Source organism: Sorex fumeus, unplaced genomic scaffold, assembly GCF_029834395.1.
Source record: "Sorex fumeus unplaced genomic scaffold, SorFum_2.1 ptg000100l, whole genome shotgun sequence".
Classification (NCBI taxonomy): Eukaryota; Metazoa; Chordata; class Mammalia; order Eulipotyphla; family Soricidae; genus Sorex; species Sorex fumeus.
In genome coordinates, this window is record NW_026606157.1 from 5,952,967 (window position 1) to 6,081,465 (window position 128,499).

A 128,499-nucleotide genomic window follows, 5' to 3' on the forward strand; every position below is an offset into this window, starting at 1 on the left:
GCAGTGGCCACATTTTAATGTATGTAAGGAACTCATGCATGAGATGTTATCCTCAAACATTTGAAAGTTTAACTTGTGAAAGAGACTAATTAAATTAGTTGTTTAACCTCAGAAGGCAGAGCTGGGACTAAACCCAGGTCTAAATATGTCTTTCCATCACACCAGCCTGACCCAATAATGCGGTACTAAATAAACTACTTGTATTACCTGCATGTTTCTGTTTTTTATATTTTCTTTAGATCAGTCTTATCCCATAATTGCCATCATCTGTGTTTACCAACAACATGAAATTCATCAACAATAATTATAAACCATGAGAGTTTATTTAATTTTTTTCAGCTGATGATTCGAATTACTGATCTTCTAAAAGAAAAATTCAAAATATGTTATTTAAGCATAAGTCAGATGATCAAAGACAAACTACTAGAATTCTCAGAATGGTGAAAACTGGAATTCGCACTACATATTTTAGCAGTCTTGAGAACAAATAAAACATGGGTTAGAGAGAGATAGCCCAGGAGGTGAGGCACTGACCTTGCATGTGGCTGACCCTGGTTTGTATCCTCTGAACCACATATGGTCCCCAGAGCACTACCAAGGGTCACTCCTAACACAGGAATGGACCCTGAACACTGTTGGGGCCAACCCTTTCCCCCAAAAAACTAATGGAACAGACAGAAAACCCACCAAAGAAGGAATCTTTTGGAGAATCTGCTTGGAGTACAAGTCCAACAAGAAGGTTCTGCTAAAACGGGAGCATTCTCACTCCTGCCACAGAGAGAGTTCCAAGAGTCAAACAAAATGGCTGTGATCTTCCCTTTCTCCTTATAAACCAATCCCATGAATACAAATAGAAACAAGGGATGGGAAATTTGAGATGGATAACAGGCATCTCCTGGAACTCTGCATTAACTTTGTCATTGCATTTGCATTAGCAATGCAAGTTTCTCTCCAACTTCAACTAGGCACTGCCTTGAAAATTGATTTTTGTTTTGCTTCTTGCTGGCCTCCTCGGCCCGGCTGCCGCCATGCTAACGTGTGAGCAGAAATCATTTTACTCATCAGTCTTACCCAACGCCAGTGTTTATTGAGTGGGTGAGGGAGCACACTTGTCAAGAGTTGTCTTTGTAAGAATGTAATTAACGTTCGAGTTCCTCATCAAATCTCGCACCGCCTCTTTATTTTTCAAAGCGTTCTTGCATCCTGAAAAATAACTTTATTGCAAGCCAATTTCTAAACATAGACTTTCTCCTTTATCCTTGAAACCCTGAAAAATAAAAACCGACCTACATGATGATGAAAGAATTCTTCTTAACAAAAGGACTGAGTACTGTTTCAATGGCTGCATATTTTTTTCTGCATAACCATTATTTTTCAACAGTGAATTTATATACACAAAACTCCATTGCATAGCACCTCACTTAGTGGATATCATTGAATGTGGAATTTACTTTATTAAAACGGATCCCTCGATGTGTAAACACATCTAACAAAAGTTAACAGACTTCTTTATTTTTTAAGGGGGACAGGGGAGGACTGGAAGTTCTCAGTTTGCCAAAGAACTACCCCTAGAGATACTGTGACAACTGGGCTGGAAGGCCAAATGTTAGGGTCCGAGTACATGGCACCTCCAGGGGTGCTTGACAAGATACTTTAGCACATTAATTTTTACTTCTTAATCAATAAGGCTATTTGACTTAACTTAAAGGTTGATAGCATTTCCTCCATGACAGATGGTGACCCTGTAAGGATTCTCAAATGTGCTTGACCGGCTGAGGTCTAGAGTCAGGACCAGCAAAACAGGAGCTTAAATGCACATATCTGATGGCTGATTCTGGCAGTCACTGAAACTTTTTCCAAGTTTCCCAAACAGCAGAGATACTGACATAATACATCCACAATATTCAGTTTTGGGCTGTAGCTGTAACATATCCGGTAGGGTGTTTGCCTTACACTCGGCCAACCAGGCTGACCCGAGTTCGATTCCTCTGCCCCTCTCAGAGAGCCCGGCAAGTTACCGAGAGTATCTCGCCCACACAGCAAAGTCTGGCAAGCTACCTGTGACGTATCCGATATGCCAAACACAGTAACAACAAGTCTCACAATGGATATGTTACTGGGCCCACTCGAGCAAATTGATGAACAACGGGAGGACAGTGCTACAGTGCTAATATTCAGTTTTATTTTGCTTGTTTCATAATATTTGCCTCCATGTAGCAATGTTGGTTAGTCAATGCTGTAGCTTTCTTTTTCCCATTTTCTTTCTTAAATGGTTGATTGTGGGGAGGGGTGGTGTCCTAGTTCATATCCTGCAGAGAACCCCAAAACAGAGGAAGGGTTTTGATGACTGAACCCAGAGAATGACAGTGATCAGATTATCAGCACTAAGGGTTCAGAAGTAACAAAACCGAAATGACACATGATTAAGTTTCATACTAGCCATGCTGAGGCTTTTACATGGGAGGCCCAGAAATTGTCACCATTTCTCTACTGGGATCTGCGACTTATCTCATTGAGTTGAAAATCACTGACATTCACGGAGGACAAAATTGGGATAAAGACTGGTCCGAGAAAGTCTAATAAGTGTCAATAATTAACAAAATTAGATCAAGATTATAATATCAGTAAATTATTAATTATAAGCTATTTATATTATATAATTATATATTAAATATTATATGATTATAATGTAAATGTTAATTACATATAATTAATATGACTATAGTAATGTGATATATGATCAGTATATAATATAACATTAATTAAAAAATTGGCTCAAACTAATATATATAAAATTTGGGGCATTCTGTACATACATATATCTGCATACATATCTTTAATATCACAGTAGCTTTCCCAGGCCTCACGTGTTCTAAGCTTAATGTGCCTCAGATTCTACTTCCTCCCACTTCTCCCACTCTCTGCTTTCTTTCATCTTCTTTTTTGTTCCTCCAACTCATCACACAGCTGCTATGTCAGGATCATTGTACTTTCTGTGTCCTGTTCCTGGGATGCTTTGTCCCCCTGAAACTTGATCTCTAACTATCCAAAAGGCAGCTCCTGAAAGTCTTCATCTGCCACCACTTGTGACATGTGTGCCTTTTCCTTTCTTCTCAGTAAACTTATCTAGTTCTTTTCCTCACAGTTGTCATTGCTTATCACATAGCTTCTTGTTTATGTGTTGGTTGTCTACAAGCTACAGAATGAGTCAAGGATAGTTGTTACTCCTAGTTGAATAAATTTGGAGCTTCTCAGGCACCCATGACCAAAGGAACAAAAACATCCCTAGCAAAAAGAGGTAGAACTCAAAACTTGGAGATATTGAAGGCGTCTTCTAAAGTAATTCAGAAGTAGTTTTCCACAAATCAGGAATATTTTTCCCATTTTAGAAAAACTGAATAAAAAGATGTCAGCAGAAGCTAACAAATCTTTTACTCAAAGCTTTGCAAGAGTAATTCTTTCCAGAAAGTCTTTAAAAGTTTACCAAAAAAGAAGACAAAAAAATAACAAAAACCAAGAGATTATTTGCAATTATTTGAAGTTGACCACTGAGAGTACTCAGGTGATTGCACATACAACCCTTTAACATGCTGCATTTTTTAAAACATTCAGCCTGCAATACCAGTACAGCTCAATCTTAGGTTATACGGTGCTTTTAGCCAGATCTGGCTTGGATTAAACCCATATTTTTCAAATCCAGGCATTGGTTCATTTTATGCCTAAGGTCAATGCAATTGGAACTTACTCCATGCTTCATAAGTAAAATGCAAAGTAGTGAAAGATTCTAATTCCAAGACCGTCAAGTATGCAGGAGACTAACAAGTGCATCTGTTTGACCTATTCAGAAATACGTATTGAACAAACAAACAAACATACAACCAGCCTGCCAGGGTCCTGGCCCAGACTTTGAAAATGTACAGCTTCCTGAATTCTCTTCATATGGATGTACATTAATGTTCTTTTTCCCAGGGATCCTTTGCACTGTGAATGGGCCTAGGTTGCCTGGGAACTGGCAATGTGCCATACTGAGCAATCAACCCCGCTCTCCTCCTCCCCCCAGCACTGAACCTCCTGGAATCTTGTCACTCTCCCAGGAGGGGCTCTCTGTCTCTGTCTTCATCCTAAGAGACTCTAGTCCCTCGGATTTCCTAGAGAGCCAGGGACTCGAACAGTTCTTACTTGCATGCCCTGTACCTGCACTCTTTGACCCACTTTTGGAGTTCGAGCAGCTGAACTTCTAAATGCTGGTAACATAGGGAAACGCTGGGTCTTAGATGAGGTGCTTGTTTCAGTTTTCAGCCTGTCTCTGAAACTGCTTTATCTCCAGCTACCCTCTTCTCTGGTCCTCAATATTGCAATCTGAAAAATCAAGAATTAAATGCCGAAGATAGACAAATTTCAAATTTTACGCCATATTTTTTATCATTTGTATCAGTGGTTTTCAACTGCCAGCCGGAAATGGGTGCTGGATCACAGACAAAACAGCTGTAAAAACTCTGTTATATAATGCATAATATGAAAAAAGACCAGGGAAAGAAAAATAGCTCTCTCTCTCTCTCTCGATCCTACAGCTCCCTCTAGTTACCATTTTTCCCTCTTCATTTTGGGAGCTAGGTTTTCAAAATTATTTCTGTCAAAGAAAAATTATTGTTCGTGAGGCACTAAATACAGGCAGACTTTGTACTAACCTTGATGCCTCACATCACCTCCTGTTGAGGGGAAATGTGAACATTATTATTATCTCTGGGTTACGGGTAAAGAGGCTGAGACATTTCTTTGTCTTTTGTCTTTTCTGTTTCGGGTCACACCCAGCAGTGATCATGGTTTACATCTGGCTTTGTGCTCAGAGATCATTTCTGGTTGGGTTCAGGAGACCATATAGGGTGCCTGGGATCTAACCTGGGTCATTTGCGTGCAAGGCAAGTGCCCAACCTGCTGAACTATGTCACTCTTCCTAAGACACTGAAGCTTAGAGAGCGGAACCAGTTTCACAAAGAAACAAAGAACGCAGAGTCATCCTGGCATTCAATTCCAATCACCACTGTGCTGCCACATTTCTATGATGGCCAAAACTTACAGTCCCTGAGCATAGAGCATTCCACAGTTTAATTTCCCAAAAAAACCCTCAAGAGTAGCAATAATTTTCCCTTGACTTTTTTTTATTGAATCACCATGAGATACAGTTACAAAACTTTCATAATTGAGTTTCACTCATAAAATGATTGAACACCCACCCCTCTACCCGTGTATATTTTACACCACCAATGACTCCAGCATCCCTCCATCCCCCTTTCCAACCCTCCTCCTGTCTCTATAGCAGACAATACTCTCTTCTCTACAGCAGACAATACTGTCTCATACTCTCCCATACTCTCTCTCTAGTTATGGTTTGCAACATAGATACTAAGACACCATCGTGTTTAGTCCTTTGTCTACTTTCAGCACATATCTCCCATCCCGAGCGATCCTTCCAACCATCATTGACTTAGTGATCCCTTCTCTGTCCCAGGTCAAGGCAGGCTTCCAAACCATGGAGCAATCTTCCTGGCCCTTGTCTCTACTGTCCTTGGGTATTAGTATCATATAATGTTATTTTCTATTCCATAAATGAGTGCAGTCATTCTCTGTCTGTCCCTCTCTTTCTGACTCATTTCACTTAGCATGCTACTCTCATGTCCATCCACTTATAAGCAAATTTCATGATTTCATCTTTCCTAATAGCTTCCTTCATGATGCTGGGGGGTTTTGGTTTCTGACAATTCACAATCACGATCATGACCATCCTGTTATTCGTCGATTGCTTTAAGCCGGCCCCAGTAAAGAGATTTTTAAAAAAGTGCCATATTCAAGGCTCTTTCAGAGTTAGGAGAATGTCCCCCTTTATTGTTTCTGGTATTTGGCATATTGGGTACGCCACGGGGAGTTTGCCAGACTCTGCCGTGTGGGCAGGTTACATTCGGTAGCTTGCCAGTTTGTCCAAAGTAGGAATGAGATGATAAGATGTCACGGCCGCGCGCTTCCGGGAGCTAGGTTTTATAGTCTCTGAGTCTTGGCCGTTGATGGGATTACACGGCGCCAGGGGGCCAGTTGGTAGGTGTGACCCCAGCCTACTGGAATTTGGAGGATCTGGGTGGGGGATGCTCAGCCCTGATCCAAGTAGGCTTGGAGATCTCAGCCCCGGAACCCGCGTGGCTTTGTCCCTCTGCCAGTACCTTCATGTGTGCGGAGAGTGGTCTCAGCATGGTGGTGGCTGGTTCTGGAGGTCTTCGGCTGCAGGAGCCCTGGTCAGGGCAGGGAGGAAAACTCAACCCGCTCCCCTCCAAGGGGCCCCGGTGAGGACAGCCAGGCGCGAGGGCAGGAGACTCTGTGCTGTTCTCTTCCGGGAGCTGGGTTTTATAGTCGCTTCTCGGCCTTTTGGCTAAGATCAAGTGTTAATCCTGTTAATCGTCGATTGCCTCGAGCAGGCCCCAGTAACGTCTCTTTCATCCTAGCCCTGAGATTATATTCACGGATCTTTAGGAGAATGAGACCCATCATTGTTACTGGTATTTGGCATATTTGGTAAGCCACGGGGAGTTTGCCAGACTCTGCCCTGTGGGCAGGCTACATTCAATAGCCTGCAAGTTTGTCCAAAGTAGGAATGAGATAATAAGATGTCATAAAAAAAGTTTTGATAAGATGTCGCGCGGCCGCAAATGCGGCCGCGCGGTTCCGGAATCTGCATTTTATAGTCTCTGAGTCTTGGCCGCTGATGGGATTACATGGCGCCAGGGGGCCAAGTGGTGGGTGTGACCCCCGCCTGCTGGAATTTGGAGGATCTGGATGGAAGATGCTCGACTCCAATCCGAGTAGGCTTGGAGGTCTCGGCCCCGGAACCCGCGTGGCTTTGTCCCTCTGCCAGTACCTTCATGTGTGCGGAGAGTGGTCTCAGCATGGTGGTGGCTGGTCCTGAAGGTCTTCGGCTGCCGGAGCCCCGGTAGGGGCGGGGAGGAAAGCTCAACCCGCTCCCCTCCAAGGGGTCCCGGCAAGGGACACCCAGGCGCGGGGGCAAAAGACTGCAGCGTTCTCGTCCGGGATCTGCATTTTATAGTCGTGTAATCCCATCAGTGGCCAAGACTCAGAGACTATAAAATGCAGAGACTATAAAGATCAAGTGTAGTATCTGACAATTCATATCTTAAATTCCTATACCCTACCCAGGACCCCCCAATTTGTGACTTGTTCCCGGAACTTGCCTCCAGGGTCATCTCTTTTTTTTTTTTTTGGAGTAATTACTTTATTTTATTTTTTTTCCTTAAATTTTTATTAGTGAAACACCATGAGTATCGTGGCGCTTTGACCTGGCTCATTTCGATGCCATGGTAGCTCAAAGCTTGCCCTGGGTCCATTCAGTCCCTTGTCGGGACCCTGCTTTTGGGGTGCTAGGATCTAAGGGCAACTGAGTCAAGAAAGCAGATGCCCAGGAGTAAATATTATTCGGAGTCAATCAACTCCCAAGTTACAAAGCATAATATTAATTGTCTTTCTGTGTCCATACAGAAAGGACATTGGTTTAAGGTAAACCATGCAAAGGACATAATTTACAATACAAGTTCAGTGTCCTTAGAAGGATCTGATCTTACAAGTTAACAGAATCTGATTAGGGAGAAAAGGTGATTAACTGGCTGGGGAGGAGAGCACAGAGAAGAGTTTACAGATAAACGGAGGAATGGGAGTGACTCGGGAGCACTGTGATGGGTGTAAACCTGAGATCCTGTGGCAATGTTATTCTATAGTGTATATAGATAGTTTAGTGGAGAATGAAAGTGTGGCATATATACATAAAAGAATTCTACACAGCTTATCTTACCTTATCTTTCCTCAAAGTTTGACTGTGAGTACTGACATCCCTTTGGAATAGAAAATAATAAGCTGTCACAAAATGCCATTTGCTATGTGACTTAAACCTGGGCTTCTTAAACAATTTACACTTGCTACCCCCCCCCACCACCACCTCAAGATTCTGATATGCAACGCTGGAATGCATTGCTAGAAACAATTCAGATTTATTGTGTGACTGGCTTTAGATTAATTGTCTTCCTTGCGCATTCAGAAACTTTTTAGTATTTCCAAATTTTTCATAATACAACACTCAGTTACGCAATGCCCTAGGGAGTCATGACGCACAGTTTATGAAGCTAGGACTTAAACAAGAGAAATTGTAGTTTGGGGGATTGTTGATCTTGCTACATGTCCACAAGCAAGATGCCAGCAAAGCAGGTTTCATTCTCAAACTCCACCTCTTGGCTTGCAGGCAGTTCCTATCTTGCTGTGTGATTACATGACCAGTTCTTTTGTGAAGATGAAGCAATAGGTCATCTCTTATAAGCACCCTGGTCCTACTGAGACAGTTATGCGCTTATTTAACCATAATGCCTCTGAATATGGTCATAGTGGGGTTTGGGGCCTCAACATAGGAACAAAGACATTATCCAGCATATAGAATTTCACCTCTGCTCTTTCTACCCGTTCTTTAGCATATGTAAAATACTTTCCTTCCACCCCAATAGCCCTCAAAGTCCCAACTTATCTCATCGTCAACTCAAAAGTCCAATGGCTTATACACAAATCGTCTAAGTCTATCATGGAGGAGAACCAAGGCACAGCTGATTCCGGCTAAAGCAATATTCCTCTTCCTCTTCAGCTATAACTGAACCAGACAAGCGAGCGATGTGTTTCCAAGATCCAGTGGGGACAGGCAAAGGATAGATCTTCCTATTCCAAAAAGAAGAAAACCAAAGGAAGAAATGGATGACAAATCCCATATGAATTCCAAGCCTAGAGGGGCAAACAGCATTGGATTGTGGGACTCCAGAATGCTCCCAAGTTTAATGATCTGTCCCCAGACCCGAGGGGGAATCACATCATCCATTTTCCTGATTCTTTGCTCCATGGCTTCACAGTGGAGGTGTTGGATCAGGGTTTTCTGTACCACTGCAGTACCCCCAGTCTGGAAACCGAGGAGGAATCAACCCTGCTCCCGGAGTTTATTGGTGGGGTTACACTCCCTAATTGCCTTTGGGACCAGTCTTCCTTTTCCTAGGGGATAACTTATTTCTTCAGCGAAGTCATCTGCAGAATCAGAGCAGAGCCGCTTCCTTTTTTCTCCCATTCTTTCTGGGTGAGCTCTTTCCTCCCAGAAGATAGGGTTTCCCCTGCTATAATCCTCCCATTGTTCCTGGTTGCATCTCAGGTGGCTGACTAAATCCCTGCTTCTTTCCCATACCAGCAGCCTTTCCAAAGGGCTATTCAGCCACACCCTGGGCATTCTCTACAAAACAAGTTGTCTTGGTTTTTGCATCATGGATAGCCTGGGACTTTCCCCAGTCTTCCAGATCTTTTCCCCTTTGCTGAATAAATCCTTTCATGTGTCGCCTCTAGTGCTTTACTACAAACAGGAGGTACTAAGCTGCTCAGGATTTCCCAACTAGGCAACCAGTCCTGTGGGACTGAGGCCACATCTTATATAAAACCTCATTCACACTTTAATTATGTGTGAAACTCTCCTTCTTCCCAAACCAGCCCATGGGTTCATACCTCCTTCCGCCAGAAGTGAGTGGTAGCACATCTCTCAGTGGAGGTGCTGGAGAGTAGGAGGACAACCAGGCATTGCTAGACCCCAGTGAGAACCCGCACAGGAGGATGGGGCGTGGGCAGGTCCTGGGCTTACATCTGTCCGCAGGGCACCAAACAGAGAGCTACACAGTGTGGGGTTTCTGTTGCGTGTTATTTGGAGTCGGGTGCTGTTGGGCCATACCAAGAAGTGATCAGGGCTTGCTTCCAGGAAGCGTTTGGGAGACTATGAAGCTCCACGAATGGACTCTGACTCCCTGCATGCAAAACCCACTCTCGGCCCTTGGGACTTTGCCCCCAGTCCTAAACTACTGTCCTTAGAGGAAGGATGGTCATGGAGAGTATCATGCTGAGTGAAATGAGTCAGAAATAGAGGAACATATATAGAAGGAATGCACTCATTTGTGGACTATAAAATATTATAATATGAGACTAACACCCAAGGATAGTAGAGACAAGGACCAGGAAGATTGCTCCATGGATTGGAAGCCTGCCTTGGCCTGGGGGAGAAGGCAGCTGGAACAGAGAAGGGATCACTAAGTCAATGATGGTTGAAAGGATCCTTCGGGATGGGACATGTGTGCTGAAAGTAGACAGCCTCTCAGTATCTGTATTGTAAACCATAATGCCCATAAGGAGAGAGAGAGAGAGAGAGAGAGAGAGAGAGAGAGAGAGAGAGAAATTGTCTGCCATAGAGGCAGGGGGAGGGATGGATTAGGAGAGGGGGATGGTGGGAGGGACCCTGGGGACGTGGGTGGTGGAAAACGTGAACTTATGGAGGGATGGGTATTCAATCATTGTGTGTTTGAAATTCAAACATGAAAGTTTTGTGACTGTAGGTCACAGTGATTCACTGTCACTGTCACTGTCCTGTTGTTCATCGATTTGCTCAAGCGGGCACCAGTAACGTCTCACAACAACTTGTGAGACTTGTCGTTACTGTGTTTGGCATATCAAATACATCATGAGTACCTTGCCAGGCTTTGCCTTGTGGACAGGATACTCTCTGTGGCTTGCCGGGCTCTCCAAGAGGGCGGTGGAATCAAACTCGCCTCGACTGCATGCAAAGCAGATGCCCTACCCACTGTGCTATCTCTCCAGCCCCACAATGAGTCAATGAAAAAATAACAAAACCTTTAAAAAAAAAACTAAAAAAAAAATCTCTGATAAAGATCTGAAGAAAAAAAATTAAAAAGCTACCCCAGAGTCAGATGAGCCTCCTCAAATGGGAAGGAGGAGCTGGTAGAGGCCTGGCCAGTGGCTCCAGGGACCTCCGGAACAGAGAAATAAAGCTTCTCTTTCCCAGCACTGAGGGTTTGTGTGCCACGGCCACCCCGCTCCACTGCCCAGAAAACAAGCCTGCGGTGTCTGGGACCTCGGAACGCCCCGGCTTGCCAAGCTGAGCTTGCGCGCCCAGGCAGCGAGAGAGGAGGGCGAGCCAGCCGGCTTGAGGCCGGGGAGGACTCTGCCTCCCGAGGCCAGCTCAAACGGAGCTCCCAGGTGAAGAGGTTCCCCCTCCGTGGGCTCCTGAGGAGGAAGGCGGCCAGAGGGGTCGTGACGCTGCGGTTGCCCTGCCGGCAAACCAGCTACTGCACTGAGCGCCCCAGATGGGGGGCACCTGAGGCCCAGGACTCACCTGGGCAGGTCGCAGGGAGCACATTGCACCCCTCCCAGCGCAGAGCTGGACAACCACGCAGGGCCCCAAGGCCAAGGACTCGCCCCTAGCCCAATGCAGAATCCTTGGCCCTCACAGCGTCTCTAGCTCCCCGCACCCTACATAGCACACTCCGTGCCCCACGCAGCTCCCCTAGGCAGCACTCCCTCACACCCCACGCTACAGGCAGGGCACAGACTCCCAGTAACCCCCAGGCTACTCGCTCCACGCTCAACCCCACGTGGCATCTTTTCCCCTGTGCCCTGCATAGCGGAACTCGGCCAAAGAGGTGCCTTGGCTCTGTGGGACAAGAGCATCTCTAGCGACTTGGGGAGGCGGGGACAGACACAGAAACAGCAGGATGGAGCAGAGTCTCCAGACGAGATAAGAAGACACACAGTTGAAAATAGATAAAGGATGAAACGTGATAGCCTCTCAGTATCTGTAGTGCAGACCATCATGCCCAAAAGTAGAGAGGGAGAGTATGGGGGAAATTGTCTGCCATGGAGACAGAGGGAGAGTTGGAAAGGTGTGTGTGTGGGGGGGGGCATACTGGGGATATTGGTGGTGGAGAATGTGCAGTGGTGGAAGGATGGGTGTTTGATCATTGCATGATTGAAATTCAAACATGAAAGCATGTAAGTGTATCTCAAGGCGATTCAGAGAAGAAGGAGAAGGAAAAGGAGAAGGAGAAGGAGGAGGAGAAGGAGAAGGAGGAGGAGGAGGAGAAGAAGAAGAAGAAGAAGAAGAAGAAGAAGAAGAAGAAGAAGAAGAAGAAGAAGAAGAAGAAGAAGAAGAAGAAGAAGAAGAAGAAGAAGAAGAAGAAGAAGAAGAAGAAGAATCAGTTTCTTGGCAAAGAATCCTTTCCAGGAACTAAACTATTTCATGGTTGGGAGAGCATGTGGCATTTGCGCTGGCCCTTCCAGAGGGGTCAGGAGGCTCAAAAGGGATAGAATGTCTCCTGGGTCAGTGTGGGTCAGTTATACGCAGGGTCCAGGAGGCTCGGCCTTCAAACTGGGAGCAGTGATGGACCACAATGCAAGCAAGTGGAAAGTGGCCATTAGCAGTACGGTGCAGGCTTTTCTAGAAGCCAGAATGCTGTAGTGCTCACCCTGCGCTTCCTGTTCATACAAGGCCTCTAATTTAAATACTTTATGATTGTCAGGATGTCAGTCATGTGGAAAAAAGGCGTGGAAAAGGTGGTTTACGCAAGTCTGATATTCCCATCACTGCTACGCATGCCAGTGCAGAGGTGGCTTAAAACTCCAGGCAATTATCCGGCATCACTTTCCCTGGGATAAAGCCCAGGGGTCCATAGGGCTCTCAGGGGACCCTAGGAGAGAAGCTGCCTCCCTCAGTTCCTGCTGGCCTCATCATCCCTCAGTCTGTGGCTCCTTCTTTCATGATCAGGGTGTAAATTTAATCTGGACTTGATCACTGCATTGTCTTCTCTACAGCCAAATCTGCCTCTACTTCCTGCTGAGAGGGCTTTTGAAAATCGCAGCGAGGGGCTGGAGAGATAGTACGCATGTAGAACTCCTGAATTGTGGGAGGCCCATCCAGGTTCAATCTCTGGCACCCCTTAGAGCCCCCCCCCCCGAGCCTTGAGCACAAAGTCAGAAGTAAAATTGAGCATCACTGGGTGTGGCCCCCCTAAAACGAACAAATTTGTAAAAACTAAAATAAAATTGGATTAAATCCCTGTCTAAATTATTCAGGGTATTTAAGGTCCACTTAAGTGATAATTTAGCTGCATTATTTAGAGAAGGATCCTGAGGAAGTACATCATAATTCAGCCTCTTCCCATCATCATTCTCCAGTCTTTAACTTTCTGTCGTCCATAAACTGACCTTTTCAAAGAAGGTTTTCCATTCTGAGGAGAGAAACCACCCAAAATTTGGTTGAATTATTCACTGTTTTATTCAACAAATAGTTACTGAGTATCCAGAATTGGGTTAGCCTTTAAATCAAACATTATCACTACATTCCAGCTCTCCTGGTTCTCAGAGTAGCTCCATTTATCACATTCTAAAGTTTTTCCCTTTCTCTCTTCCAGTTTTTTTTCCAGTTTCATTTTTGCCTTCCAGACTGTTAGCCAAGTGACATTCATTCTGGGAGGATGGGACAAGAAAAGAATTCATTTTCCAAATGAATTTTCCGAATATTGTAATTATTCCTTTAGCCTCAAAATGCATGAATTTTCAAAAAAATGCCAATCAGGAAGACATTTTTAACCTCCTATCCACTGTGGGTGGGTTGCAAAGAATGAGACAGACAAATACACAAGGAGACAAACACACAAGGACTGTCCAAGCTTTAAGGTCACCTGACAGCCATGAGTGAGCTCACAAGTGTAATAAATAAATATTGCATTTATCCAATATAATATCATTCTGCATCCCAGCTACCAGCATGAGAGCCATTGTTTAAATTGACAGACACATTAAGAACAGTTAGCAAGCATGTCAGATTTCAGTAGGTCCAAGAACAGAGGCTGGGGGTTTCACATCTCCATCCGCTAAACCCTTAAAGTATAAAGTTGTGGCAATTTCCTATTCTAATTTTGCCTGTGTTGCCCTCTACATCTAAAAGGCCATAAATCATTCTATTCTATTCTTTTTTGGGCATAATTTTTGCCTGCCCTTGAATTCTTGCTTATATCCTAAAGTATCTTAACCATTTTCCCAGAGCCAAACAGCATGGGGCTGGAGCAGGCTGGTGTTGGGACCCAGGGGAGAAATTCTCTAACAAGTGCCTCCGAAACTGGCCACACATTTCTTTACCACTCCATAGAAGAAGAAGAAGAAATAGGCCCTCCCGTTGTTCGTCGATTTGCTCGAGCGGGCCCAGTAACATCTCCATTGGAGACTTTGTTGTTACTGTGTCTGGCATATCGAATACTCTCGGTAGCTTGCTGGGCTCTCCGAGAGGGGCGGAGGAATCGAACTCGGGTCGGCCATGTCAGCTGCGTGCAAGGCAAACGCCCTACCGCTGTGCTATCGCTCCAGCCCTACCACTCCATAACTCATCCTAAACATATGAAGACATTCTAACTTAGGCTGCTAATCACACAAAAACATGCAGAAAACAAATCCAAGCTGCAAAGTTCACAATGTTAAAGCAACACAGAAACCCATCAGGCTTAGAGAGTGAAGAAGCCAGCCAATAAAGTAATAATGAACCATAAAACCTCTCTGATACGGAATTTAGAATGAAACTGTTAAGGATGTGTAAGAAGTTCAAAGAAACAATGAAACATACCACCAATATCATACAGGAGGATATGAGAACAGACATGAGGAAAATACAAGCAGAAATGACAGATCTGGAAAACCTGGTAGGTGAAATGAAAAACCCACTGGAAGATCTTAGCAACAGACTAACAGTTGATGAGGACAGAATCAGTGAGCTCCAAGATGAGGTATAAAGAATCTCCAGACTACAGCAGAAGATGGAGGAAAGTCTCAAAATAAACTGACAAATGGTAAGAGAACATCAGGATGCAGTCAAGAGGAACAACATAAGAATCAGTGGAGTACCAGAGGGGCAGGAAGAAAACCCTGTTGAAGAAGCAACTGTTAAGCATATCATTGCTGAGAAGTTCTTGGAGCTAAAGAGTGCATACACCCAAATCCAGAAGGCCCAAAGGGTACCAGCTGAAAATAATCTAAATAAAAATACCCCAAGACACATCCTAATCATAACGATAAAAACCACAGATAGAGATAGAATACTGCAAGCAGCAAGATCAAAGAAGGAAATTTACTTATAAAGGCGTATCCTTAAGAGTCACAGCAGACAATGCCCAAAAGGAGAGAGAGAGAGAGAGAGAGAGAGACAGAGACAGAGACAGAGACAGAGACAGAGACAGAAGAAAAGAGCCTGCCACAGAGGCAGGCAGGAGGTGGGGTGGTGGGGGGTTTGGTGGGAGGGAACCTGGGGACCCTGGTGCTGGGAAATGTACACTGGTGGAGGGATGGGTTTGGTATACTGTATGACTGAAATCTAATCAGGAGCAGCTTTGATCTATCTCACAGTGATTCAATTAAAAAGTAAAAACTTTTTTTACATTCATTATTAAAAAAAAACTCACTGCTAATAGACTTGAAGAAAGACATTAATAGCAACAGAATAGTAGAGATTTCAACTCTGCATTGTCACCTGAGAGGAGAAATTAATGAGCTGGAATCCCAAAAAATAATCCAAAAGATTAACGAAACCAAGAGCTGGTTCTTTGAGAAAATAAACAAGATTGATAAACCACAAGCAAGACTCACAAAGAAGCAGACAGAGAGAACCCTGATAAACTGAATCAGAAGTGCAAAGGAGGGACATCATAGCAGAAACTAAAGAAATTCTATAGGATCATAAGAGATTAGTCTAAGAATCTCTATGCCACAAAACAAGAGAAACTTGAAGAAATGGATAAATTCCTGAATTCCTGTAAATTCCCAAGGCTAAACCAAGAAGATTTGGAATACCTGAGCAGACCTATCACTATTGAGGAAATTGAAATGGTAATCAAAAGTCTTTTTGTAAAAACAAAATCTCTGGCCCAGCTAGATTAACTAGTGAATTCTTTCAATCCTTTAAAGAAGTCCTACTGCCAATTCTTTTTAAGCTTTTTCAGGAAATTGAAGAAACAGAAACACTCCAGTTTCTATGAGGCGAATATCACCGAAAGCAGACAAAGGCATTACAAAAAAAGTAAACAGTATAGATTGATATTCCTGATGAACACAGATGTAAGACTCCTCAACAAAATATTATCAAATAGAATCCAACAACTCATAAAAAAAGATCATAGACCATGACCAAGTAGAATAATCCCAGGGATGCAAGGATGGTTTAACATTTTCAAGTCAATCAACATATTACACCATAAAAACAAAAGAAAAGATAAAAACCATATGATCATATTAATAAAAGCAGATAAAGCATTTGACAATATTCAGCACCCATTCATAATAAAAACTCTCAAAAAATTTGAGTTGAAGGAACTTTTCTCAGGGTATTCAAAGTTATCTACCACAAGCCCATAGCAAGCATTGTTCTCAATGGGGGAAAAATCTAAAGTCTTTCCCCTAAGATCAGGCACAGGACAAAGTTGCCCACACTCTACATCCCTATTCAGTATAGTACTGGAAGTACTTGCCATAGCATCTAGGCAAGAAAAATATATCAAGGAAATCCAGATAGGAAAAGAAAAAAATCAAGCTTTCACTATTTGCAGATGACATGACACTATACTTACAAAATCCTAAAGAATCTACAAAAAAGCTCCTGGAAACAATAGATTTGTTTAGTAAAACATCAGGTAACAAAATCAATACTCAGAATTCCATACCTTTTCTATATACAAATAATGAAAGAGAAGAAAGATATTTGAAAAACAACCCCTTTCTTAATCATGCCTCAGAAAATTAAGGACCTTAGAATTAGCTTAACTAAAGAGGTGAAGTACCTATAGAAGAAAATTATAAAGTACTACTTAAAAAATTGAAATAGGACATAAGAAAATGGAAACACATCCCTAGCTCATGGATTGGGAGGATTAATGTTGTCAAAATGCCAATACCCCCACCCCCAAACACTATACAGATTCAATGCAGTCCCTATAAGTATACCTATAACATTTATTTAAAAAATAAATTAAACACTCTTGCAATTCATATGGAAGAATAAACCCCCACAAATAGCTAAAGAAATCCTTGGGAAAAAGAAGATGGGTGATATCACCTTCCCCAACTTCAAACTGTAATTTTATTTTCTACTCTAAGAAGTAGTAATTAAACAGCATGATATTGGACTAGAAACAGACTCACAGACCAATGGAACAGAGTTGAATGTTCTGTCACAGACCTTCAAATATATCATCACTTAATCTTTGATAAGGGAGCGAGAAATGTGAACTGGAACAAGGAATGTCTCTTCAACAAGTGGTGCTGGGAAAACTGGACAGCTACCTGCAAAAAAATGAACTCTGACCTCTGTCTAATGCCAAGCACAATAGTCAGATAAAAGTGGATTAAAGACCTCAATATCAGACCTGAATCCATAAGGTACATGGAGGAAATGTGGGTAGAACCTTCCATGACATAGAAGGTAAAAGCATCTTTAAGGATGAAACACCACTGACTAAGCAAGTGGAAACAAACATAAACAAATGGGATGACATTAAACTAAGAAGCTTCTGCACCTCAAAAGAAACAGTGACCAAAATACAGAGAGAGCCCACGGGATGGAAAAGAATATTTACCCAGTAGCCATCTGATAAGGTATTAATATCAAGGATAAACAAGACACTAGTAGAATTTTGCAAGAAAAAAAAACCTCCAACCCCATCAAAAAATGGGGAGAAGAAATGAACAGAAGCTTCCTCAAAAAATAAATACAAATGGCCAAAGACACATGAAAAAAAAAATGCTGTATACCACTAATCATCAGGGAAATGCACTCATTTGTGAAATATCGATTTTGCTCAAGTGGGCCCAGTAATGTCTCCATTGTGAGACTTCTTGTTACCGTGTTTGGCATATTGAATACACTCGGTAGCTTGCCGGGCTCTCCAAGAGGGGAGGAGGAATCGAACCCAGCTCGGCTGGGTCGGCTGCGCACAAGGCAAAAGCCCTACCACTGTGCTATCACTCCAGCCCCTTTGTGAAATATAAAATAACGTAATATGAGATTATGTCACTAGCACATGACAGGAACTAATGGAGACGTTACTGGGCTCGCTCGAGCTTATTGATGAACAATGGGGTGATGGTTACAATGAATAATACAATAATATGAGATTGACACCCAAGGACAGTAGACCAAGGACCAGGAATATTGCTCCATAGTTGGAAGCCTGCCTCATGAGCTGGGGGAGAAGGCAGCTGGGTCAAAGAAGGGATGACTAAGTCAATGATGGTTGGAAGTACCTCTTGGGATGGGAGATGTGTGCTGAAAGTAGAGTAAGGATCAAGCACAATGGCCTCTCAGTATCTGTATTGTAAACCATGATGCCCAAAAGTAGAGAGAGAGTAAGAAGGAAATTGTCTGCCATAGAGGCAGAGGGTGGGGCCAGATTGGGTGACAGTAGGAATACTGGGGACATTGGTGGTGGAAAATGTACACTGGTGGGGAGATGAGTGTTTGATCATTGTATGACTGAAACTCAAACTCTTTGTAACTGGATCTCACAGTGATTTGATTTAAAAAAAAAAGGGTAAAAAAAAGAAGAAATAGAAAAGGTCAAAGGACATCAAAAATTGCTCTACATCACTAATCATCAAGTAAACTCAAATCAAGATAACAATGAGATATCATCTCACACCACAGAGCCTGACACACATCAAAAAGAACAAGCGCAACCAATGCTGGCGTGGATGCAGGGAGAAAAGGACTCTTCTTCATTTGTGGTGGGAATGCTGACTGGTTTATTCTTTTTAGAAAACAATATAGACACTCCTTAAAAAGTTATAAATTGAGATTCCATATGACCCATTTCTAGGAAAATACCCTGGCAGCTCAAAAACACACAGCAGAAATGCCACCTGATCTTCTATGTTTGCTGCAGTACTATTCACAATAGCCAGAATCTGGAAACAACCTGTGTGCCCAAGAACAAATGATGGCTAGAGAAACAATGGTACATCTACACAGTGGAAAGCTACGCAGCTATTAGGGAAAATACAGTCATGAAATTGACTTATAAATGGATGCACCTGGAGAGTGTAATATTGAGTGAAATGAGTCAGAAGGAGAATGACAGACATAAAATAATTGGACTCATTTGTGGGATATTAAAAAAAACATACTATATGACTAATCCCCCAGGACAGTCGAAACAAGGGCCAGGAGGATTGGTCCATGATTGAAAGCCAGCCTCAAGTGTTCAGGAGGAAACTAGTTGGGATAAGGAAGGGACCATTATGGCAAAGATAGTTGGTAATGATCACTCTGGATAAGAACTGTGTGCTGAAAATAGACGAAAAAATGATAACTTCTCATTATCTATATTGCAAACGATAATGCCCAAAATGGGAGAGAGAGACACACACAGAGAGACAGAGACAGAGATATAGAGACAGAGAAAGAGATGTTGGAGAGAGAGTGGTGGGAAGGAAACTGGGGGTATTGGTGGTAGGAAATGTAACTGGTGGAGGGATAGATGTTGGAACACTATATGACTAAAACTCTACCATGAATAGCTTAGTAACTATATATCATGGTGATTCGATTGTCACTGTCACTGTCTTCCCGTTGTTAATCAATATGCTCTAGCTGGCCCAGTAATGTCTCCATTGTGACACTTGTTACTGTGTTTGGCATAGCGAATATGTCATGGGTAGCTTGCCAGGCTTTGCCTTGTGAGCGAGATACTCTCAATAGCTTGCCAGGCTCTCCGAGAGGGGCGGAGGAATTGAACCTGGGTCAGCCAGATTGGCCGTATGCAAGGCAAATGCCCTACCCACTGTTCTATTGCTCCAGCCCCAATTATAAATAAATAAATATATAAGTAAATAAATAAACTTTTCCCAAGGGACTATCCCATCCTTGGGGGTTCTTGTTAGGGGGACAGTTTTCCATATAAAAAAATCTTGATTGGATCATACTTTACACTTTTAATTATTATTTTTTTTACTTGACCCAATTTGCATTCCGTGGGAAAATATTGTAACATCCAAGGAATGGGTTAAATTTATGAAAGTTCCTAATCTCCTGTGAATAGGGATTAGTGAGTGCAATAAGTATTGCCCACAAAAGAGCTGTTCGTGTAGAATGAAAATGGCTTTTACTGCAGAGTACTAAAGGACAACTGCGATACACTAACTGTGTTATCCATCTTTACAAGTCGAAGAATGTTCCCCCCTGCTAGCTAGAAGTTTTCAATCATCAGTACTACACAGGTAATTTTTACTTGGGCGTTAGGAATTTATTCTGATTTCCAGGCCTAAAGTCAACTCCTGCTCACGAAGAGCCTCCCTACTCTAAATTCAACCAGTCTCTCTAGTCTTAAACCCTTGGAAAGTTAAAGTGTTGTGTTATGAAATTGTGAGGCCGCTACAGATATGCGAGGAATCCAAGGGAACGAATCCAGAATGTGCTCAGCAGACTTGGAAATTCAGAAGAAAACGGACACATTGATCCAGAAAGGTAAGGTCACAGCTGGGGTTTCCAGAAACACTTGCTTACCAAGTGGTGGAAGTTAGAGAATTTTGTGACTCAGAAGACAGGGGGAGAAGAACTGGGCTTTACTGTGCCGTGCAGCAAGAAGCAACTTGAGAATTCACAGGGAGAGTTTGATTTTCCATGTAGTTTGTGGTCAGTAGATCACAAAAGATTATAAAGCAAGCCTAACTAGGATTTCTATTACAGAAAAACAAATAATATACTGGTGTTCTTCAAGAAATCATATATTTTTTTCCAATTGAGGTAAAAAAATATTCTGAATTTGCACCAAGATAACTAGTATTGAGGAAAAGAGTATCTGTAGAAACTTAAATATAGTAGTGGGTTTGGTTGTCAGACCCTGTGGAATTGGCAGGGATGTATTTTATGTTAAATGGAAGTACAAGGAAGCTGCAGTGAGACTGCATTTTGCAACTGATTGTCCAATATTGAAAGATCTATAATTGATGTATACGGATTGAGAGGTGTGCATAAGAATTGTTACCGATAGACTCTTTGTGGAAAGTAATTTGGAAAAATGAGATTCAAAGTTCAAAAATGAAAAGCTTACCTGTTCTGAAACCCTAATTTTGACTCTAGGACAGTATACTGCAAAAACAATCATAGGTGGGGCCGGAGAGATAGGACAGGGGGTTAGGTGCTCGCCTTGCATGCAGCTGACCTATATGGTTCCCTGAGCACTGAGCACAGAGCCAGGAGTAAAACTTGAGAACTGCTGGGTATGGCCCCAAAACCAAAATAAATAAATAAGAATTAAAACAATATGGTTATGTTCAGATTTTACACGAAAAGATGTTTGTTGTACTGATGTTTATAATTAGTCAAATGCTTTTTAGCAAATTAGATCAGTGGTTCTCAACCCTCTTCCAACTAAATCCCCCTGTGTCTCCCCCACACCCTATTTTTTGCCACACTAGCCTCATGCCATGGCCCCTCATTTAGCTTTTCCATCTAGGAACCCCTTGGAATATCCTGGAGATTTTATTAACCCTTATTTTGTCAAATCTTTCTCTCAGAAAGTATAAAATGCAGCAACTGTAAAGGAAAATAAATTAGACTTCATAAAATTTTTTCTCTTGAAAATATAGCAGGTTTCTAAAATATAACTTAGAAGACATCTAATGAGTTTTTTCAACTCAGTGGGGGACTAAACATCGCAATAGAATGATCTGAGCAGACATTTCACTGAAGAGAAAGAGAAAACTTATGAACAAGACAAGATGTCAACATTACTAGTCATTAGGGAACTGCAAACTAGACACCTCTACACTTCCTTTAGAAAGACTGAAGTTCACATGATTCTTCAAACCAACTCACTAGTTTAAGAATATGGCAGAAGTAAAATTCACATACTCTGGGCAATGGAAAATAGAAAGTAATTATCAATTTTTTAAAAACTTGAATACTTCCAGAATGACCTTGGCATTTCACAGCTAGGTCTTTTTCTAACAAAAATGAAAGTATCTTACCCTTGTATCTACATATACCCAGACTGGGAAAAATTGTGATATCTTCATATAATAGAAAAGTAATCAGTTAAGAAAGGAATTTGCTGTTCACATATACAACAATGTAGTTGAATTTAAAAATAAATATATTGAATGAAAAGTCAGACAAAATGCATGACAATGTGTTTGATTAATCTTTATATAATTCTATAAAATTCAAGTAAATCTATGGTGCTGAATATCAATGATTGAAACTAAGATAGGGAGTGGAGGGAAGGCTAGGCAGAAAACTGGAGGTGATTGTTAGGTTCATTTGATCAGTCCCAAGAGTAAATATGTATGTAAAAGCTCACCAAATTGCGCTTGAAGACCAGAAAGGTAGTGTAGGGTCTAAGGTGTTTGGATGTGGCTGACCCAAGTTTCAACTACAGCACCACATATGGTGCCCTGAGCACCATTAGGAGTGAGCTCTGAGCACACCGAGTGTGATTCAACCTCGCTCCCCTTTCACCCCCCCCCGTAAATAAATAAATAGATCGCACTTGAGTAATTTAGTCTAATTTTTAATATACTATTCTCCAATAAAACTTAATTTTTTCAAACCCCCTAGTAGTTGTTGATATTGAATGGCTTCCATATCATTAAGAAGGTATTCTCATATCTTTGAGAAACTACATATCCCAGAATAAAAACCAAAGGGCTAGAACAATAAAAAATAAGATGAAAGAATCATCGCTAGATCTGTATGTACCTGACATATTCAGAACTTATACACCAGGCAATGGAAATTTTTTTTCTTTTTTTTTTTTAATTAGTGAAACACCATGAGGTACAGTTGTAGACTTACAAACTTTCGTGCTTGGGTTTCACTTATACAATGATCCAGTACCCATCCCTCCACCAGTGCCCATTCTCCACCACCAATGGACCCAGTAGCCCCCCTACCCCTCCACCCATCCCCCCACCTCACCCCACCTCTGTGGCAGAGCATTTCTTTTGCTCTCTCCTTCCTTTAGGGTGTTGTGATTTGCAATAGAGGTATTGAGTGGCCATCGTGTTCGGTCTATAGTCTACTTTCATCACACATCTCGCATCCCCAGCGAATCCTCCAAACACCCTTTACTTGGTGTTCCCTTCTCTATCTGAGCTGCCTTTTCCCCCAGCATCTGCTGCCAGCTTCCAAGCTGTGGAGCAGAACTCCTGGTACTTATCTCAACTGTTCTTGGGTATTCGTCTCCCCTTCTGTTACTTTATATTCCCCATATGAGTGCAGTCTTTCTATGTCTGTCCCTCTCTCTCTCTGACTTATTTCACTCAGCATGATACTTTCCATGTAGAACCACTTGTATGCAAATTTCATGACTTCATCTTTTCTAACAGCTGCATCATATGCCATTGTGTAGATGTACCAAAGTTTCTTTAACTAGTCATCTGTTCTTGGGCATTTGGGTATTTTCCAGATTTTGACTATTATGAACAGTGCAGCAATGAACATAGAAGTGCAGATGTCATTGTGACTATACTTTTTTACTCTCTGGAATATATTTCCAGGAGTGGTATTGCTGGGTCAAATGGGAGCTCAATTTCTAAATTTTTTTTTGTTTTTTTTGGGGGGGGTCACACCTGGTGATGCTCAGGGGTTACTCCTGGTTCTGCACTCAGGAATTACTCCTGGCAATGCTCGGGGAACCATATGGAATGCTGTGATTCAAACGCGGGTTGGTCGCGTGCAAGGCAAAAGTATATTCAGTCAGATAAGTTGGAAACCATCTGCTCTACAGTCTCAAGCGAACAAAAGAGATGAAATCTCCATCTTTTTTCTTAGTTTGGTAGAAAGACTACACAAACAAAATTTATAAAAATCCCTTTGCTTTATGAAATATAAACCCTATCCACTGTACTATCACTCCAGCCCCCTCAATTTCTAATTTTTTCAGAATCGTCCATACTGTTTTCCAAAAGGGCCGTGGTTCAGCCCAATGGAGAGTTCTTGACTGCATGATTAATTCATTCAAGGAGAAAAGTCATTGTGTACTTAGCATACCAAACACTGCACAACACCAGTCCTTCCCCAAATGGGTGCTGAACAATCCAGGAGGGCAATAGTAGTCCTGGGTACAATCGGGGTGTATTTGTCTGTGGCTGCTTGAAGAAGATAGATTTTGGGGTGGTAGGGGAAGTTCTGCATAATGCTTTTATTTTGAGAAGAGTATATTCAGCCAGATAAGTTGGAAACCATCTGCTCAACAGTCCCAAGCGAACAAAAGAGATGAAATCTCCATCCTTTTTCTTAGTTTGGAAGAAAGACTACACAAACAAACTTTTAAAAATCTCTTTGTTTTATGAAATATTGGGGAAAGTATGGCAAGAATATACTTTTAAATGGGGCTGGAGCGATAGCACAGCAGGTAGGGTGTTTGCCTTGCACGCGGCCGACCTGCACGGCCCAGGTTTGATTCCTCTGCCCCTATCAGAGACCCTGGCAAGCTACCAAGAGTATCTCGCCCTCATGGCAAAGCCTGACAAGCTACCTGTGATGTATTTGATATGCCAAACACAGTAACAACAAGTCTCAAAATGGAGACATTACTGGACCCGCTCCAGCAAATCAATGAACAATGGGAAGACAGTACTACAGTGCAGTGCTATGCTTTTAAATAAGTTAGGGCAAAGTATGAGACAGCAAGAATTGAGCAGAAAAATTAAGTGAAAAATAGATATCAGGAGACAAAGTGTTCTCCTGATAGGAGAAGGAAATGTAATGCAAAGGTCTGGGGACTCGACCTGATGAACATGATTGAGATGTTTATGGAAGCTCAAAGAGGCTTATCTTTCTGGGAAATGATGAGTAAGAAGATTTGAGGAAGGAATGTTAGGGGGATAACCAGAGAACAAATTCTGCTGATCCCAACAGAACATAGAATGAGCTTAAGTTCCTGTCCTAGTTGAGTTTGAAAGTCATTGGAAGATTTGCAACCAAAGTTTTGGGGAGCTATACTATCATTTCACATCAAAACCTTTTTTACAAGCATCACGTTGTTCAATGCTGGAGGGTCCTATGGTCACTTTCAGCAGAGTTCAGCTGGCAAAATATCCTGAGGTGCTCGGAGGCCACCAAAGTACCACTGCACAATACTTGGGTTCCAACTTGCATGTCTCTACCACCTGACCCTTAGATAAATTTGATTCTATGCAAAATGAATTGTTGATTATTTTCATTTTCTTCACTTCCACAGATAATGTGATAACATTATACATCATCATTGACAGTTTTGTTTGCACTTTAAACAATGTTTCCAGTCTAAATATCATTTTATTGCTGCAAGTTTTAAGTAGAAAATTTATTTGATTAAAAGATATTTATTATTCACCAGGGCCTGATACTATTCTAGGAACTGAGAATATAGCGTAAACTAAACAGGGGTTGAAGGGAAAGGGTATATTTCTCTTACGGAACTAATACAGCAGTGTAAATTTATGTCACTGTCACTGTCACTGTCCTCCCGTTTTTCTTCAATTTGCTCAAGCGGGCCCAGTAATGTCTCCATTGTGAGACTTGTTGCTACTGTGTGGCATATTGAATATGTCACAGGTAGCTACCAGGCTTTTCTGTGCGGGCAAGATACTCTCGGTAGCTTGCTGGGCTCTCCGAGAGGGGTGGAGGAATCGAACCTGGCTCAGCCAGACCGGCCGCATGCAAGGCAAATGCCCTACTCCTGTGCTATAGCTCCAGTCCTGAATTTATGATCACTGAAATAAGAAAAATCTGAAAATAAAAAAAACTTGAGTGAAATTAATACTATGCAAATAATGAACAAAAATCAGATGAATATTATAACATGTATCATTTAGGTAATTTAGCAGTTTTTCTGGTTTTAAGTTTGGGATATACTTACGGCCTACTACTGGTTTGTTACCTGGGATCACTCCCAGTGGCGGTGTTTTCAGGGGACCATATAGTTCCAGGGAATGAAACTGAATGTCAGGCATGCAAATCTTGTGTTCTACCCTGTTGAATTATTTCTCCAGCCTAAAAGAGAAATTTTAAATGAAAAATTGGAGAGTAAAAGTTTGGATGGAGTGTACTCAAGGGAGAATGTGCAGGGAAAACACTGAAAACTAACTGTTATAGATAAGACTTCGGGAAGTTTCTTCTTTTACTCCTGAGACCACATTCATTAATACTCAGGTAATACTCGTGGCTCCGTGCTCAGGGATCACTCTAGGAGGTATATCTGAGAAAATGCCAGGAATTTAACCTGGGCCTCTGGTATGCAGTACATAAACTCAGCCTGTTGATTTATCTCTCTGGTCCTAATTTTAAGTGTAAAAAAAACTGCTAGTGATTACCAATGTAGGTCCCTTGAGGAAATGAGGGTGTCCCAGGGATGTTCTGGCACCACAAGACCTAGACAGAATCACATCCTCAGTCTGTGCACTGAAGCACTGACCTCATTAAAGAGTCTCTGGGAGGGACTTCTCCCCTTCCTGCTCCACAGCATTGTTTGTGAGGCCCTTTCCAATCATCCCAGAAAATGAGGCAATAACTGGAAACGAAATGAGAACAAAAACAGAAATTTCAAAGTAGGCCAAATGCTACATATTTCCATATTGATCAAAGCATTTATCTATGAAGAGAAAAATTATATCCTTGGAGATACAAGGAAAGACTCAATCCCAGGTCTGGGTCATGGAACGATCAGAGTGTTCCTTAAGACAGAAAGAGGTATTTGTGTTCTTGGTACCATGATATGCAGAGACTATTTGAAATTTTCATTCTTCATTTTCTTCAGTGAAATAAGTAGGCATTGGCAGAAGGTAGGAATGGGAAAGAATGGTACATAGAGCTTTTGAGGAGAGAAGACAGTCAAAAATAATTACTTGGGAAGAGGATGTGGATGGGGATATGCAATATTTCATTTCATAGGAAAATGAAAGCCACTTGAGCTATACAATCATGAATTCGAGGTTCATATGGTTGAGAGTTTTGTTTAATCACATCCTACAGGAAGATGAATGGATGGAGTCATATGGAAGTTGGAGTTAATCAAAGTTGCAGTTTTGTGAAGTAATCAAAATAGCATAAGTGGCTTAATTAGAAATGGAAGAAATTGTTAACCATGACCATGAACTTTTAACTAGATAGGATGGTGAAACCTCAAGAAGAATGAATCACAAGGTTGTAGAATCAGATCAGTGGATGCGTTGTAGAGTCCAGGCTATTAGAGTGGATGATGTAGGGAGTAAGGAGGGAGTGGAAAATAGGGTAAATTAAGGGAAAGGCCCCAGGAGCAGAGGGTGACGATGGAACGTCATAAGCCAAGGCCTGAGAGCACAAGCGTTCTGGAAATAGGTGTCATCATACCTTTATACTCAGACTTGACATAAAGGTTAGAGGAACTGGAAGATAGAAGTTTGGCTGACATGTTTCATCTCTGACCCCCTCTCTGGGGACTGGAGACAAGAGCCTGCCTTTGGTAACATCGAAGGAGAGACACAATGACCACCTGAGTCTAGAAACTAGAATTATAAAGAACTTGCAGATTTTGGTAAGATATACAAAAAGTATATCCTCTGGAGTAGGTAAAACTCAAGATCATTAAGAAGGAAAAAAAAAAACATTTAAGAATAACAGAGCAATAGCACAGCGGTAGGGCGTTTGCCTTGCACACGGCCTACTTGACCGATCCGGGTTCAATTCCTCCGCCCCTCTCAGGGAGCCCAGCAAGCTACCAAGAGTACCTCGCCCCACAGCAGAGCCTGGCAAGCTACCTATGATGCATATTCAATATGCCAAAAACAGTAACAATAAGTCTCACAATGGAGACATTATTGGGCCCACTTGAGCAAATTGATGAACAATGGGAGGACAGTGCTACAGTGCTACATCCTGTCCCCTGACTCCCCAGTCCCTGGTCTCTGCCACTGCAAGATCCAGCAGATCCTGCCCAGTCCTGCCATCTTCCAGCATAGAAGCAGCCCAGCTTCACAACTAGTCTCAAAAAGATAATGATGCTGCTGAATCATCCCAGCAGACTGGTCCAAGCTGAGAGAGAATTCTGGGTCCTGCTCAGAATGAAGAGCAGGCAGACTCGCCCTTTTCCAGAAGACCCAATAACTCCCACCCACACAGCTCCACAACTGAACTTTACCAAGCTGCCAAGCCACCAGATGTCCAGGAACACGCATGCAACACCTCCGAATTTCACAGTACTAACATCCTAGGAAGAGCTCGGCAAATTTCATGGGAAAGTTGCATAGAAGACCACCAAGCTCCGTAAGCGAAAACAATGAACACAGAAAGCTCAACTACCACCAACCAGCCTAGTAAATCCTCAGACAATGACTTTAACAACTCTATTTTGAGATCAAACAATGGAACACATTATTATCTTTTAATAATTGTATTTACTTTTTTATTGTTACATGAAAAATGAAGCAAGTTTGTTTGTGCCTGCTTCAGGGGCAGGATTGTGTGGTGGGTGGGAAACTGGGGACAGTGGTGGAGGGAAGGTCACACTGGTGGGGGATTGTTGTAGGAATGTTGAAAGTCCCAGTGTCATGATTGAAAAACAACACTGATCTCAGAGAGATAGTAACAGGAATTAAGGTACTTGATTTGCATGTAGCTGAACCTAGTTTGATCCCCAGTACCCCGTGTCTTCCCCTTACCAAAGCACAGAGCCTGGAGTAACTTTCACAGCACATTTAGCAGTGCTCGGTCCCCAAACCCTATTCCAACTTAAAATAATTTTTAAAAATTTAAAATAGAGCACATAACTAAGAAGCTAGAGTTAGAAGGATTCGGATCTCTAGGTGCTCACTGAAATCAACAATTATAATAGCAGTATTATTTTGAAAGACTGGTTTTGAGTGAATTGGAATTCTAGCAAAGGGCTGAAAAATGCCATGGGATAATCAAGTGACTTCATATTGGGGAGATGATAGCAGCTAGATGAGGAATAAATGAATTTCATATGAGATTGAAAACTGTATCTGAGCACAGAAGGTATCAACATGGATTAAGTCAAAAACAAAGTCAAATGAAAAGCTAATCCATCTGATTCGGAGACATAAGAGAAATAATGAACACCTCATTAAATCAATTCATTTGCTAGGAACTAATTGCTAGATGATTCTAATAAATATCACACAATAAATCATATTAGGTATTGGCTTTCTGATATGCCAGGTCCTATGTGAGAAATTTTATAGGTATTAGTGAATCTTTGTTCCAAATCTTGTCCTTCTCCTTTACAGATGAGAACATAGACACTCAGCGTTAAAAAAAAACTAAGTTCTAGCTGCTAGCAACTGGCAGTATACGGGCTTCAAAGATCACTAGTTGTTCAAACTTCACAGACTATGAATTGTCTTCAGAAGGATGATTACTCTCTAAAATAAATACCAGGATTTTTAGTGGCTTTTGCAACACTGTAGACCTAGAGATGTTGTGCAATATTGATCTTAAAAGAACTGTTGTAGGTTTTTCCTCGAAGAGTCCTTTCATGCTGTCAACCACAAGAGGCCCAAGCACGGGGTCAATTATAAACAGTCACAGAGAAAGAGCACGGAGACATGTGCCTTGTTCTCTCTAAGCACGGTGATTTATCATATTTAGTTTAAGAAGCATCTCAATTAATTTCTATTTCGCTTTCAATCTTTCTACATATTTATGATAAAACAAGGTGATGTGACTTGTGTGCCATGAAAAGTTGGAAGACCGTTAGCATGGGGGTATCAGGGCTCTTTCCCGTCTCTAAATCAATAGGAACTCTGTAAGAAATGAAAAGAATTTTTCTCTTCTGTTGTAATCTCAAAATCTGGGGTTAGAATAAAAATTAACTGAAGTGTGCTAGCTATTGATTTTTAGGGAAAAAAATCAGTGAACTGATTTAGGATCTCCTGAATATGGAAAATATCTCAGACTTTTGGGGATCTGCTTCAGCAAGTTATATTTGGGAGTCCAGGCCCTACTCTTAACCCTGGGCCTGCATATTTTAGGTCCCCTTTCTTAGGAAATAAGAGAACTTTCCAACCTTTCTACCTCTCACCCACTCTTAATCTTTCACAACTGCCACACTCTGAAGAATAAAACAGAGTAGAATAAATCTATCAAATAACTTAGATATGGAATTAAGATATAGACAGAAATACATCTTGTTACAATTGCAACAATAATCACCTTGCAGAAATCATGAGGGATACTGATATTTTACATTCTTACATGCATCCTTACATTGTTATATATGCATGCATATATATGCACTTGCATTATGAGTTTCTATAGATAGATATTTTATGTGGGCTGGAGCGATAGCATAGCGGTAGGGCTTTTGCCTTGCATGCAGCCAACATGGCCAACTTGAGTTCGATTCCTCCGCCCCTCTCGGACAGCCCGGCAAGCTACTGAGAGTATCTCGCCCGCACGGCAGAGCCTGGCAAGCTACCCATGATGTATTCGATATGCCAAACACAGTAACAAGCCTCATGATGGAGACATTACTGGGCCCGCTCGAGCAAATTGATGAACAACATGAGGACCGTGATGATGATATGGATATCATATATTCCACTGAATGCTATGTAATAGACAATATATAAAATAATGTAATGAAATACGTACTAATTGCTTTTTTGTGTTTGTGAGAGGATAAAGGTCTAAATCTAAATAATAATTTCCAGATCATATTCCCCATGTCTGAATTATCAGATATACTAGGGAATCAAAATGTTCGATTTAATGAATGGATGATTGCACGCATAAAATTTTATCTCTCCTCATGAATTTCCAGTAGGATTATCTATCCTCTAGAAGGTCAAGGGAAGGAAACTGTGAACTTTCCTCAGATTTTAAAGTAAATCGTTTACTGTAAAAAGTAATCCTGAATTTTGTTATTGGAAAAAACGGGACACCTATTGTATATTGTATAATATATCCAGGGGGCTTCCAGGGTTGGGGGGGGGGGAAACACTCATCCAGCCAGGGTGGCCCAGGCCATGGGGCAGACAATGGACGAAATGAGAGCCAAAACGGTTGATTGATCAGATGCCGTTTATTCCATTCTCCCCACGCGCCTGCCCCAGTCTCTCTGAGCCTCCCATTCTAGTCTCACACTGCTCCTCCTTCCTGTCTCCTTCTGTCTCTCCCGCTCATCTCTCCATGCTCCATCTCGCAGCCTGGGCTCTCTCCACACGCCTGCTCCTGTATTTTTCTTCTTCATCCTTTTTCTTCTGTCCCCCTTGCTAGTCTCTCCGTGGCCCATCTTGTCGCCCTGCTCTCTCTCTCCTCTCTCCAACTCTCTCCCTCTCTCCAGCTCTCTAGTCACTCCAACTCCCCTCACCTTGGGCTGACACTGCACCCAATCAGGTAGCCAAATCAACATAAGAAAGCCCTTCCTGACTGCCAGACTCAAGAGCAGAAACATCACCTAGGGGTATTCCAAAGCCCTACCTGACTGTCCAGTGGCAAAATGCCTCTTAAGGTGGTTTTCTCCTTTCCTCAGTCCAATAATTCTATCAACATCTTAATACTAGTTATTTTTGTATGGACACAGTAAGAGATACACTGAGGCTTGTAGGGCAGCTCTCCTAGGAACATTTTGCCACAGACTCAGATTACAGAGCTCAGGCCTGATTAATCATTCCTAATCCTAGAAGGGTCCAAATCTAGTTATTAATTTTTGGATTATGACAGCATTTGTCCATGACCAAGCTCTTGACTTATAGTTAAGTATTAGGCACTTTGACCAGACCAATCTCGATGCTGGGGTAGCACATAGCTTACTGCTTGCCCTGGTTCCATCCAGTGGACTATGCCTTTGGAGGCGCTAGGAAGTAAGGGCAGCTGTGGCTTAGGTCTAGAGAACAGGTGCCCAGGAGGAAAATATCTCCGAGAGTCACATTACAAAAGCATAGCATATACTGTCTTCTTGTGCCCATACCAAAAGGACATTGTTCTGAATAAACTATGCAAAGGACTTAGGGAGAAGAGAAAAACAATATTTACAAGTCAACAGAACAAAGAAAGAAGTTACAAATAAACACAGGAATGAGAGCACTGTGATGGGATCAACCCAGTAAACCTAAACTACCTGAAGCTATGCAGGAAGGACAAAACAGTGTTATCCTAGACCTATCTTTTGGTACTTTCCATTCCAGTATCTATCCACATCAATGAAAACTCTACCCAAGTATCATGTTTAAAGAAATACACTTTTTCTTTTAAATCCTAAAGTAGCACTGTAGCACTATCCTCCGGTTGTTCCTAAAGTAACCCAAAGAAAACTTGGAAAAATATTTAAGGCCACAGAGATACTATACGAGGAAAGGTGTTTGTTTAACTTGCAAGTAGTCAGCCCAGGTTTGATCCCTGAAACCACATATTAGGAGTGACCCCTGAGCACAGAGACAAGGGTAAATCTTGAACACCACTGGGAGTGGTCCCAAAACAAAAGGGAAAAAATCATTGACAAATTGCCTCAAATATTTTTGTACTGGAAAGAACAAAATATGCCAAAAACAGTAAATACAATGGGTCTAATTTCTCTGACCCTGAAAGAGCCCCCAATACGGCAGCATTAAAAAGGATGAGCAAGGAGAGGCTGATAAAATCTCAGGGCCAAACTAGGCTGCCAAAACAAAGAAGGACTAAAATGACTGTTTGTACTTGCAACACACCTATGCTAGCATTGGAAGCATCCATCAAGGACCTGATGGTGCAAGCGTGGAAGATCAAGTACATCATTGGTCTGACCAAGACGAGAAGGCATCGATCACGTCACGCCATTTTCGACACTAGAGAAGAACTGTTCCTCAGAACATGCGACAAAAGAGGCATAGGTGGTGTCAGTGTCCTTGTCAACATGAACTTGGCCATGAGCATTGATTCATTTGAATGACTCACAACCCGAATTGGACAATTACACTTGAATAGATGTGACTCACTGCTGGCAGTTTCTATCTTCATTGTCTATGCACCAACATCCAATTATGATGAAGAAGACATTGAGAAGTTCTACGTGGAGCTGGAGAAGTTCTATAAAGAAAACCACACCTACAAGATCTTTGTGAGTGATTTTAATGCCAAGATAGGACCGAGAAGATCAGCCGAAGAACTCCACATCGGGACCCATGGCCTAGAATGAATGAACAGGGTGAAAGACTGTCTGAGTTAATCATGTCTACCAAGACCATCCATGGTAACTCACAGTTCTGGAAGGCCGAGTCTAAACATTGGACATGAGAGTCTCCCGGTGGACGGTTCCACAACGAAATTGACCATATCATATACAATCGATGGTTTTGCCTGACCAATGTAGTTGTTGTCCCAAAATTCCAAACGGGATCAGACCACTGTCTCCTTTGTGCAAAATTCTACTTCAAGCAACAGGGAGAAAGGGCTGTAAAGTTTAAGATGAGAACTCCCAGAATGACCACCAAATGAGAGCTCTTTGGCACTATTATGGCAACATGGGAAGACGCCGTGGGATCGACTGGTTCAGCACCTCCATGATTGTGTGAGGAATGCCAAGGTAGAGAGAGTCACAAAAAGATGCCTGTCTTCAAACACTCTCCAGCTCATTCACCAATGTGGCTGAGCGTGAGCCTCAGGCAACCACAAGCTAACGTTCAAGCTCACAAAGCAGTGCAGAGAAGCAATAAAGGAAGACCTTAAAGAGAGAAGAGCAGCAGTGCTGGCCGATGTGGCAGAAGCCAGGAAAAGCATTTGCAACACCTGTCTGTCCTTTGTCAACTATAAGACCAACATAACTGCCCTCTGACGTATTGATGGATCTATCACATCTTCCAGAAGGGCAATGGAGAAGATTATCCATGACCTCTATTCGGATCTCTTTGATAGCCACGTCCACCTGCCCACATATTCCGCAAGATGGATATGTTGTTCCCAACATTCTCCCTTCTGAAATCCGACACGGCTTTTGATCGGTAAAGAAGCAAACAGCACCTAGCCCAGACAAGGTCAGACCCACACACCTGAAGAATTTGCCATCAGTACTCATCAATACACTGGCTTGGTTTTTCACATGCTACCTGTCTGAATGCAAGGTTCCATCCCAATAGAAAAACAGCAGAACCATTCTACTGTACAAGAAGGGAGACAACCACGACATTGGCAACTATCACCCAATCTGCCTGTTGTCCATCCCAAACAGGGTGTTCAAGCTCAATACATTAGGATCCTCCAAGAGCTGTATTACAGATTCACTACCAGAATCTCACCATTCTACAAGGAAGTGATCATCCATGTAAAGAGTGGGGTTCGGCAGAGTGATATCATTACACCGAAACTCTTCAGTGCCACCCTTGAGAACGTCATGTGATGACTGGAATAGGAAGGAATGGGAGTGAAAAAAGATGGTTGGTAGCTACACCACCTCTGCTTCAGTGATGACATTGTTCTAATAACACCAAACATTAGCCAAGTGGCACAAATGCTGGCCAACTTCGAGCGTGAGTGTGGAAAGGTCGGACTGCAGCTGAATCTCACAAAGACAATGTTCATGAGAAACAAACTCATTCCTGATGTTCCATTTGCTCTCAATGAAATGAATATCTCCGAATGCAGCAGTTATGTGTACCTAGGTCAAGAACTCAACATGACGAACGACCTGGCACCTGAGTTGCACAGGAGGAAGAGAGCGGCATGGAATGCCTTCAAGGCCATCAAAGAAATAGCTAAGAGAACAAAGAACCTCTGACTCTGGGCACATCTCTTCAACTCCATCATACTTTCTGCATTAAACTATGCCTCAGAGACCTGTGCCCTACAAAAACAGGATGAGAATACTATTCAGGTCTCCCAAAGAGGAATGAAAGAGCTATGCTTGGAGTATCACGCTTCACTCAAGTGAGAAAAGAAATCCAGAGTTCTGACCTCCATCAACAATCAAGAATCAGGGATTCTGTCTCATTTGCCAAGATGTCAAAAATCAAATGGGCCGGACACGTAATGCGATTTGGAGACAACCGCTGGACTAGAGACATTACAAACTGGATTCCACGGGGATGTCAAAAGATAGCATGGCTGACCCCCTACGATATTGTCAGACTTCTTCATCAAGACCTTGAATGAACAATTTGAGTTTCTTTGTATTTCTGGAGCTAGCAGACACCATTGGGCTACGCTAGCATGTGACAGGGAAGAATGGAGACATTACGGCCCCTGCTCAAGCAAATCAATGAGTAACAGGTGTCAAGTGATCAAGTGATCAAGTAATAGAGTCTTTATGCCCTGACCAGTTTTATTTGCATTTGTTTGTTTTTTGTTTTTGTTTATTTCAGCAATACCTCAAAACTAATGCTCTGGGCTATTCCAGGGCTGCTCCAACTTGGGGGTCAGGATGTGGGAAGCACTGTTTTCAGGGTACTGCGTAGTATTAGGGATCAAACTCACAGCTACTATATACAAATCATGAGCTCTGGGACTTTGCACTGTCTCCTTGGCCCTACACTTGTATTTTTAAGGACAAAAAGTCTTGTAAAAAAAAAGAAACCAAACACACAGGGACGGACACACACACACACACACACACACACACACACACACACACACACACACACCTTACAACCACCTTATGAGCAAATATAAGTTCTCAGGTTGGGAGGAAAGGCTTAAATTTTAAACTATAAGTAAAATACTGAAGTCAGGAACAGAATACTAGATCACCCTGTTAATTTTCTTCTATTTATCTAGGACAATGACCCTATTAGATGGTTAATCATCATTGAACTGAAAAAAAAAAAAGCTTCTGTTTAAAGAGACACTTTTAACAACAGATAACGAAATGGACTTGTTCCTGTTGCAGTAGGAGCCTAAGTCCAGGTAAGAATCTTTGGTGTTTCAGTGTTTCTTCTATATGAGAAACTCCCTCAATTTAAAGGAAAAAAATGTTTTTATGAATATGTGACTCTTCTATATTTTATGTTGTCTGTTGTCTACACATGTAGATCTCTTAAAAACTTGTTAAATAGCCCTTCTGGAAATAGATGAGCCTCTGATTACATACTCCTAAAGATAAAATGCAGAAAACCAGACCTCTGTCATTTGAAATTTTGAAATCCTGTTTCTTTCTAGATAAATAAATGTATAGATAATAAAACATCTGGTTTTCTGAAATGCTGCTACAAAGCAACTGTTTTCATCTGCTCGATAAAATTGCCGTGCTATTCTGTTGCTCTAGTTTTGTCTCTGGATAATGTGGGGGTACAGAGTTAGCTGGTCAACATCAAGAAGTGGAATGTGTCTCAAAGTCACTCACCCATTGCTTCTCAGCCTTTAGGCTTAAGTAAAGTACAGGATCAGTGTCACTGAAAGAGTGGCAGGTCATAGTTTGACTGGGGTTAAGGAAAAATCAAGTTTTCTAAGTACTTTTTGATGAATTTTGGTTTTGGGGGAAGGCATGGGTATATTTCTGGGTTATTCCTGGCTCTGCACTCAGGGATCACTTCTGATGGACTCTGGAAATGCTTTGGTTGCAGGGAATTGAACCCAGGAGAGCCGTGTGCAAGGCAAGTGCCCAATCCAGGACACTAGCTCTATGGCTCTTGTTTTTCATGTAATTTTACCTCTGATTGGATGATAAAAGAATCTGCTCAGCCCTGCCTCTGGCACAAAACAAGCTCTCAAGGACAAGTTCCTTTCTTCCTTTCTTCAATTCAATGACTGCCCGAGTTGGAGACTTGTTATTGTCAGTGGAAGGTGGAGATGGGAATGACCACCCCACTGGAAGCTCTAGAGAGTTAGTAAATGCAATTTCCCCTGTTTTCTACCATATGAGAGAATCTGAGCCCCAAGTCTTGTGGTCCTTTCTTGCAGTTTCTCAGAAACAGCAGAAACTAGACAGAGATGCAAAGGCTAGTGGGGTTCTGCCTGCTGTGCCACCCGAACCAAACTGGGCAGAAAGAGCAGAGCCGTCATGAAACACCTCGATGTCTATGGGTCTGTCCTCTTAGCAAACTATTCCCTAATGCATTCAAAGGCATTCTGTTAGGAATTCTAAGAAAAAAGCACAACCCAGGGAAAAATAAGGCAAATGTTTTCAAGGGAGACCTAAAGCAGGTGTTGGGTGGGAATTGGGTGGCTTTGATAAGTAGCTTTTGGAGTTTCTGCTTACCATAGAGCTTTTCTCCAAATCAAAGGGGAAAATGGCCATTGGGCAATGTAAGGATTGCTATATGGTTTATTACCCAGTGGGGCTTCTGGGTGGGAAAAAATGGTTTCAGTTGGAAGTGAAGGAAGGAATATAAAAACAATAAGCGAGTTGTGGTAGAAATACAATTGAAAAGTGAGACCATTACAGATTGAGAAGAAACTTATAGGGCAGGGACTTCTTCTATGGACAGAGATTTCAAATAGCTGGTGGAAATAAGACTAAAATTCAAGGTCTGGGCATCATTTGTGCATATTTCTAAAGAGAAAGTATAAAATCTCTTTTGTATGGTGTAGGAGACCTTTGACAGGCTGTAAGAATGAGTATTTTTTATTAGCGAGGCTAGAAATTTGGGAAACAGTATAGTTAGAATTTAACCAGTTCCCAGAAACAAGGTTAGATGTGGTGAGAAGGTAAGACGAAGAATGTGCTTGTGGCTAACCTGGTTTGATCCTTAGCATCTCATATTGTTCCCAAAGCCCCGACAGGAGTGATCCCTGAGAGCAGACCCAGGAATAAGCACTGAGCATTGCCAAGTGTGATGCAAAATATTTTTTTAAGAAAAGAATATTTTGTTCAGTAGTTATGAATAACCAAAGCTAGAATGACAACTCATTCATCTTGAAATTCATTCATAGACATTATTAAGTATAGCATTAAGTATTAAGTAGATTGCCTATTGTTTCAGAGCTGGTGAAGATACAGAAGGAGGTATTTTTTGGGGAAAATGACATGGCATTATCAAGAATGAATTTGACATCACCTAACTACTGGTTTCCTTCTCACTCCTATCAATAACTGAACAGGTATAGGTTGTTTTGAAGTTCATCCAAAAAGTGGAATAAGTGGTTCACTTAGGTATACATAGATGAGATCTTCACTTTCTTGCAAATGTTTAATTTATTTACTCTCCTAGAGCCATGGAAGGTAAGAGCCCTGGAGTTAGATCTCATTATATTTACATATGAAACATTATGAGCTGGAGCAATAGCACAGCAGGTGGGGCATTTGCCTTGCACTCCACTGACCCGAGTTCGATTCCTCCGCCCCACTCGGAGAGCCCGGCAAGCTACCCAGAGTATCTGGCCCGCACGGCAGAGCCTGGCAAGCTCCCCGTGATGTATTCAATATGCCAAACACAGTAACAACAAAATCCCCAATGGAGACGTTACTGGGCCCGCTTAAGCAAATCGACGAACAACGGGAGGGCCTTTACTTTACTTTACTTCAGATCCCAGTCAGAGAGGTTGGCTCTGTGTTCCATGCTGAACTTGATCCAAGTCTGGCTGGACTGTCTTGCTTCAGCTCCCTGTTGTGAAAGTGACCTTTCCCTCTTTGATGTGTTTTTGATGTACCTGGTGTTTTTCTGTTGATATGTTTTTGATAGGGGTTCTGCCATTCAGTGGCTCCCAGCCATAGCTCTCAGGTCCGTCCAGCGCTGCTGGGGGTGTTGTAGCTACGATGTACCTGGTCAGGAACGATAATTGAGTTATATAAGTTTATTTTAGGAAGAAACTCTGTAGAAGTGTTGGCCACGAGCTCAGTATTCATAGGCCAGCAATATAAGGCAAATAAACATGTCACTGAACAGAAGTATGCATAAATCCAAACTGTGTTTTTTTTTGTTTTTAAGTTTAAAGGGAGCTGGGTTTATTTGACAAAGTTTGATATTGACAAACTATTCAAAGAGAGAATCCCAATTGATAACTCTTAACAATATTTCACTGTTGCAGATATTAAAATGTACAAATTCCATAACATGCATTAGGATCTAACACTTGCTTACATCACACCTTCTAGTAATATGACACCTTACCTCAAAATAAATATTCTAGACTTAAAATTACTCAACCCAATCCCAAATTGTTAATTTTCTTACATCTTCTTCTCTTCTATACATACACATGGAATCCAGGAATTATAATTTTTGTATCCAAACATTTCTAATGCCGTTTTAAAGTTAAATTTATGCCATATATTTTATTTATTTTATTTTTAAAGGTCTTTAATCCATTTTATTTCTTTTAACTTTTTTATTGAATCATTGTGAGGTAGACCCTTACAACGCTGTTCATGATTAGATTTCAGCCATACAGAAATCCAACACCCATCCCTGCACCAGTGTACATTTCCCAGCACCGTGTCCCCAGGTTCCCTCCCATCACCCCCACAACACCCCCTGCCTGCCTCTATGGCAGGCTCTTTTCTTTCTTCTCTCTCTCTCTCTCTCTCTCTCTCTCTCTCTCTCTCTCTCTCTCTCTCTCTCTTTTCTCTCCCCCCCTTGGGCATTGTGGCTTGCAATACTGATACTGAAAAGTTATCAAGAATATCACTAGGGTATATTTCAACTGGGGAACACGTTAACTGTTGTATGTTGGTCCTGAGTAAGATTCAATTGTTGCTAATTCAGGATTTAAAGGATCCTTCTACAGTATAAATTCTAAAAATGAGTGTAAACTATACTTATTTAACAAGCTCCCCGTGGTGTATTTGATATGCCAAAAACAGCAAAAAGCCTCACAATGGAGACGTTAATGGTGCCCACTCGAGCAAATCAATCAACAATGGGAAGACAGTGCTACAGTGCTACCTACATTGAATGATTCATACCCTATTAATAATCACACCTCTATGCTTATGCTAACACATTTTAGAGACATAACCATGAGTAATTTGCCTGTGAAAGAATAGGAAAACATTTTCCAAACCTCAGATAAAAATTTATTATTCCATATAAGTGAACAAACCTAAGAAATTGTTTTATTTGTTTATTTTTTGCTTTGGGGGCACACCGGAGCAGCAATACTCAGGAGTCACCTCTGGCTCAGGAATTTCTCCTGACTGTGCTTGGGGGACCATATGGGATTCCAGAGAGAGAACCTGGGTTGGCCACATGCAAGGCAAACGCCCTCCCCGCTATGCTCTCACTCATGCCCCAGAAGCTGTTTCATTTGTCTGTGAAATCGGGCGCATGCTTGCTCTTCGTGCTTTTATTCTCCCTCCAAAATGTATCTCTTGCCTTTTGCCTTTTTCCATTCAGAGAAGTCCATGTTCTCCCTTGAGTATGTATTCCTGGCTCTTTCTCATCCTTCATGTCTTTATAAGTAACTTTCATTCAATAAAAACCATCTTACTTCAATAAGCCAATTAAATAAATTAAATTAAATAGGGAGTTAGAGGCTGAAGAAAGAGATCAATGGGCCGAGTACATATTTTGTATGTAAGAGACCCATTTTGATCCCCAGCATTGCATAATCCACCAAGCACTTCCTGGAAAAAATCCTGAGCACATTGGGTATAGCCCAAATTGCACCCACCCAATTTAAATTAAATAGAAGTTAGGAAGCAGGCAAAACAACAACACCAGATGGCCTCCCAAGCATTATCAGAGATGGCACTGGGAAACTCCACACTTCATCCTTGGTCCTACCATTGAACCCACCAGCCTGACTGGCCAAGTGTCACTTGGAGCAGCCCTTCAATCCCCTGAGCACAGTTTAAGAGGCCCAATATTAAATCAATAGGTGAAGCATTCAATAAAATATTAGATAAATTAAGTCAAAACTCTCAAAATTCTAGATCCTCTTCCTCTTTGACCTCAGAATTCCATCTATAGAAATTTATGTTACAAATGTAATCACTCATAAATAAAAATGACATTAAGAACACTTTTCAAGACTGGGGCTGGAGTGATAGCACTGTAAGTAGGGTGTTTGCCTTGCATGCAGCTGACCCATATGGTCCCCTGAGCACCACCAGGAGTAATTCCTGAGTGCAGAGCCAGGAGGAACCCCTGTGCATCGCCAGGTGTGACCCAAGGAGAAAAAAGAAAAAAAAAGAACATTTTTCAAGAGTCAGAGACGTGACTCAGTGGTAGCCACATATTTGAGATCCTGAGTTCAATCTCCTATACCAGAGAAAGAGAGAGAAAGAGACAAATAGAGACAGAGACAGAAACAGAGAGACAGAAAGAGAGAGAGAGAGAGAGAGAGAGAGAGAGAGAGAAGGAAGGGGTAGGGAGAGAAGAAAAGAAAAATTTCCGGGAGCCAGGGAGAAGATGGTATAGAGATTAGGTGAATTTCTTGCATGTTTAATTTCCAGAATCCCATGGTCCCCTGAGTGTCAACTGGATAGAGCCCTGGAGATCTTTGGGCACTGGCAGGTACAGCCTTGGAGACATCCCCAGTATCCACTGTGTAATCAGGTAATCTCCAGTACCACAAAGGTCCTGAAACTGCCACACTAGGCCCTGAGATCCTCAAGCACCAGGAGGATGATTCGTGGTCCTTGTCCAGAGCATTACTGCATCCTCAGACCCTCATACTAGCTATGGTCTAGGTGGCCACAATCACCCGGCAGTGGTCTCTGGGCCCTCTGAGCAACGCTTGGAAGGCCACTCCAAAACTTGAGAGTTTATAATAGGAAATAATGAGATGCAACCTAAATATTTATTCTGTGGAATTAGTTGAATATGCAGATGTTGGAATATGAAGATTGAAAGCAAAAAGCCGATGAAAATGGTAGAACCCAAGCACGTGTTTTTAGGAAAAGACAAGGAAAATCCTTGTTCTAAAATGCTCTCAAAAACTTTTCCCACAAGGTTACCTGAAATAGGAACTATGCCAGTTTTATAAAGGGGTAAAGGCTTGAGAACATTTACAATGAAAGATATCCAGATAAAACAATTGACAAGTAAGTATACCTATTAAAGTGCATCGAATAATTTCCTGAAATAACCAAAACTATCCAGAACATATATGAATGTTTAGGATTCTAACCTAAATTTGGGATACCCACGTTATCATCCATACACACGTTAAGAAGTTTAAACATTTTTTATATGACAATGCTTCCCATGATTCAGATGGGCCTGATATATATATATATATATATGTATGGAAGATATCTTAATAATTATAGTCTATTTTCAAAATTTTTTTCTAAGACCTCCCATATTTACTTCCCCTTTCTACCAATCAACTGAGTTGATTTGGTTTTTCTCTCTTAGTTTTCTTTCATAATTTTGATTTGGGGGCAATTCTTGTCTCACACAAATTACCATAAAACAATACTCACTGACCATCTAAACACAAAAGCAAAACAGATAAGAAAAAAATCCTTTTAATTACGACATGTTTTAATTTACTAGGATGAACAATTTAGTCTTTCCAAGCTGATTATAGTCATCTCCCACATTTTAATCTCAATTCTCCATTTCCAGTGACCACTAACGTAAAAGAAACTTTCTGCACTTCAGCCGGTATCAGATCCATGAACAAACAGAGAGCCAGCAGTCCCAAGGGTGCAGGCCTCGTCAGGGGGGTGAGCAGTGAGAAATGGGCTGTTCTTGTGTTTTTTATCAGTATGGCCTGATGTTCTAAAAGACAGTAACAGAGAAGAAACCACTACAGCCATGGTAGTTGGAAATGATCACTCTGGATAAGAACAGAGGGCTGATGCTGAAAGTAGACTATAGACCAAACATGATTGCCACTCAACGCCTCTCTTGCAAACCACAGGACCCAAAAGGAGAGAGAGAGAACAAAAGGGAATGCCCTGCCACAGAGGCAGGGTGGGATGGGGGGATGGGAGGTAGGAGGGATGCTGGGACCCGTGGTGGTGAAGGATGGGCGCTGGTGGAGGGATGGGTACTTGATCATTGTATAACTGAAACCCAAGCACAAAAATTTGTAAGTCTATAACTGTACCTCATGGTGTTTCACTAATAAAAAAAAAAAGAACAGAGTGCTGAGAAGTGATAAACGGATATACATGATAAACTTTTACTACCTGTATTGCAAAAACCATAATGCCCAAAAGGAAAGAGAGAGAGAGAGAGAGAGAGAGAGAGAGAGAGAGAGAGAGAGAGAAGAAAATTACCTACCATAGAGGCTGGGGTTTGAGGAAGGCAGGAGGGAAACTGGTGACATTGGTGGTGGAAATTGTTTATGGTGGAGAGATGGGTGTTGAGGCCTTGTATGTCTGAAACCTGGTCCTGAACAACTTTGTAACTATGTATCTCACAGTGATTCCAACAAAAATTAAAAGGCCCTCCCGTTGATCATCGATTTGCTCGAGCGGGCCCAGTAACGTCTCCATTGGAGACTTTGTTGTTACTGTGTTTGGCATATGGAATATGTCACGGGGAGCTTGCCAGGCTCTGCCGAGCGGGCGAGATACTCTCGGTAGCTTGCCGGGCTCTCCGAGAGGGGCGGAGGAATCGAACTCGGGTTGGCCATGTTGGCTGCGTGCAAGGCAAACGCCCTACAGCTGTGCTATCGCTCTAGCCAACAAAAATTATTTAATGAATAAAATCAAAGGCCCTGAGCCCCCAAAAAACCCTCCTTTCAAGCACAGAAGTTTCCTGGAAAGGAGTATGAGCTTTGCAGAGTTGAACCCAGAGTTATTTGAAAGCTTTCTGGGGCTGGAGTGATAGCACAGCGGGTAGGGCATTTGCCTTGCACGCGGCCAACACGGGTTCGATTCCCAGCATCCCATATGGTACCCTGAGCTGCCACCAGGAGTAATTCCTGAGTGCAGAGCCAGGAGCAACCCCTGTGCATCACCAGGTGTTACCAAAGAAAAGAAAGCTCTCTGTCTCAAACAGCCTGGCCGTCAGAGACCACTGGATCTAGCTTCTTTAAGACATACACAACTGGTCTATGTACCAATTTGGGGTGACACTCCTAGAACCAACCCTCCTCTCTCAGTTACCTATAGGACAAACTGGCCTTGAGTTTCTCAAAGGCCCCATTTTGCCCAGTTTCCCGTGTCCCGCTGTCTTGAGAGCCAGAGGAAGAAGCAATGCCTTTACCTCCCTGGCCACAGAATCCAGCTCCACCCAGAAAGGTCCCCATCCAGTTGCAGCCCTGCATGCATGCTTTCCTGGGGCCAGTGAGGTACGTCCGGCAGGTCACACTAGGTTTGATGAGAAACCTCTTTCCACCAAGGAATTTCAGGGTGTATTATTCTAGCGAACCAGGTTCTTGTCCCCCAGCCCTCAAGATTGAAAGCAGAAGACCCTAATCAGACAAGAGGGCCAAATTCAACATTTGGAGTTTCTTAGGGACGCTGGGGCGTGCGGCTTCCCAGGAAAGGGGATAAACCTTTTCTGTTTTCTGAGCTCAGGAGATGGGGGAAGTGGGGAGCACTCTGTGTTGGGTGTAAGGCACACAAGATGCAAAACAGAGAGATTGGGCTGGGATTGAAGAGTTTCTCCTGCATCTCCTGGGCACGTTCTCCTGGCATTCCTGACCTGAAATTTTTCCTTGGGGCCATTCTCGTTTTAATCTGACACATATCCTGTCCTTTCTGTCCCTGGGCCATCTTAGCAGAACTCTAGTTCCACGACATACTTCTTTAGACCTTTATTAAGACAGATGGCTTTAACTTTATCAGGGTGAAATCTTAACTCAGCCCACCTGTGTGTAATCACCAGGTGGCTAGGGAAACGCCATGGCATTCTCTCTCTCTCTCTCTCTCTCTCTCTCTCTCTCTCTCTCTCTCTCACTCACTCACTCTCTCTCTCTCTCGATGGCCAATGCCATAGGCAGACAAAGGAGGAAACGAGGCGGCCAGGCTGGTTGATCAGTTGCCGTTTATTCCATTCTCCCCATGTAACTGTTCCAATCTCACTGAACTCCCCATTCTAGCCTCACACTGCCCCTCATTCCTGTCTTCTCCTGTCCCCCATGCTAGTCTCTCTGAGCTTTCTCTCAAAGCCTGGTCTCTCTCTAGTCTCTCACCAACTTTCAACTTTGGTGGTACCAACCGCACACCCAGGTCCGGGACCACATCAATGTATCAAAGTCCTTCCTGATCTCTGATCAGGCTCAAGGGCAAACTACCACTTAGGGTTTTTTCTCCTTTCCTTAGTCCAATATCTTAATTAATGTCTTAATTAACATTTTAATTCTACTTCTAAATATTATTTATTTAGTATGGACACAGTAAGAGATACATTCAGCTTGTAGGGTGGCTCTCCTGGGGATATATAACTAAAGATCTCAGACTACAGTGTTCAGGCTAGATTAATCTTTCCTAACCCTAGCAGGGTCCTAATCCAGCTGTTGCTTTATGGATTATAACAGAATTTGCCCATGACCAGGCTCTTAACTTATAGTTAAGTATCATGGCGCTTTGACCTGGCCCATTTTGATGCCAGGGTAGCTCACAGCCTGCCCTGGGTCCATCCAGTCTCTCATCTGACCCCTGCTTTTGGGGTGCTAGGAAGTAAGGACAACTGAGGCTTAAGTCAAGAGAACAGATGCCCAGGAATGAATATTATTTGGAGTCAATTAACACCAAGACATTACCTGTCTTCCTGTGTCTATACAAAAAGTATAGTTCTTTGCTCTGAATGAACTATGCAAAGGACTTCAGGAGAAGAGAAAGGCAATATTTTCAAGTTAACAGTCCGATTAGGAGATAAAGGTGATTCACAGGTTAGGGGAGCAAAGCACAAAGAAAGAGGTTACAAATAAACATAGAAGAAAGGGAGCACTGTGATGAGAGTAACGCAATAAACCTAAGCTCCGTGTGGCAAGGCAGAAAGGACAAACCAATGTTATCCTACACACCTGGAATTACCATCTTGCTCAAAATAATACATTATTTACTCTTTTTTTTTTAATTTTATTGAATCATCATGAGATAGTTACATGTTTGGGTTACAATCACACAATAATCAAACAACCATTCCTACTCTTCTTTTTAAGTAGTTCTAAAACTACGACTTACAAGAACCATTGAGACCAAATTTTTCCCTGGAGTTTTTTTTTTCTGTTCTTTTTATCATTCACTTTGATCTTTTACCTTCAAGTCAATTTACCTGACCTGCAGACTTTTTTAGGATCAGCACAAACAACTCCATTGGTCTTCATATAAGTTAAAAGTCTTGAAAAATCAAGTTATTCTTCTCAGTTTCAATAATACAAACTGGATTCTGATTAACAAACATCGATAGGATAATATTTTGATCCAGTTTTAGGACTCTAAAGAGCTTCACATTTTCAATTTAACAATTAGGTTTCAAACTTGTTTTTATTCATCACTATTATCTCAGCATCTTGGGCCAGATATTCTAACAATTCCATCCAGGGGTGGGATGAAAGCAGAGGTGACATGAAAGAAAATATTTGAACTGCTAATATTTATGAACATCCAAACGCTTTCATTGGTTTAAGTTCAGTAGTTCGGAACCTCTGCTCCAAGATGTTTCTCTGTAATGTTTCTTAAATTTGTCTTAAGACAAATGGCCCAGTTACTCATCAACGCTGGCTCTAGCCCAGATATAAGCCTCATAGATTTTCAGCAGAAATCTCTTCATCTTCTTTCCATAGTTTCTAGACCCTAATCAGCCTTTTAATTTTTTTCTTTAAGTATGCTTTTTTCTTTTTTATTTATTTTTTTTTTATTAGTGAAACACCATGAGATACAGTTACAGACTTACAAATTTTTGTGCTTGGGTTTCAGTTATACAATGATCAAGTACCCATCCCTCCACCAGTGCTCATCCTCCACCACCACGTGTCCCAGCATCCCTCCCACCCCCCATATCCCCATCCCACCCTGCCTCTGTGGCAGGGCATTCCCTTTTGTTCTCTCTCTCCTTTTGGGTACTGTGTTTTGCAAGAGGGGCATTGAGTGATAATCATGTTTGGTCTATAGTCTACTTTCAGCATGCTTCTCCCACCCTGGGAGGATCCTCATAACACCCTTTATTTGATGCTCTCTTCTCTATCTGAGCTTCCTTTTCCCCTAGCACGTGTGGCTGGCCTCCAAGTCATGGAGCAAAAATCCTGGTACTAATCTCAGCCATTCCTGGGTGTTAGTCTCCCATTTTGTTGCTTTATGTTCCCCGGATGAATGCAATCTTTCTGTGTCTATCCCGCTCTTTCCGACTCATTTCACTTAACATGATACTTTCCATGTAATAACACTTGTATGTAAATTTCATAACTTTATCTTTTCTAACAACTACATAGTACTCCATTGTGTAAATGTACGAAAGTTTCTTTAACCAGTCATCTGTTCTCGGTCACTCAGGTGTTTTCCAGATTCTGGCTATTGTAAAGAGTGCTGCAATGAACAAACAATTGCAGATGTCACTTCGACTATACTTTTTTGCCTCTCTGGGATATATTCCCAGGAGAAGTATGCTTTTTTCTTTTAAACTTTGCACTCGGTATTTTGTTTGTTTGTTTCTTATGAAACTCCAGAGAGTTCCTCATGACCGCTAGAAACTTAGATGAATATTTGGATGTTACTACAAAGTCCATAATCTTTGTTAAAATATGATCTTTGATCTTCAGGAAAAAATCACATTGACCAGTCACAGCAGGCCTACGTTATTTCTTTACTCTTTAACTCTATTTAATTTTTCCTGTAAGAAATTGAGATTGCAGGCTCTCTAGATTTTTCCCATAGGTTTAAGCAAGAATTTAGAAAGCTGCCAACTTAGTTGTGATCCAACACATGAAGGAATAATAATCTGTAGCCCGCCAATAAAGTGCCCAGGTGGCCTCTCCTGAAAGCATACAAACAGGTGAATGGATGCACAGATCTGGGTGCAAGTTCACAGACGGTCCCATTCCAGAAAAGATCAGTCGAATTGTCTGAAGTTCACAGGAAAACGGGGTACAGACAATAGGGGCCAGCTTCTTGGTGAGTGCAGAGGGCCTTCTCCCCATTCCTGGTCCCTGAAGAGTCCCCTTGCTGGTCAGCACACGGGGTGAACGAGTTTACCTCGCTGTTGTCAGACCCAGCGAGAGTGGCATAAGCCACCACCCTTGCCGAACCAGTAGGGACGGGGGCCAACCCGGGGACCGGTGAGGCCCAGGCCACTGAAGGAGCGACTTGTGCCTTTCCCCACCCCCCTCTGCTCCCCATCATCTTTGTGTGGGAAAGATCTAGAAAGAGCTCTAGTGGTCTGGAGTGTGCAGATTCCCATCCTGATTGCCTGACAGAGGTGAAGAGTGAGCAGCTCTTGAGGGCAACTCCCTGGTGGAGTTTTCCCCGTTTCCTGCCTGCGAAGGATGATGTCCTCGTGACAGAGGGGGAGATTCTGGCCCAGAGAACCAGTAATGAAAACAATGGTGAAATGAGGCAAACCTTAGCCAGAGAGACAATACGGAGTGAAGGTGTTGGCTCTTGATGTGGTTGGCTCTGGTTTGATCCCCACTCCCTGGTCTGGTCTCCCAAGCACCCCCAGAAGTGGAGCCCAAGCACTGCCCAGTGAGGCTGTGGAGGCAGGTCAGAAGAATCATGAAGGATGTAAATCAATGGGTGATGGATAGCCGGGAAGAAGAACCTGGAGCCTTTCAACTACAGAGACTGGGGGAAGGAGCAGGACAGCAGCGCCAGCCTCAGAGCGTCACTGCAAACTGTCCCCCGACTCTATCCTGCCAGGGAGAAGAGGCAGAGGGGACAGCAGAGCCCCAGAGCCAGGTGGTTCCCAGGCAGATCTCTGCCTGCCATCTCCATCACCCCCTGAGCACAGCGCCTTGCTTGGGTCCCACTGGCTGGTTGTCATGGTTTCCTCACGGGTCGTAGTATCCATAGTGATGAAGGACACCTATATTAGCCATGGTCAGTGGTTCTGGGGACACTGGCAGGATGATGACTGTATCTGCTACAGCCTCTCACTCCCTTCCAGGGTTCAGTAGATGCAGTGGGCGCCTGTCATTGCGACTGGCATGGCCCAGACACCCACCTTCACCTCCCTCTCATCCTGTGGTAGGACATAGCTACCTGACTGCACCCCAGAGCCACGAGGGAAGACTGGGAAGCCTCAGGAGGTGCACAGTGGGATGGAGGTGAGGGCCAGTGCAGTGCACTGAGGTCCCTTCTCCCAGCAGGCTCCCCAGGCCTTCCCCCAACCCCCAATCTGGGGTGTGCACGGCTCAGTTGTCAGAGAGGATGGAGGGAAGGGAAGAGTCAGTATGGCAGTCAAGAGTGGAACGCGCGTGTGCCTTCACACCAAAGGCGTTTCAGAGAATCGTCCAAGAGAGGAGACGGTGCAAGAGAGGACCCTGCCAAGCTGCCTTCTGAGTCTGAAGACCAGCTGCTACCCTCATGCATGCCCACGAGCCCCTCTGTGCTGAGGTTGTGGATGAAAGGTCCCCAGCTCCAACTCAAGAAGTGCCACCGTGGAGTAGGGGAGGAATATCCAGCACCACAGCAGAAAAGAGCAACAGAGCAGCAAAGAGGAAAGAGACACCCGGGCTGCAAGTGCATCTCACCACAAGAAACTGAATGCTGGGGTGAAGAGGCGGAGGAAGGGTCTCCCATCTCTGTGTTTTGGACCTTTAGACTTCAAAGAGAAGACGCTTGTTTTTCTCCTTGAAAGTGAATGAAAAAACAAAACAAGTGTGACAGCGACGGCGGCAAGATGCAAAATGGCCAGTGTTCCTGAAAGGTCTGCTCTCTTAGAAATGGCAATAAAAATATATATAATTATCGGGGCTGGAGCGATAGCACAGCGGGTAGGGCGTTTGCCTTGCACGCAGCCAACATGGCCAACCCAGGTTCAATTCCCAGCATCCCATATGGTCCCCTGAGCACTGCCAGGAGTAATTTCTGAGTGCATGAGCCAGGAGTAACCCCTGAGCATCGCCGGGTGTGACTATATATATATATATATATATAAAATTATCATCATCACCGTCATCATCGTCAATCTCCAATGCCACCTGTGTTTTGAACCTCTAGGTCTCTCCCCTCTGAAATCTTCTCAGTCCACTTTTATTACTGCATCTCCACTGTTCAGCCAACGCGATTTGTGCAGGCAAGATAATCTCTTAGCACTTTGTAATACTATAAAGAAGCATCCTAGGTAGGTTTACCTTCTTAAATCTTGTAGATAGGTGGGAAGAGACACTTTTATTTTGGCCTCTCAAGCAGTCAGTGCTCAGGGGTCATGCCCTGCAATTCTCAGCCAACTGCCCAGACGGTTCTGTGCACTGGAAGCTGAGAATGCTTGGACTTGGACTTTGTAGCCTCAGAAATCCCAAGGGCCACAGCCAGTAAATCTCAGAAGCCTCCAGGGCTAAATTCTAAGCTCCCTAATGCTAGGCCTATGTGTGTTTCCCCTTCCTTTAAATCAGCTTTACCTAGCCCATTGTTCAGTAAGTAGCAGGGGCTGAATGTTGGCATTGCTTGATGTCAAACTTACTGGTTATTTATGAACTTATTTACATTCTGATTTATGAACTGTCTGTTATCAAGAATAAATTATTCCTTTTCTCCCAATAGGTGAAGATTCCTCATCCAAACACTGAGGATAATTGAAGACACACATATACTCTCTCTGTAGCTCAATGATGGACCAAAATCAACATTTAGATAAGTCAGCAGAGATCCAATCTTCAAAGGAAAGAAAATCTAAGTGCTGCAATGGATTCAAGGTGGAATTAGTTTTATGTTTCCAAACTAAAATGAAGGGGGAATTTTTAGGTAACAAAATGCAAACTCATTGTTTGAAAGAGCATTCCTATCTGAAATTAAAAGTTTTCAACTGAAGCATACATTAAACTTTGAACAGACTGATCCATATCTTGATTTAGATCTATTTATAAAAGAGGGTATTTCATTATTTCTGAGAACTGAGCATTTATAATGTCAAACATTTAAAATCTTCTCTTTGATTTTTGGTGGAAAAATATATTTAAAATGTGATTAAAATAAAAGACACTGTGTAGTTTTTAACCTGTAAAATAGAATTGACCTTTGAAAAGCAAAGATTAGTGTTATAAATCATTTTTCACTCCTGAGCTATTGAAAGTTTTTGTTTGTAGAGAAAAGCATTTTCTATTCTAATCATTTAAATAATATAGTCTGGGCTGGAGCAATAGCACAACGGTATGGCGTTTGCCTTGCACACAGCCAACATGGCCGACCCGAGTTCGATTCCTCCGCCCCTCTCGGAGAGCCCAGCAAGCTACTGAGAGTATCTCGCCCGCACGGCAGAGCCCGTCAAGCTCTCCGTGACGTATTCGATATGCCAGACACAGTAACAACAAAGTCTCCTGATGGAGACATTACTGGGCCCGCTCGAGCGAATTGATGATCAACGGGAGGGCCTTTAAGTCTGGAAAGAAATCTACAGTATTATTTAAAAGACTTCATCCAAATACATGGCAGCCATTTAATTTTCTACATGCAAATTGGTAGAAGTAATAATTCTTCCTTCTATCACAAAAAATGACATACAGGAAAAATAGGTCAGGATCCACCCTGTCCTCTCTGCCCCAAAGTCCAAGATCTTTGACTTCACTTAAAGAATCCAAGAGCTAATCAAATAGGCAAGTTGTTCACTTTAAGAGATTGATCAATAAGGAATCTACCATGAGCATGTTCCAAAGAGACAGAAGAACGTGTATTTAATAAAGGACAGCCTCAAAGCATAGGTCTGTGTTTATTTTGAATAGTATTTTGTTTTGGTTTTTCTAAAATTTTTATTTGTCCTGATTAGAAATAGTGGTTGTCATGTGATCTTTCCCATTTGTGACTAATTGAAATTTGTTGCTGTCCTTTGCTTAGGGGATGTACCTGGGCTTCTTAGTGAGATAGACTTAGTTGATGTGTTAAAAGAGTTGAGTTGGCTCTTTGTTCAAGAAGCCTGACCCAAAAGGGGATCTTTGTTCCTGTGTCCAAGGAGTTGTCATTGATATGCAAAAAAGATGATAGTTGACCCTTAACTAGACTTCAGATGGTGGTCGACTGTGTAAACACACACAAAAAAATGACGGGCAAGGGGAGGGCAGCGGCCTATCTCTCCCTCCGCCTGCGTTTGGTAGTCTCAGGCCGTTTCCCCACTCCAGGGAGGTCAATGGCGATGGTCAGGCGAAGGAAGGAAACGAGGGCCAGGCTGGTTGGTCTTAGTAGCAATTTATTACATGGAAAGGATGTATGTCATGGAGGCCCCAGGATCTCTCAAGCACGTGATCCTTTGTTCTCTCAGCTTCTGTCCTCAGCCCCATCTTCCCAGGTTCTCTGACACACGTGTCCCCCCCCCCAACCCCCAGAGAGCCCTGAAATCTCCCTTATATAGATCATGGTACCTCTAAAGGGCACAATATAGTGATGTCATCAAAAGGAGTTACAGAAAGAACATTGAGGCAAAACATACGTTGCTTCTTTACCTCCACAGGCCAGTAATCTTGGCCTCACCTTTTACAAACTACAAGCACTTGGATTAGCACATCAAAGACCAGTCTACTAGAGCGTGGAGCCTACATCTCAAAGATCAGTCTGCCTAGAGCCAGGCATCTACATCCCCAAGATCAGGCCTGGCTTAGCACCTGGGATCTGCATACCTAAGACAAGCTAGGTTCCTGTGAGATAAGGGAAACTGCCTCAATATACTGAAATCATTTACTGAAGGCAGTTTGAAGGGGAGAAAGTTCAGTCTCATCCAAGCTAGTCAGGACACACAGGAAAACTGCTTCTAGGACAGATTCCCATTTAGCAGATCAACCCACCCTAGAACAGATTTCTCTGGATATGTTTCTCCTCTCCTTGTCTGACCAACATATAAGCATACATAATATAATTCACTTTGTATGGACACAGTAAGAAATACTTTACGCTTATAGAATTTCTCTCCTAGGGCCATCTCAATCTTAGACTGCAGTGCTCAGGCCAGATATCTTTCCTCTTCCTAGCAGCAGGGTCCTAGTCTCATCATTACTTTTGGACCATGACAGCATTTGCCTATGATCAAACTCTTAACCTATAGTTAAGAATCATGGCACCTTGGGCTGGCCCATCACAATGCCAGGGTAGCACATAATTTACCGGCTTGCCCTGGTTCCATCCAGTCCCACGTCGGTACCCTACTTTTGGAGTGCTAGGAAGTGAGGGCAACTGAGGCTTGAGTTGAGAAAGCAGATGCCCGGGAGTGAATAATATTCAAGGCCAATTAAATCCCAAGTTATAAAGCATAATATTAATTGTCTTCCTGTATCTATACAAAAAGGACATTGTATTAAACTATTCAAAAGACATAAGGAGAGGAGAAAGGCAATATTAACTTACAGTACAAGTTCAGTGTCCTAGAAGGATGAGACCTTACAAATTGATTGGGGAAAAGAGCACAACGAAGTAGTTACAGACAAACAAGTAATGGGAGTGACTCAGGAGCACTGTGATGAGTGCAACCTGATAAACCTAAGCTCCTTGCACTCCAACAGTCGACCATTGCTGTGCTTCCACAAGGAATATTTCCTACAAAAGGTGGGGTCTCTGAATTTCCACACAACACAGGCCATTCTCCAACTGTGGGACACTATATAGCAAATGATGTGATGGACTATATTGGGAGTTTCATAGACTAGAAAATATTTAAGCTTTGTGCTTAGAAATTGGATTAGGGCCAGAAAAATAGCACAGATCAGGAAAAGTTGCTTGCCTTGGAGGAGGCCTACTTGGGTTTGATTCCTGGCACCTCGTTTGGTCTCCTGACCACCTACAGGAATGATCCCTGTGCTCAGAGCCAGGAGGAAGCCCTGAACACTACTATATATGGCCTCAAAACAAAAGAAAGAAAGAGAGAAAGAAAGAAAAAGAGAAAGAAAGAGAGAAAGAACGGAAGAAAGAAAGAAAGAAAGAAAGAAAGAGAGAGAGGAGGGAGGGAGGGAGGGAGGGAGGGAGGAAGGAAGGAAGGAAGGAAGGAAGGAAGGAAGGAAGGAAGGAAGGAAGGACAGAGAGTTTAGCTTTTTATTTATAAACAAATAAAATCAACCCAGTATTACAAAGGGCTAAAGTCATCTAACTTGTAAATAGAAAACCTTTGAACCCAAGTAAACCTTCCATGAAAAATTTTTCTTTTAAACTCTCATTGGAAAGCCTTAAATCAATTTCAACTCCAAATTTTATCCTATGCTTTACTCAGCCAGATCCAGGTGAAGACAGACATGGAGACTCAGACTCAATACCAGGGTTGCTGTAAACAATCCCTTTAACTCTGTGGTGTGTGTGTGGGAGGGGAGGGAATGGGGTTGAACTCTATTCTCAGGTATTACTAGTAAATCAATTCTGATGAAATATTTGAATAATAAATAAGCAAAGTGACAACCACAAGAAAAAGAGGTGTTGGTTAATACAATTGTGTTATGTACTATCATTGAGGAATTAATAGGTGTGCTGAATTATTTCTGCCATTAAACAGTATTGCATTGATTTCATTTGCACATATATATTAGAGTGACAAATGGGTTGAGTAAATAAGATGCTGGCATGCTCCTTTACAGCATATTTGGAGAAGAACCCGGAGTTAACAAATTAGCAGTATGTAAAGTTAATTCACTGCAGTCCAATAAAAAAAAGAAAACCAGAAAAGCAATAATACTGGATAACTAGCTAATATATAGGAAGCACTTATTGTATAGCAGGCACTGTTCTAGGACCTTACTTCTATGAGTGTATTTTATTTTTGTTTGGGGCCATCCCCAGAAGTGCTCAGAGCTTACATCTGGCTCTGTGTTCAGGCATCAATCCTGGTGGGGTTGGTGAAGCATATGGAGTCCACAAATTCAACACAGGTTGACGGTATGCAAGGTAAATACCCTACCAGCTATACAATAGCTCTGGCCCTGTATTTATTTTTTACTACAGCTGTGTTAACTGTGTTCTCTTGTTTACTTTCGTAGAGAGAAAGGGCCTTCCTCCAGGTCCAGAAGCTAGTAAATTGTCAAGCCAAATCATAAACTCAATTAGCCCAATTCCATACATAGCCCTGCCCTCAAACCCCATGCTCTCATGTACCTAAAATAACTCTGGTTTGCCATCATGGTAGTAACAGCAGAATGGTCTTACAAGAAGAAATGTATAAGTGGATTATTTATGATATTCCTCATTCTATGCTTATAAAATAAGCCACAGATAAACTTAATCCAGTGTCAAGCAACCACAGAGTTCTTGCACTTGCCTGCACACACTCTAGTATGTGTGTTGTTATATATGCATGCACAGACTCTGCAGGTAGAAATAGACAAAAGTACAAATTGATGATGAACACATTTGTCACTGTCACTGTCTTCCCGTTGTTCATTGATTTGCTCGAGCTAGCCCAGTAACGTCTTCATCATGACACTTGTTACTGTTTTTGGCATATCAAATACATCACGGGTGAACACATTTAAATAACATAATTTGATTTCCCCTCTCCCTCTATTTTTGGATTAAAATAAATAATTTATATTGATCCCACCAGTAAAGTATTTATCTTTATACCATTGTTTTTATAGTTTGGATTTCTTCTCCTTCTGTGCGGTAATGAAAAAAAAAATCAATGAAACTCAATAGAAAAAAACGCATCATGACTTAAAAAAAAAAGCATAAATAAGGTCAAGGTTATGACAGCAGGAAGCCTGTGTGAGACCCTGGTTTGAAAACCAGCCCTAACAAAACATTTCTAAAATTAAAAATCTATGAATAACAGGGCAAATGTAAAAGTTTCCCCATTCTGCCTACATTCTCTTGATGGAGGAAATGGTGTGTACCTGTGAGGTCAGCATTGGTGAAAACTGAATAATTTCCTATGTGACTTGGATACCAAGGTCTTTCCAGTAAGGCACCCACCAGGCTTTCTCTAAAGACCTTCTTGATTGACCTGGCTTGAGAGTTAATCCCTGCTGTGCAGATGTTAGGTTTTCAGACTGAGATGAGTTTATGGTCAGATTATGCCCAGATTTGCTGGAAATGGTGAAATAACATTTCTATGTGTGATTGAGCGGCTTTGTCTTCCGTTGCAGAAAAGAAATTCAGGAGAAATCCAAAGAGTGAAGCAGAAGAGTTTTCCTGAGGGATTGTACTAGCTCAAGAGAGAATGGGGACTTCTCCAGAGAACATGAGGAGAGTCCTCAAGTTAAGGAAATGGATTAGACATCCAAATGGTGGGGGGTGGGAGGGGAGAGACCAGTCACCGCACACATGAAGGTACTGGCAGAGGGACAAAGTCACGCGGGTTCCGGGGCCAAGATCTCCAAGCCTACTCGGATTTGGGCCGAGCATCCTCCACCCAGATCCTCCAAATTCCAGTAGGCGGGGGTCACACCCACCAACTGGCCCCCTGGCGCCATGTAATCCCATCAACAGCCAAGACCCAGAGACTATAAAAACCAGCTCCCGGAATCTTATTATGACATCTTATTATCTCATTCCTACTTTGGACAAACTGGCAGGTTACCGAATGTAGCCTGCCCACACGGCAGAGTCTGGCAAACTCCCCGTGGCATACCCAATATGCCAAATACCAGTAACAATGATGGGTCTCATTCTCCTATAGAGCCTTGAATATAATCTCAGGACTAGGATGAAGGAGACGTTACTGGGGCCTGCTCGAGGCAATCGACGAATAACAGGATTTGTGATCCAAATAGGGGTTCAGGCATCCCCCAAATTTCAATGTGTTGTTTTGTTTGAGAGATTGATTAGTAGAGAGGACTCCTCCAATCTGGTTCAACTTAGGGATCTCTGCATATATGAGTCGTTGCTAGGGTATTGTCAAAGAACAGCCTGGTGGCCTTTTCAGTGCCTTTGCTGCCGGCAATTGTCTCCAGAGAAACATTGGTCTTTATTTTGAGATCATAGCTTCTCTCTCAATGCATTTCTCTGTGTGAGACTCACTACAAGTCATTGTTAAGGGGTCTTTCAACCTGAATGCCTACCTTAGTTCCTATGCATACCCCTCCAGAAATAACCAGCATAAAGACCTCACAGATCCCACTGCATCGATATTCATCTATGTGTTTTGCTTTTATTTTTAACTGAATCATTGTGAGATACTCAGTTACAAAGCAAGGCAAGCATCCTACCCACTGTACCATCACACCTACCATACTTGAAACGTTGATATTCCTAGGCCTTGACACCTAACATATTCACGGGTAGACAGACTGATGACCCTCAGAAATATCCTAGTCCTCATTTAATGAGGAAATAATGCTGACTGACTTGAATATCCAATATTGTAAAGATATGATTTCCCCTTCATAGTTATTAATATGTTTAAATTAGTCTAAATAAAGATATCACTGGGGCTCTAAAAAAATATTGGGAACTCAAAGAACCAAGGGTATCCAAAAGAATTTTTCAAAAGATAATAAATTTGAATAACTTACACTACCTAATATGAGATATTATAAAGATCTACTAATTTAAATATATTACATATAAATAAAAGAGAAGAGAATGATCGGAAATATACCAACAATGATATGGTCATTTGATTTGTTAAAGTTGAGTCTAGAACCAAACAAACAAACAAAAAAGAAATATCCTAGTCCTCCAAAACATGTGTATGTTCCATAGAGCAGTAGTTTATGCAGTTTGAAGGCTGTGGTTTTATTATATGAATAAATCATGATTTATTTCTCTCTTGCTAATGAGCATTTAGCTATTTTTCAGAGATTTTTTTTATAAATAATAAAGGTAAAGGTAAAGGCCCTCCCGTTGATCATCGATTTGCTCGAGCGGGCCCAGTAACGTCTCCATTGGAGACTTTGTTGTTACTGTGTCTGGCATATCGAATACTCTCGGTAGCTTGCCGGGCTCTCCGAGAGGGGCGGAGGAATCGAACTCGGGTCGGCCATGTTGGCCGCTTGTAAGGCGAATACCCTACCCGCTGTGCTATCACTCCAGCCCTTTACCTTTATAAATAATAGGTATGAACATTCTAGTGCATGTATCCTGGGGTACCCAGGGTGTATCAAATTTACAAGATAATACTAATTTGCTATAGAAGTGGCTGTATTGGCTTAAGGGACCACTAAGAATCCCTTAAAAAAATCTGCATACATTTTCTTCTCAATATTTGGCATTAGATGTTTGGTTTTTGCCATTTAAGTGATTGTTTTCCGTTTAAGTTTATTTAGGAAGGAAGGAAGGCCCTCCCGTTGATCATTGATTTGCTCGAGTGGGCCCAGTAACGTCTCCATTGGAGACTTTGTTGTTACTGTGTCTGGCATATCGAATACTCTCGGTAGCTTGCCAGGCTCTCCGAGAGGGGCGGAGGAATCGAACTCTGGTCGGTCATGTTGGCTGCGTGCAAGGCAAACGCCCTACCCGCTGTGCTATCGCTCCCCATTGTTCCTTGGCAGTACACAGGAGCAATTTCTGGAGTGGTGCTCAAGTCACTCCTGGGAGTTCTGGGAAAATACATGATGTTGACCATCAAATCTGAAGCTTGTACTCTAGCCCTTTGAACCAAATCCCAGGTCTTTGCAAGATTGCTTTTTTATTGCTTCTTAGTTTGTTGTTAGTACTACTGTTTAGTTAGTCAAAATTGTTTGCCTTCTGTGGTACATCCCATCCAATCTGGTGTGCTGGATGCTGCATTATCACTGTTGCAGAGCTTGGAGATGTTGCACAATTATGACGGAAGTCCTGAGATTTCAGTTATAAACACCCACATACTGGAATTTTCAGCAGGTTATTTCTGGGTAAGGCTTGGTCCCGAGACAATGGAGTCTAGCTGGAGGCACGGCGGTGATTTTGCAGTGTGGGAGCAAGCAGCTGCCAATGCTCAGTTTGAGGGAGCACTGAGCTTATCCATCCCCATCCACTGTGCTCCAAATGTCTCAGCCTGAGCATGGGTTTGAGAAATTTTTTCACAGCAAGTCAATCTCTTTCAAGATTTGATCATGAGTCTCTGAAGCAAGGCTGGTAGACGAGCTTACATGGCTCCGGAATTGGTTCATGGGTATGACTCTCTTTTACTATTTTTCCTAGGAGATTTTGACTTTCTTATTTCTTTTGATTTTTTTAAAAAGTTATATCTCTTTCATGTCCTGACTTTATCTTCCTTGTCAGATTGAAAACACAAACTTTCTGGGAATGAACCCAGATTGCCGGTGTGCAAGATGAGCGCCATCTTTGCTGTACTATTGCTCTGGACTAAGAGGTCAAATATAGGTTTATAAAATTTTAGAATATCAAAAATTAAGAGGCTAATTATTTTTAAATGGGCAGATCACTATAAATTGATATATTATGAACAGAGAAATGGGCATTATATGTGTCTTCTCATTTGCAGCTATGGAAAGAGATAGTGGCAGTATTTTAACTGACAGAAAAATAAGTTTGAGCCTAGAATTAAGAATCTGACTCATTTCTTTTGACAAGAGATATCTCCAGAAACAGGATGATTAACTATTTTGCCACTGATCGATAGATCTTCTGTACAAGAACCCTTCATTGATAATTTGCACTGTGGACTAGTGAGTAAATTAGGTGTCTGGTAGTGGTCAACTCATAAATTTCTATTTCTATGACTTCATGGGATGTGAAAAGGGAAGAGAACTCTCTGGGTCTTTATTTAAAGATTTAGGCCCATTTATGGGCGTTTCCACCTTATATTGACATCACATTGGGATTATGTTTATATTATTTGGAGATGGAAAGGATTGGGCCATCCTTGGCAGTACTCATGAGCTATTCCTTGGCTCTGAGCTCAAGGGAACATGCAGTATGTGATAATCAAAACCATACCCCACAATGCAAAGCTTGCACTAGGTTCTTTGGTCTGTCTCTGTTGTTCTAGAATTAGGTTTCCACACACGAATCAAAATTCATATGGACCAAACACATGTGGCCCATAAAATATTGCCGCTGCTCCATAAATCCGTGTCTTTTTCTGACATCAAATGCATTCATAATATTATAAAGTGCCCACAGAGTTCAAACTCACTGTACCAGCATCTCTGTTTGTTTATCACCTAAATCTTTGCTCTAAATATCTTCTAAATCCTATGTATGGTTCCATATATGATCCCATTTCAATCAAGTTCCTCTCCAGCTGTGAATGTATGACACCAAAGAAATCATCATGCTTTTTTTTTTCTTTTTGGGTCTCACCTGGCGATGCTCAGGGGTTACTCCTGGCTCTGCACTCAGGAATTACTTCTGGCTATGCTCAGGGCCCCATACGGGATGCTAGGAATTGAACCTGGGTCAACCGCGTGCAAGGCAAACGCCCTACCCACTGTGTTATCACTCAAGCCCCAAAATAATCATCATGCTTTTAAGATATAGAGGTGAAACAAGCATAAAATAGATTTTTTTTGGGGGGGAGGTCACACCGGGCAGTGCAAAGGGGTTACTCCTGGCTCATGCACTCAGGAATTACTCCTGGCAGTGCTGGTGCGGGCGGGGGTGGGGGGGCGCATATGGAATGCTGGGAATAGCCCAGGTCATTTGCATGCAAGGAAAATGCCCTACCTGCTGTGCTATTGCTCCAGCCCCTAGAATAGATATTTCCATCACAGAAAGGAATTTAGAAAAAAAAAAAAGGAGTGACAGGTCCTCAGTTAAGTGCCAAACCTCGTGTGGCAAATTCATGCAATTTTCAGGCACAAGAACCATCTTTTTCTGCCTGCATCTCAGCATCCTGACACCCTCCTGACTCAGCAGGGCTTGACTGAGCCCTTGCCTGGTCACAGCTCTCACCGATCTCATGCTTAAACCCCATTGGCTGCAGCCACATCACAGCTTTCTCTGGAGTTGCACCTCTAAAGTACAGGGAGTGGGGCAGAGTCATTCTGGCAACTAACCTGGAGGGGTAGCCCTGCCCAGTGATGCCATTCTTCTCCCTAACCCTGGGAACTTCAGGTTTCTGATGGGGATGGCAGCTTGGGGGACCTCTGTGTCATACTCACCGAGGGAGCATCTGTATCTCATCTTGAAGAAGGCCATCTGGCTTCTATTGGGGCAATTGTCTAGCTGTGTGGTGTATAGTCATACTGAGTGTAGCCAAGCCTTGGGGCCGAAGATTTGCAAGTAGCTGATTTGGCTACACTCTGGTTCAAATCCCCAGCATCACATAGGATGCCCTCAGCACTCCTGAGCACAAGATCTTGGAGTAGTTTCCAAGAGCACCACTAGGTGTAACCCCTCCCCCCCCAAAAAAAGCAAATATATATATATATATATATATATATATATATATATATATATAAAGGTGTTACTGATCATGATCTAATATTCTATTCCATACAAGAGTTCTCATTTTTTGAAATATGGGCTGAGAATTTGGGGGGGATCTTTGCATTCTGCTTCTTTTTGCTCAACAGTTTTGTTTTTATGTCATTTCTCTCATGTTTTTCTGTCTATAGCCTATATTCAGGATGTGTAGTCACACCTTCAACCCTTTGCTTAGAAATATTTTCAGCTGCTTGTCCAATGTCATCATTTGAAAATTTCATCTTTATACAGAAACACTCAAACACAGTCAGGTTCTTGAACACTTTGCAAGAACGGTTGCCTTTCTTGCACTTCCAATAAAATTCCAACAATTCTCATTGTTGTTCGAGAGCTCCTCCAACGGTCTTACACGTTCTACCAACACTCTGTTCATGATCACTCAGGCATTCTATAGGAATATGGAAACTTTGCTCTCTTCCTCTTCCAAGTTCTCACCAAAATCATCTTTATAAATCTATTCACTACAGTCTACAACTCTTTTTTTATCAGTGAAACACCATGAGGTACAGTTGTAGATTTACAAATTTTTGTGCTTGGGTTTCGATTATACAATGATCAAATGCCCATCCCTCCACCAGTGCCCATTTTCCACCACCATGGATAATATCCCTCCCACCCCCACTCCCCCATCCCACCCTGCCTCTGTGGCAGGGCATTCCCTTTTGTTCTCTCTCTCCTTTTGGGTGTTGTGGTCTGCAAAAGAGGCATTGAGTGGCAAACATGTTCAGTCCATAGTCTACTTTCGACATGCATCTCCCCTCCTGGGAGGATCCTCCAAACACCCCTTATTTGGTGCTCCCTTCTCTATCTGAGCTGCCCTTTCCCCTAGAATGCCCGGCTGGCCACTAAGCTATGGAGTAATCCTCCTGGTGCTGATCTCAGCTATTCTTGGGTATTAATCTCATATTTTGTTACTTTATATCCCCCAGATGCAGTCTACAACTCTTGAATACACACCTCAAAACTTTTCCAATCTCTCTCAGTTTCCCAGCACCGAGACTCCCTCCATACATTTAGGCATTTGTTACAATAGTTCCCATGTCTCAGTACCAATTTTTGTCTTGTCTGTTCAGGCTTCTATTTTTTAAAAAAGAGAAAAACATGCCAGAAAGATTGTACAACATGTAGGGTGCTTGCATCTCATGTGACTGACCCAGGTTTGATCCCCAGTACCTGATACGGTCCCAGGAGCATCACCAGGGGTAATTGCTGTGTGCAGAGTCAGGAGTAAGCCTTGAGCATTGCAGGGTGTGGTCAAATCAGAGAGAGGGAGGGGGCGGTTAGGGAGGGAGGAATGGAGGTAGGGGTGGGAAGGAGGGGGTTGAGGGGATGGGAGGTGGGCACAGCTGTCAGAGTTCTGGAAGTAAAGGATAGTGGGGGGGAGGGGCCCACAAAACACCTTAAAGTCTCTTTTAAATTGACAATAGCTGAATTTCCATCCCGTATAAAACCCTGCTCTTTAAGGAATCTGCCTCCCTCTCACTTCATTATTGTCACAGAAGTGACTTTTTATATTCAGAATAATTCATATACTAATTATAATAATGTAGATTTATAATTACTTTGTATGCTTTTAAATTAGCTGTGAAGAAGATTTTAAGAGATTCACTCATCTGCTACACTATAACAGAACCCAGCACTTGGGAATTTTACCTTTTTTTTTTTCAGTTATTTCTTTATTGCTGTCACACTTTCAGTGCAGTTCAATACAACAAGGTAAAGAAAGTGACTGGTCAGAACACTCAATTTTCCCTCCTGCGTGCTCTCTTCTGCCTCATTTCCATTTCAACTCACCACTCTGATTTATTGCTCTGTCTCATTCCATTTTCTAGGAAAATAAGCAGTGATCTGTGAGCAAAGAGTAAACTGAATGTTTCTGCCTCCCACAAAGATCACTTATTCATTCATATAATCACCACTTTTGTAAGTCATATAATTGGATGAAGACAAACAAAAGTCTGAACAAGCTACTTAGACTAGACCTCTGAATGTAATTATTTATGATTTCTTTATTATGGCTATTCTTTTTTTTAAATTTTTTTTTATTAGTGAAACACCATGAGGTACAGTTGTAGATTTACAATTTTTTGTGCTTGGATTTCGATTATACAATGATCAAATACCCATCCCTCCACCAGTGCCCATTTTCCACCACCATGGATAATATCCCCCCACCCCCATCCCCCCATCCCCCCCGCCTCTGTGGCAGGGCAATCCCCTGTGTTCTTTCTCTCCTTTTGGGTGTTGTGGTCTGCAAAAGAGGCATTGAGTGGCAAACATGTTCAGTCCATAGTCTACTTTCGACATGCATCTCCCCTCCTGGGAGGATCCTCCAGACACCCTTTATTTGGTGCTCCCTTCTCTATCTGAGCTGCCCTTTCCTCTAGAATGCCCGGCTGGCCACTAAGCTATGGAGTAATCCTCCTGGTGCTGATCTCAGCTATTCTTGGATATTAATCTCATAATTTGTTACTTTATATCCCCCAGATGAATGCAATCTTTCTATGTCTATCCCTCTCTTTCTGACTCATTTCACTTAGCATGATACTTTCCATGTTGTACCACTTGTATGTAAATTTCATGACCTCATCCTTTCTAACAGCGACATAGTACTCCATTGTGTAGATGTCCCAAAGTTTCTTTAACCAGTCATCTGTTCTTGGGCATTCAGGTTTCTTCCAGTTTCTGGCTATTGTAAAGAGTGCTGCAATGAACAAACAAGTGCAGATGTCACTTCGACTATACATTTTTGCCTCTCTGGGATATATTCCCAGGAGTGGTATTGCTGGGTCAAATGGGAGCTCAATTTCTAATTTTTTGAGAATTGTCCATACTGTTTTCCAGAAGGGCTGAACCAGTCGACATCCCCACCAACAGTGAAGGAGTGTCCCTTTCTCGCCACATCCACGCCAGCATCAGTTTCTTTTGTTCTTTTGAATGTGGGCCAGTCTCTGAGGTGTGAGATGGTATCTCATTGTGGTTTTGATATGCATCTCCTAGATGATTAATGATGTAGAGCATTTTCTCATGTGCTTTTTTGCCATTCGGATTTCTTCTTTGAGAAAGTTTCTGTTCATTTCATTGCCCCATTTTTGGATGGAGTTGGATGTTTTCTTCTTGTGGAGTTTAACCAGTATTTTGTATATCCTGGATATCAACGCCTTGTCAGATGTGTATTCGGCAAATATCTTTTCCCATTCTGTAGGATGTCTTTGTATTTTGGTCACTGTTTCTTTGAAGGTGCAGAAGCTTCTTAGTTTAAGATAGTCCCATTTATCATTCTCTGTTTTCACTTGCTCGGCCAGTGGCATGGCATCTTTGAAGATACCATTAGCTTCAGTGTCATGGAGGGTTTTGCCAACTTTGTCTTCAATGTACCTTATGGTTTCTGGTCTGATGTTGAGGTCTTTAATCCATTTTGATCTTACTTTTGTACATGGTGTTAGGCAGAGTTCTGAGCCCATTTTTTTGCATGTAGCCGTCCAGTGATGCCAGCACAATTTGTTAAAGAGGCTTTCCTTACTCCGCTTCACATTACTTGCACCTTTATCAAAGATTAGATGATCATATGATTGAGGGGAGATGTCAGTGTATTCAACCCTGTTCCATTGGTCTGCAGTTCTCCTTTGTTCCAGTACCATGCTGTTTTAATTATTACTGCTTTGTAGTACAGTTTGAAGTTCGGGAGGTTGATTCCTCCCATTTTCTTTTTCCCAAGAATTGCTTTAGCTATTCGTGGGGGCTTATTGTTCCATATAAATTTCAGGAGTGTTTGCTCCATTTCTTTGAAGAATGTCATGGGTATCTTTATAGGGATTGCATTGAATTTATACAATGCTTTCGGTAGTATTGCCATTTTGACAACGTTAAGTCTCCCGACCCATGAGCAGGGGATATCTTTCCATTTCCTCATGTCCTCTTTTATTTCCTGAAGTCGCGTTTTGTAGTTTTCTTTGTACAGGTCCTTTACTTCCTTAGTTAAGCTGATTCCTAGGTACTTGATTTTCTGGGGCACAATTGTGAACAGGATTGTTTTTTTCATGCTGCTTTCTTCTCTCTCACTGTTTGCGTATAGAAAAGCCATGGACTTTTGCGTATTGATTTTATAGCCTGCAACTTTACTATACGAGTCTATTGTTTCTAGGAGTTTTTTGGTAGAGGTTATTGGGTTCTCTAAGTATAGTATCATATCATCTGCGAATAGTGAGAGCTTGATTTCTTCCTTTCCTACCTGAATTCCCTTAATATCTTTTTCTTGCCTAATCATTATTGCAAGTACTTCCAGTACTATATTGAACAGCAGTGGAGAGAGTGGGCATCCTTGTCTCATCCCTGATCTTAGAGGGAAGGCTCTCAGTTTTTCCCCATTGAGGATGATGCTTGCTGTAGGCTTGTGATAGATGGCTTTAACTATGTTGAGGAAGGTCCCCTCTATACCCATTTTGGCTAGGGTTTTCATCATAAAGGGGTGCTGGATCTTGTCAAATGCTTTCTCTGCATCTATTGATATAATCATATGCTTTTTATCTTTTCTTTTGTTGATATGATGGATTATGTTGATTGATTTCTGAATGTTAAACCATCCTTGCATCCCTGGGATGAATCCTAATTGGTCATGGTGTATGATCTTTTTGATGAGTAGTTGGATTCTATTTGCTAGTAGTTTCTTGAGGATCTTTGCATCTGTGTTCATCAGGGATATCGGTCTGTAATTCTCTTTCTTTGTGGTATCTCTGTCTGCTTTTGGTATCAGTGTGATATTTGCTTCGTAGAAACTGTTCGGAAGTGTTTTTGATATTTCAATTTCGTGGAAAAGCTTAAAGAGCATTGGGAGTAAGTCCTCTTTAAAGATTTGGAAGAATTCACTAGTGAATCCATCTGGGCCAGAACTTTTGTGCTTGGGGAGACTTTTTATTACCATTTCAATTTCCTTGATGGTGATAGGTCTGTTCAGGTATTCCAGGTTCCGCCTTGGGAGTCTGTAGGAGTCTAGGAATTTATCCATTTCCTCGAGGTTTTGATGTTCTGTGGCATAAAGCTTCTCAAATTATTCCCTGAGGATCCTTTGAATTTCTGTAGTTTCTGTGGTAATGACCCCCTTTTCGTTTCTGATTCGGTTTATTAGGGTTTTCTCTCTCCCTTTCTTTGTGAGTTTTGCTAGAGGCTTATCTGTCTTGTTTATTTTCTCGAAGAACCAGCTCTTGGTTTCATTGATCTTTCGGATTGTTTTTTGGGGTTCCATCTCGTTAATCTCTGCTCTGAGTTTTATTATTTTCTTTCTCCTGTTCGGGTTGTGCTCCTTTTTTTGGTCCTTCTCCAAACTCTTAAGCTGTGAGGTTAGGTTACTTATGTGTGCTCGCTCCTCCTTCCTGAGGAATGCTTGTAGAGCTATAAACTTTCCTCTTAACACAGCCTTTGCTGTGTCCCATAAGTTTTGGTAACCCGTGTTTTCATTTTCATTCGTTTCTAGGAATCTTTTGATTTCCTCTTTGATTTCCTGTCTAATCCACTCGTTGTTCAATAGTGCACTGTTTAATTTCCAGGTGTTTGATTTAGTTTTCTGTTTTTGTGTGTGATTTACTTCTAATTTCAGAGCATTATGGTCTGAGAAGATTGTTGATACAATCTCTATCTTCTTAATTTTATGGAGGCATGTTTTGTGGCTCAGTATGTGTTCTATCTTGGAGAATGTTCCATGTACGCTTGAGAAGAATGTGTATTCAGCTTTTTGTGGATGAAGTGTCCTGTATATATCTACTAAGTCCCTTTCTTCCATTGTTTCCCTCAGATGAAGTACGTCCTTGCTAAGCTTGAGTCTGGTTGATCTACCAAGAGGTGACAAAGCGGTGTTGAAGTCTCCCACTAGTATTGTGTTGCTGTTGATGTCTTTTTCCAAATCTATGTGTAGTTGTTTTAAGTACTTTGCTGGTCTCTCATTAGGTGCATATACATTTATTATTGTAAGTTCTTCCTGTTGTACAGATCCTTTGATCAATAAGAAATGGCCTTCACTGTCTCTTATGACCTTCTTCACTCTGAAATCGATGTGGTCTGATATTAGGATGGCTACCCCAGCTTTTTTATGGGAGCTGTTTGCCTGTAGGATTGTTTTCCAGCCTTTGACTCTGAGTCTGTGTTTGCTTTGACTATTGAGATGTGTTTTTTGCAAGCAGCAGAATGTTGGGTTCAATTTTCTAAACCATCCTGCCACTCTATGTCTTTTAATTGGTGCATTTAGCCCATTGACATTGAGAGAGATTATTGTTATGGGATTTTGTCTCATTGTTCTGTTGAAATTTGGTGTATTTGAGAGGCCTTTCTTGCCTTAAAGTAGCCCATTTAGTTGTTCTTGCAACCATGGTTTTGGGTCTATGAAGTTCCTGAGCTGTTGTTTGTCTGTGAAACTGTGTGTTGTTCCTTCTATTATGAATGAGAGTCTCGCTGGGTAAAGTATTTTTGGGGAGGTATTTATTTCATTGAGTTTTTTACTATGTCCCACCACTGTTTTCGGGCCATGAGGGTTTCATCAGAGAAATCAGCTGTGAATTTTAAGGATGCTCCTTTGTAAGAGATTTCTTTCTTCAATCTTGCTGCTTTCAGAATTTTGTCTCTGTCTAAGGTTTTGGTCATTTTGATCAGAATGTGTCTTGGGGTATTTTTATTCGGATTTCTTCTAGCTTGTACCCTTCGGGCCTCCTGAATGTGGTCACAAGTTTTCTTCAGCTCTGGAAACGTTGTAGCAATGATGTCTTTGACAGTTTCTTCTTCATCAAGGTTTTCTTCCTGTACCTCTGGGACTCCAATAATTCTTATGTTACCCCTCTTGGCTTCATCACGATCTTCTCTTGCCATCTGTTCCCGAATTGTGAGTCTCTTTTCCATTTTCTGCTCTTTTCTTTGAGTTCACTGATTCTGTTCTCAGCAGCTGTTACTCTGCTGCTGAGGCCTTCCACTGAGTTTTTCAATTCGCCTACGAGATTTTTCAGGTCTGACATTTCCGATTGCATTTTCCTCATTTCTGCCTTCAAATCCTCTTGTCTTCTATTGGCGTTGCTTTCCATTGTTTCTTTTAGTTCCCTAAGCATCCTAAGTAGCTCCCTTCTGAATTCCTTGTCAGAGAGGTTGTCTAACACTACAGTACTGTTGGTGTCATCTGGGCTAGACTCTTCAATAAGAAAGTTTGGTGGGCTTTTGCGTTATTTTACCATTGTGACAAGTGCGGTTTAATCCTTCACGTTCACTGTTACTATTCTGCTTGATATGCAGTGTGAGTTAAGATAGCCTTATGAGTTATTGGCTACTGTGTTTCTAGTGGCTGAGCTAAAGTAGAGAAGTTTCCATCTAAGAAGGTAGCTTATGGTTCCTATGGCATATGTAGTGGGAAACTATTTTGCGGCCGCGTTAGCGGCTGCGGCTCCAGAAAGAGTCCCTGGGACTGGGCAAGGAGTTGGGAATGTCTCCTGGTTGGAATGAGGAGCCGTTCAGCTTTGTTGCCCCGAGCTGGGCCTCCGTGCCGGTCCCGCGCAGATCAGGGGAGAAAACCGGCTTTCTAGGAGATGGAGCTAGCTGCGCATGCCCAGAGAGGGTCCCAGGCCCTTGGGGGAGGGCTGTACCTGGTTGGAATAGGAGCCGTTCAGCTTTGTTGCCCAGAGCTGGGCCTCCGTGCCCGTCCCGCACAGATCCGGAATTTTACCTTTTGATAAAGCTTTTTGTTTCTGTTTATAACTACTCACTTCACCTTGCAATGCTCCTGCATTTCTCACAGGACACATATAATTACCCGGAAAAATCTTGATTCCCTTTTCATTCTTGAAGTTTTACAAGATATAATATTCTTTGTTGGCCATCTTTTTATTTTAGTAATTTGAATATTTCGCCCAACTGTCATCTAGCTTGCAAACTTTTTTAGCTGAGAAATCTGATGGTAATCAAAAGCTCATCAAAATGACACATTGATGAGTAGATTTTTGCAACTCTAAAGACTTTCTTTTTAATCTATGAATTTTGACAATTTCATTATTCTTGGTCTAGGTCTCTCATTATATTAATTTTATGTGAAATCGTTGTGGGGGGGTTCACCCAGCATCATAGTGATATGGATGGGGCCTGGTGAAATGGGTCCAGCCCTTAGAGCTATCTCACTGATGCTAGATGGAATTCCTCTGAGAGGAGAGAAATTCCATCTTGGAGGTTTGAGAGACTTGAGGACCCTTCTTGGCAATTTTCAACCAAGCAGGACAACGGTCCAGTATTAGGGACCGAGGATACTGTACTGCTCAGGACCTTCAGTGCCAGGGATTACTCAGGCCAACGTGGTGCCCAGAAGTTGCCAGGCTGAACCTGACAGAGCTCAGGGACCATGTGGTGTTAGGGGTCAAACCAGGGTCAGCCACATGGGAGGTACGTGCCTTAATTCCTGGACTGTCTTTTCTAGTTGCCTACCTGGAATGCTTTTAATACCTTGAATTTATATATACATTTCTCAGATTTAGGAAATCTGAGGGTATTCTTTCTCCAAATAATTTCTTTTTCCCTTTTCTATTTTTTGTTTCTCCTTTGGACCTTTGGAATCACTTTCACAAATGCCTGTGTTATTTAGTTTGATACTATTCCATAAGCCATGCTCTTCATTTCTAATCATCCTTTCTTTTTTCTGCTGATTCAATATTTGAGTTTATTGAATACTGAATAATTTCTGTTAGATCAAGTTTAGTATTGAATTCTATTAGTGAATTTTTCCATTTTTCTGTCCAGAATTTCTGCTTGGTCCTCCTGAGTCTTTATTTCCTTATTAATATTTTTGTTTTGTGTATACACCATTTCTCTGATTTGTTCAGTTGTCTATTGTACTGTATTTGTTTGGGGTTTTTTTTGGGGGGGAGCATTCTTATGCTGGTTATTTTGAATTCACTTTCTCAGGTATCTGTTTCTTTTGAGTTTGTTTTTGTTTTTGACATTTAACTTGTCCCTCTTTCTCTCATTCTTAACAAATTTATTGTTAGTTTTTGTTGTTGGTATTTGGGAAATTTTAAATAAATTTTTTTTTAATTTTTTAAATTTGAAATTTTTAAAAAACTTAAAATCATACCTTGCGATCGCGTATCATACAGAAATGACTTTCATCAGTTAGCGGGGTCAAAGATTCTGCAAACATCTCGAGATTTTTCTGAGTTATGACCATTCTGGACGATTTCGATAGTCCGACAGGTTTCTGTTTAGACGCTCCCCCCAGCGTCCTTCTGAGGTACTGCAGCTCCGGTACAGACGTTTCCTCAAGCAGCTCCCCTTAAGTCAGACAGTAATTCCGCTCTTTTGCCGAAGGAGATTGAACTTTGGTTTCATCCAAATACTTAGATGGCTTTTTATTCCATTCATGTCTTCACTGGGAGAGAGGGACCCTGATACCATCATTTCACCCAACAACATGACATTTTTGGAAATAGAACCTGCAAATGTTTTTATTTTTCACATATTTTACACTTGAAACGTGCTTTTCTAATTTTAAGACTCCATTCAAGTCTTTTATACAATACTAAAGACTATGCATTCTCCTTTTGTTTAAAGTGTGAGAATTTGGCCCTCCTTGAAGATGATCATTTTCACTTTTGACCAACTTCACAAAAAAGTTTCATCTTTTTCTCCTAAGACTTTTACTCTTCTCTTCATCAACTTAGTCAAACTGTAATTGGTGACATTCCCCATTTGTACTTGATTCTTATACAACTTCCTAACTCATATAAAATTCTGAATTATGTTTCATCAGTTGCAACACTGTATAGATCTCCCTTAAAATCCTTTATGTAGTTGAAATTTCTCTATAGAGAAAGGAAAGTACACACTTCGTAGTAGTCATGGAAATAGGTTTAACTTTCAATTTCTTGGCCCCAAACATGGTCTTGTGCAGGGCATACAGTTCAGCAAATGCTTTTCTGACAGGGACTGTTCTGGCCATTGGGAATATATCAGTGAACAAAACAGATCCCTTGTGATGAGGAAGATTATATTCACATTAGGATCATATTTATTAGACAAAAAAATAAAATACAAGTAAGCAAAAAGTGGTATCATTTTTTAAAAAATTTTATTAATGAGACATCATGAGGTACAGTTGTAGACTTACAAATTTTTGTGCTTGGGTTTCAGTTATACAAAGATCGAGTACCCATCCCTCCAACAGTACCCATTTCCCACCACCAGGGATCCCAGTATCCCTCCCACCCCCCATACTCCCCATCCCACCCGGCCTCTGTGGCAGGGCATTCCCTTTTGTTCTCTCCCTCTTATTCGGTGTTGTGGTTTGCAAAAGAGGCAATGGGTGACAATCATGTTTGGTCTATAGTCTACTTTCAGCATGCTTCTCCCATCCTGGGAGGATCCTCCCAACAAAAAGTGGTATCATTTTGAAGAGCTTGGTCAAGAAACGCTTTCCTACAAAGTTCGCATTGAACAAAAATTTCAAGCTTGTGACAAATAATTGAGAGGCATGTGACGCTAGAGAGTTTTTCCCTGTGTAAAGAAAAACAAGAAGATAAAGATTAGAGGCAATCTAATAAGCCTGAAATATCCAGGCAAGTTGAGTTAGGGTGGCAAAAGGAAAGTGAGAGGAAGAGAGGGGAAGAGAGAGAGATTGGGGAGAGGGAAGAGAGAGGAGAAGAGAAATGCCTGCCACAGAGGCAGGTGGGGGAGGGGGAGGGAAACTGGGGCCATTGGTGGTAGGAAATGTACACTGGTGAAGGGGTGGGTGTTGGAATATTATATAACTGAAACCAAATCATAAGAGCCTTGTAACTGTGTATCCCACTTTGATTCAATTTTTTAAAAATCCAATAAAATAACAAAACACACGCACATCAAAAAAAGTTGAGTTAGGAAAAAAAAGAGCAAAGATTAGAATAACAAGAGCTGAAGTTAGACAATGAAAAAGAACTATCTGTGTCAGAGGGACAGTAAGAGGGAATGACAGCTCCTATAGGGCCTGTAGAACTTCAAAAAGACGAGATGTTGCTATAAGCGAGATGAAAACTTAGGTCTTGGCAGCATGATCTAACTTTCATATTGGAAGAATCTATCTAACTCCAGCATTGAGAAGAGATTGGGGCAGGAGGACAGAACAGGAATGTCCGTTAGAAGTCAAATGCAATAGTGCAGTGGAGGAAGGATACTCTTACTAACAGTGCAGAAGATAGACGACATCGGCTAGGACAGCTGTCACAATTTTAGTACGTAGTAACTTACACAACAGGTGCAGTTCTCCTGGTTATAGATGCCAGATGTCTGAATCAGGCTTGTCCCAGCAACCTGGGTTTGGGCGAGGACCTTTTCAGATGCCACCATGTTAGAGGTCAGTATTTCAGCCTACAACTATTGGAGGGACATCATGATATTCATAACAGAATCTGATTTTTTTACTAGAGGCAAAAGGAATTCACCTACTGATATGGGTTATATCCATAGAAAGTATTTGTACAAGAGGGATTAATTAATAAATGTTCAAATGAAATTGAAAATAAACTACCTACAACCACACGAATTTAAAGTCTTAAAAATTAGATTGTTTTAATATCTTATTTTGTTTAGGATTCCTGTAAATATGATGAGGCTTTATACATGGAAATGTCCGTTTTTCTGTTGACTTTCTAGACATATTATTTTTGAGAATGTCACTCTAGTCAGTGATTATCTGCTATTTATTTATAAATAAAATATATATCCTGTCATCTCATACTTCCAGCTTCTTAAAAACCAGATCATATATTCATTAAAAATAAAATGAGTTGGGGCTGGAGCGATAGCACAGCGGGTATGGCATTTGCTTTGCACACGACAGACCCAGGTTCAATTCCCAGCACCCCATATGGTCCCCCAAGCACTGTCAGGAGTAATTCCTGAGTGCAGAGCCAGGAGTAATTCCTGTGCATCGCCGGGTGTGACCCAAAAAGCAAAAATAAGTAAGTAAATAAATAAAAATAAAACGTGTAATTTGTTAATACAATCCACGTTAGAAAATGATGCTTTATCATCATCCTTGAAAGGGTTAAGGAGTACCAATTAGTATAGAGAAAAGGTGTATTTTTTGTACAATACAAAAAGTTTTTAGTAAAAAATAAAAGTTCCTTTCCCTCCCTGCACATATGAAAGTTATGTAATTCTTTGCTTAACCATTTGCCTTTCCTTCCACTCTTCCTTAGATGTTTCTGGTAGCTCTGTCCCTGAGCTATATTTGCAAGACCCTGGGCGGAGTTGTGATGAAAAGTTCCATCATTCAAATAGAAAGGAGATTTGAAATATCCTCTTCTGTTGTCGGATTAATTGATGGAAGCTTTGAAATGGGTAATTTTTATTTCTATTTTGATAATCACGGAAGGACCCTATTTGCAGAGGTAAAAGCTGTTCATATACGCTCCACTTAAGTCGTTGTCAAGCAGGGGCAAATTTGCCCAAGAAGCAATTTGACAGTATTTGAAGATATCTTTACTGGTCATAACTTTGAGGAGGAGGGAAGCTACTGGACTGTTCAAAGACCAGGGAAATGGATGATATCCTATTGTACACAGGGCACAAAGAAATTTCCAGCTCAGAATGGTGGTGATACAGAGGATGAAAACCCATTGTTTGCAAATTAATATTTTAGGGCTTTGTTTTTTTCCCCTCTCTCCAGATACCGTAGGGCAAAAAAGATTGCAGAGAGGAGTTTGCTTCTGATGATGGGGCCCAAGACAGCTTTGGAGTAAACTATTTCAGGACTCTGCTCTTTAACTGGGTGTAAAATCGGGGGTTAAAATAATTTTTAGGGGTATGGTGCCGCCAGCAGGTCAATCTGTACCTGTGAGGCGAGTGCATCAGCAGCCTGATGGTGCCTTCAGACTTCCAGATACCCCAAAATTGCTGCTGTGCCTTTGGCCAGACCCCAAAAACTTGGGGCAAAGTTTACCAAGAAAGTAAATGGCCAAAAGTTAGGTATGTGGGAAACACACCCACAAACCACCTCCAGCTCAGCTATATAATTGGAGGCAAGGCCTCTTTGGTTCCTGATTGAACTGCTTAATGGACATGATCCCAGAGACTCAGAAACGAATCTCAGAACCCAGTGGCTTTAGGTAGAAATGCGTCTGGTCTCTGCAGTAGGCTACCGGTGCTGGACCAACCCAGGTGGTAATAGGTTTCGTGCCTTGGCCTATTCCCCCTGGCGGCCCAGTGGCCGCCATCCATCTGAGGCCACTGGATAGTCACATTTGGGCCCCCAGTGACGAGACACACATGGGATGAGGGTGGAGCCGGGCTTGCCCTCCCCACCCCAACGAGACCCCAAGTCATTGCCCACGAATGGCCTCTCTGGCTCCTGATCAAGCTGCTTAACGGCCATGATCCCAGAGACTCAGAAACAAATCTCGAAACCCAGCAGCTTTTGTCAGAAATGTGTCCAGACCCCGCAGTAGGTTACTGTCGCCAGGCCACCCCAGGGGGGAATGGGTGCTGTCCCTCCACATGCTCCCTCTTGGCGACTTGGTGGCTGTCATCCTCCAGAGGCCATTGGACAGTCAGGCTTGGGCCCGCAGTGACGAAACTTGTTGGGTCTCACGGGATGGGGGGGGGAGGTGGAGCCGGGCCTGTCTTCCCCACCCCAATGAGACCCCAAGTCATCGCCCGCGAATGGCCTCTTTGACTCCTCATCAAGCTGCTCAACGGCCATGATCCCAGAGACTCAGGAGCAGATCTCTAAACCCAGTGGCTTTTGGCAGAAATCCCTCCAGATTTAAGTGTTAAAATTTCAGAATTTCAAAACCACATGGCCCTACTGCAGCCACATGACATCATATGTTAGTCATAACCAGCAATAGAACACAAATTGTCTACTGTTGCCTTTTCAGCAGATCTGAGTGTTGGGGTAAATCTCAAATAATAATGGTGGGCCTGGTGTCGAAATATTGAATGTGATCAAAGTAGAGAGAGAGAGAGAGAGTAATGTGGAGATCATCTGCCCCACAGGCAGGGGGAGGGTGTGGGATGGGGGTATACTGGGATTTTTGGTGGTGGAGAATGGGCACTGGTGAAGGTACGGGTGTTTCATTGTATGACTGAGACTTAGACCCAAAAGCTTTGTAACTGCTCTCATGGTGATTCAATAAATAAAATTATAAAAAATGGAAAAAGAAAAAAAAAAGTAAGGTGGAATTCATGCCCAATTAAATCAGCTAATCAGTGGCTGAATAAATAGCAGTACTCCTACAAAAAAAGAAAAAATAATAATAATTTTTAGGGGCATTGAATGTATTGCTTTGTTGCCTTCATTTTAACTTAAATTTCTCCCACCAGAGTAGGATCTTATGTGATTTTGAACCATTATTTTCTCTCGTTTTATAAATTGCACATCATTTCCATTGTCAATTGTTCTTTTTTTGTCCTTGGGAGCATACCCAGGCTGTGCTCAGGACTTACCCCTTGCTCTGTACTCAGGGATTGCACTTTTGGCTTGACTCTGGGTATCATTTGTGGTTCAGGGATCTAATTCAGATCATCTTCATGTAAGGCACGTGTTCTTCTCACTACCTATAATCAGGTAATAATTTCAGCATGGAATTAGGAGTCCAAAATGTTTTTCCTCAGAGTATTTGAAACACGTCTCTATCTCTTTGTATTTATTCTGTATTGTATATGAGAAATCATCAGCAGTATCATTCACTCACTAATAAGTATAATAAGTATCTGCACTTTATCCCTGAATTTCAGAAAATTTATCATCATATGTATAGAACTGTGTTTTTTCTTTTTGTGTGGGGGACAGGGAGGGAGGCTGACCCACACCCACTAGTGCTCAGGGTCTTCTCATGTCTACAGTCAGGGATCACTTCTGGCTCTCCGAAGACCATATGGGAAACCAGTGATGGAACCCGGTGGGGTTCTCCATTAAGTTATATGATTTGTTTAGAAAAATACAATGTTTTATAACCATTCTGGGGCCTTTCTTCCTGCTGGGCACAAAATTGTACTCAGTATTTCCTCTACTTAGTCATATCAAATTGACTTTCTTCTCTTTCTAGGAAACCTGCTAGTGATTGTATTTGTAAGTTACTTTGGATCCAAGCTACACAGGCCGAAGATAATTGGAATTGGTTGTTTCATCATGGGAATGGGAAGTATTCTTACTGCTTTACCACATTTCTTCATGGGATAGTAAGTGTGCAACGGTTCTTAATTACCATTTGCATTATCATTTTGTAGTAGATTTTCATGTTTTTTTCCTGGTCAGTAAACAGTCACTTTTTGAGAAGAACACCGACTAAAAATGTTAGAATTGGAGTTTTTTGTGTGTGTGCAAAAATGAACTTGCTGACTTATTTATTGATGGCAAATTTCATTGACTTTGAGACATGAATAGCACTAGGTAAGGTAGATGGTTTCACAGGAAGCAAATACATTTGACTTCTCCAGTACAATATATGAATTTCATGTCTTTGCCTCCAGGAATTAGATTCTATGCAGTAAGACTTTACCTCCTACTCCCTGCAATATGTCCCTGCTCCCCAATATGTCACTGCTGTTTGGACCGAGACTCTTCTTCCAAGGTCACTAGCCAGTAGCTATAATTGTATTCTGATATTAAGTGCAGACAAAAGAATGATGATGATGATGATGATGATGATGGCTGGCCCAGGCATGATATGATGCTGCTCCTTTTAGTCCTGTTGTTCTGCCCTGCATAGCCTTGACATTATAGTGAGACCTGAGGGATTTTGTCACAGGCAGTACGATGCAGAACATACACACAGCCTCTTTTGCAAACCACAACACCCAAAAGGAGAGAGAGAGAGAGAGAGAGAGAGAGAGAGAGAGAGAACAAAAGGGTATGCCCTGCCACAGAAGCAGGGTGGGATGGGGGGGGATGAGGGGTGGGAGAGATACTGGGATACGTGGTAGTGGGAAATGGGCACTGGTGGAGGGATGGGTATTTGATCATTGTATAATTGAAACCCGAGCACAAAAATTTATAAGTCTACAACTGTACCTCATGGTGTCTCACTAATAAAAATTAAAAATAAAGAAAAAAGAAAAAAGAAAAGAAAATGTTTCCAGAAATCTCCAGCATCCATTGGCTTCACCTTAGCTAGAACTTTGATATATTTCAAATCCAGAGATAAAGACATTACTCCAAAATATTGCCTTCTTTCCTGGCTGCCTTACTCCCATCTGAAAAATCTGTTAGGTGGAAGGAAATTGGATGGATAATGTGTGACAATGCTGAAGTATTAATCACTCACTCATTGTCCATCAAAGTCATGCCTTTGGGTTACCATGTAAATTCAAAAAATTGCAAAGTCAATATGGAATTTGTTTTAAGTAAGGATCTTTCTTTTTTTTTTAGTTGACCTCCGTAAGTATTTTCTTATTCCTGCCCTCTTCACCATTACCTACCCTTCTCTTGTTGCTGATGCTATATTGCTAGCATTCCCTTACATCCCTCTTCAGTATTACAACTTCTATTGCACTCAAGTTTGATAGAATCAGGGGGCCAGAGTGAAAGTACAACAGGTAGAGCATTTGCCTTGCACCCTGCCAAACTGGGTTCAACCTCTGGCATCCCATCTGATTCCCCATTCACCACCAGGAGTAAATCCTGAGTTCAGAGCCAGGAATAACCCCTGATTATTACCTGATGTGGCCCCAAGTCAAACAAACAAACAAACAAACAAAAAGGACTGATATGATCAACCATCTCATGAGTATCCAACATGCAGCATTCCCACCAATAGGAGCAAAACATGCAATATTCCCGCCACCCATAGGAACAAAACATGCAGTATTCCCACACATAGAAATAGAAGTAAGACATCTCGAGGCCCAAACCAGTACTAATTTTTCACATTCATTTTCTTCCATAATGGGTCATTTAATCACAAAGCACATCAACTCATCCTATCCTCATTCTTTGCTTCATCACGTAAGCCCCGTGGTCACCAAATAATGCTTAATCAGCCTCCTACTTGTCACACTTGTCGGCTCTTTCCATCCCTACTGTCCCTAATGGAACTGGAGCTTTCATCATCTACGCCTTAGGCATTTTGAACTTTTTGGTTTTGGGGGTTTTTGGCCAGACTTGGTGTTGCTACTGGCTTAATCCTGGCTCTCTGTGCTCAGAGATCATTTTGGGAAGTGCTTGGGGGACCGTATGTTATACCAGGGATTGAACCTGGGTTGGCCACAAGCAAGGTAAGTGCCCTGCCCACTGTACTCTCACTCAAGCCCCAAAGCGTTAGACATTTGCCTCCAGTTTTAACATCGCTTTAATTCATATTCTATGCCAGAGTATTTGTGTTCAAACATAACTCTAATTGTTTTACTCCTGCTAACAACTTTCAATTTCCTAGATCAGTGTTTTCCCAACTTTAGATCCCTAATTCCTAGTAGACTAGTAAACCAACTTGGATTATGGTGACCAACAAGGATAAGGTAGAATTTTTTTAAGTGAGGAATACAGTTTGGAGCTAAATATTGTTCTAATAAATATTTAGTTTTGTCCATGTATTTGTATGTACTGTGGTTGTGGAGTGTGGATGTATCCATACGTACCATGGCTGTGTTGGAAATATATTTCCTACCGTTTTCCAAAGTCAAGAATATTGAATGGTGGGGCTGGAGCCATAGCACAGCAGTTAAGGCGTTTGCCTTGCACGCAGCCAACATGGCCGACACAGGTTCGATTCCCAGCATCCCATATGTTCCCCCGAGCACCACCAGGACCAATTCCTGAGTGCATGAGCCAGGAGTAACCCCTGAGCGTCACTGGGTGTGACCCAAAAAGCAAAAAAAAAAGAAAAAAAAAGAATATTGAATGGCTCTCATCTGTGAACTGATTGTTAAACTTACTTGTGTATTTACTACGCCGCTTGATTTGGTCTCTCAGACTCTTCCTTGCTTCAGCTATAATTTTCCCCCATGATGGTTCACACAATAGGTCTGCAACTTTCAAATAGTGCCATGACACATCCTACCTTTGCATGCTCTGTTTCTACAGCCTTGAGTTTTTTCCTGCTTTGTCGACATGCTAATCTCCTTCCTGTCTTCAGGATTCAACCCACATGTCATTACTATTGGGACTTCTCCAATTCTGCTTCCCTTGTCTCCAATCCAAGCTCATCACCTCTCTTCCTATATGACAACTAAGATTTAGTAGCACTGTATCACTGTAGCACTGTCCTCCCATTGTTCATCGATTTGCTCGAGTGGGCACCAGTAACGTCTCCATTATGAGACTTGTTACTTTGTTTGGCATATCGAATATGTCATGGGTAGCTTGCCAGGCTTTGCCATGTGGGCAGGATACTCTCGGTAGCTTGCCAGGCTCTCCGAGGGTGGCAGAAGAATCGAACTCCAGTCTATATATATATTACATTAAATATATTTTTATGTTTATATAAAAATAAATGTCTATAAATATGGAGGGGCTGGAGCGATAGCACAGCGGTAGGGCGTTTGCCTTGCACGCAGCCAACATGGCCGACCCGAGTTCGATTCCTCTGCCCCTCTCGGAGAGCCCGGCAAGCTACCGAGAGCCTGGCAAGCTCCCCGTGACGTATTCGATATGCCAGACACAGTAACAACAAAGTCTCCAATGGAGAAGTTACTGGGCCCACTCAAGCAAATCGATGAACAATGGGAGGACAGTGATAAATATGGAATATATGTATATAAATGCATATGAATAAATATGTAAAGGTAAGGTAAAGGTAAAGGCCCTCCCGTTGATCGTTGATTTGCTCGAGCGGGCCCAGTAACGTCTCCATTGGAGACTTTGTTGTTACTGTGTCTGGCATATCGAATACTCTCGGTAGCTTGCCAGGCTCTCCGAGAGGGGCAGAGGAATCGAACTCGGGTCAGCCATGTTGGCCGCTTGTAAGGCGAACGCCCTACCCGCTGTGCTATCGCTATTACATAAATATGTAATAGAATATATGTCAAATGCACTATGTTAAAAAAAACCTCTGTTTTATTTCTATTTCTTTTAAAAGCATACTTCTAAATTTAGTGATGTTCCTGTAGTTACAGGTATTCCAAAGATTTCTCTACTAATACATCAGGCAATTTAACATCAAGTTTATCGGTCTGTGCCCCTAACCAAAATGTGTTACTTAATAGAACCTCAACTCACATGGTAGGAAAAGGTAAGAATGGGTAATCTGACTGGTTTTCTAAAATTTACCATTTGTTCATTCTTGAGAGCATTAGTCTCCACTCTCTCCCACTTTTCCTCCTCCTAATCCTCCTCCTTTAAAATCCTCCAAATAAGATCTGTTTTACTTCACAAAAAAAAATTATCATTATCACATCTTCAAAAATAATAGTAATTAGCAAAACTGATTTAAAAACAGGGAGGGGAACCAGGGAGAGAACTCAGACTGGAGTGCTTGTGTGGCATTCCTGAGTTCCACATTCCATTCCCAGCCCCATCTGGTCCCCTGATGACTGGCCCTGAGCACTTTGCCAGGAGTAGTCTCTGAGCTTTGCCAAGGGTGTTCCAAGAAAACAAACAACATCAAAAAAAAAAGGAGAGGAAACATTTAAATTTTATGTATGTTAGACAAACTCATAACATTAATATGTATAATAAATGAAGATCTTTTACAAGTAATTTTTTTTAAAAAAAAAAGAATAGTTTGGTACAGAACTAAAGAAATACCTCTAAAGGGCTGGAGCAGACCCTTTGCATGTGTGAGATCCCTCCAGAAAAAGAAGAGGGGGGGGAATAAAAAAATTGATTAAAATATAAACAAATGAGCAGATGTTTAAGGACCAGCATCTAAAAAATAAAGAACTTGGTTAGAAAGATTGTGAGACTTCAACCTAGTTTATTACTATGCAGCAATTAAAAAACTCTGATGTAAAAATCAATGTAAATGATTTTTCCAGTTACAAAAGCATTGTTATGGTTAGTTATAATGAGTAAAAGTCAAGTGCAATATATCCCAGATGTTATGTATATAATGTAAATAAATATTGCATATTTTATGTATGCTCAAAATGTAAAAATTATACACAAACCTTAGAACTACTTCTGTGTCTGTGTGGCGAGATAATGATTTCTTTGTGCTCTCCCATTTTCAAATTTTGAAAAATGAACTAATCACTCACAATTAGAAAGTCAACAAAGTTTCTTAAATGGAACCACCTAGGGGTTAATGTCATTGAGATTCTAATAGAAAGGTTGATGATAATGATTAAAACAAAACTCTTTCTTGTCTACATAGGTCATGAAAAGGAATCTGGGTCATATACGTGGGTATTTGTTCTACTGGGCAACATGCTACGTGGAATTGGGGAAACCCCCATAGGACCGTTGGGGATTTCTTACATTGATGATTTTGCTAAAAAAGGACAGTCTTCTTTTTATTTAGGTGATGTATAAAAATACTACCTATCTCCCTGGTCTAACCTTGAAATAATAGTGTTCATATGTTTAATTTTTTACTTACTAAAAATTTGTTTGGAGAGATGTACTGTGTAATGTTACTGAAAATACTGAATAAAAATTATGTATTCTTGGGGGCTGGAGCTATAGCACAGCGGGTAGGGCGTTTGCCTCCTTACATGCAGCCAACCCGGGTTCAATTCCCAGCATCCCATATGGTCCTCCGAGCACTGTCAGGAGCGATTCCTGAGTGCAGAGCCAGGAGTAACCCTTGTGCATCAACGGGTGTGACCCAAAAAAGCAAAAAAAAAAAAAAAAATTATGTATTCTTGTCAACTGATAAAATGATTTTATAATATTTTCAGGTATTTTGAATGGAGTTTCAATGATTGGGCCTATCATTGGCTTTTTGATGGGATCTCTGTTTTTTAAAATATATGTGGATGTCGGATATGTCGATCTGAGTAAGTACAGTTAAAACAAGATAATACACTTTCCAAGTTTGCTATTCTTCCAAATAATCGAATTTGCTCTTTCAATTGTCCTCTGCTGATTTGAAATTTGAAAAAGTTAGAGAGAGAAAAATTATTGATTAATAATCAGAATAAAAATTAAATTTATCTCTTACCTACACAAAGTTTGTGCAGCTGGGTTGAGCTGTAAATTTATTTTAAATGACTGCTGCCAAAATAATTGCAAATTGATCTCAAACTTTCCACCTTGTAATCTCACTTCTCTCTATTTACAATTAATTTTGCACTTAGAAATCTCTCCATTTCTCTGTGTATATTTCCTAAAGTCTAATACAAAATGTGGCTCCTCTTTTTAAGAAAATCTCACCTAGTTTTAAAGTTAAAGAAAAAAATTCTAGTGATTACCAAAGTGATGCTTTGGGAATCCTTATCTCAATGAACCATCAGTTTTCCTGCTCCTTCTTTTAGACTGAAACATGTATTGTTTTAACATATTAAGTAACTAAGTAGCGTTTGGGGGTTTTGTTGCCAGAACCCCCTTTGATCCCCCAAATCCACCAGCAGTGTACCCTGAGTGCAGAGCCAGGAGTCAGTCCTAAGCACTACCAAAATAAACAAACAAAAAGTCAACAATAAAACTTTTACGATCGACTTCGTTTGGTTTATTGGCCCATTTGGCTGTACTCAGGACTTGTGACCCACTCTGAACTCAGGGTTCATTCTGGATGAACTTTGGGGACCCTGTGGGGTGAGGGGATCTGAACCCAGGTTGACCACATGCAAGGCAAGCACCTACAGGCTGTACTATGTCTCCAGTCCCAATAGTGTTTGTGAATAAACAAATCTGATGTCCTATGGACTGGAGCGATAGCACAGTGGTAGGGCGTTTGCCTTGCACGCAGCCAACATGGCCTACCCGAGTTCGATTCCTCCACCCCTCTCGGAGAGCCCGGCAAGCTACTGAGAGTATCTCGGCTGCACGGCAAAGCCTAGCAAGCGCCCCGTAACGTATTCGATATGCCAAACACAGTAACAACAAGTCTCATAATGGAGACGTTACTGGGCCCACTCAAGCAGATCGATGAACAACGGGAGGGTAGTGACAGTGATGTCCTATGAGACCAGGACTTACAGAGATCTCCAAAGAAATCAAAGGATTCATTTGCAAAATGGAAAAGACTTCACAGTGGGCCAACAGTAGCCCTCAGAAGTGGGGTTCTGGGTAGGGAGTGGTCTTGGAATTGATGAAATTATGGTTTACTTTATTTATTTAAAAAAATCATTCTCTCTCTCTTTTTGGGTGTTGTGGTTTGCGAAAGAGGCATTGAGTGGCAATCATGTTCTGTCTAGAGTCTACTTTCAGCATGCATCTCCCATCCCGGGAGGATCCTCCCAACACCCTTTATTTGGTGCTCCCTTCTCTATCTGAGCTACCTTTTCCCCTAGCATGTGTGGCTGGTCTCCAAGCCATGCCACAGAGGCAGGGTGGGATGGGAGGGGTGGGAGGTGGGAGGGATAGTGGGATCCGTGGTAGTGGAAAATGGGCACTGATGGAGGGATGGGCATTTGATCATTGTATAATTGAAACGCAAGCACAAAAATTTGTAAGTCTACAACTGTACCTCATTGTGTTTCACTAATAAAAATTAAATAAATAAAAATCATTCCCACTATTGCCTAGAATTCATTGTGTTTCAAAATCATTTTTTTAATTGGCTTCTTCCAATTCCATGTTCTAGGCACTATAAGAATAACTCCTACAGACTCTCGTTGGGTTGGAGCTTGGTGGCTCGGCTTCCTTGTGTCTGGATTGTTGGCCGTTATGTCTTCCATACCATTCTTTTTCCTGCCCAAAAGTCTGCATAAGCATCAAGGAAGAAAAGCTTCACTATCTTTGCATCAACTCAAAACAAATGAGGAAAAGCATCAAACAGTTGATTCAATCAACAGCTCTACCGAAAATGCTACTGCAAGTCTGGCTGGTAAGTATTTTATATTGAAGATCAACTTAGAATGATTCATTCCAATGAAAGGGACAACCGGGGCTTCTGCTTTCCAAAAATAAGAACTTTCTTCTGCACTAAATTTAGTTGAATTTTATGCCTCTGACTAAAATTTTTCTTTACTGAGCTTATAACAACTCTCTGGAGACAAAAGGATTATTTCTATTCTTTATCAGGAAGCGATCAACTAATGACTAAAAGCATCTGTTACTTACGAGCCAAAAAGTTTGTATTCATTTAAAATTATTTTGCAAACTCCCACTTTAGAAGGACTGTAATATTTCTTTCATATATTCTCAAACTGGATCAAGTATTATACAACCCATTATATTTTTTGTTTTAATATTTTTATTTATTTTAATGTAGACAAAGTTAAAACTGTTCATACAATTCTATAGTTGAAATTGATTTGATAACAAAGCTGTAGTATTAAAGTCAATAAGTATAAGGTAAAGGTAAAGGTAAAGGTAAAGGCCCTCCCGTTGATCATCGATTTGCTCGAGCGGGCCCAGTAACGTCTCCATTGGAGACTTTGTTGTTACTGTGTTTGGCATATCGAATACTCTCGGTATCTTTCCGGGCTCTCCAAGAGGGGCGGAGGAATCGAACTCGGGTCGGCCATGTTGGCCGCTTGTAAGGCGAACGCCCTATCGCTGTGCTAAAAAATCAATTTTTTTGTGAAAATTGTTATATCTCATCATGGGGTTTTTTTTAGTCCTGGTCTAAGAATTTGCTAAGCTGCTTGTTGAACCTTCTGCGTTATTGTTTTTGTTTGGTGAGTTTAGTTGACTGCTAGGTTACTTTCCCATCAAATTTGGTGTGCTCTATTGGAATTTCAGTACTGAGGAGTTAGAAGGTGTCCCGCATCTGCTCAAAGACTTCAGGATCTTTGGTCTAGGCCAATGAGTTGACACAGAGATGACTGTGGGAGCTGGGCGTGGCTTGCTCGGGCTTCTGGAAGTACAGTGGGTGAGAGAAGTCTGCCCACTCCAACTCTGAGCAACAGCGGCATTCTCAGCCTGGGCACTGGGATACCTGAACTTTTTCACAGTTTGGCGGCTGTGCAGAGGATATCCATGTAGCAGAGGAGTTGCATGTTTGTGTGTGTGTGCAGCTGTCAAGAAGCATGGTAAAGGAACAAAAGTGACCAAAAGTAACAGAAACTAAAACCTGGTCTTTAGAACCTAGCTAACCTTGGTCAAAGAAGCTGGGGATGGAGAATGAGATAGTGGTGGAGGGATGTGTACAGGGGTAGAGAGTATGCTGTTGGAAAGTTGTATGCACGAAATCCTCTCATTAATAGAATTATAAATCACAGTGACTAAAATCATTTTTTTAAAATGTCATATGCACACACACACAAAAAAAATCATGTCATATAAGTTTTCTTTGATCTGTATTATTTTCATTGGGCAAAATAAAGTTCTAAAAATTTAGTGATTTGGGGCTGGAGCAATAGCACAGAGGGTAGGGCGTTTGCCTTGCACGCGGCCCACCTGGGTTCGATTCCCAGCATCCCAAAGGTCCCCCAAGTACCGCCAGGAGTGATTCCTGAGTGCAGAGCCAGGAGTAACCCCTGAGCATCGGCTGGGTGTGACCCAAAAAGCAAATTAATTAATTAATTAATTAAATAGAAAATTAGTGATTTATCTACACCAAAATATATATATAGGGTTGATTCTGAACTTCAGAAGAACAGACTATCAGGAAGATGCAGAATGAGAACAACTGTACTCTTCATGAGTACTCATTATCTGTCACCTTGGTGTTTGCACAACAGTCACCAGACTAGTAAAGAGCTCCTTAATTATGTGTTATCTTGCATGAAATAACTAAGAACATTGAATTAAAGGAAACAGTGTGCCTTCTCTTGGGTGCTGGATAAAAATAATATTAACTGTTAAGAAAGATGGAGAGAAAGGGAAATTTCAGTTCATTATGACAATACTTCATAACTGAGTTTTCCAAGAATAGAACAAACTCCTTACTAGGTGGTCAGTTTAATGTCCCTCAAGTAGTTTTGGATGCAATTTTGCGGCCGCAGAGTGAATCATGGTTGTGTAGAAGGTCAGATTCCATGATATCTGACTTTCCAGCTATATCAGAAATTCCACCACTTGGTGACCTCTGGGCTCTGTTTCTTTTGGTCAAATCGCAGTTCATTCGTAAAACCACCTAAATCAGACCTCCTTCCCCATGAAGCACACACAGGGCAGCAAGGAAGGTGTTCCCATAGAGAAATTGAACATTTTGACTTGATGATTTTAAATGTTATGTGGTCCTGCTATCAATTTACTTGCCTCTTATCTTTCCTCTTTGTGGTCTCTCTTCTAACAAGCAGATGATGCCGTTTTTAGATTTTATTTCATTAAAGCACTGGGATCTACAAAGCTGTAGGTAGTTGAGTTTTATGCAAATACTGTTCTGTCACCAACCCCACCACCAGTGTCAATTTCCCTCGACCAGTGTTCCCAAGTTTTCCCTTCCTTTGCCCGACACCTTGTCAGGGTCATTATGACATTGGATTGCCATAGAATGGATCTCATGTTTCTGTGTTGAGTCCGTGGTTTGGAATTATGGCCGTACCCACACCCCTCACCCCCACAATACTGATGGTCCGAGACCTTTGACCCCTGCTCTACCAATATCCTGTCTTAGTTACCAATTGACGAGGTGGCTTTCTTCTTCTTCTGGTCTTTTCTAGCAGAGATCTTCAGAGAGCTTTCAAAGTTCGCACTACTCTTCCCCCAGTCTGGGTGCCTGAGTGTCTCTTACTGCGAGCACCGCACCAGCTGCTTTACTGAGCTGAGAACTTTCCTCTTCAAGCTCCCATTTTAGCCTGCTGGCCACAAGCCCACAGGGTCAGAAGTCCATGCCTTCCACTCCTGTCTGTAAGAACCAATTTCCCGTGCTGTCACTGCCATGATGTAATCTAAGACCAAACAGGATTATCCTCTGCCTCTTATTGGAACTGAAGAAAGGTGCTTTTTTAATACTGCTGCATCCACAGGGGGAGTATTTTATGGCAGAAAAGCTGACTATTAGGAAACAATCTGAATCATAAGTTCTGTAGGATAACATCGGTTTGTCCTTTCTGCCTTGCCACAGGAAGCTTAGGTTTATTGGGTTACTCCCATCACAGTCCTCCCATTCCTCTGTGTTTCTTTGTAACCTCTTTCTTTGTGCTCTGTTAACTTGTAAATATTGCTTTTCTCTTCTCCTTAAGTCCTTTGCATCTTTAATTCAGAGCAAAGTCACTTTTGTATAGTCACAGGAAGACAGTTAATGCTATGCTTCTGTATCTTGGGAATTAGTGAACTCCAAATGATATTCACTCCTGGGCAACTGTTTTCTTGACTTAAGCCTCAGTTGCCCTTACTTCCTAGCACCCAAAAGCAGGGTCCAGATGAGCGACTGGATGGACCCAGGGCAAGCTGTGAGCTACTCTGGCATTGAAATGGGCCTGGCCAAAGTGCCATAATACTTAACTATAAGTTAAGAAAATGGTCAAATTGGACAAATTCTGTCATGAACCAAAAAGTAATTACTGGAGTAGGACCCTGCTAGGGTTGGGAAAGATTAATCTGACATTAATGTAGTCTGAAATCTATAGCGAGATGTCCCCAGGAGAGCACCCTAAAAGCTGAATGTATCTCTTACTGTATCCATACAAAATAACTAATATTATAAGAAGTAGAATTAAGATGTTCATTGAGATGTTAATTAAGATGTTAATTAAGTTATTGGACTAAGGAGAGGAGAAACACCCCTGGGTGGTAATTCCGCCCTTGAGCCTGCTGGGTGATCAGGAAGGGCTTTTGATATGTTGATTGGGCTACAGGATGGGGTGTGATGGCTAGCCCCAATGCTGGGGAGTTGCAGATGAGAGAGAGAGAGAGAGAAAGAGAGAGAGAGAGAGAGAGAGACCAGGGCAGCAAGATGGAGTGCAGAGAGACTAGCAAGGGAGGGGCGGGCAGAGGGAGAAGAATGTAGGGGAAGAATGCAGGAACAGGCGCACTGAGAGAGAGAGAGAGAGACCAGGCTGCCAGAGGGAGGCAGAGAGATGAGCAGGAAAGACAGGAGGAGACAGAACTGAGGCGGCAGTGTGAGACTGGAATAGGAAGCTCAGTGAGACTGGAACGGGTGTGAGGAGAGAATGGAATTAATGGCAACTGATCACCAACCAGTCTGGCGGCCTCATTTCCTCCTTGGTCCACCCATGGCATCAACCATCCCAGTTGGGGAAGCCACTCGCATCCACTGAACACAGGTGGCCAGAGAGAGTCGTCGGGGTCTCCTAGCCACCCGGAGATTACACAAGATCTACACTGATCTTTCAGATTTTTGAAATGGAGCTGCCTTAGTTCTGCGAGGTTTCAATTGCATTCCTATTATTATTATTTTGTATTTGGGGGGAACGACACCCTGCCGTGCTTGCACCCGTTGGGGTCAGCAGTGCTGGGTGCTTGGTGCTGGGATTGGGGACCAGTGCGATGCCGTGGATGGAACCCTGGTCCTCACACGTTCGAGGCGTGTGCTTTACCACTGAGCTATGTTTCCAGTCCTGGGTTATATTATTTCCAAGATAATTTTCTACTTGTAGTGACGTTATTCATATAAGAATTATGTATCAGATGCTAAGAAGTAAGATATATTTCATGTCTTTTATTTCTTGAAACGTTTATCATATTGCTTGGCACACAGTTGAATGCCAAATATTTGTTGTTCGAATGTTAGAATGCTAGTAATGACCAAATTTGGAGCGTACAAGGCAAGTAATAAAGCCACATGTGTGTAATCCCATTTTGGAATAAAATTTATTCTCTTAATATTAACGTGCTTACAGGAACAATAGAAGAAATGCACAAAAGCTGTATACTTCCTATGTTGTGCATGTATGTAATTTTTATTCTTGTGTCACTTTTAATAATGCATATTTATAGGATTGTATTATACATATTTAAGGCATGTTACATTTTCTTTTATGTTTCATAGATTTTTTCCAGTCCTTGAAAAGCCTCCTGACAAATACTGTCTATGTTTTACTATTGTTGTCAGTGTTACTACAAGTGAGCGCTTTTATTGGTATTCTTACTTACGTGTTTAAATACTTAGAACAACAATATGGTAAATCAGCATCTGAGGCAAACACTGTGCTTGGTAAGACACACTCTTCACCTATTCTTTTGATATGGTATATAATACTTTGCTTCCTTTGATGTCATGTAAAGTCTCACCTGACAGTGCTCAGGGGTTATTTCTGGCTCTGTGTTCAGAAGTGACTTTTCGTGGTAGTTGGAAGCACCAGGTGCTTCCAAGGATTGAACCAGGGCCAGTGGGATGCAGGGCAAATAACTCAACCTTGTTCCATCTCTACAGTCCAATTTCATCTTTCAGTAAATATAAAATTTTATTTATTCATTTGCACACTTTATTAAATTTGACAAATTTGGAGTTTCATCGTTGTCTGCTATTTGAAGTTTCTTTTTAAAAGGAAGAGTTCCTGAGGAAAAGTTCTGACTGAATAGAGCATTTAAATTTAATAAATAGTTGTACCTGAAAAATTAGTAGTGCAGGGGCTGGAGCGATAGCACAGCGGGTAGGGCATTTGCCTTGCACACGGCCGATCCGGGTTCGATTCCCAGCATCCCATATGGTCCCGGAGCACCGCCAGGAGTGACTTTTGAGTGCATGAGCCAGGAGGAACCCCTGTGCATCGCCAGGTGTGACCCAAAAAGAAAAAAAAAATTAGTAGTGCAATCATGAGACATACCCTTTTTAACATAATCACTTTAATTCCTTAATTCATGGACTTTGAAACCAGGGCCTCAACAATAATAATGCAACATTGTTGTTTCCAAAAGAAAGATCAGTTTAAATACATCATTGATGTATTCAACACAAGGGTATTTTAGAGAATTCTTATAATTTCTCTTTCATTAATTTTGACAATTTGTTGAGTGAGGGAGAAAACTTCCTTGATTACAAAGGACAGGTTTTCATATACGATTCTATTTAATTCCTATTTTACGAGATTCTTAAGGGCAGTACAGTGCCACGCACATTGTATAAGCCAATAAATATTTGACAAACTAAACTGGATTTTCACATGAGTAGATTGTTAGAAAACCAAGCAATGATTCTGTATGATGTTTTTATTGAACTTAAGGTAAAGTTTACACTATATCAAAAAAAAAAGTGGAGCTGGAGAGATAGCATATCAGGTTGTATTTGCCTTGCATATAGATAACTTGAGTTTGATCCCCGGCACCTCATATGGTCCCCCAAACACTAACAGGAGTGATTCCTGAGCACAGAGCAAGGAGTAATCCCTGAGCACTGCTAGGTGTGGCGCAGACAACACACACACACACACACACACACACACACACACACACAATTTAAACTTAAAGCTAAATTTGATTCCCATTAAGGTTCCTAGTAACTGGATACTTTGATTAGAGAGGCTTTTATCTGTAATAAATTTTGCAGGGCATTAAAATTAAAAAGTTATTAATTTTTAATAAAAGATTGCAGTCATTCTTTATACTTTATGTATGTCTGTTTACCATCGCAGGGTACATATGTGTATGTATATAATTACAAAACGAATGTAATGTAAGTATTAATTTCTAAAGTACTAGAAGAATTTGGAGTGAGGGTTAGTTATTGTAGTTTGTTTCCTGGTTTGGGGATCAGACCCAGCTATGCTCAGGGATGATTCCTGGCTCATGCCCAGTGATCTCTCCTGTCAAGCTCAAGGAGCCACATGGAGTGCCAAGGAGCAAACCAGAGTTAATGCATGCCAGGCAAGTGCCCTACTCATTTTATTGTCTCTCCAATCCTATGCATTGAGGTTTTTAAGTATTAGAATTCTTAATCATGCTGGGTGAAATGAGTCAGAATGCGAGGGACAGATATAGAATTATTGCATTCATTTGTGGTCTATGAAAAGCATGTAGTAGAAGACTAATGTCCATCGCCAGGGAAAGCAGGGGCTAGGAGGACTGGTCAATGGTTGGAATCAACCACGATGTTGGGGGCGGGGGGGGTAGAGTGTAGATAAGATATAGAAGAGACCAGTAAGACAATAAATAGCTGAAAATAATCACTCTGGATAAGATCTGAGTGTTGAAAGTAGGTAAAGGGATATTCTTGATTACTTTTCAGTATCAATATTGCAAACCACAATGCCCAAAAGGAGAGAGAGAGAATCATAAAGTGAGAGAAAGAGAGAGAGACAGAGACAGAGGTAGAGAGAGAAGAAAAGCCCCTGCCATAGAGGCAGGAAGGGGTTTGGGGGGGTGATGGGAGGAAACCTGGGGACACTGGTGGTAGGAAATGTATACTAATGGAAGGATGAGTGTTGGAATACTGTATGACCGAAATTTAATCATAAACAGCTTTGTAAGGATTCATTTCACAGAAATTCAATTTAAGTATTAGAACTCTTCATTTTGAGAAGTAAGTCACTTTAGGTGAGAGGATTAGGCATGGTGATTTTTGTTTGTTTTTCAGTGGGAAAATATGCCCATAGAAACCATTTGTTTAGATATATACAAAGATCAATTACTGAATTTTGTAAAGACTTAACCCCAGTATTGAAAAGAAGAAATGACTTTTGTCTCTTATTTAGTACTTTGGTCCCCTGCTAAGATTTTACTTCAGAAGCATGATTGGGTGGATTTTAGTGATATGCTCTGATGAGTATGTAAAGTAAAGTAAAGTAAAGGCCCTCCCGTTGATCATCGATTTGCTCAAGCGGGCCCAGTAACGTCTCCATTGGAGACTTTGTTGTTACTGTGTCTGGCATATCGAATACGTCACGGGGAGCTTGCCAGGCTCTGCCGTGCGGGCGAGATCCTCTCGGTAGCTTGCCGGGCTCTCCGAGAGGGGCGGAGGAATCGAACTCGGGTCAGCCATGTTTGCTGTGTGCAAGGCAAACGCCCTACCGCTGTGCTATCGCTCCAGCCATGAGTATGTAGAGATCATTTAACCACCATCTTTATTTAATTGCAACTTTTCTTTTATTTCTAGGAATCATAAGCTTACCAGCTGTTGCATCTGGGATGTTTCTAGGAGGATACATCATTAAAAGATTCAAATTTACCTTGATTGGAAACGCCAAATTCTCACTTTTTACCAGCACTGTGGCCTTCATATTGTACCTATCAAACTTTGCACTACTCTGTGAAAAAAAATCTATTGCTGGTCTCACCTTGACCTATGATGGGTTTGTATACATTAGTGTATTCATTGCCAAAATGCACCAAGAGTGGAAAGCAAAAATGCTCTTAAGAAAAGAGGACAGACGACAATTTTAAGTAACTTTCAAGAGAGAAATTTTAAGTTTCAAATGATTGAAATGTTGATTTCTTGAGACCTCAAAAGCTCTCCTTAAATTCTTTCTTTAAAGAAAAGCTACATAAATTGAAATAGAAATAGTCATCATCAGTGGCTATGTATATAAATAAGTGACAACTTTTATGTCCATGTTATAAACAGAAAAGCAAGTGTAAAGAGATACACATATTTCATGACTAATAAGGTTAAGATTCTGACTTAAATTTGAAGCTTTTTACTTTGAAACACCCTGTCCTAATCACTAAACTAGTGAAGAGATCATGGGAGGTATGTAAATAAAATGTTCCAAGTTCCTTAATAGCATCTATCTACAATCAATTTTGATATTTAATAATTACATAAGAAAATACTTCCTTAACCTTAACTGAATTCTCTTTTTCTGCTGCTTCTTTTCTAATATTGTTTCTTCCAGTATTGTCTTCTTTAGAAGTAGGATTAATAAATATACTATATATAATTGGATATCAGTCCCTTTAAAAAAAAAAAACATGGGGCTAGAGTGATAGCACAGTCGGTAGGGCGTTTGCCTTGCACACGGCCAACCCAGGTTCAATTCCCAGCATCCCATATGGTCTCCCAAGCACTGCCAGGAGTAATTTCTGAGTGCAGAGCCAGGAGTAACCCCTGTGTATCGCTGGGTGTGACCCAAAAAGCAAAAAACAAACAAACAAACAAAAAAACAACTTCACTTGGTGAAGTATTTCTAAATTATTGTCCCTTCCCTAAAGCAAGGAAAGAGCCCTATGTAGATTTATCACTCTTTCCTTAATATGTCTGAGGACATACACTTAAAGGCCATGTCAAAGCAAGAGGGAAAGATCTGTGCATGACCGTTCAGTATGTAGCAGCCTTAGAGCCATTTAATGTGGACTCTGGAGTTGCTAAACTTTGGGTCCCGAGATGCCGATTTTAATTTGTCAGATCTTCCTGCATTTCTTTTAAAAGCATATCTTTTTCTTGGAGATTTTCCAGCTCATTTATTTGTTTCCTTTTAGTCTTGATTGTGACAGGTTATTCCTAAACACTGTCACCTAGTGCGGTTTGTCAAAACATAGAGCTCCTAGAATATTGCACTTGCGAGGTGAAAAAAAAAAAAAAAGATCTCACAGTTCAATATATGTCTTCTCTATCAGTTGAGACCCAGTGAAATTTTGGCTGGCGTGAAGTCATCCAATGACTCCAAACTGAGCTACACCAAAGAATAAGTTCCCAGGGTCCCAGGGCCCTCTGGTTGTCAGTACAGGTATAGTTTAAAGGTCATTCTTAACAACAAATAGAGCAATGATACAATCTATTCAAAAGAAGGCAGCCTGAGTTCCAGGTAGTTCTGAAAAACAAATTGAGCAATGGTACAATCCCCTCAAAAGAACGCAGCTAGAGTTCTATGGGACTTTTGTTAAACTAGCACTATAGCACTGTCCTCCCGTTGTTCATCAATTTGCTCCAGTGGGTACCAGTAACGTCTCACAACAAACTCTGAGACTTGTTGTTACTGTTTTTGGCATATCAAATACACCATGAGTAGCTTAACATTCAACAAAATCTTAGAGCTTCCTTAGATGTGAAGATTTAGAGTTTAGATCAACTCACTTACAAAAGTCATGGTTTGGGGCTGGAGCGATAACACAATGGGTAGGGCTTTTGCCTTGCATGTGGTCGACCTGGGTTTGATTCCCAGCATCCCATATGGTCCCCTGAGCACCACCAGGAGTAACTCCTGAGTGCATGAGCCAGGAGTTAACCCCTGTACATCGGCGGGTGTGACCCAAAAAGCAAAAAAGAAAGTAAGAAAGAAAGAAAGAAAGAAAGAAAGAAAGAAAGAAAGAAAGTCATGGTTTAATGATTGCAGATATCAATCATTAAATTCAGCATTTATGAAATTTTGATCAGTGGAATAGATTTTTAATAAAAGAATACAGATTTTCCTCTGGATCTAAACAATTTCTCAGACTTTTCAACATATTCTGTATTATTTTATAGTAGATGATTTTTAGCATTCTATGTATTATATTAGTGCTGGAGCAGTAGCACAGTGGGTAGGGTGTTTGCCTTGCACGCGACCAACCCGGTCGGCCCAGGTTCAATTCCTCCGCCCCTCTCGGAGAGCCACATGGCAAAGCCTGGCAAGCTACCTGTGAAGTATTTGATATGCCAAATACAGTAACAACAATTCTCACAATGGAGACGTTACTGGGACCGCTCGAGCAAATTGATGAACAACGGAAGGACAGTGCAGTGCTGCATAAGTATTTACAATACTGTTAATTATACTTGACATACATGCATCATTCCAACACCCATTCATCATCACCAGAGCCTTTCCTTCTGGCCACCAATGTCCCCAAAGACCCTTCCAGCCAAGCATGCCCATGACAGCTCAGAATCATTTTTAATTTATAAAAAAAATCGATTACAAAAACAATATATCTCTTAATATTAACCATCATCTCTGTCTTTATTTGCTAAAGGTCAGTATATTTTCTAGTAAATCATTATAAACCATGTGATACTTAAATTTTAAAATAGGTGAAGCTTTCCTATTAACATTCATTTTGCTTTTTAAAAAACTCATCCTGAGGGATACATCTTTGACCATGTCAAGTTCTCTTTTATGCAGTTAAAATATAGCTTTAAAAATTCATCTTCACTAAGGAAAATTCAAAGATGAGTGAAAGGGGTGAGAGAAAAACTTCGATCTAAAGTCATTACTGAAGAGAAACCAAGGCCCAGAAAAATAATGACTTGTCTTGTAGACTATTTATTGATCACAAGATCACAACCATCCTGTTGTTCGTCGATTGCCTTGAGCAGGCCCCAGTAACGTCTCCTTCGCCCTAGCCCTGAGATTTGAAAAAGTGCCATATTCAAGGCTCTTTCAGGGTTAGGAGAATGAGACCCATCATTATTACTGGTATTTGGCATATTGGGTACGCCACGGGGAGTTTGCCAGACTCAGCCGTATTTAAATAAATACAGAAATTTATTGATAGATGCACAAAAATATCTAAGTTTTATACACCATCTTCATTTTCTCTTTTTTAAGTTTTTCTTTTTTCTAAGTCATAAATCACATCATAGTAAAAAAAAGGAAAGTGAAAAAGTTTATGAGTACTAAATAAAAATGGGTTTGGTATCACTGTTCATCGCATTTCTCTAATTAAAGAATAACCCTTCGTCGTATTACTCTCCCTTCTTTCTAATTCTCTCCTCCATTTCCTCTCCTCCTCTCCACTTTTCCTTACCTGTGTCCCTTCTTTCCTCCTCTTGTGCATCCTCCATTTCTCTGCTTCCCTCTTCTCTTCTTTCTCTGTCTCCTCCTTTCCTCTTTTCCTCCTCTTCCTCTCTCTCAACTCTCACTGCTCTTCTCTCCCTTTTTTCCCTCCTTCCCGCTTTCCCTCTTTTTGATACATCTCTATCATATATTTTCAGAAATAATCCAGTGGCTTCTCATATAAATGTACCACTCTCTTATTGCAACTCAGACTGCAATTGTGATCAGAGTCAGTGGGAACCCATATGTGGGAGCAACGGAATAACGTATGTCTCACCTTGTCTGGCAGGATGTAAGTCTTCAAGTGGCCAAGCAAAGTCGACAGTGAGTATTGGGTTTTACATTCTCTTCCTTATCTAACCAAAGTTGCTGATTGGATGGCAATATGTTATTGAATCTTTCTCTGATCTTCAGTGAAAAAATAGGCAAAGGATTCTGGATATTTGTCATTGTGATGAGTGCAGGATCACCCAAGTAAAGCCTCAAATAAAATCCTTTCTTCTCAGCTGACAAAAAAGTTTTGTTGTTATTGTTGTTTAAATTCTCATTGGAAAGTGCTCATTTTTTCCCTGAAGTGTTAATAAGAATAGATCTTTGTTTTTGTTTATGGGCCACACTGATGATGCTTACTCCTGACTATCAGCTTAGAGATCACTCCTGGTGGTGCTCAGGGGACTATATTTAGTGCAGGAATTGGACTAAAAACAGTTGTGTGAAAGAGAAGCGCCCTAACACCTATATTATCTTTGTGATATAACAGAGCCCCACGAATAATATCTTTTTTTTTAATATAAGTGTATTTAGGATCTTTAGAAAGCACGTTTTTTATGATAGGATATGATTTCTAGCACTTTTCAAAAATTTGGGGCAAGTCCTGAGAGAGCACCTTGAATCACCTTCTGCCTCTCCAGGACAATCATTTATATGTCAGTTCTGATGAAACTACATCTGAGCTCACCGTCCTTTTTATTTTCCAATAAACCCAAAGGGTTTCTTCCCCATTTCACTGTCTAGTCTTTGTCTTTAAGTTTTGATATCCCTAAGGCTGACATTTCTACGGAATATCCTGCTCCCCCACTGCCAACAGATCCCATATAAATTCTATCTACCCACCCCCTAACTCAAAACACTTGTGTTCATGCAAAGTTTGGATTCTTCCCCACTCCCCTGGATTTTTTTTTACAGTATCTTAGTCTACAACTCACTTCCGGTGCACTGGGTCTCTCATATTGCGGGTACCTTTTTCTTAACCCTTATCTATGACCAACATTAGAAAGATAATCAGCTATAATTATTTCTCTTTATCCTGCCTTTCTTTGAGTTTTACACTTTTCTGTCATTTTCTTACCCTTCGTTCTACTAATTGTAATTTTCATAAACTTGCACAAAAGTAATTCACAGGCTATACTTAACAACCTTCACTCCGTGATTCACAGCTACGATGATTTTTACTGAGTGTTCACATTAAACTCTGATCCCATTTTCCCTTTTAATACTGAAAGAGATAAAAATGTTTGAATCCTAATGAAAGTTCTGATTAACATGGAGCCATTTTCTTTTTCTTTTTCTTTTTTTCTTTTGCTGTTTATTTTAGGGGCTACACTCAGCTATGCTCAGGGCTTATTCCTGACTCTGCCCTCAAGCGTTACTTTCGGTGGTGCTCAGGGGACTGTATGTGGTGTCAGGGATCAAACCCAGATTGACCTCATGCAAGACAAGCACTGTTCCTGCTGTACTAGCTCTCCAGTTCTGTTGGGGTCTTCTCCAGGTGTCTGTTCAGTGTACTCACTCGTCCAGCAAGGGGCCACTGCTCAGGATCCTGAGGACAGGGCCGAACTTCCCTCCAGCTATGGGGAGGGGTCCGAGGAAAAGAGCAAACCTTGCCACCGTCTCCTCCAAGGAAGGAGAACTAAGCACACGAGCACGGTGGGGGTTCTGTAAAGCAGATCCACTTTATTGAAAGACATCAAGCCTTTATATAGGTTGGTGGTGAGAGAGTGCAACTGGTCACATACACAGGAAGATCAGAACGAACATGTCTTCTGTAGATAGGGTCACACCTTCACGGAGCATTTGCCAGAAACATCCTGTCCCCAGGTAACATTGAACTGTGGTATGCATTGCGACCGGCTTCCCTACAAAGCTGACCAAAAGGTGTTACTTTCCCAACAATCTGCACACTAAACCCAGGGATTAGTGTTACATTTCAAGAAAGACCAAAAGGGGCTTTTCTCCTAACACATCTACACAGGCCTGAGCCCAGGGGTTAGTGTGGCACTTCAAAGCAGACCAAATGGAGTTTCTCTTCCAACACAGTTCCTGGAGTCATCTTCTTAATTTTGCAAATCACTATGTGATTTGAGGGCCAGTGGGGAGATCTTTTCCCAATCCTTTCCCCAATAAATCGTACCTTTTTAATCATTCATAATGTTTTCTGTACTTAAGTTGGGTTTTATTGGCCAATAGACTTGATGCATAAAAGATTACAATGCACTATTCCCTAGTGAAAAGAACTAGGTAGTCAAAAAGTGTCTATCCAAAGGCTTTCTTAGTTTTCCCTTCAGTTATTAGTCTTTATCATTAATTGGTTCCCAATGAACTTCCCTTATACCTCAGTTTAGCCTAGATTCAGAACAGAATTGACTATTGGTAATCATTTTTTAAACAATCTGCTGAATTAAACCTCTAAAATTAATCGTTCCTAAGTGTCCCTTATGTTCTAACACTCAGGGGATATTGGGTTGTTTCCTTCCAAATAATTACATTATCTGTTCTGTAATTTATCATTATGCTCATGGATATTCTACTTAAAGTAAAACTATATTCAACACCTGGCCCTATTTCTGCTTCACCCTCTTCCATTCCAATGAGTAGGTTTAATATCAGGCTTTGATGCCTCCCAAAATTATGTTATTTTCTGAATTTATGGGTACGTCATGTAAGGGAATGTCCCTAACACTTGTCAAAAACATTAAAGAGAGTAAGTAGATATGTTACAGAAAATAAAAGTGAGTAGGAGAAAAGCATTACGAAGAATGAATATTAACAAGAAAATTTTATGCATAATTTCAGATCATAATTTATTCTTTTTTATTAAAGTTTAAATTGGGAATGAATTAAATATTAAGCATGAAAGAATTACATTTTCTTGTCCAGAAAAAAGTAATCCAGGCAGCTTTTGCTTTGCAATCATTAAACAACATTGTTTTTAGAATGTTTTCTTTTCGGTTTTCTTCCTTCAAAAGTGTCCCTGAAATTTCATTTTAAAATTTTCAACTTGACTGTATAAGACTATTATGGAATTCATTTACAGTGATGAGGGCTAAGTCTTTAACTACAAAAGAATTTACTTATAGTTTGGTTGTACTTTGCAAACACAATCTGCAAACACAATCTTTCAAACATTATCTTCTAGGTACTTCATAACTGTAGTTGTATAGAAGAAGCTGGTTTTAAAAATGGGAATAACTCAGCACATTTGGGAGAATGTCCAAGAGATTATCAGTGTAAAAGAAAATTTTATTTGTATGTAGCAGTCCAAAGTCTCATCCACTTCTTCTCTTCACTGGGACATGTCTCAATTCTCATGATGTTTTTTAAGTAAGTATGAGCTTTGAAAAGTATTTATATTTTAGACTATACTTAATGATCTATATATTTTTATAATATATTTAGAACCCTAATTCACATTTTGTTACATTTTAATTTTCTTAGGTTTTGATAATACTTGTATATAATAGTGGACAATGCTTTTATCTTTAATTCTTCTATTCCATTATGAAATTAAGGGTTCATATTTTACCGCTCACTATGAATTTTAAGAAAACTAGTTGACAGTTGAACTTCGAACCCTCAGTCTTAAGAGAATCCCTGTATTGTGTGAAAACAACAATTTTGAGATGGGCCTACCAGAGTGAATCTTCTATTAATTTCTTTGGAATCTGACATTTGGGAGTCAGACTACACATAGCCTTAACTTCTGCCTATGACCTTTTGGAGCTTTTAATCCACCTCAGACTGATTTTCGTTCTAAGTGGTCACAAAGCCTTTAAAGACTAACGTACATGAACAAAATTAATTTTTCTCACTTAGGAAAATTATGGTAATCCTTGATGCAGAATATTCCATGATGATAAAACAGATAAAATACCTGGTTTCAGATAGCTTAGAAATGACAGGAAACACTGACAAAAAAACAAATTAACTGAAAAAAAGTAAGCCAGCAAGGTGTCTGAGAAATAACACAAGATAAGGCATTTGTTTTGTACGCAGCCCATCCCAGTTCAATCCCCAGCACCACATTCCATCCCAGACACTTCTAGGAAACATCCCTGACCACAGAACAAGAGTAAACCTTACCTGGAGCACCTTTAGATATCCACCCCCCCCACACACACACACACATCACACACACACAAAAATAAAATCAACACACAAATTGTCATTAGTAATTGTAAGGAAACATGAATGCTTGAAGACAAATGAAAGGGAGATGTCTTTCAGATTTAAGCATCGAGTTTTACAGAGGGGAACTCAAAGAGTGCTTCTCAAAAAAAAATAGCATTTAATGTAAAGGTCTGTGGCAGGGGAGTCAGTCACACAGAGAACTTTACTGGGAGTGAGACACAGTAGACAGTGCCTCAAGGCAGAAGAGAATTGAAATTTGGAGGAATGGAAGAGAGTTTATTGGACGATACTGAGAGATTTCAGTAAATTGGTGTGTGAGAAAGATAGCAGACACTACAAGCCATATTGTATCAAAGGGATTACTCAGTTACCTAAGCTGGAAAATATAAAATTACTTTAAGTGTGGTAACATGTATTGCCAGCCAGAAAGGGAACAAAACTCATTTTGTTTGAATGATTGTAGATCTATAAACTAAGTCCAGAGTTGTTTATATTCAACCCTGATCTCAAATCTTGTCCCATTTATGTTGCCAAATTATGTGTACTATTACTTCCACGGAGAGAACTCTACCTTAAGGTAAATGTTGTTTGCTCTGAAGAGGGAAACTTCCACAGTTACTGAATTGCAGATTTGCTAATTTACAAGAAGTTTTCTTGGTATTCCACACTAGCTCAACACCCATCAGCTATTGTTTCTAGAATCTCCCACGAGGAGGAAGAAAGAGAGCTTTGTGGCTCACTGACACAGTAGCTATATTTAATTGTCCTACGATCAGCATTGTTATTGACAAAGCATTCACTCACCTCTCAGTACTTTTTGCTTATATTGAAAGGAAACTTTGGCAAAGTCTAGCATAGGATAAAAAAATAGAAACTTTAGTCTCTTTATGTTTTTTCTGCACTTATATCATTTGGTTGTTGTTAAAACTAAATAAACACAAGTGATCAGATTCACTGATCTGAAATATTTTTATTGTGTGTATCGGTCACTGCTGGCACTGACCCCTAACATAAAGTCCAGTGTAGCTCCCAAATACCACTAAGTATGGCCCCCGCTCCGAAAGTAAATAGATGCAAATTAATATGCATTTGTCATGTGTCTCTAGCATACCAGAAGGCTCTAAGGACAGAACCAAACTGCTAAAAGCTCTTTTTATGGGCTGGGGATGTAGTTTAGGGACAAAGGACACACTTTGCATGTATGATCACTGGCCATGAAGCAAAGCAACCGTCTTCCTTTCATTATTCTCTAGTGAAAGTGAGAATGGAGGAGACAGAAAAAATGAACAAGTCAGCATGTGTTGAAAATAGTACCAGCGGGGCTGGAGCAATAGCACAGCGGGTAGGGCATTTGTATTGCATGCAGTCAACCCGAGTCCGATCCCCAACATCTCATTTGGTCCCCCAGCATTGCCAGGAGTGATTCCTGAGTGCAAAGCCAGGAGTAATCACTGAGCGACATTGGGTGTGACCCAAAAAGTAATATATAGTTAAAGAAACTTTGGTACATCTACACAATGGAGTACTATGCAGCTGTTATAAAAGATGAAGTCATGAAATTCATATACAAGTGGTACTACATGGAAAGTATCATGCTAAGCGAAATGAGTCAGAAAGAGAGGGATAGACATAGAAATACTTCATTCATCTGGGGAACATAGGGTAACATAATAGGAGACTAACACCCTAGAATAGCCAAGATAAGTACCAGGAGGATTACTCCATGGCTTTGAGGACAGCCGCAGATGCTAGGGGAAAAGGCAGCTCAGATAGAGAAGGGAGCACCAAATAACAGGTGATGGGAGGTTCCTCTCAGGATGGGAAATGCTGATGAGAGTAGACTATAGACCGAACAAGATTGCCACTCAATGTCTCTTTTGCAAACCACAGCACTCAAAAGGAGAAAGATAACAAAAGGGAATGTTCTGCCACAGAGGTAGGGTGGGATGGGGGGAATGGGGGTGGGAGGGATACTGGGACTGGTGGTGGTGGAGAATGGGCACTGGTGGAGGGATGGGTACTTGATCATTGTATAACTGAAACCCAAGCACAAAAATTTGTAAGTCTACAACTGTACCTCATGGTGTTTCACTAATAAAAATTTAAGAAAAAAAAGTAACATATATATATATACTTTAAAAAAGAAAAATCAATCAGAATAAGTATATAGAAAAGGCACAACAATACCAGGGAAATACAATGCCTATAAATCTGGGTAAAAGGAACAAATAAGGAATCCATTATTATATACATATATATATATGTATTTTGCTTTTTGGGTCATACCTGGCGATACACAGGGGTTATCCTGGCTCTACACTCAGGAATTACTCCTGGCAGTGCTCAGAGGACTATATGGGATGTTGGGAATCGAACCTGGGTTGACCACGTGCAAGGCAAACGCCCTATTCGCTGTGGTTTCAATCCAGCCTCCCTGTTATTATATTTTTACAATTTTTCTATAAGCATTTTAAATACAAATGGCATTTTTAAACTTTGTTTCCTCCTGAGTGGTTAACATCTCCACCAACTCGGTACAACAATGAGATTCCGCTTCTAGGGCCCCTCTCCCCTTCCCTGAAGCCTCCCTCCTGCAAGAATAGTTATGACAGAAAGAAAACCACTCAGCACAGGAATGAGCTGAAAGCTGGGTTGGGCTGGGCGGGGAATGTCAGGACTCCACCAACACAGCAGTGGGTGGCTGGTCTCACAACACGTTCTTGAAGGTCATCATCCCGTTTCAATGCCTTTTTGCAATCTGTGTGGTCTATTTAAAGGAAGTGGTCTCCAGGCTAACTCTTCCCCTGCCAGGAACATCTGAACAGTTCCATCTGCAGAAGGGCCCGACTTCCCCAGAAAAATGCAGTGCAAGGTTCAGCATGCCACAGGTTTAATGTGAAGTTTTCCATGCAGTGCTCAGAGCTTGAGCAGACTTCTGGTGAGAAAGGAAGCATCCTTCATCAGAATGACCCTTGAACTCCATCGCCCTCCAGTTCTATCACTGGTGGGTTGTCTTCTGCTCCACAGCCTAGCTGGATGGGATGTGAAGAGAGGAAGGTGCCCCCAGAGTTCCGAGACGGTGGTGTGGCAAAGGATTGAGACTGAGAGCTCATGGAAGCTAAGGCAAGGCAGTGGCAGTCAGGCTTCATTCAGGATTGATCACTGTGAGCCTTCACAAGTGAACTGATGGAAGAGGGCACGAAATCAGGCTGCTTGGCAGAGGACCAGTGGGAGGGAGAGGAATACCAGGGGGAATGTATAGAAAGATCTTGGAGGCAGTACCATGAGAGAACTAGGAAAGCTATAGCCTCATGACTTCTAGTTATCGTCCTATTAAATTTGACACACATTTGTGTGCAGAGATTTGCCAGGTAGATACAAAGAAGGGGATGTGGCCATAAGAAGGGAGACAGTTACAAAGGAAAATAAGGAGGAGACCACCAAAGGCGTAGACTCTCCCTCTCCCTCCGTAAAAAAAACTACGTAGCTGCTCTAGTGAAGTCTCCTATCACTTACCCCTTTCTCTGTGAAATAAAAGGTGAGACAGTCAGCTGAGGGTCAGAAGGAAGAAAGGGACTTCAGGTGAGACCAGCTGTGGGAATGCAGCATCTCCAAGATGGATGGAATAAACGGGGGAAGTGGATGGTTAACAGACCTTGGGGTGTTCCGGTGGCCCTCGGAGCTTTATGTCATAAATTGAAAATCAACTCAGGCATAGCATGTTGGATCATCTCCTCTTTAGCACGGCAGTGTGGTAAAAGCAGATGGCTGGGTGAATGCAGGTTTGCAGTACAGTGGGTAGGGTGTTTGTCTTGCATGCAGTTAATGCAGGCTCAATCCCTGGCACCCCATATTGTCCCCTGAGCCCCACCAGGAGTGATCCCTGAGTGCAGAGCCAGGAGTAAGCCCTAAGTATGGCCAATGTGGCAGAAATAAAAGGAAAGGAAAGGAAAGGAAAGGAAAGGAAAGGAAAGGAAAGGAAAGGAAAGGAAAGGAAAGGAAAGGAAAGGAAAGGAAAGGAAAGGAAAGGAAAGGAAAGGAAAGGAAGGGACCTGGAAGTCAGGAGGTTTAGAGCATTGGGGGGATAGCCTACATGGGTATTAAAATAACTAGGAAAAGAGGCAGGAAAACACTGGGGGAAGGGGACAAATGACAGATAGTCTAGTACTAAATCATCCAAGAGTAATGGGGATGGTGAGGGGGGATTGACTCTATCAACACTGTGGCCAGGAGGTGAGGGAATAGTGTGCCATATTGGCCCGCCCTGTGAGGAGAAAGAGAAGGCTTCCAGAGGAGGCTCTTAGGTCTGGAACTAGTAGAGGGATGTGATATCAGAGAGAATAAGCCTTCCTTACTGTTGTGTGGAGGGACATTCATGAGAAAGGGGCTGAGCCAGGCTTTGGTTAACCCCGTGTCTCAATCTTTTTTCAGCCATGAACCTTTTCAAGCTTTGCTGTGTCCTTGGGTTTCTTTCCCCCCATTCTCCCCCCCCCCCCCAATTCTACCAGTAGATTCCCTAATCTCAAGATGTGTCCCTTTCCCTTTTTTAGAATGTCCCCCTGTGTCTCCCTTAAAAGATCCTGGAGGCCTACGGAGGCCCAATCCCCACCTCCCCCCATCCCATATTGAGAAATGCTGGATTTAAAGTGAAGGCAGGTAAGGAAGGTAAGATCTAGTGCTGGTCCCAGACGATGAATGACTGGGATCATAGTGGAAGAGTTTGACCAGAAAGGAGTGAAGCCCTAGGTGTGAATTAAGGTACTTTTACACCAGAGAGGAAAGGGAGTGAGGGTAGATGCCTTGGAGTCCTGAGATACTCTTGAATTCTGACTTCTGCTGGTGACCTCAGAGCATCACCATCTATCGAACTTAGGACCAACAATACATCCATTCTAAATGGCTCAAGTGAGGGCAGAGTTGAGCACATTTTTTCAGATTTCCATTTAAATGATTGAATCAGCTAGGCTATGAATTCCAAACTGTTTACGCATTCCCCACCTGTCCTGTCTAGGTCCAGAATTTGATTAGGTCGATCTGAATCTAGAGATTTGATAATCGGTTGGAAAATCACAGAGGATCAATTCCAATGAAGAGTGCAATGTTGATGAAACATTCTTCAATAGTTAACTAGACAAAAGTAATGTCCCATGGGGATGGATGACGGGCACTGGTGGAGGTATGGGGACTTGATCATTGTATAACTGAATCCCAAGCACAAAATTTGTAAGCCTATAACTGTACCTCATGGTTTTCACTAATAAAAAAAAATTAAAAAAAAATAAATAAATAGTAAGAATAAAAAAAAAAAAGTAATGTTTAGTTTCTCTGGGTTAACTCTCTAAAGAGACTCATCCTGAGAGAGTTCTTCAGAGTACAGAGTTGATCATTACCAGATGTGAGACAGGAACTAATTAGCACTTTTCATGAGACTAATACGTGTGTGTGTGTGTGACAGGCACACGTAAGAGTTGTGTGGGTAGTTAGTGTGAGTTTGTAAGTGTGTATGGTTGTCACATCTGTGTGTATTACATAATGGAATCACATAAATAGGTCCCTCCCACTGAGTTGTCTAAGATGTCACACTCCCTTTCAGGAAGACATTTTTCTTCTACCGACTTAGCATGTAAACCAAATGCTCCCTTTAAATATGAGTAACAGAGGCAGCAAGTGACGCTTAGTATCCCTGTGGCAGAGAATTTGGCCAGGAGCAGATTAAGTTATCTCTTCTCCCAAAAGTACCACTTATAATGCTGGTGTTTAAAAAAGGACAGTTTAGCAGACCTGTAGTGAACTTCCTCTCATTCTGGACTGAGCTGAAAGGAAACCACCTCCATGGAAGGAAGCCACCTCCGTGAGCATAAGTTCTCCTCCTTGGAACTTGGGTTCCACTGTCACCCAGCACTGTCCCCAGCCCAACCAGTGGGAGAGTATCCTTTGCAAAAACAGAGCTCAGACATTTTCATTCATTTCTTCTCAATTCATCGCTATTCTGTCTTTTTTTTTGTGTTGGTGTTGGGAGCCCTCCAAGAGATGCCTGGGATGCCCAGGGAATTCTCATGATGATTCTCAGCCAGCTGGGCCAGTGGTTCAGTGTGAAGGTCAAAGTGTGCAGCTCAAGACTACCTGGGCCCAGCAATGCAGGGTTGGTGAGGGGGGGAATGCTGAGGGTTATACCCTGTGATGCTTCGACTCAGGGGCCAATGTAGTTCTGGGTTGAGCTCAGAGCCTTGCCTGTGTTCTGCATGTGCTTTACCATTTGAGCTGTTTGTGGCCTCCGACCTTGTTTAAATATACGAGCTTTCTGCATTCTTTGAGAATGATACGCTGTGGTAGCTCTTCTACATCAGGAGTAAAGGTAAAGGTAAAGGCCCTCCCGTTGATCGTCAATTTGCTCGAGCGGGCCCAGTAACGTCTCCATTGGAGACTTTGTTGTTACTGTGTCTGGCATATCGAATACTTTCGGTAGCTTGCCGGGCTCTCTGAGAGGGGCAGAGGAATCGAACTCGGGTCGGCCATGTTGGCCGCGTGTAAGGCGAACGCCCTACCCGCTGTGCTATCGCTCCAGGAGTAATTTTGTATAAAGAAAATATGGGTTTTTATGGCTGCAGTTCTTTATGTTAAATTCTTATAGGATGGGCTGGGCCTTTTCATCCCCACTTGATGGATTAGAAAATTGAGGTTGAGAGTTTCAATGATTTAATCTAAACTATTCTGTTGAACAAAACATCATTGAGTTCATTGTTCCCAAGAGAAAAAAACACCAAAGGAATCTTCTAGGAGGTTAACAAATGGTGGTACAATGACTACATCTATTTATCCCTATGAACAGTCCAAGTGTCCAAGAAAAAACCCTTTGTATTAGTTTCCTTCTTATTTCCAGAAAAATAGAATTTTGAACCACTGTCACTTTCTCCCACCCACCACCACTGCCAGATAATTCATTTATTAGAAAATGTGTTGGGATATGAAGTGATACAGAGTTGTCACTTCACTGAACATGGAATTGTGGAAACAGTTTTCTGAATACAGGTGTGAGAGACTCTGTGAGGGACTGTTAATGTCCTTGATACCTGAAAACTAGTATTTAGAACCAGGGATAACAGATCAGTGACATCATTCTTAGTCCTGCCATATAGGATATAGTTTATTAATCATATTAGCCAACTTTCTATTAATAGCAGAAATATAACAGAAATCAGGTGATAAAATATCTACTCAAATGGATACTTAGATCAAAGTATTTGCACATAGGACCTGTGTGGCCACATAAAATTCACTTCTTCTGTAATTTGTTTTAACTACTATCTCATAGGATTTCCTATAGAGCGGTATAATTCTGATTATTAATCATTTTAATGTCTGCCTTTTAAAACAGCTAAAAATATAATTTTAAATAAGCGGCCAACATGGCCGACCCGAGTTCGATTCCTCCGCCCCTCTCAGAGAGCCCGGCAAGCTACCGAGAGTATTCGATATGCCAGACACAATAACAACAAAGTCTCCAATGGAGACGTTACTGGGCCCGCTCGAGCAAAATCGACCATCAACGGGAGGGCCAGGGCCAGAATGTCAACTATCCATTTGAGGGGGTTCATTCCATCATGAAGAATAGTGGCACTGAAAAAATGTTTTGGGGGTTTGTTTTTCTTTTGTTTTGTTTTGTTGCTTTTTGGGTCACACCCAGCGATGCACAGGGCTTACTCCTGGCTCTTGGCTCATGTACTCAGGAATTACTCCTGGCGGTGCTTGGGAGACCATATGGGATACTGGGAATTTAACCCAGGGTCGGCCGCGTGCAAGGCAAGCGTCCTACCTGCTGTGTTATTGCTCCAGCCCCAGCACTGAAAAATGTTTTAATATTAAAGTCAGTTTGGTATTTTCAAGATGCGTCATAAGTTTCTTTGTCTTTCTCTTATTTTAGAAATGTTCAGCCTGAATTGAAGTCCCTGGCAGTGGGTTTCCAATCACTCATTATACGAGTGCTAGGTATGCTGCATATGTTGATTATAAGTTCAAGATGTAAGTATTCAGGGTCAAAGTGATAGTACAGCAGGAGTGCATTTGCTTTGCAAATGACTAACCTGGGTTTGATCCCCGGCATCCCATATGGTCCCCTGAGCACCACCAGGTGTAATTCCTGAGCACAAAGTCAGAATTAACCCCTGAGCAGAAAGAAGTAACCCCTGAGCATCACCAGGTGTGACCCCCTCAAAAAAGATGTAAGTATTCAAGTCAAACCTCAAAGAAGGAAGGTAATTAGTTTCCTATTCTAAGTGTTTTCATCTAAAGCATTTACTTAAAACAAAACATCATTTAGCTCATTGTTCCCAAGAGAAAAAAAAATCTAAGGAATCTTTTAGATCAGGCACAATACAGAACTGATTGTACAAAGGAAAATCATAGAGAAGGTAAAATATATATATATATATATATATATATATATATATTCATGTCATAAATGAGAACTAATAAGAGATAAAAGAAAACTGAATAATCCCTCCCCACGCCACCAACCTCCCCTCCCCCAATAAAATTTGGCTAATTCCGGGCTAGAGCAATAGTACAGCGGGTAGGGTGTTTGCCTTGCACACAGCCGACCAGGGTTCGATCCCCAGCATCCCATATGGTCCTCCAGCACCGCCAGGAGTGATTGTAAAGTGCAAAATTAGGAGTAATAACCTGAGCATCACTGGGTGTGACCCAAAAAGCAAAATAAATAAAACCCACCAAGCTTTAAAAAAAATGGCTAATTCTAGTTGAAGTCAACCCACACCGTCAGATTTGATGTCCACCCTTCCTAACAAGAAAACAAGTCATCTGCCAATGTTTTCCACTTTGAAATTTGGGATTGTTTCCTCCCAAGGGGGCAGCCTGGATGACCTTTCTTCCTCTCTGAGGGGAGTTCCGCCCGAAGAAGCTCCAGAGAGGCCTGCCAGGGTGGTCAGGCTGAGCTTGTTAAGAAACCACAGCCCAGACCTTGTATTATCCAAAATTACTATCCAAAAATATTATCCAAAATATAGATGTCCACCAACATGCCCCTAAACTTTTAACCAAATCACAATGCTTTGAACTAGGAGTCACTCTCTGAGTTTATTAAAATAGCAGTGAGAGCAAAACCCCTCTCCCCCAGGACAATTCCGTCCTCCTGACAAGGTCTCACTCTCTGCAAGATAAAAATCAGATTATGCACAGACCACTGAAGACCTAGGCAGTGTGTGATCAGAACCTTAATGGAGTATTATCCAGCTCCAGAATCCCTAGCCAGCAAGGTCCAGGTTGCTACCAAAGGAATGGAAATTGCACATGTGCCGTGGAGAGAACGCATTACATCCCGATCTCTAGTGATAGCAGTGGGACCCAGCGAGGGGACAGCCAGCCAGAAAACCAGGGAAGCTAAGGCCAAGCTAAGCCCGTGCTTTCTGCAGAGGGAGTCTCACCTCTGAACTTTCTTTAAAATGATGTTATTGTAAAATGCCTTTGAAGCAGCTAACCAAGAACATTTTTCTTCCTCTCTAAGACTCCACTTGTGTTTTTACTATTCAGCCCTCCCAGCTAAAATAATTACATCCGAAACAACCCAACATTCATGTTTTACTGACATCATTTTTCTTTTAACTAACCAGGCTTAATTTGCAGAAGAATAATGTTCTTTTCCATGCACATTGACAGAATGAGGTTGGATAAACACATCTGTTCTGTGATAGAAAGTTGCCCGTTGAGATGTCTAAGGACCATGAGACTTGAGTGGGTTTAGAACAGAACATTGGAAGAGTCATTCACCATTTTTAACTTGTACATAATCTAAATGCAAGACGATCACAGGTACTTGAGATTTCTTCTTTGGATTTTCATCTTATCTTATATTACAGGAGGGATTCCAGCACCCATATACTATGGGATTCTGATTGATAAGTCTTGTTTGAAGTGGTCTATCAATCCTCAGGGGAAGCAGGGATCTTGCAGGATCTATAACTCTACACTTTATGGGTAAGTTGTTACAAATATATTTCGTGGATAATTCTTTCCTTTGACCGTATTCCTGAAAGCAGAATTTTCATTTTCACAATAACAATATCAACGATGATAGCCATGATTACTGAACTTTGTGTTCATATTAATGTTAAGCAACCATGAACCACATAGAAAATGTATAGAGTAAACACAAAATGAACAAGCAACTTATTCAAAACCAGAGAGCTATTAATAAAATCAACATATGTTTACAAATAAATCTACTAGTACTCTGAATAATACTTCAAATTTTGTGTTTTACGAAAGAATTCAGAGATCATTCAACAATGAGCAGTCACAAATAATCAGGGGAAAAAGGGAAGAAGTGTCTTATACGCATCCATTTATAGGAAAATAATTGAATGAATGGCCATCTAGAAAAATAGCATGTATCTTTGAAAAAATAATAAACTAATCATAAATATAAATTTAAAATATAAAATCACCATATTAAATTATGGTAGAATATTTTAAACTCTCTAGATAGTCAAACCATATTTCTAAGTATAACACAAATACTCAAAATCATAGCTTTTGTAGGGTTGGTGTGGGGATTTAGGCTGTAGCCTAAATCCATAGGGTCCTCATGGAAACATATGGAATGCAGGGAATCAAATCTGCTTTGGCAGAATTGCAAACCAAGCACCTTAACCACTGTGCTAGATCACCAGCCCTGTTTTCTTTTCTTTTCAATTCTCTAGTAGGAAATATTTCAACAAAGTTCAAAGGCAAAAGAAAAGTGGAAAAAAAGAATTTGTGACTCACAACACAGACACAAAGTAAATGTCCTACACATATAAAGTGCTCTTTTAAAACAAACAAGGACAAGCAAGTCTAACAGCAAGGATTTTTCTTTCACGGCTGGTAGAAATGTCAAATCATGTGACTACTTTGGAAGAAAATCTGATAGTTTCTTAGAAAGCTAAACATAGGTTTATTGTGTGATCAAACAATTGCACTTCTAGGAATACACCCAAATAATCTGGAAATGTAGGCCACTATGAAAGTCTGCACATGAATATTTGCAGCAGCTTTATTCATGAATACTAAAGCATGGAAACAACCAAACTGTCCTTCAGTAGGTAAATGAATGACCTCTAACACATTTTTGCAACAAATTCAATTCAGCAATAAAAAGAGATGAGCTATCAAGCTACAAAATGATAAGGCATAATGTTGCATTTAAAAAATGGCAGACCGGAGAATATTCATATCATATGGATCTGACTCTGTGACCCCTTTGTATATAGTTTTTTCCCCATGATAGCCTTCTAGAAAAAACTATTACTCTACAGACATTCATACCTCAACATTGGTCCTGATCAACTTTCTTTTGGCCAGTTGTATTCATTGCCACACTGCAGTGAGCAGTGTATTTGATTTAGTTAGTTAGTTAGTATCTCTGTTACACCCTGAAGATCCCAGGGGCTCTTTCTGTTCAGCTCAGTGTGTTCAGTTGCTCCCAACAGTGCTCCCAGTAGTGCTCCCAACAGTGCTCCCAGAAATGCTCAGGCCCCCATGTCTTTCCTGGAATCAAACCCAGTACATCTGCAAGCAAAGCATGTGCTCCGGCTTCTTGAGATATCTCTTTGGCCTATGAAGTATAGAATTTTAAAGTATTTAAAATTACGCATTTACCAATGAATAACCAACAAAAGTTTCAAAATTCTTTATTTGATATTTTGGGGTAACCAGATAATTTCTCGTATTTTTTTTTAATCTAGCACAAACAATATCAGCAATCTCAAGCAAGGAGTAGAAATAGCAATCCTAAATCTAAGCTTGGCTTCTCAAGAGTTCTCAAATCACATAACCAGAAATCCACATTGATTTTTCTTGCAGCAACAGAGGTTTTCTAAAGTTAGCATTGGTTATATAAGCCCGATTATAACCCAGACGTCAAGCAAAATAGACGTGGTGGTTTTTTTTTTTTAATTTCTTTGGATTATACCAGGCGATGCTCAGGGGTTACTCCTGGCTCTGCACTCAAGAATCACTCCTGGCGGTGCTCAGGGGACCATATGGGATGCCAGGGATCGAACCCAGGTGGACTGTGTGCAAGGCAAATGCTTTCCCCATAGTCCTATTGCTCCGGCCCCAACTTGTTTGTTTTTAAAATAGACCTTCTCCTCATATTCTGTATACTGAAATATTTTATTCCAATTTAATAAATTTAAAATTAAAACTCTCAGAGTTGGAACTGGAGAGGAAATACAGAAGTCAGGGCTCAGGCTTTACATATGGTGGACCTATATTCTATACCCAGCAGCCCATTCGGTCCCCTGAGTCCCTCCAGGAGTGGATCTGGAGCACGCAGCCAGCAGTAAGTCCTGTGCACCACCAGGTGTGGCGCTTAGGAGACAAAAAATCCTCAAAGTCATCTTCAATTAGATCTAATAGCTGTTCAAAGTATATTTCATATGTTTCATTTCATTTAGTTGATAATGCCATGAGACCACTTAAAGCTCCCTAACCAATGAAGACAGTGCTCATCAATCCCCCCAGTCATGGAAAATCACCTCATAAACTTTAAAAATACTGCTTTCTGTGACCCAACCTTAGGCATTTTTCACTTGTCAGGAAGTATGGCCTCAGCATATACATTTAAATTTTCCCTCTTGTGATCCTAATATGCAACCAAAGTTAAGAATCACAGGACTAGAATGTGTAATCTATGTAAGTTTATGTTATAACTGTCCAAAGGCCTAGTAGACTGTATTTTGCCTTGAAGCTAAGCTTTGGCTCCTAGTTCAATCTATATGGATTCCATTGGATCATCTCATTATTTCATGCCCTTTACCATCTAATCCTATTTATCTGTGTTTTAGAAACTTCAATACTCCAAAGAATCTTTAGTTAGTTTAGGGAGAAAACCCCTGGGTTGATTCTTAATCACCCTTACATTCTTTAATCAAATAATCCTAGTAAAGAAAAACCTTTTTTTTTATTTATGATTTTCTCTATTTTTTTATTAGTGAAACACCATGAGGTACAGTTGTAGATTTACAAATTTTTGTGCTTGGGTTTTGATTATACAATGATCAAATACCCATCCCTCCACCAGTGCCCATTTTCCGCCACCATGGATCCCAGAATCCCTCCCACACCCATCCCCCCCATCCCACCCTGCCACTGTGACAGGGCATTTCCTTTTGTTCTCTCTCTCCTTTTGGGTGTTGTGGTCTGCAAAAGAGGCATTGAGTGGCAATCACGTTCAGTCCATAGTCTACTTTCAACATGCATCTCCCCTCCTGGGAGGATCCTCCAAACACCCTTTATTTGGTGCTCCCTTCTCTATCTGAGCTGCCCTTTCCCCTAGAATGCTTGGCTGGCCTCTAAGCTATGGAGTAATCCTTCAGGTACTGATCTCAGCTATTCTTGGGTATTAATCTCCTATTTTGTTACTTTATATCTCCCAGATGAATGAAATCTTTCTATATCTGTCCCTCTCTTTCTGACTCATTTTGCTTAGCATGATACTTTCCATGTAGTACCACTTGTATGTAAATTTTATGATTTCATCTAGAAAAAAACTTTTTAAAGTACATTTTAAACCATGAAAAAAATGTCTAGACTTGCTGATTTAATATTTATATGTGTAATTATAATTTCAAACGTATTCTTTTTTTTCAAGGTCACCTCCTAGAAACCAACAGTTTTCAATTCTTCCACATAATTAAAAAAATTAACTATTTTCTCTCTTGACAGGTATTCCTTCCTGGGGTTGACTATGACCTTAAAATTCATAGGACTTGTTTTCTATTTTCTATTTATTTCTGCCATGAAGAAAAAATATAAAGGAGAAGGTGCCAAGGGATTGGAAAATGGAAAGGAAGTCACCAATAAAACAAACTTGGATTCCTTAGAAAAGGATGGACATTTGCTTCCAGCCTACAAAGCAGACCAGGAAACGAAAATGTAAGGGAGAAAATGAACTTGGACCTCTCTTCCAGCCCCGTTTTAGTAATTAAGTAACACATTAGTGTGTGAGCAATTCTGAATCCTTCAGAAATATATATACAAAGTAATGTATAGATACAAAGTAATGAAGCAAATTAATGAAAAGTAAGGTGAATCCTCATTGTGAATCCTCTACATTGGTGTTTAAAAGTAAACTCTATGATTCATATAAATTTAAGGTGAGAGGCATAGACAGCATGAGGTAAAAGAAAAAGTAATTGCTTAACTATTAAAACTCAAAAAAAAAAGTGGCTAGAAAACACAGGTGAAAAAGAAGTGAACGCAGTAGCCTAAATAAGGAGTAATGACTGATGTATGTTTTTTATACCAGCTTGAACGTTATTTGAATGTAGCTCGATGAACCATGTATGTTATAGCAACTGTTACTGTTCATGTTTTTGTGGGTATTTCACAGACACAATGAATTTCGAACTAAAATTGTGATTGGCAGTTTCCCCTGGTTTATCTTCATCCCAACCTCTATTTTAAAACTACAGGGGCTGCAGCAATAACACAGCGGGTAGGGCGTTTGCCTTGCACGAGGCCGACTCGGGTTCGATTCCCAGGATCCCGTATGGTCTTCCAAGCACCGCCAAGAGTGATTCCTGAGTGAAGAACCAGGAGTAACCCCTGTGCATCGCCGGGTGTGATCCAAAAAAGCAAAAATAAATAAAATAAAATAAAACTACAGTGGCCAAAAGAGATAGGACAGCAGATAAGGGCCAGGCCTGATCCCTGCCACTGCCTATTGTGGGCCTCCTGAGCACTTCCACAAGTGATTACTGAGCACAGGAACTAGTTTGGGGGATAGCTGCATATGGCCCAATGACCAAAACTAAAATAAAATAATAAAATACTGCTGAAAAACACAAATAACTGAAAAATTTCAAGCTATAACTATGAAGCTATATACGTCATATGTATTTTTTGATAGACTTGTAAACATGGATTAAGAAAAATTCCTGAGACTAAGTTTTTAAAATATGTAACTTTTATAGATGTGAACAATGATTAATACGCAAGATCTGACCAAGAGCTCATATTTGCCAGTCAAGAATTCACAGAAATTCAAAATAACATCAAAAGGAAGGCAGGGAGGTGGTAGAAGAACAATGTTTTATCAAGGAATATATACAGAGAGCAACAGACAGACCACATGTTCATCACTGATAATCAGGGAGCAGCTATCAAAATAACAAGGAGCTCTCACCTCTCCCTTATGAGAATGGTCTGAATCAAAACAGGTAAAGCAATCAGTGTCCCCCAGGATGTGGAGAAAAAATAAACCTTCATTCACTCTTGGTGAGTGATAATGTAAATTTGTCCAGCCCCTATGGAAAACAGTAGAGAAATTTCTCAAAAAAATTAAAAATAGGACTACCATATGATCCCACAATGCTGCTCGTGGGTAACTATCCAAAGAACACAAAACCACTCATTTAAAAAGATAGAATTTGTTCAGGTGTTATTTGTAAAAGCCAAGACTTGGAAAAACCCCAAGTGCTTGGTCACAGGAGTGGATGGAGAGTTTATGATATAAACACATAATGAAATACTATTGAGCTCCTAGAAAAGATAAAACCATGCCATTGGCTACAACATGGGGAAAACTGGAGGGGCTCATGCTAGGTGAAATAAGTCAGAAGGAGAAAGACAAATACGATCTCACTGACATGTGGTAAATAAATCAAGGAAAGAGATAGTATCCGATGAAAACAGATTTCGAACTGTGATCACAGAACTGAGGTGACCAAGCTCTGTGGGAGGCCACTAGTGGACAGGTCAGGCCCTAGGGTGAGTGGTGGAGAGATATCGGCACTTTGTCATGGACATGGTCTAGTAATAAAACCATGTGCATTCTTGTAAATATAAAAATGTGCGTACTTGTAAAACAACGTTACCTCAATTAAAAATTTAATTGAAAATCAAATAAAAGACACCTCTTCTGTTTCCTCTGTCTGCTCTCTTGGGACTGGTCAACAGGAAATAACTGGCTGGATGTTATTTTTTTTGCAAACCCCTTGTTTGGGCACACAAAGAGATGACTTTCACAGCTCCTGGGTAGGACAAGAATGGGAAAAAACATTTGAATTCTTGCTCTTGCTAGGGACAGCAACTTAATTATGTTATAGAAAATTGACCAAGTAACAGATTGGCAATTCTTCGATTATTCGTCGATTGCCTCGAGCAGGCCCCAGTAACATCTCCTTCGTCCTAGCCCTGAGATTTTTTTAAAAGTGCCATATTCAAGGCTCTTTCAGAGTTAGGAGAATGAGACCCATCACTGTTACTGGTATTTGGCATATTGGGTACGCCACAAGGAGTTTTCCAGACTCTGCCGTGTGGGCAAGTTACATTTGGTAGCCTGCCATTTTGTCCAAAGTAGGAATGAGATATTAAAATGGTGCATTCGCGGCTGCGCAGTTCCGGGAGCTGGGTTTTATAGTCTCTGGGTCTTGGTCATTGATGGGATTACACGGCGCCAGGGGGCCAGTTGGTGGGTGTGACCCCCGCCTACTGGAATTTGGAGGATCTGGGTGGAGGATGCTCAGCCCTGATCCAAGTAGGCTTGGAGATCTCAGCCCCAGGAACCGGGACAATTAGAGAGATAAAACAGAGATCCCCCACTTTATTTACCTATGCAGATTTGACTTGGCTATTGCCAAAACGGGGCAGCCTTCAGCCCAAAATGCAGTTCCTGGGGGGAGGGGGGAGGCGGGGAGGGCCTTGGTATGCTAACTAGCACCTCTTATCATACACAACAGTTGCTAACTGATACAATAATTGGTGCAATGAGTAATACAATTTGTTTTAAGTTCCAGACATTTACTACATGTTTTTGTGACCCTCCTTCTGTTCTACCAACCAGATCAGCCTCACTCACATGTTCTATTCTTGTACCTTTGTGATTTATGACCTATTCATCTTTGTTCCTCTCTCAATGGTCACTTTGAGATCCTGCTTCTAATTTTTTTGTTTCAATGATAATGAGGACTACAGATTGTAATTGTACTGCAGTAGAGTAAAAGAATTTGGGAGTAGGATACAGAAATCACATGTCAAACACTGAACTGTTTTTGAAACAATGTGCAAGGTAAATTTATAGAAACTTTCTTTTTTAAAAAAGTTATTTATTTGTATATTTAAGGTATTCACTGTGATTTATAAAGCTGTTATTAATAAGAGTTTAAGGTGTTCAATTTCCAACTCCAAGCCTATTACCAGTGTTCAGCCTCTTCTTCAAAGACTTGTTTTCCTCCCTCCCCCTTTCACCTCTCAGCAAATTCATTTTAAACAGAAAGAAAGAAAAAAAGAAAGGAAGGAAGGATGAAAGAAGAAAGAAAGAAAGAAAGAAAGAAAGAAAGAAAGAAAGAAAGAAAGAAAGAAAGAAAGAGGGAGGGAGGGAGGGAGGAAGGAAGGAAGGAAGGAAGGAAGGAAGGAAGGAAGGAAGGAAGGAAGGAAATCATTCACCCACAGAGATTCTGATTCAAATATTTTTTTTATGCATCTGCTCATCTTTAAAATTAAAATCCACAATCTTGAAAGTAGCACTGTAGCACTGAAGCTCTGTTCTGTTATTCATCAATTTGCTCAAGCGGGCACCAGTAATGTCTCACAACAAATTGTGAGACTTGTTGTTACTGTGTTTGGCATATCGAATACGTCACAGGTAGCTTGCCAGGCTTAGCTGTGCAGGTAGCTTGCCGGGTTGTCCGAGATGGGCGAAGGAATCGAACCTGGGTCAGCCGTGTGCAAGGCAAAAAACCTGCTGTGCTATCGCTCCAGTCCATCCTGATCAATAAAGTTAGGAGAGAGATACAGAAAGAGCTCATGGTATGTAGCATAAAGTAGAAGGCAGCCTCAGTTTCCCCTTGTCAGAGAGGAAACCACAGTTTTCTCTTGCCAGATGTTTCTTCTCTCCTGCATCCACCTAACACATACTTTATCCCCAAGGTCCTGTCTGAACATTTCAGGAATTCCCCAGCACCATAAAATTCTGCCCTGATCTTAGACTCACAGGGAGACCCCTACCTAATGCAAATGGCTAGAAAGACAAACCAGGAACTTCTTTACATCCTTTGTAACATTTATTAATTGATAAGAAATATAAAAATCCTAATTTCCACCTAAAAGTATCTACAAGAAGAGCCTTTCCCTGTAACTGCCCTGCATTCTCTGTCACTGTCCTCCCGCTGTTCATCGATTTACTCGAGTGGGCCCAGTAACGTCTCCATTTTGAGACTTGTTATTACTGTGTTTGGCATATCGAATACATCACGGGTAGCTCGCCAGGCTTTATCGTGCCGAGCGAGATACTCTCAGTAGCTTCTGGGCTCTCCGAGAGGAGCGGAGGAATTGAACCTGGTCAGTCGGGTTGGCCATATGCAAGGCAAATGCCCTACCGCTGTGCTATCGCTCTAGCATGCATTCTCTGTCAATTGATAGAAATTCATTTGGCCAGAGAACCTCCCTGTTACAAGAAAGTCCCTTTAAACTTAGTCCTATATTGAGTTCCCAAGCTCTTGGGGAACTCCTTTTTTTTCCCCTCCTTTTCTTTTCTCTTCTACTTTTCTACTTTCCAACTCTGAGTCTCAGCGTCTTTATTATTAAACCTGGGAATCACAAACAAATGCAGTCACCCTCCACCGAGGCTTCCGCTTCCCCTGTATGAACATAAAGAATAATAGTAAAAAGCAAAGGCAACAGAACCTGAGCTCTGATCTACAGAACTGAGCTTCCCCTGTGGGGTGATGGAGTTTGGATGGGGAGACCCTGAAACAATGGTGGTGGGAAACAGAGACTCAGGTGGAGGGTGTGGTGTGAAGACTTTGTACCTATGGAACGCTGTCATTTCCAGAACTGTAATTTACTATACCTAAAATACATAAAACTGACACTGGATAAAGAGATGCATAGAATTAAGCTTCTGGAGAGGAAAAAGTAGTTCTAAGCATAGTGAATACTCATGCAGTAAGAATGCCTGCTAGATTCTGAAGTTGGCCTCCAGGTCATCGATACTAACCTACTGTTTAACTGTACATCTGAGAAAAATGTGTTAACCTCACAACCAAAATTTGGAAGTGCCACCCACATTGAACCTACTTGTTAAATAGTTTTTAGCAATATTTTTTCATTTGAGGCAAATTGGGGGAACTGTGTAAAAAATAATTCAAATTCCAGTAGGCGGGGGTCACACCCACCACCTGGCCCCCTGGCGCCGTGTAATCCCATCAGCGGCCAAGACTCAGAGACTATAAAATCCAGATCCCGGACGAGAGCAGTGCAGTCTCTGCCCCCGCGCCTCGGTGTTCCTTCCCGGAGTCCCTTGGAGGGGAGCGGGTTGAGCTTTCCTCCCCGCCCCGGCCAGGGCTACGGCAGCCGGAGACCTCCAGGACCAGCCACCACCATGCTGAGACCACTCTCCGCACACCTGAAGGTACTGGCAGAGGGACAAAGCCACGCGGGTTCCGGGGCCGAGACCTCCAAGCCTACTCGAATTGGAGTCGAGCATCTTCCACCCAGATCCTCCAAATTCCAGTAGGCGGGGGTCACACCCACCACCTGGCCCCCTGGCGCCGTGTAATCCCATCAGCGGCCAAGACTCAGAGACTATAAAATCCAGATCCCGGAACCGCGCAGCCACATTCGCGGCCGCGCGACATCTTATTATCTCATTCCTACTTTGGACAAACTTGCAGGCTGTCGAATGTAGCCTGCCCACAGGGCAGAGTCTGGCAAACTCCCCGTGGCCTACCAAATATGCCAAATACCAGTAACAATGATGGGTCTCATTCTCCTAAAGAGCCGTGAATATAATCTCAGGGCTAGGATGAAAGAGACGTTACTGGGGCCTGCTCGAGGCAATCGACGATTAACAGGATGATGAAATGAAATGAAAATGAAAATTGAGTTTCAAATATAATGTTGAAGTTGAATAGAAACTCAGAAGGATACTAACTTCATGGCATACTTTTCAATGAAAGACAATGAATAATTATAAAATATTCATTAAAATATACAAAAGAAAATGTGTGGTGTATTAAGTAAGTAAAAAAGTCCCTCCCGTTGATCATCGATTTGCTCGAGTGGGCCCAGTAACGTCTCCATTGGAGACTTTGTTGTTACTGTGTCTGGCATATTGAATACGTCACGGGGAGCTTGCCAGGTGGTGTATTAAATTGTATCTAATAAAACTATACAATGATGAATATGAGCATTAAAACATGTACTGCAGATTCTTTGTTCTATTTCAGAAGTTAATAATCCAAAATAAATACTAATCATTCACTTAGTGACATTGATTAAATAAGAATGCAAGTCCCAAGGGAAAAATAAAAAGACAGGTTTGCAAGAAAATAGGGTTTTTTTTTCTTATTTTAGTTACCTTTTATAATGCGGAAAGAAAAGATAGAGAAACAAACTGAAACTGGTGATTTAGACAAAACAGCAATCCAAGAAACATACTATCTAATTTAAGGAAGAAATCAGAGCTGGAACAGAAGGCCCAGCCAGAGGTTGAGTGGCAGAGTGCTTTTCTGCTGGGAATCGGCCAGCCAGGACTCTGCTTTAACCTCAACTGGGTGCTCACATTCCTTCTGCAGTGGGATTGCTCAGAAGTGTTGTTTTCAGAACTGCTCTTTCTCTTAACGTCAGTGGATGTCTTCTCAGCAACCAGAGCTCGGCTCAATCGCCAGCTCTTCTTGTTGCTGGCTTCACTTCCAATAGCACTTATCAACATGGTGATTTTACATTTCTTCACAATTAATAATCAGGCTCCCCCCATTAAACTCTAGGAAGGCAGGAATTACATTCATTTTACCTCTTAGCTTGTTCCCAACTTCTAGCTTGGTCCTTGAGACATAACAGCTATAGTATTCATTTTTTTTAAATGAGTGAGTAGACAAACTCCAAAAATGCTCATTATATGAAATGAGTAATACATAATTAGTTCTGTATTTTTCATTATTTAATTTAATTGATATCATGTATGTGAGCGGGAGTCATAGCACAGCAGATAGGGCGTTTGCCTTGCACGCAGCCAACACGGCCGACCCGAGTTCAATTCCTCTGCCCCTCTCAGAGAACCCGGGGAGCTACTGAGAGTATCTCGCCTGCAGGGCAAAGCCTGGCAAGCTCCCCATGATGTATTCGATATGCCAAACACAATAACAAGTCTCACAATGTTACTGGGCCCGCTCAAGCAAATTGATGAATAATGGGAGGACAGTGACAGTGATCATGTATGTATGAATAATGGGGTGGAAGGATGGAGGAACAAATAAAAGTACTTAGTTTTGCTTATTATAGATGATGTTACTAAGTGTGAAATGCTAGTCATATATTTTTAACTGGCCGCTCTCAGAAACACGAGACCTATTTTGTCCATTAATTTTTCAAATAATACTTAAATTTATAGAACTTATCATGTCCCATTTTTATCAATGTAGCATGAGTTTCATGTGTGCCTCATGGACGGTCAACATGTGAGTGCCCTTTTTCATCCTCTCTTCTCTAAGTTGTTATTTTTTAAGTTTCTATTGGTATTGGTTATGTTTCAAAATACAACTATTAAACCACCCTCATTCTGTTAACTGAGATTCACTATAACAGTAGCAAAGTGATTGGCCTCATCCTGTTCCCCCCACTCTCCTCCCCTCTGCCTCTATGTCATTCTGTCACCTGTTCTGAGGGAGGATGACAACTGAGAATGAGCGCAGACCTCCCCAGCCTCGGGCACTGAGCTCAGGAGGAACCACAAAGCAGCTAACGCCAACATCTCTAACAACTTTCCTTCACCAAGCCATGTCTGTAGAGAGCCCTGAATTCTCAGCTTCAAGTATGTCCCCCGGAGGGCAAGAGGGACCTCGAGACTGGGTCCTAAACCACATTTTTTCCATCTACTGTGTGCCACGGAGGAAATGAGAGGTGTGAGCTGTGTCCAGAGTAAGACTTCGTGGCTCAGCTCACCTTAAACACCTCCATAAAATTCAAGGGGCATCAAGGGAGTACAGCAAGGAAGGCACTTGTTTTGCATTCAGCCAACCTCCAGTTCCATTCCCAGCACCTCATCTGGCCCCTGAGCAGGTCCGACTTCAAATACCCATGCCTCCAGATAAATAAATAGATGTTGAGAAGGAGTCACGGGGAAGAGTAGGATTCTGAGTCTCTCCTTGACTCTAGAACAAGACCCAGGCGAGCCAGTTGCCACCTCATTTTGACATCCAGTCTTACCCACACTGACTGCTATGTTTTCTTGAGAAATAATCTTCTATCTTTAGCTTCCTTTAGCTTCCGTTTTTGCCAGTCACTTTAAAAGTCCCTCACCCACAGACATAGAATGACTGCACTCATTTGCGGAATATAAAGTAACAGAATGGGAGACTCACACCCAAGGACAGTAGAGATAAGGGCTAGGAGGATCACTCCACAGCTTGGAAGCTGGCCTCACATACTGGGGGAAAAGGCAGCTGAGATAGAGAAGGGACCACTAAGTAAAAGATGCTTGGAGGGCTTGCTCAGGATGGAAGATGTGTGCTGAAAGTAGACTATGGACCAAACATGATAGCTGCTTAGTACCCATATTGCGAACCATAACACCCAAAAGGAGAGAGAGAGAGTAAAAGGGAAGGAAGGCAGGAAAGAGGGGGAAGGGGGGAGTGGCGGGAGGGATACTGGGAACATTGGTGGTGAAGAATGGGCACTGGTGGAGAGATGGGTACTTGATCACAGTGTGAGTGAAACGTAATCATGAAAGTTTGTAAATCTGTAACTCACAAAGATTCATTTAAAAAAAATTAAATAAATAAAATAAAATAGGCTTACTCATCCAGGTACCTGCCCGGCAGCAGGGCCCCTTCCCAGGGTTGTGCATCTAACTGTATACCCTGAGAATGGCCGGTTTCCATCCTTGGTCTTCAGGGGACGAGAATAGAGGCACACCCCGTGAGCCCAAAGCTGACCCGTTCCGCCTCCCTCTGCTCACTCATCCAAGTACCCGCCCGGTTGCAGGGTTGGCCATCCTGAAAGCCAGCCACTGCCGGCACTCCGGCCTGGGGCACCTGCCTCCATTTCTGCAGCGAGCACCAGCCCAACTAGTCACCACCCCAACAGGTCTGTAGACTAGCATCTGGACTGACTAGGAGCGTGACCACCACTTTAGGGGGCATGGCTTCCTCAAAGTGGGCGTGGCCTTCTTCGAGCTGGGCAGCCACTCATGCAGATGCAGTTATATTTCCCACTCCCAGCACTCTGGACTTTGATCCCAGCCTTTATCACCTAATTCTGTGGGAAAAAATTCTGGCCACCTCAACTACACGGTCACGGTCACGGTCATGGTCCTCCCGTTGTTCATCGATTTGCTCAAGCAGGCCCAGTAACGTCTCCATCATGAGACTTGTCGTTACTGTGTTTGGCATATTGAATACATCACGGGTAGCTTGCCAGGCTCTTCCATGCGGGCGAGATACTCTCGAATGGCAGAGCCTGTCAAGCTACCCATGATGTATTCAATATGCCAAACACAGTAACAACAAGTCAACTACAATACAACAATAATCCACTGGCCTACTCCAATTCTAACAAAAGACCAGTAAGCAAGAAGCTGTACAAGCCCAATATTAAAGAGCACCTCCTCCAAAACTTCACTAGATGCCCATAATAAGCCAAAGAATAATGCATGAGAGGAAGGTAAGACTCTAGAAAGGGGGAAGGGTGACCACTACCGACCGACCTTATCCAGAATCCTTTCCCACGATAAGAGGAAACAGTACTAGTGAATTCCAAGGTTTTACCACTAGGCAACCAAAACAACATGAAGAAACAGCACAAATCTCCACAACAAGGAGAGGATGAAGAAAAGAGTCCCGAATCCTCAACCGGGGTTATCCACAAATATGCTCTCTCCAATAAAGAATTCCGAGATGAAATGCAGAGGATTTTCTAGGATCTACTCAAAGAATCGATGGAGGAAATATCTGGAAAACTAAAGGAAGAAATGAAACAAACAATAGAATGAATAGTCGAGAAAATACAGGAAGAAATGAGAGCAGAAATTTAAAAAAACTACAAAAAAAGTGTCACAAATAAAGGATTCGGTAGACAAAATTAAAAACTCAGTAGGTGCCCTTAGCAGTAGGATGAATACAGCTGAAGACAGGATCAGCGACCTTGAAGATGAGCAACAGAAATCACATAGGGAACAACAAGCAATGGTAAAATACCTCAAAATAGCTCTAAGGAGAATCAGAGACCAGGGGATGACGCCAAGAGGAACAACATTAGAATCATTGGAGTACCAGAAGGACAGGGAGGCAACCCCAGTGAAAAAGCCACAGTCAAAGAAATTATTGCTGAAAAGTTCCCAGAGTTAAAGGATGCAGACATCCAGATTCAAGGAGCCAGAAAGATGCCAGCTAAATGAGACCCTAATAAAAACACTCCAAAGCATATCATAGTCAGAATGATGGATGCTGTGGACAGAGACACAATACTGCAAGCAGCAAGGTCAAAGAAGGAAATCACATAAAAAGGAGCACCCCTTAAATTTACAGCAGACCTATCAGAGGAAACCCTCCAAGCCTGAAGGCAATGGTTGGATATAGAGAAAAAAACTCAATGAAATGAAAGCCTCACCAAGAATACTTTATCCAGCTAAACTTTCACTCAAACTCAATGGAACTATACGCCGTTTTGTAGATAAACAACAGCTCGGGAACTTCATAGACTCAAAACCAAATCTAAAAGAAGGATTAAAGGGGTTCCTGTAAGATAAGAAGGAAAACACCTATAAACACAACCAACCTCTACAAAAAGATGGCACAAAACCCCATGACAATATTCTCTCTCAATGTCAATGGTCTAAATGCACTAATTAAGAGACACAGAGTGGCAAAATGGATCCAGAAACTGAAACCAACATTCTGCTGTCTACAAGAAATTCATCTGAACAATCAGAGAAAACACAGACTCAAAGTTAAAGGATGGAAAACAATCCTGCAAGCAAACAGCTCCCTCAAAAAAGCTGGGGTGACCATACTAGTATCCTACAACATAAATTTCAGGTTAAAAAAGTTTAGAAATAACAGCAAAGGCCATTTCTCTTTTCTTTTTTTTTTAATAGGCCATTTTTTATTTATCAAGGGATACGTACAACAGGAAGAAATCACACTCTTAAATGTATACGGACCTAATGAGGGAACAGCTAAATACTTAAAACAACTGCTAACAGATTTTAAGGAGGACATTGCTAGAAACACAATAGTAGTTGGAGACTTCAACATCACCTTATCACCTCTGGATAGATCAACAAGAAAAACTGAACAAGGAAACATTGGCTTTGAAGGAAGAAATAGAAGAGAGAACGCTAATAGACCTATACAGGGTTTTACACCCCCACAAGAAAGAATACACATTCTTCTCCAGTGCACATGGAACATTCTCCAAAATAGACCATGTGCTAGGCCATAAAACATACCTCAATAGAATCAGGAAGATAGAAGTAGTATCAACAATCTTTTCAGACCACGATGTGTTGAAGATAGAAGCGAATCACACAAAGATATTGAAAAACAAATCAAATACCTGGAATTTAAACAACTCAATGTTGAACAATGAGTGGGTCAAGAAGGAAGTCAAAGACAAAATCAAAAAATAACTGGAAACAAACGGGAATGAAGACATGACACAAGCTACCAGAACCTATGGGACGCAACTAAAGCTGTGCTAAGAGGAAAATTTATAGTGTTGCAAGCACTCTAAAGGAAAGAAGAAAGGGCCTACATAAATAACCTAACCACACAGCTCAAGATCTTAGAAAAAGACCAACAAAAGGAACCCAAAATTGGCTGAAGGAAAGAAATAATAAAACTTAGAGCAGAAATTAACAACACAGAAACCAAAAAAAAAAAAAAACCAATCTGAAAGGTCAATGAAATCAAGAGTTGGTTCTTTGAGAAAATAAATAAGATTGATAAACCACTAGCAAGACTCACAAAGAAAGAAAGAGAGAACCCTAATAAACCGAATCAGAAATGAAAAGGGGACATCACAACAGAAACCAATGAAATTCAAAAAATCATCAGAGACTACTTTGAGAGTCTGTATGCCACAAAACAAGAGAACCTAGAAGAAATGGATAAATTCCTGGATTCCTATAATCTCCCAAGATTGAACCAAGAAGACTTGGGATACCTGAATAGACCCATTCATATCAAGGAAATTGAAGTGGTAAGCAAAAGTCTTCCCAAAAAACAAAAACCCAGGCCCAGAAGGATTCACTAGTGAATTCTTCCAAATATTCAAAGAAGACTTTTTGCCAGTTCTCTCAAGCTTTTCCAGGAAATTGAAAAATCAGGAACTCTCTCAAACAGCTTCTATGAGGCACATATCTGCCTAATACCGAAAGCAAACAAAGACACCACCAACATAGAAAACTATAGGCCAATATCCCTGATGAACATGGATGCGAAGATTCTCAACAAAATATTAGCAAATAGAATCCAACAACTCATCAAAAAGATCATACACCGAGCATTCAGCGGAAGAGAAGGACAACATGGAGGGCGGGATCCAGAGATCCCGAAGGAAAAATAAATAAATAAATAAAAAACAGGTTCCAAAAAGAGCCGAGATCATCGGGAAGCCCCAGATGGGGTAGGTACCGCATCCCGCCTCCCCCAGATGGAACCCCGGTGACCAGAAGCCTCTACAACCACAGCTCGAGTATGCGGGAACTAACTTGGACTTTTCCTCAAAACCGCGCGGCCGCTCACGCGGCCGTGTGACATCTCTCTATATACAAAGTGATCCATGGGAAGTAAACCATCCAACGTTTCTCTCTGAAAATCATAGTTAAGTTTGGAGCACGGCCACAGCCCCAGAAGCACAAGGACTTAATGCAGAACCCAGCAGCTTGGAGCAGAAAAGTGAAAGGACTATGCGTTAATCCAGGCCATCATGTCTGCCCGGAGGGGAAAGGGTGTTGGTCCCTTCCACCCTCCTCCCTCTGGAAAGAAAGATGGCGGCCACATGGGAGCCTTGTGGACAGCAGGTATGAGCCGGGGGTGTGGGGGCAACTAAAACCTCATGGGAAGGGGGGCGTTCCGGTCCGTCCTTCACGCCCTACCGAGGTCACCAGTTGCCCCCCACGAGCGGCTCTCCAGCACGGCCACAGCCCCAGAAGCACAAGGACTTAATGCAGAACCCGGAAGCTTGAAGCAGAAAAGTGAACGGACCATGCGTTAATCCAGGCCATCAAGTCTGCCGGAGGAGAAAGGGTGTTGCCCCATTCGCCCTCTCTTCTCTGGAAAGAAGGATGGTGGCTGCATGGGAGCCTTGTGGACAGCAGGTATGAGCCGGGGGAGTGGGGGCGACTAAAACCTCATGGGAAGGGGGGCGTTCCAGTCCGTCCTTCACGCCCTACCGAGGTCACCAGTTGCCCCCCGCGAGCTGCTCTCCAGCACGGCCACGGCCCCAGAAGCACAAGGACTTAATGCAGAACCCAGCAGCTTGGAGCAGAAAAGTGAACGGACTATGCGTTAATCCAGGCCATCAGGTCTGTCCGGAGGGGAAAGGGTGTTGTCCCAGTCGCCTTCTCCTCTCTGGAAAGAAAGATGGCGGCCGCATGGGAGCCTTGTGGACAGCAGGTATGAGTCGGGGGACTGGGGGCGACTAAAACCTCATGGGAAGGGGGGCGTTTCGGTCCGCCCTTCACGCCCTACCGAGGCCACCAGTTGCCCCCCACTAGTGGCTCTCCAGCACGGCCACGACTCCAGAGCACAGAAACCAATTTCTTAACTATCTGACTTTCAGTAGAAATACTTCCAGGGTCAATAAGTAAAATAGCAGAAATCCAAAACCAACATATAATTCTTGATCCCAGCTGTAGAAAGCAAATCACTTCACAATGCTTTGTCAGCATGTCTGATTTGGGGGGTGGGGGGGGGGGGTAAACTCTAAATAATAGTGGTGAATCTTTTATTGAAACAATGAATCTAATCAAAGCAGATAGAGTGTTAACTAGAATTCATCTGCCCCACAGGGACTGGGAGGGGTGGGGGGTGGGGTTTTATTGGGGTTCTTCATGGTAAAAAATAAGTTTTGGTAAAGGGAAATGTGCTTGATATTTGCATGACTGAGACCTAAACCTGAAAGCTTTGTAACCTTTCCCATGGTGATTCAATAAATAAATAAATAAATTTTAATAAATAAATAAATAAATAAAATAAAAAATAAAAAAAAAAAGATCATACACCACAACCAAGTGGGATTCATCCCGGGGATGCAAGGATGGTTTAACATTCAGAAATCAATCAACATAATCCATCATATCAACAAAAGTAAAGATAAAAACCATATGATCATATCAATAAATGCAGAGAAAGCTTTTGAAAAGATCCAGCACCCATTTATGATGAAAACTCTCACTAAAACGGGTTTTGAAGGAACTTTCCTCAAGAAAAGCAAAGCCATCTATGACAAACCCTTGGCAAGCATTATCCTCAATGGGGAAAAACTAAGGGCCTTTCCTCTAAGTTGAGGGACAAGACAAGGATGCCCA

General features: G+C 41.5%; 1 protein-coding gene across 6 annotated transcripts; it reads left to right on the top strand.

The window, feature by feature from the left end:
• The first annotated feature begins 35,582 nt into the window (after nt 1-35,582).
• LOC130042445 (solute carrier organic anion transporter family member 1B1-like) lies at nt 35,583-115,886 on the top strand. Of its 6 annotated transcripts, XM_056134621.1 has the most exons (17): nt 35,585-35,740; nt 41,169-41,271; nt 50,322-50,473; nt 73,238-73,379; nt 76,088-76,220; nt 80,085-80,206; nt 81,290-81,436; nt 81,816-81,914; nt 83,663-83,905; nt 88,922-89,086; nt 91,964-92,159; nt 95,720-95,885; nt 98,977-99,161; nt 107,890-107,954; nt 109,841-109,958; nt 113,691-113,900; nt 114,440-115,886. In XM_056134621.1, the coding sequence occupies exons 3-17, from the start codon at nt 50,387-50,389 to the stop codon at nt 114,549-114,551; spliced, it is 2,190 nt and encodes a 729-aa protein (XP_055990596.1). In that variant the 5' UTR covers nt 35,585-35,740; nt 41,169-41,271; nt 50,322-50,386; the 3' UTR covers nt 114,552-115,886. The 6 variants fall into 6 exon arrangements, 5 of the variants coding, with proteins under 5 accessions (XP_055990599.1, XP_055990596.1, XP_055990595.1 ...); XR_008795229.1 differs by lacking the exon at nt 41,169-41,271 and having other exon boundaries at nt 35,583-35,740; nt 113,770-113,900; nt 114,440-114,555; XM_056134620.1 differs by lacking the exon at nt 41,169-41,271.
• The last annotated feature ends 12,613 nt before the right edge of the window (nt 115,887-128,499 follow it).

Excerpts from the sequence above, each read along its gene's own strand:
- LOC130042445 (XM_056134621.1), top strand. The coding sequence starts at position 50,387 with ATGATGGACCAAAATCAACATTTAGATAAGTCAGCAGAGATCCAATCT. Across the intron at positions 81,915-83,662 it reads TGTCGGATATGTCGATCTGA|GCACTATAAGAATAACTCCT; the intron begins GTAAGTACAGTT and ends TCCATGTTCTAG. Across the intron at positions 109,959-113,690 it reads TATAACTCTACACTTTATGG|GTATTCCTTCCTGGGGTTGA; the intron begins GTAAGTTGTTAC and ends CTCTCTTGACAG.